The sequence below is a fragment of the Spodoptera frugiperda genome, chromosome 27 (assembly GCF_023101765.2).
Source record: "Spodoptera frugiperda isolate SF20-4 chromosome 27, AGI-APGP_CSIRO_Sfru_2.0, whole genome shotgun sequence".
Lineage (NCBI taxonomy): Eukaryota > Metazoa > Arthropoda > Insecta > Lepidoptera > Noctuidae > Spodoptera > Spodoptera frugiperda.
The window spans coordinates 7,857,544-7,968,493 of record NC_064238.1 but is presented as its reverse complement, the minus strand read 5'-3'; the positions used below and the strand labels follow the sequence as shown (position 1 = coordinate 7,968,493).

Below are 110,950 nucleotides of genomic sequence, written 5' to 3'. Positions count from 1 at the left end.
GAGCTCGTTAGTGCAGAGGTCGGCTCGAGACAATCAGTGTCGACCTCAACAAGCTACCTAAGATTTCACCCAACTACCGGACAAATTCAGATCTTCACAGTTTCCGTATAAATAAATCTGGAAGACCCCAGACAGTTCATTGGGCAAATGTTCGGTCGAATCTTTAATAATAATATTCTAACTTACGTTGAATATAGCGTTTAGGTTTTTAATACTTTATATTTGTGAGGTTCAATTTATTCTGATAAAAACGTGTAACTTGTTTTAAAAACACCACGAATCAATAACCAAACTGTCGATGCAGTTCATTCAATTTATTTTCGGACTAAACAAACAACTATTGTGATCGCAAACCAAATAATCCCCACTACGTGCCATTTAATGGACACAAAAACCTCAAGTTGTAAAATAAAATCATATAAACGAATATTGCTCAGATAAAAACGGACAGAGCAGTATTTTTGATAAAGCAATTCCAATAAGCGCACGCACGATTACTTTTATTGAGGGGATTAAAGTGCACCGGTTGTAACGAAGTTCATTTATGAATGCGGCTGGCCATTGCGACGGGGAAATCTTAAAAATCCTCTAAATGTTTCTCTCAGGTCGCCTTATTAAGCGATCCTAGAAGTAATTGTGGCAGACTTACAAAGTTAAGCGGCCGAGGTAAGCCCTCCGACCGTGAACACTCATAATCGTTATTTCGTCTGCGGACTTTACAAATTGTAACCGGCCTATGTTACGTCTCTGTTATTATTAGCCGCTTTAAGTTTTAGATGCGGCTTGCTTTAATTACGTTAGTTATCAGCTTGAAAATTAACTTTGCGTTTCGTAGACTTTCGTAGCAGATTGCTACGGCTACGTCGTAGAAGAAAGTCGTAGCAATTTGCTTTATTACGTTTTATTTTTCATTGTATATTTTAAAATAATAATTATTATAGTAAGTCCCATATTTTTAAACTACAGATTTCAATAAAAACATTTCAATTTTAAACGTAATTTAATCCAGTGTAAAAGTGAATATCGAAAAGCCAGTCAGTGAGCGATATACAAAATTGTGTCATATACATCGACGTTGTGATAATCCAGGTCAATGAGATCACGTTACGAAACAATTACGACTGCTAATTAATAGGTAGCTCGTGTATTTACGAACAACTTTCATTATGACGATCACTTGTTTTGTGTTACGGACGTTTTCGTCGGCGTACACTGTCTTGTAAGATTATTATAATCTTCGCAAAGTTATAAATTAAGATTTGATTAGAATTTTCAACGGCTCGTTGGCTCTGGTGTCTTGAATGAAGTATAGAACTCGTTTTAAAGTCTTTATTGCCAGTTTACACGGTCTGGTAGACTTAAAGGCATGACTGTTGAGCGTTTTTGGGTTCCACTTAATAAGTTGTTTCTCTTTATTGAAACAATCTCAATCTTCTTTTATGAAAAATTATTCAACATATCATCATAACCTGTAAACATATCTGTACCCAATTTCAAGTTGCATTCTCTAACAATTACTCAATTTTCGATTCCAACGTCCGAAACGCAACTAGCCCACACGTCTACAATTCAGATTGACGTAGTGTGGAATATGACTCGTTGAAATGGTGCAGTTATCGAATCATAGAACATTCGAGAGCTTGCATGACACCTAGTGACGTGGAGTCGGTACTAGTCGGCGGCCTATTCACGCCATCGCATCTCAATGTGTGCCTCTAGTCGTACGTGTTCACAATAGTCATTCTATAGCAGGCTAGCAGAATTCGATCAATCGAGTACTGAATCGACTACTTCCATATGCCGTCCGGGTAATGATTGTGCGGTGTTCATTGTCCACTCGTATTAAAATGACAATGTACGGGACTTTGACACAGGTTGATGTTTCTTTGTATGAGATACTGTAGCTACAATTTTGAATACAGTTCACAGTACATATGTGATGTGTATCTTATTTTGACATAGAAAAATTATAATATGAGTAAGAATTTAATTTTAATTGATCTTAAATTAGTTAGTACCTTATCTCATTAAATTAGTTTAAACCGACGTTAAATTAATAGTTTAGTTACATAGGGGAACATTGTTACAAAGACTATTTAATGTGAATGTACTGTTCGGATATTTGGCTAATTTATTGAAAATATTTCGATCTCCATATAAAAACCGGTTTATCTATTCTCTCTTGTAAAGGGCAAAATTACAAGTATCAGTTTTGTTTTCATAATGATGATATAATTCCTAAAGTCCCGGCTAACGTGAGAAAGTTTGATTGCTTTCAAAATCACACGGAGTCGATTCGTCAAAACTCATTAAAAAGTAAATAGAAATGTCGCAAAACCAATCAGATGTACGAATATGGATGTTTGCACGATTTTTTTTTGTAATACAAATCTGTGCAAATATTTGTTTACAAATGTACTCGGTTTGATTCGCACAAAACAGGAAAATTATTTCCATGTTATATAGGTACGAATAATAATGTTATTTTTGGACATAATGTTTGTTTACAAAATCCTATTTCAATGTAAACAATTTTGTTTGCAAACCGATTATTAAATGTGATACCGGAAGCTAGTAAACCGATTTAATTCTATTTGTGGTTTTAAAATGAAACGTAAATATTAAAACGTATTACAATTATCGTGAGATATATATATGAAATATTTATTAGCGGCTTATTGAAGTCTCTGCTTAGTTTCAAATAACATGGGTCCCTGGCGTGTCTTGAAACTAGTCGAGATACCTCAACTATAGTAAACGTTACAACATAATTAATAAATAGGTTTTGTCGGGTGGAAACGGTAAATTCTAATGTTGAACATAAACTCTGCTGAATTTGAGTTTGATTTATAAATCGAAACAATGCCTAGTTTACTTACTAGAATTTAAATTAGAGCTCAGAGTTTGAATTTGTAACCATTCTATCTTGTAACGTAACTAGTAACCGAGAATAATTTCAAAGATTTCTGATTCTTTAGAAAAATATTTTTAACTAACCTGTAACTTCGCTTGCGCGGATTACGGACTTTGTGACTTCATTTTCTAAAATAAAAGTAACCTAAGTTACTGCTTAGTACATTAGCTACCTCCCGAAAGTCCCGTCAAAATAGGAGCAGTTATTTCAGAGATTAGCCGTAACAAACAGACAGATAGGCAAAAAATATAATAAATCTTATTTTGGTATAAATATGTATCGTCTTTATATTCATGTATGTAGTAAAAAGCGGTTGTATCAATATTACAAACCGACACTCCAATTTTATTCATTAGTCTAGATTTCAAATCGAATTGAAATTGGATTTTATCCATGATGATTAATTATCATTAATTAATTATAACGTTTAAAAATGCATTTACTTAAAACAGACCCTAAAACTATACTCGTACGGTACCAATTTCCTACACAACCAATAGTGGTTGAGAATGCATTTTTATGGTATCATAAAGCAGTACCTAAGTAGTCAGTGAGTGAAAATAAAAATGAGGCCGGCTTGTGGAGTGGCTCAGTTACAGTCCACTGTTTCATTACTAGATGACTCGGCCGATGGGTGAAAAGCTGGAATTTCTCTTTGTTATAGCATTTTGCTGTTTTACAGTCCTGTTATTTGATTTTGAACTCGAATCTCATACGCAATAAGATCATATCTTGAATGCATGCTCTTTATTAATCACAGTGGACTCTCTGAATATCATCATGACATAGTGTGCTTTAGTTTTCCCAACTTTTGGTTTATGAGTGGACGTACTTGTTTGTTTTATAATTATTTTGTCAAAAAATATACAAAAAGGGAATTTTTATATTGTTCAAGAACAGGATATATGTATTGCTATTGATCTGAACTGCCTCGTTGGTAGAGGGACCACTAGCGCGACTGTCTTTATGGGATTTCGAATTATATTTCCGGGTTGGGTGACCCGACTCCATTTTCGATATTCTCTAACGTACTACCGAGATTTTTATTGACAAATACTCGTTTTTGGACACAATACATAACTAGACAAAAATAGGTTTTAACATTATCTGTCTACCATTATCGGGGATTAAAAGTCGCAATGATATGTTATAGTCTGTTTTAAAAGCTTATTTTGCTTACTGACGTTAAACATATTTACTCAAATAACTCTTTCATCCATGAAAATGTTACATCAATATTCACGGAAAATATTGTAATGTTATAACACATAGGTATTATGGGATTATTGGTTTGGACTCGATTTAACAAAATTGTTTGATACAGTAATATTACACTTAGTGTTATTGCTACGATCGCCGGTAATCCGGAATCCGAAACAGTATTAATAATTTAATTGGATGCGATTTTATGAAAAACATCAATATTCACGGAAAATATTGTAATGTTATAACACATAGGTATTATGGGATTATTGGTTTGGACTCGATTTAACAAAATTGTTTGAAAAACGTGTTATTTTTGGCTTATAAAAATTTTACTGCATTTTTTTTTATAACGCGCCTTTAATACCCGAATGGGTAGGCAGAGGTGCACATTATGGCACATAATGCCAATGTACACCCACATTTAACAATTTATGTTGTAAGTCCCATTTTATTTTTCATATGGCATTATTTATAGAAAGTTTCTTGAACGGCGTGTGTTTTTTAAGTTTCAAAATTTACAAAATAAACGATATTGTATAAAATACTTATTATTAAATATTTTTAACATAATTTATTGTATGTATTTATAATAGAGAGTCAAATGACAAGGTATTTTTAATAATACAAACTTTTTGCTTATAATTATTTTAATGTTTTTTGTCTTTAAAATTTCCCGAATAATTTAAAATTGACGAGTAAAAGTAACAATAAAGACGAATACTAATGTCGCTAGTTACAACAAGTTTCATTTCGTTCATTTCGCAAAGATTTCGAATAATTTCAACAGTTAAAGTCGGCCATGGATATTCATGAAATATCGATTGCCGATTGTCTTTCGTCGTATCTAACTTAGATAATAATTTTCTACTGATTAGCAGATGTATTTTTTGATAATCTCTACCATTGTTTAATAGGAACTAATTCCTGTTATTTTTAATTAAATTTTTATGGTACATGCTCAATCAAAATTCTCGAGTTTTTAATTTTTAATAGTATGGAAATAGGTCCACCGGACTTGTAAATAAATTTTCGAAAAAGTGGGTGTGTCCATAAACATAGGTTTCCCTTTCTGGCTATCTCTTTGTGAAGTAAAGTATGCTTATGTATCATAAGACATTATCTAATGTAAATTTTAATTTGAATATTTACCATTTTCTATTATTTTGGATTTAAACATTGAAATTCTTATAATCCCAAAATTCGGTACACATAACCTATTCCTACTTATACCCATACTCATATTTCAAATTAAGCATAAAACATCGATATTGAAATACTATCTAGCGAATATAAATTAAAACGAAAGAAATATTCCATTAAAATATCCCCTTTAGTAGAGCAAATGAGGAAGCAAATAGGATTTAAACCAGATTACATTATGAAATTGATTTTAAACGTAATCAACCGCAGATAGAAAGGAAAAGCTTAATAAATTGGATCTCTAAGTAAATATAATTAAAGCTTATTGTTGAATAGAAATGTTTTGTATTGATATCTTTAATTATTGGAAATATGTCTTTGTAATTAAGCCGGGATTTATACATTAGATACCGAGCTTATTATTTCGATATTAATAAAGATTTAATGTGGTTTTAAAATAAGAAATGAATTATTCTGTTTGTTAGAGTAGGAGATTTATGTCGGTTTTATATTTATAGTTTTTTTATAAGAAGTTCGTTAGCTTTTTTTTTATAACTGCCTTTTTAATACTGTACCCTTAGTACGAGTTTACTTTACGTTTAAAATAATCGAAACGAAAGCGCGTTTGGCGTTCTGATTGGTTATTTTATTCGAGCCGGCCAATCAGAGCGCTGAACGCGCTTTCGTTTCGATTACTTTGAACGTAAAGCAAACTCGTACTAAGGGTACTGAATAAAAAGATTTATAAATTTCATACTTAAAAAAAATCATTCGCAGTCTTAAATGTTTATTTGGAGTTAATTTAAGTTTTATATTAAGGAATTTCCTTACAATGCGTCATATATTTTATTTTGTACATAAATAAAATATTCAGTAGATCCATTCCCGAATTAATTCTATAAATAAGAATCTGTGAACCCTTTTACATGTGGAAAATGATGTTGACGCAAAGAAAATAAGGGACAAATAGTATTTCAATATGGCTACTTATTCAGCCGTATTCTGCAAATATAAGTAGATAGATACAGAGTAATCGGCAACTACACGCAAATGTAGGTCATGTATAAATTCCATGTAAAACGTACTGATGTATCAACTTCATTGAGATATACGAAACGTACTAAACAGTAATTAATTTTTTGTTTTAATTTTAAGTTCTTTTTTTAAATTGATTTTATAACGCTATAGAATTTAAAAAATATATGCAAAGGCATATGTTACGCAATTTTGTTTTAAAATGTGTGAAGAATTTTTAATTATGTGTTAAATATTTGTCATTTTAAAATTCGCTGTCGCCCGAGAATATGCAAAAGTGCATAGTGTGCTATTTTAAAAACGTGTTTTTTTTTTATAAAACCGATGATGACCGAGATTTTTCAAACGTATTATATTTTTTTTCCGTGTTTAAAAAGTCAGGTAAATTTCGACGGCTCCAATTTCTCTCCACCTAAAAAAGAGTCTTAAATAAAAATCAGCTTGAAGAAAACTTTCTCCCGTCGTTTTCCCTCTCTGCAACTTGTCCGCTTCCTGAAAAACTTTATTACAACAAAATATTTTCTCATAAAAAGCAATTTCAATTGTTGTGTAAAAATATCTTGTTCCAAAAATAGCTCTTATTTGAGTAATTACAGTTTCTCACTTACGCAACATCAGTTTATCTGATTGTTTACGAGAAAGGCAGTTACGACTCCGTAACCTATATTTTATAAAAGTAATTTTTAACGCGAAGTAATCAAGTTTGTATTTACCACCTTATCCAAATTGAAGTTAATAAAGCTTAGGCAAAGGTAGATGAATTATACTTCTCAGGAGAAATTGCTTTTTAATCGAATGAAATGTTCACTTACCTCGAGGCGGGCGGCACACGACGTGGCGACCGGACCGAGGCAGCGGCGCGCGACCGCTCTGTTCAACCCCGCGACCACAACTGATTTTCCAGCGCGAAAACTTCCCTCGAACGCGTCATCACTCACCCCCTTCCCTCGCCAGCCAATCATCTGTGGGCGACCCGAGCGAAGCCAGCCGGGCCCACACGAAGGCCTCCGAACGTTGGGGTGGCGATTGGATCTTTTAATCTGAAACGTAAATGCATATAAAAAGAAAACGACTGAGCTGTAAGCCACCGTGCACGGGTTGTAGGCTGAAGCGAGTCGCGCAACAGGTAAAGCTTTGCTGACGACATTTAGAGGTTTGCTGCTTAGAAATTGGCGTGATACACGATTACACATCAAGGAACTATTTAAGATTGAATGCTTGGGAAACTTTCCACTTTTTATCATACTGTAACTAGTATGAACAATTATTTGACTGTCATCACATCTCTTTGAAAATGTCGATCCAACACAAGTTGAACTAATTATATGTTGTCTGTGTAATAATATTCGATTGGGATTGCTCATACTCTTATTATAGAAATCTGATTTGCAATAAATGTTGCAATAAGTTTTTTTAATCAGATAATCTTTTGCATATTGTAAACTAAAATTAGTTATGATTACTATGAAAATTAAATTAATTTAACTAACTCCTAAATCCTATTAGCCTGCACCACAAAAGACGTGCTGTGTATGTTTAATAGAAATCCTTTCAATTAGATTGTTTGGCGGTGGGACACGTTACGCGCGGGCCATTAGATTACTTGTTTAATTCTTGACCACCAGGGCCGTAATCTAAGTTGTAAACTAAATCTTGGGCTCCGTCTCACATATCCCATAAGCCGGGCTCGGCTGCTATTTGAATGCTCCTCGAACGACCACGAATTAGTATGCGCGCTCCATTCGGGCCAGCGTCCCAATGGGCCGTAAGCGCCTCTATTCTATATACCGCTTAATCGCGGTCGCGTTTTTGATTTAAGATTTATTTGTACCTCCTGTATACGACCACTACGACTGTATTTGTGAATAATTTAGGGTTTCGTCTGATATTGTTACTTTTGTCAAGACATCAATAATTCTCATACAAAATTATATGTTTAAGGAAATGCGGTATTACTGTGAATGTGTTTTATTAGCATGAAAAGTTCACGTTGTTTTTGATCTTTTGTCAGAGACGTTTCATGTTCAATAGAATTTAATGTTCTACTGAAAATTCAAAAGCACTAAATAGGAACTTCATTCCGAATGAATCACACATAGAAAGTTAATAAACAAAACACAAATGAAAAGTCTAAACAAGTATAAAAAAAAAACAGATTATATTGACTACAACTCCCTACAAAATAATACAGTCTATTCTGAAACCACAATATATGTTGCTAAGTGAAATGTGTTTGAGGCAAGAGTAGAGGATGTACAGAATTACAGAATAGCCCACCGACTCCGTTCAATTTGTAAGTGGGATCTTGGGATACGTTCATTTTGTGTAATACACAACTACGGAATGATTCCGACGGTGCCTGAATTATGTAAATTTATATGAATCCGAATACATATTCGTGTGAATAAATGTCGCTACAATTTCCACTGACTTGCTTGTTTGTGTTTATTTTTAAGTTTATTTATTTTGGTATGTTTTTTTTTAATTCTGTCCATTTCAAAAAGTTATATATCGAGAGGAGATATTGGTTTATTGGTATTTTCGGTACGGAATTGTTTATTTTATATAAATACCACTGTTATTTATATGTGTCGTTTCATATAAAAATATTATTAATATTCGTTGAATAAAATCAGGCTACAATATTTTTACTTCGGAAATTAAAATTATGACGGTCGTGTACCATCAGATGATGATGATTAATATTCTTTATATACAAAATCTATATGAAACTAAGCATATAAAATATGAAATCGACAAATAAGGCCTACACATAGGTAGGGAGTATAAACAGAAGTCGCGGTACACAAAGTTCCGAAGTGGGCTTTTACGTATCTTGATGTAGTTTGCGTTATCTGTGGGGACGGTAGCGTCGCATTGTTTCTCTTACTGTGTATCTGTACTACGAATATTTAGAATCAACCGCATCGGATATTGTGTCCTATAGATGTGTATTAGATGTAGCCTACGGCGCCATTTGTATAGATGTTGCTGTTTTATGTTTGTTTCTACATTTAGGTTTTAGATTTGGGTTGTTTGGTCGTAATCCAATGATGATTGAATTATTAAGATCATTAGGAATATTCAAACTTACAACGTAATCAAAATGTTTACTTTAAACGAAAAAACCACAACACTTTCAGACATAATTTGAAGAATATTTGATAATTCCCATTTAATAAGAAAAAATATGGTTTATGAAATTGCGTGCGTAATGAGCGCGAGGTTGACCTGCCGTTAGTCGGTTCTGTAGGGCCAGGAGGCAATTTAAAAATTTGTCCCAAGGCGTCGCCTAGTTGTCTATATTATGTGGCGAGATATGCAGGGCGCCCGCCGCGTCGCCTCCGCCCGCGCTACAGTGCTACGACGCTACGAGAACTGCTACGGAAATCGTAGCCAAGATTAAGCTTACGGTTAATCCTTTATTAATGTTCTAAAGTTATACTTATGAGAGGGGTTTGTGTATGTAATGTGATTGTGAGATATTGTACGCATAGAACTAAATGAATTTTTAAAGATTTATAGTTATAAAGTTTTAAGATAACAAAAAGACATACAAAATAATACGGTACATACCGAAATATGATCATCAGTTGAAGTTTTCTGTAGATCTAAGACTTCGCATCTAATTGTTACTTGCAACTCTGCAGTTGTCATTGTCCACCTAGTGAGAGAAAAAAAATCGATTAAACTGTGTATGTGCAAGAATGGGAGATTATGCTTCGGCACGAATGGGCCGTAGTGGCACCACAGTCTCACAAAACACCAGAGTAAAACAACGCTTGTGCTTTGTTTCACAGCGTTAGGGAGGTTACCGGAGGTCCAATTACTCTCCCCAATCTTCAAATCCTTAACTCTCAGAAGATCGGCTACGCACTTGTAACACTTCTGGTGGCAAAAATAATTTTACTATATTTGTAACTAGCTTTTGCCCGCGACTTCGTTCGCGTGGAATAGTGACTTCTGGCAAATTTTTGGTTTTAACCACATAGTTCCCGATCTCGCGGGATCTCTTCAAAAATGAGATGTGGAAGATATTCCAGGGAACTCTTCAAAAATCAGCATAATGAGCTCTGCGTTTGAATTTATTAGATGTATACTTACTTAGGGCATTGAAAAAATAGTTTAAAAACGAACTTAAACTAAAGAAATATTATAATCTTTCCGAACTTAAGATGAAAACTAACTTAAAACTAAAGAAAGCTACGAATTACGAATTTATAACAATTAAAAAAGAAATTATATTACAACCTATCCTCTATGCTATAATAACCAAGCTTAAATTAAATAATTTAAAAGAAACGACTTAAATCTAATCTAATTAATTTATAAATTAGACTTACAATTTTATTAAAAAAACTAACTACAGTAACTACTAATAATCGATATCAAACTAAACCTACGTTAAATAGTAAAACCAGGAAAACCCAACAAATAAACTTATTAATTGACAAATACAACGAAACCAATTTAGAATATACGAAACAGCAGGACCACTACAGACAAATAATCATACGACTGATATACACTTTTTCTACGATAGTACCGAAGCGCTCGGCCGATACCCAACCAAATGAATGTAACGAAACCATAGCGCGATCTATTTCGATCCCAACGCCATCTATCGAGGATAAAGACAACTTGGATTATTTATCTATACAGTAGAAGCTCTTTATTCGCGGGGTATGCGTTCCGTAAATATGCCGCGAATACAGAAACCGTGAGCTGTATGTCCGGAATAAATTTATTTCTTATAACCACATAGTTCCCGATCTCGCGGGATCTCTTCAAAAATGAGATGTGGAAGATATTCCAGGGAACTCTTCAAAAATCATCATAATGAGCTCTGCGTTTGAATTTAATAGATGTATACTCACTTAGGGCATTGAAAAAATAGGTTAAAAACGGACTTAAACTAACTTAAAACTAAAGAAAGCTACGAATTACGAATTTATAACAATTAAAAAAGAAACTATATTACAACCTATCCTCTATGCTATAATAACCAAGCTTAAACTAAATAATTTAAAAGAAACGACTTAAATCTAATCTAATTAAAAAAAAATTAGACTTACAATTTTATTAAAAAAACTAACTACAGTAACTACTAATAATCGATATCAAACTAAACCTACGTTAAATAGTTTAACCAAAAAACCAGGAAAACCCAACAAATAAACTTATTAATTGACAAATACAACGAAACCAATTTAGAATATACGAAACAGCAGGACCACTACAGACAAATAATCATACGACTGATAATACACTTTTTCTACGATAGTACCGAAGCGCTCGGCCGATACCCAACCAAATGAATGTAACGAAACCATAGCGCGATCTATTTATCGAGGATAAAGACAACTTGGATTATTTATTTATACTCCGTTCGGGCATTTTCTTTGTACTAAAAGTTTAATTATATTGATATTATTTTTTTCATACCTTTTTACTATTTATTTACTTTTTTCGATGAATTAAAACAATAACATGAACCGAAGTCGTGTAACGATCGACATAGAATTATCTATACTCCGTTAGAGCATTTTCTTTGTACTAAATGTTTTATTATATTGATATTATTTTTTTCATACCTTTTTACTATTTATTTACTTTTTTTCGATAAATTAAAACAATAACATGAACCGAAGTCGTGTAACGATCGACATAGAATTATTTATAAATAATTTATTTCTTATTTTTATTTTTTGATTTTTGAAATAAAAATATATCTATGTCCTTTCTAAGGTTCTAAACTATATCTGTACCAAATTTCAACCAAATCCGTCAAATAGTTGCGGAGATTAATGGTATAAGCATAGAATGTTCGACGTGATTCTTTAATTTGACATAACTTTTTTATTTATGAACCGATTGACATGAAACAAACACTAAATGTAAATTTAAGCATCCCACAATATATTCGTGAAAACCGCATCCAACTCGGATCAGCCGTTTCTGAGATTAGCGCGCACAGACGAACAGACAAACAGACAAACAGACAAACAGACAAACAGACAAAAAAAAAGTTAATTACATTTTTGGGTTCGACATCGACATAACAATAACCCCTGCTATTTTTTTTATTTTTATTTTCAATGTACAGACAGCACTTTTCTACGATTTTATTATATGTATAGATATGGAAGCAAAGTCACGAGACCGAAGTGTACCTTATCCTCGGTACCTTTTAAAAGTTGGTGAGTCTGTGTCGTTCCGTGTGCCGGGCGCGCACGGGGGGAGGGCGCAAAGTTGACTTGATTGGAAACCCTATTCCATATTTATTATGGGCCTATTTTGTCATGTTTATTGACGCGCCTGTCGGGATATAACTCCGGCTTATTAGGCGAGTTTCCAACTTACTTTATTCAATAACATAAGCGACGATGTTAAATCGTCTTTTAATTTTAGTTTTGCTCAATTATTTTAAGTGTACAGGTTTATACGTTCTCGAGTCTATGAATGAATTAGAAGGTCATCTATTAATAAAATGGTGATATCAACATGTAGTCTATTTTGGTCTTAGACAGCGTTATCATAATATATGACGTCATAAGTGTAGAGGTAGATACCGCAGCCCATTCTTCTGAAATAATCCCTGAGTCACTTCACACGGGGTCGGAAAAAGGTGATTTATTCTTGCGAACTAAAAATAAAAGCTTTTTAAGTTTATGAACCAACAATGTACGAAATGAATTTATCTCAAATAGGTAATATTATTGTAGTACATTTATATACGTAGGTGACGGGTTAGAAGTAATAAATCAGATTCAATATAGGTACGTATAAATATTATGAAATGTTCCTAAAATACAGTGAACAATTGAAGAACAAGTTGTGTAATACTTACCAGATGTTAGGAGCTTAGAGAAAACACTTAATGTGAGGTCGAAAGTCTATCAACAAGCGAACAGCATGACTTGGAGGCGGTACGGTCTCCGTGCCTCGTTCTAATCACTTGCTTACTACGAGTTCTTCAGTAACACAAGTAAACACATTTATTTATGTTGTTGAATAAACTATTTTATTATTTTTAATTCTACGTAATGGATGTATTTATCATGTTTGGTGACTATTTTTACTGAAATGCAGTTTAAAAATTGCCAATAATAAAATAAATAAGCAATTTTTAAAGTGTTGATTTTTTTACTGAATTTTGTGTGTCATAATCGGCTACAACTGTGAATTATTTGTAAGTTTCCATTACACGTTCTTTAAATGAGTCATTATTATTGCAAATTTTAATTTGATTGTGGTATGTGTTTGGACTGTTATTATGGTAGGCTGTGCTAACTTGAGGCTCAGTAGTTGAGTGACTAGCTGTGTATTTCATAAATATTAATAATATTGGTTATTGGTGATAAGTTTAATGAAATATGAATACGATTGAATGTGTGAATTATTTTATGCTTTGTCCTGTATCTATGCTAGAAGGTAGATCAATAACCTCAAACAGGGTTATTTTAAAAACATTAATATCTTAGCAAGATCGTATTTTTGACATTGCTACCACGGCATATAGTGCAGTACAGCATCCTACATCTATGCTATACATACTAGCTAACAATCAACACAAAACTCTAACAACAATGAAAATTGCAGGCAAGTCGACTAGCACGTTTAAACAAGCCTCGGTGCGCCCAGAAGCGTTGTTAAAGGCATTATTATCCGGACGGTCGCGCGGCAAATAAATCGTCTGCCGTACGCCCGCTCTTTCGATTATCTTCAAATCTTCATTACACCGACACGTATGCTCTTACACCTCTTGCACCTACGATTTTATATTGAAAGGATCGAGTAATATGTATTATGGCGTTTTATAGTGATATTTATTGGGCTAGTCATTAGGTAACATTTTGTATTTTTGGTTAGTTTTGTTACAGGCTGACTGCCCGGTTGGCGCGGTGGCTGGGCAACTGACTGCGGTGTAACGTGTAGCGGGTTCGATTCCCGTACGAAGCAACTCTTTGTGTGATCCACAAATTGTTGTTTCAGGTCAGTAAACGACACAGGAGAAAATAATAGGGTGGGGTAAAGAACAAAATGTAGAATACAATAAAGTAGAATTTTGAGCTATATATAGTTCAATTAATTCACTACTTAACTATAAACATAACTTTAATAATAACATTTCATAAAAAATAAACATATACGTCGATATTAAACGAAAACGCGATTCAAATTAAAATTCCCGATGCTACGTTGAAAAAGTTGGCAATACTTGCATTAAAAATAGTCGAAAGGCGGAGTAATGCAAGCAAGTATGCTGAGCGTATCACTTACTACGTATGAACGCAACATTAGTCAGTACAAGCATACTCTTATTACGAATTGAACATTGGAAGAAAATTCCATCCGACATGTTTGAAACTCTATGAAGCAATGAAACTTCAGTTCAATAACAAACTTTTAATGAAACACGGGTAGTTGATCTCACTCCATGATGTTTTTGATTAAGTATAATAACGTTCATAAAAAACTGTGCTTCGTATACTGGAATACGAGTAACGTTGCATTTTTAAATCAATGGTTGGGTATTTTTAGATCGTGTTATTTTTAGTTTTGTATTTTTAGATGTTATGTTGGTATATTGGTTTGGATATTTTCTGAAGTAACAGATATTTATAGTTTGAAATAAGGTTAATTTTTATGTGACATTAGTAAGTTATACAAAGTGTAAGTTTTAATATAAAGGTATTTAGTTATTGTCGATGTGATCATATTAAAAGTTATATTTTTTTAATCTGTGTCGCCTATAATATCTAAGCTGTTATTCATATTATTTGTGAGCTAAAGGTGTTTTAAATATAGCATTGGCATTTTAATATTTATGAGGAAAAAGGTTACAGTGAGTTATTTTTGCTGACAAACGTTTAATATGTAAGATAGAATTAAAAGTATTTCTAGTGACTGACCACTGTCATATTCGTCTTAATCGTATCATAGAAAGACTGTATCTATGATAAAAAGACTCGGGGATTATTACTCACAAAGCTCTTTTTTTCATAGCACCTATTTAGTTTTGATACGGAGTTTAGATACTCACCTAGACTTTATGATACAACTAACCAATAATTAGTTGTATCGGGAGAGTTATTGTATTAAACTTATTGACAGAGAGAAAATTCCTAGTAAATAAAAATAAACAAATATTTATGTGAAAATATATATCCATTACATGAAGTATATAATAACTCGAGTACAGCAACAAAATTAAGGGCACACGGTGCATCGTAACTGAGTTGCATGAAACTTGAGAAAGTAGTTAGTGATTTTATTGAAATGGCGGCAAAGGACGCCGTGCTCACCGGATATTGATTTACCGAGCCAATGGCGACCAGTTCCGGCTACAGATACACAAGCACATTAGCTTTGTGCGTCACGGACCGCCTAATTAAGTTCCACGCTGTTTAGTACCGGCAGCCGAAGATCTAATGTTATTTTGTAAACGTTTGACGTTTTAAACTGTTTACTCAATTTATTGGCGAAAGTATCCTTTACTTTGAACATTGATACTGGGAAGTATCAATTTAGTGCTTGAGATAGATAAATATTGCCTATATTAAAGTTAGTCGCTGATATTTTGTTCGTGTAAATATGCATTACACAAAATTAAACTAAAACAATAGCATGGTTATATTAACACAATTTGAGTATTCAAAAAGAAGCTCTAAGAGCACTGAAAGTTTGTACTAAATATGTAACTGTAAAACTAAAGCGTTAGTTGTTTATTTACGAAAGTATAAAGGATTATATGCTCGTCCGAATTTTACAAGTATTGCCTTCGGAAGCAGAAAATCGGAGTGACCGAGGGTGACTTTTAGATGGGGATTGTTTGAGTAAAATTCGATTTCCCTCACGTTACATTATTGTTACATTTACCTTACTGAAGTTTTAGCTTTAGATGTCCGTTCTTTTTACACGACCAAAATGGAGTGTTATTTTTTCACGATGTTTTTGTTGTAATAAATTGTTTTTACCTAGTAAGTGTACTGTGATTTTTATTTTAAATGGAGACGTACCTTAAAATGTCTAAAATAAATTAATACATTTAAGATTACTGTAAAATTGTCTAAAATACAAAGCATTTCCATAAAAACATTGATTCCTAAACACGTAAGCGCCAACTCAGCATTAAAACACAAGTTCTGAACATCTAATTTAATTATTCAAAGCAACATAACACTAAAGAGCCCTTTGCTGATGTAATCAATAATGCGATTACATAATAATATGGGTGAGCTTGACCAGCAGGTAAATCCAAACAGTCGGAATCAGTGTAATGCTCTCTAAACGTTTGATATGGAATGAATAACATCAGAGGCTCGTTACAAATGGATGAGCCGCGCGAGGCCGACACACGAATCATGTTTACATGCATTCTATTTGTTTCAAATCAGTGGATGCGGCGTTTCAATTTAGTAATGTGCCATTATTTGAGCGACGAAGCTCGAACGCTTTGAGAGGGTTATTAGTACGCTCGTAATTATCAACAATTTGTTATTGATGCGCTATTTTAATTGGCGTTCATAATTGTTATTGTAAATGTTTGTTTCAGGTGATTGAAAAGTCAACGAAGTATTAACTAAAATATTATTTATTTATGTAAATATAACATTTTCTACTGTGTGTACTTCTGCTCCACTATTTTCAACGGTTATGATGAAAAATAATTATCAGTAAAATAGTATCAACTTTACATAAAATCAAACAAATAAATGTAACGTAACGCTAGCTAACATTTAGTAGTTGCACGTCGAGTGGGGGAGCGGAGCGGGGACACGATTCTCTCACTCGACAGATCACCTGAAAGTGTACCACTTAATAACTCACATCCTCTCGCGGTTCACTGGGCAGCCGCTGGATCGTCACATATCTCTAAATATGGCCGGCGAAGCGTGACGTCGCCTGCACAGTTACAACATGGGATTAAGCCCACATGCCCATACTTCGGCTCCCGTACGGCAGCGTCACGTGTGTCCCAGCCTTTACCGATTTAATACCAAATTAACGCCGCGCTTTATCTTTGTTACCTACACACTCATTTTGAGCAACAGTGTAGGTGCAGCTTGCCATGAAATATTGTTCGCCGCGTGGGTTTACAGCGAAATTGAATAGCATAAAAGCCATTGTTATTTTGACAATACTAGTTTTATGTGCAGAACGTTATTTATTTAATTTAAACTGCGTATGTACTAGATAGTTATTCAGCCATTTATTCGTCGTCGTCATTAGTTTGTTTCCATTTCATAATTCAAAAAGTAACTTGAATTAGTATCGCAATATTATCCTAACTAGAATAAACTACGTGTATCTATTGAAGAGTGTAATAATATTCATTGGGCTCGGGCAATTTTCCGGGTGAGCGGCGACGCGTCTTTGATCAGCACCGACTATATCCCGGGAATGATAAAAAATTAAACATTAACTATGGCTGTACAAGTAATAAAAACAATATGATTTCATATCTATAAATGTTCGAGGATGTTCCTTAATAAATGAGATTGTGTTCATAATAAAGTGTTTGTGGAACAAAGCGCGGTTTACTCATTCGCCGAGTATTGACAACCGTGTCAGTGTACATCACTAAAAGCATTTTCCAAAATACTTGTTCCCCAAAGTAATTCAATTTTACACCCCAAATAAGTCGGCCGCAAGCACGTGTAGGTTGATCACTCGTCGTTTGTCTATGGGCACAAAATGTCGGGGACGGGTCGCAGCGCAAGGGTTGAGCGACACGTCTTGTAGGCTGAACCACCTTTTAAACATTACTTCCAGTGTGCTTACAAGTAATTATGCATACCACAATGACTTGCAAAGACAGTGTAATCAAGCTGTTACCTCATTATGTGATCATATTATGAAACAAAACAGCCCAATTAAACACGATTATTACACCTCGCAGGGAAAACTCGACTTTATAGACACGGTCTCAGTAAATTCAGTTAGGCGATGTGATACTTATTATTTATTTGATTTTTCTGGATTTTTCCGTCGGTCAGCACTTTGCTTTTAGTGAAATATGGCTGTAATATATTGAATCTGTTGAGAAATATCACGAAAATTCCGTGGATTATTATATTTATTTAGGTTGCTTCGTAAGTTACCGGGATAACTTGTTTGTCTCACATTTTCTTTTAGCTTTTATGAACAAAATATTTTATAAATAAAGAATTGTGTACAAACTAGACAGAAAACCTTACCTAATGCATTTGAAAAACAATAAGTATCTAACTTAAACTGTGTTTGAAAAATCTTCCTTCTTTTTTAATATTTTTTAATCTAGTCTGCTTCCTATATATTTTAGTAGGTACTTAAGTAGCCACACAACAACAGCAACAAATTCATGGTTGGTGTATTAAACAGTTAATTGTTACCTGTCAGTGTGTTGAACATTGCGGATTGGCACTCGACGTCGTGCAGTGCGCAGTAGTGGCGTGGAGTACTCTTCACTGTTACACTTCTAATACTGGTGATGTAGTGGCCCACTAGTGACGTCGAGATCTATTGGAGTTTGTTCTACCGCAAATTGGGAATACACTGCGCTGTCCGTGTTTGTACGAATGTTATTCATTTGAACTTGATGTAACTTGAACATTTTTAAATCACTGTTTTTTTTTTATTTGAAGGTCTAGTTTCCACAGTTTGAGAGGAGATCGCGTGTATCACTGGTGGACAACAAAGCGCATGTGTACACGCAGGTCGCGAGTAGTGGGGAGGCTTCCGGTGCGGTCTGTCGCACCCTTCCGGTGTGCGCAGGCGCCGCCGCCACACGACATCGAGCGTGACCGGCTACTGCCGCGCACCATTATATCCTATTGTCATCTAATAAATGAACTCTAGCTGTTCATAAAAATCATTTCATGCATACACATACATACACAGTTTACCTCACATGAGGCTCTTTTGGGTTAATGAACATTATTAAAATGCTTCCACATATTCAATTAATAGAAACCATATTTAATATTAAGCACTTAGGTTCCGCCAGTTGACGGAACGCAGCGGGTAGTTGCGGTTTCATTTCATTAGTCTTAAATGGAAATTCGTTTTATCTGTTGTTTATTACAAGGCCCATAATATAAACCAATTAGTAGATACGCACGGGAAAAGCTTTTATGATGCAATTAATGCATTCGGTTAAAGTGTCCTGAAAAATAAAGCGGTATTTATTTTAATAGTGACATGCTATGTGTAATGGCAGGCGGCCACCTGAGCAGATGCTTTAAAATATATTCATTGTCTTTATTCGGTGCAGTTAAAATGTACATTTAAAATGAGTATTCAGTAAAATTTTGGTGGAGGTAATTCTGATAAAAAGTGAAAGATCATTGGAGCATTGAACGCCTTTATCGGTCGTCAGTCACGTGTTCAAATTTCGTCAATACAACGCGGTGGTTATTCAGAAGAGATCGGAAACAATTAGACAACAGTGGCATTGGTCAGCCGAGCGCAGATCCGTGCGTCGCCGTCGCGCTGCCCTACTGATTTACTCACGAATATTTTGCAGTACCGATCCAGCATGGAAACAACTCACAACTATGCAATAATATACCTTATTTCTATTCGCAGTGAGCACGTTATACTGTACAGGGGTAACGTGGGATGTTTACTCCTTTTATAAATGAATTCGCCTTATTTTAATTCAGCGAATGAATATGAATATCGGTCAGCGTGTTTGTATGAGATGGTATTTAATCAATGCTCACACAAATGAACAGCTAGGTAGGTACCGTCGCTGGACACTCGGAATGTATTTTATTGACGTTATTCATTTTTATTGAAATAAATTTCTGTGCAGAATGAGGGTTTTAATTTCATATTGGTTTTAGTGCTCGCAGAATAAAGATATATGCATTATTTATTCTACTTTGTCGAATAAGTACAAGTACTTAGGTACTTGTAGAACAAAAAGTAAAAACAAAATCACCTCGATTTTCAATATCTGCAGCCGATCCCGCCAGTCCTATGAATGAATGGAAATAAAATCGTAGCCTGCCATCAATGAGGTTACAGCTTAATGAATTTATCTCTAACGGTTAATCTGTTTTTGCGAAAGGGAAACTGAGGCCTGCCTGCAGAACAGGTAACTAAATAAGAGCGTCACATCTATATTTAGTTTAGTTTTATTTCTAGAATTTATTAAATGTTGTAGAAATGACTGCACGATTTACGTGCAGTCATGTACCTACAGCCTTGGCCAAAAGTATTGAGCACCCATGAAATCTTTGAGTTTTATGCGAAATATCAAATAGAAACAAAACAAAATGTTTTTTATATGGTTATTTTACTATTTATTCATTGAAAATGAATATTTTGTCAGTCCACCCTTTGCCTTAATTAGGGCAGAATTTTTTTTTGGTATAGAGCTAACAAGATTTTTACAGTCTTTAGCAGTAATCGCGTTCTATTCTAGGCATAGGTGGCGTTTCAAGTATTCTCTGTTGTTAATTGTATGGCGCCTACCTCTGCGCTTTACTAAAACCCATAAATATTCTATGGGGTTTAGATCTGGCGACTGGGCAGGCCAGTCAAGAAGCTCTACGTTATTTTCCCAGAATCATGCCATAGTGCGGGCAGATTTGTGGCAAGGTGCGTTATCCTGCTGGAATTTACCAATATCCATGTTCCTGTCGCCGAAAAGTTTCGTGAATGAAGGCAGGAACGCAGTTTCTAGTAAATTTATGTACTTAGAAGAGTCCATGCGGCCCTCTCACACGAACAATTCGCCAACTCCAGAATCGGTCATGCAACCCCAGACCATTATGCTACCGCCACCATGTTTTACGGTTGGTACCACACACTCTGGATTAAAATCTTCGCCCACCCGGCGACGTACAGAGGTCACAACAGGGGTACCAAAAATCTGCTATAAAGAGACAAATATTGAGTTCCAGAAAACAAAAGAACTTCATCTATGCGTTTGGATTTTAAACCATTTTATATTATTTTATTAGGGACTAGCTTTTGCCCGCGACTTCGTCCGCGTGGTTGTGTTAGTGGTTGGTGGTCAAATTTAAAACGCCTTCTACCCTTTTTATTTTCTATATAAAAAGTAGCCTATGTTCTTTCGTTCCCCATTAAGTGTCTAAATACAAAGTTTCGCTGTTACGTCTTTAAAACTGACGAATTTCCATATGACCATTCATTCCCTATTTTTACCCACTCTCCCCTTTGTTACAGCTTTAAAAATGACGAATTTCCATAAGATCATTCATCCCTTATTTTTACCCATTTACCCCTATTTTTTTGCAATAAAAAGTAGTCTATGTTGTTCTTCAGGGTCTATTCTATCTCTGTACCAAATTTCATCAAAATGTTCGGTTTACTGGTTTAGGCGTAACGGCATAAGCGTAACAGACAGACAGACAGAGTTACTTTCGCATTTATAATATGAAATATGAACCGCGCGGGTACCTTAGTCATAGATCTAAACACCCCTCTCCCGCACGCGCACCCCTGACCTTGGCGACCGCAACGGGCCGTGCAGCAGAAATCGTAATATTTTAATTTCACCACAACTTCAAAACGAAACGTCCAATTTTAATCATTCACAGACCAAATATTATCAACATAAACTGTACTTATTGATGAAATAATTTATCTTGATAAGGATTAATAGCATGAGTAAAATAAACGCGTTTAAATGTAGTCCAAAAAAATCAAGATTTTTAAATAAAAATGTGGTTGTTGTGCCTCACTCGACATAGATAGGTATAGTGTGTCGCGGACTTTTTTGTAGATATTTATAATATCTACAATTAATTATAACATTTTATGGTTCTATCTTTTGTAGTTTAGGCAGCGTACGCAAAATAAGTAACTTCTTTGGTTGATTTTTTTCAGTTTGGGTCCAAAAAATCAAAATATCTTACGGAACCCTATTTTTTTCCAAAATAAAATATAGCCTATGTTACTCGTGGATAATGTAGCTTTCGAATGGTGAAAGAATTTTTAAAATCGGTCCAGTAGTTTTTGAGCCTATTCGTTACAACCAAACAAACAAACAAAGTTTTCCTCTTTATAATATTATATTATATATTATATAGTGTAGATGTAGATTAAATATAGTTACTTACCTCTAAGTTAGATTCGTCTGACCACACCAAATTTGACCACTCTGAATTGGTGAAAGTTCGATGTTGTAAGGCCCATTTATACCGAGTTTTTTTTTGTTTTTGTCGGGAGCCATGGTTTCTTCCTAGCGTCACAACCTTTTGGATCAGCTTCCTAAAGTCTTCTACAAGTAGTTCGAGCAGAAATTGATACCTTATTTTGTTCTGACAACTCAGCAGCGAGCTCTGAAGATCATTTTTTCCTATTTTTTAACGACTCTCTCGGTCCTGACGGTCTGTGGTGATGCGTTTGCGCCCTGTTTTTGGTATATTTTGATGTGATCGGATAGCATAGAATCGCTGAATAACAAATTGCAAGGATCGGCGCGAACATTTCACAGTTTTGGAAATCTCTACTTGTGATTTCCCTTGCTCATGCAGAAGCTGTACCTCCACTCGATTTTCTGAAGAAAGTTCGTTTCGTTTTGGCATATTACAACGATAATACCTATAACTTTGAGATAAAATACCAAAAACGCACCTGGATCACGGGATGTTGTCAAAACGAGCGATGGTAGCGAACTGATAAATAAATACAAACATTGCAAAAATCTCATTTTGTTACACCTAGGTGTTTTATTCCTAGCTACGGCATAAATCATTGTTTTTAAATCTTTGTAGATAGCCGACAAACAAATACTTCAACAGTAGATTTAGTTTTCTGCCATACTTACCGTGATCGAGCGAAATTTGTAAGGTGCTCAATACTTTTGGCCAAGGCTGTATGTTTACCATTTTTTTAAATGAAATATAATTTCTGGTATGTCATTACAGAAGGATTATGCAAAGGGGGTTTCGAAACATATACATACTTGGGGATACTATAAGGGGTGCAAAACTGCCTTACATTAAACAGATTAGAATATTTGCAAACCCCAAAATCACAATAGTACTTTTACACATTGGGCAATGACCGAAGGATCTTGACCTGATCCTGAAGATCTGACTTCTTAAAATAACCCAGCCAATAATGATCCCAGCCAATTATAGGTTTATGTATGCATGCAAGGTGGTCATGTAACGGTGGTCGCGGTAACTAGTTTGTATCTCGGCCGTCGGCTAAGTGCACTGCGGCGGGCTGTCCGAGTACTTAACCTAATATTCGGTAATTGCGTTAGGGGCCGCAACATAATTAACGGCTCTCTCTGTTGGTCGGCTAAGACGGTCTATTGATACGTGCTTTGTGGTTCCTGGAGTCTATACCTACATCAACAGCCTATTAGTGGCCACTGCTGACCAAATGACGAAAGCCTCTTCTCACATGCAGAAGGTTTGAGCATTAATCACCACGCTTACTCAATGCGATTTCAAACTTATAATTAGAATTTAAAAGCCTAGGTTTGATCACGGTGTTTTCCTTCACCGGTTGTCTGTGGTGTATTATCTTGTGATTTGTTTGAGGGTGTTTCTTGAAATTAATATTAAATTGCCAGTGCGTTTCAAAAAACGTTTTAGCTGCACAATTCTTCATTGTTAAGAACAATATATTGCATGTTACTCGTTTTTATTTCATTACATTTTGTAGTAGCATTAAACATTCTCTTTCTTACTTTAGCGGGAAAGAAATAAAAAAGACATTGTTTTCAATAATTTTATATAAATCATGTACAAAAAACTTAAGACTACTTATTCACATAACATTAATCACACACTACACTAAACAAAATTCTTAGGCAATAACTTACTAATCTTCATTTACTATAAATGATTGGACATATGCTATACATGATAGCGATATACACATTTTTATTCTATTTACATATTTCACACAAATTAATTATTACTAAAAACAGGGCTTATTAAAATAGTAGTAGTTCGCACGAAGCTCATTAGCCAATGGCGACGCTAAAGTATACACGAACGGGCGGAAACTGCGTAGAGCTACCGACAAGGCGTACTAAGGGCGCGTCCATTATGCGACCTTACTTTGATTTTCTAACATTACAAACTAAGTTATCTACACCTTAATGATACTTCCACTATAATTAAAATTGAAACCTAACTAACCTATTTGTTACATAATTTTTGCTACTTAACTTAAAATCAATGTTCTGAACCAGGTTTGTAAGCGGAATCCCAAATGTCTGCGAAACAGACGCTGGAGTGGAACCTGTAGAACATGATGAGGGGTAAACTGATATGGCCCAATATAGTCCAGATTACTTTGCCATAGAACTCGTATCTCTCGTCTAGACTGTCAGGGGATTTGTAGGAGAAGGTGTTGAAGATCCACATAGCAACGTTAGCGATGAGGAGGAACATGAGAACTTCCCGACCTGGCTTCTTTCTTCGAAGTTTTTTGGTATTGCTGCAGCGCCGGAGACCGTCCATGATCAGAGGCGTCTGGATCAGTACTTGTATCACCTAGAAGATAATTGAGAACTTAGAATTGAATGGTATTTTTTATCAAAAAGTAATAGTATGGTGTAAGTTTCACAGAATAGAAGAGTTTCATAATACAATTACCAAACTTTCAAAGATAATAGAATCTTATTAAATTATTTAAAACTCTTACCATAACACAGAAATCAACACTCTTCACAATATTAGCGAAACTGATGGTCGCAACCAGCGAGAACACAGTTTCCATGAAGAAGGCGGGGAGACAGATGAAGAGCAGGACATCATCGAGGAGCGAGATGGGGTGCTCGTTAATATCAAGCTGACGAAGCTGGTTGAATGCTATCACGACCGCAAACAGCAACAGTGCGTGTAAACCAAGTTTCGTGCAAGAGTTGAGAAGATAGCCAAGCTCCATGAATTCCCTGCAAAAGAAAGTAATGTGTGAGTACCAAATTACCAAGAGTACAAAAGTGAATACAAGGTAACAATCATGGTAATATATTCTATTTCTAAATTATTCTAAACTTATTCTTATTATAACAATTATTCTAAGCTATTTCGAAACCCTCGTTAAAATGATGTTCTTAAAAAAGGTATTCATTAATTCGTATTGCTCATTAACCAACATTTTTTTATTGAAAAATTATCGTCAGCATCTACAGTAATTAATTCATTATAAAAGATAACTGAAGTGTCATCATCATCATCATCAGCCTCTTCCCGTCCACCGCTGGACGGAGAGGCCTATGGCTGGCTGGCTGCCATTGGAGAGGCCTACCTCTCCAATGGCACGCCACTGAGCTCGATTTTCAGCTCTGAAGTTTATATGAAATAAATAATTTTGCAAAGAAGCAGAACTCACTCTCCAACGCTGCTGAATACGAAGCCAATGATGAGCATGCCAGTGATGATGACCATCACGATGAGACCAAGGAACATGCCACGGTTAGAAGCGTGACAGTCAGCGTAGATCACGATGTTACTCGTGAAATCATTGTCTTCATTCGCCGTTGGAATTCTGGTAGAAATAAGAATACATTTTAGAATAAGAACATAAAATTTAATCCATATGAAATTACTTAAGTTCTATGATGATAAGAGTTTGTTTGGCGTTCTTCAGGGTATCAACTATTCGATATAAGCAATAGCAGATACAGAGGCAATGAAAATGCACATATTATATCCAATAGAATCTATCATGTTTGATTTATAATATCGGTAAGGCAAATGTCTTACTTGCAAAGATGGTAATTGTCGTCACTAGCAGAGTTTGCATCTGAGTCGACATCCTCGTTGTCACAGTTACCGATATTGCTCCAAATAATGTAGTAAATTGCAACTGAAACGAAAATGACATTTTTGGATGAATAAAGTAAGCTTGACAGAAAGATTTAATAACATGACGTGCGTGGTAACTTCGATAAGGATACTGTTAAAGTTTGCTTAAAAACACTATTTTAATTTTAAAGGATTCTTGGATTTGGCTCTTAAAGCACTGTTCCTGGACGTATTTGCAGCAAATACTACAAATTCATTCGGCCAAATCGATTTAGAGGCGATTGAAAGACGTATTTATCAATGACATGCATCTTTCAAATTCGATTTTCCATTTCCAATTTACCGATTAAAGAGGAATTTGTGATACGTACCAATAAGAATATTAAATTCCACGCTGAACGGATAGAGGTACGGTGAGATTTTCTCATATATCGAATTAATGGCGGCAGAATTGTTGCAGTTCGGGTTATACAGATTGCTTATGTCGAGGAATCTTTCATCCAAAGGTTTTTCTGGAAAAAAATGATTTGTTATTATTAGTTTTACTAGCGACTATTGCAAAAAGAAGAAATAGTTAACAATATATTCAATTCTATATTTGTGTTAAAAACTGTTTTACTTCTTTTATAATAATTCAACGATTCATTCGATTTTCAAATTGTTAGAATCGATAACAAATAAACAATAAAAGTCTTACCATGTTCGGGCACGAAAGCGTTTCCAGCATAATCGGAGTAGTCGCCGTTTCCATACCTAGAATTGGCGTAAATCGTCAATCCTAGGATAGTCTCACGAACGATCGCAGATATCCAGAAGCACAGACTGCTCCCGATTAAATGCATGAATGCGAAGTGTGCTACACCCTGAAAAATGCAAGTTAAACTTTATTGTAGTATTTCCTAACTACTCCCATTTTTCGTCAATGCGTTTCTATTCCTAGATAGACTGTAAAGCTTTAGCTTTCAAATGACTAAGCCCTCATATACACGTCATAGGCCGATTAAAAATTCTTCAACGATAAATCGATAAAATCGGATTAGAATACATACCACATACGTACCTATTTTGTCACAATATTAATGATTTAGGTCTTAGTTATCATTTTAGGTCATTCTAATACCTAATATTAGGTCACGTCTTCATTTTAACATTTAATGTGAAGCGTTACGTGGATACATGGCTGACATTCAGGGTTATTGAATTATCTCATGAATTACGCCTGCTTTGTATAATGTAATATGGTCAAATACATTAAGTGGAGCATGCATACAATAGAGATAAGTATGTACGTTTGTATGTACGTGTATATTTATAGTTCATGCTCTAATATCAATACATTATAGATACATTATGTCTTTGGTTGAACAAATCTGTGTCAAGGCTTTTACAAATATGCATATGTGTTACGTATCTATAAGTAAGTAAAGATATTACCCCGACTGATTTATGACTAAAGGTATAACTATTAAAATGCTTATGATAAAATTGCACATATTAGTATTTTAAAAATGTAATCACCTAAAGTGTTTTAAAATAAAGATTGAATTCGATAAACAGTCGGTAAACAAAAAAACAAATTGAAGGACTTTTTTGTACCAGTCTCAATCTATATACGAAAGAAGTATCTATATACGAATAATTTTAAGAAAATTATTTTTACCTGTTATTAGAACTTATGACGGGATATTTACCATGTTTATTCACTTTGGTGAGTTTCCGATATTTCGGCACTGTTGCAAGCGCCATGATCACGGATTAACTCTTATCATCTATTATATAAAAATAAGTCGGGTTTTCCTTCCTAATGCTATAACTCCAGAATGCACGAACCGATTTCTACGGTTTTGCATTCGTTGGAAAGGTCTCGGGATCCATAAGGTTTATAGCAAAAAATACAGGAAAAATTGAAGAAAAATGCCAGAATACCGAGAAACCCATTGGTGGCGAAACGGAGTTCGCCTGGTTTGCTAGTTATTTATAAATATCCCGTCATAAGTTCTAATAATAGTGTTAGTGACCATGTCAGTTTTAAAACTTATATTTTTACCTGATTTTTCAAAATGATGACGTTGGAGTATTTGAACACGAAGTACAGTTGTAGGAAGCAGTAGACGGGGAACAGAACGTCCAGTACAACTTGCAGGATGTTCACACACTCGTCGTTGTCGAGGTTATCGTCCGCTAGCTGACCGATCTGAACGGCCAGCAGTAGGACTGAATGCACCAAGTGACCGAGAGCAAAACCTATAGAAAGAAGAGGAATTAGTAATTATATTATTTTGATCGGTAGAATGTGATAAGTAATTCGCAAATGTAGTAAATAATGTCGGATTTTCAAAACAAATGTTTGTTTTAAGGTATTTTACAGAGAAAAAATAATAGGACCGCTTTGTGCTCATAACGTCTAAAGGTTTGATAATTTTGAAATTGGAGTTCTCTATTAAAACGCGACCTAACAATAGTGCAACGCCCTTTCAAAACGAGTCTATAATAAATAAGAAAATATAATTGTCGAATAAGAAACAAAATAACTGGAATCGGCCAGATATATAGGTACATTACTCACGTCATATGCTATGATTTTAATGATAGTTATCAATTTTATCTGATCACATTTATTTATTATCTTAAATTCTGAAGAATTACACAATTTTATCAAATTATAACACGTTATAAATGTTTATGGCTGCCCTTAGTTTAAAAATCTTCCGATCATATGATCATTTAATTCCCATATCCTATCCTAAGAATGACTATTGCACCAAATAATATAATAACTTTTATTATGTTTGTCAGGGACGATATTGTATCTCTAGAAAAAATTGTGAATTTTTCGCGTGCGATAATCCTTTGTATGTTAGGTCTCTCGTTACTTAGACTGATAATACATATATAATCACAAAGTAGCGGATGGCCATTGGATGCTACTGATACACGTGGTAGATTGGATTGTCTAAGAGGAAACCTTTGATCAACAGTGGACATAATGCTTATACATAGAGTAATTGAGGATTTCCTTACCAGCAGCTCCCATCTTCAGGTAGAAGCTTCCAGAATGCCGACCCTGACTGAAGCAGTATTCATGTTTGTGAGGGATGAGTACTGGTGGGGGCATGCCTGGTGGTCTGTATGTTGAGGCAGATTCAGGGGTCCTGTCTCCAGGAGTCACTGAACCCAATTGTTCCTGGATTGAAAAGATGGTCCATTATATTCTGAATAAAGTTAGTATATTTAGATATTATACTATCCTACGTGGTAAGTTTTGGAATATTATATCTTTGATGAATGGTAGGTCAACATTTTATTTAACGTTAAGTTTCTTACCTCTTGTTTCCTAAAGAACTCCATAATTTTCTCTTCATGGAGAGATTTAATTTTGTGATTTTTGACTGCGATAGACTTATATCTCGTTATGTCAAATATTAAATAGAAAATGTACACGAATCCGATGCTGCACAGGATAATTGAGTAAATCTGGAACAAATAAAGTTGAAAGTTATCAAAGAAATTTCTAGAAAGAAATATTTCATCTATTGAAGGAATAAGATTGTTGCCGTAACTTGTATAAGTTGTAAAAAGTTTTTACTTTATTTTATTTGCATAATGATGGGTACAGACTTGTGCCGTGTTTATTTAATAATATAGAAGACATTTGGAAGATCAAAGTAGGATATATTTTTTTTCAAAGCACAAAATAAAATACGATTTCAAAGATAAAATATATCCGTGTAGGTTGCTAATTGAAACGAAATAGATGACGCGAAATGTAGATTGATATCGATAAATAAACTTTGTTATGAAAAACAATATTAATCTACATGAATCATTTATTTATTTTAATGTGTAACTCTATTCGTAAACAAAAAAACCCATTAACGGCGTAGAATGTTTAGTTAAACCTTAAAATGACGAATTGAATTTAAATGAATAATTTTGATAATATGTTTAATTTTTTGAACACGGTAGAGAGAGCTTTTCAATTAATTGTCGAAAAAAAATACTATTTCTACGAATTGAGAATCACTCTTGTTTCTACCGATTTTGAAGTCGCCAAAAATAACATATTTTGTAAACAAGATTGTAACAGTTTACAATATTAGAGATAAGATTGGTTCTGATAGTTTTATAGTCTGTATCGACCCTAAGGCCGGAGCTGGGTCGTTGGAACTAGGGCAGGCGAAGATCAGGTACGGATAGCACTTAGAGATAAAACTAAGTCTTACATCGGAAACGGACTCGTTGACGAACGAATCGCCCAAGTACACTATTAGTCCAAGAGTGACCAACAGTACCGCGTACATACAGCTGATTATGAGGGTCAGGTACTTTCTGAAACAAAAGAAATATTTAAAGTAAATGTGCTTTACGATACTGTTATAGTGTTCAGTTTTGCAATAGCAACTTATGAAAAAAAACTTTATTTAATGAATTAATAGCCAAATTACACAGGTGAAAATGTATACTTATTTTATAGACCTGTGAATTTTAAATCTACAATTACAAACACTCTACAATTGAAGCTTTGCCTTGTGCAGAGAATTTACTATTTTTTTGTATTACTTATACACATTACTCATGTACCTATTGTGTGTTACTCCAATAGCAGTTAAATAGATAGCCTGTTATAGCTGTATAATGTATATAGACTAAATCTAGATGTAATGGACGTTAATGTATTTGCAATTTAGTACATTTAGTACTAGGAATATTACGAGTATACTAGGAATTTCGTGCTTAATCTATGCAGTTAGTAATTACTTAGATCTACTATTATTATACTACAGAGCCTGCCTATGTCTCGTCAGAAATCAAAGCTGAAACAGCCGTCTGACATATATACTCGGAGAGTACAGTCAGTTTAAAACGTTAGGTCCATTTCAAAATATTTAGTTATACACTTCAGTAGGTTAAAAGGTTGCTGTGTGAATCCGGCCGTAGCGATCGGTGAACTATGTCAGCGAGCCACGCCCAGCACAAACACTATGTATGTAAATCACTGCTAACTGTTTCAAAAATAAAATATTCGAGCGACTGCAGTTTAATAAAGAAATTGATTGGTTTAATAGTACTTTCAGTTATTTTGTCGATGATTGAATATTGGTGTTTATATCTAAAGTGAAATTTTGGGAAACGCATGATGAGAAGTTAAATAGGAAATTCAAGGAAATTCACACATTGTTGCACAAAATATAGGTGTGTTTATTCTAAAAAGCCAGGAATTAAATTTCAAATAATACTTATTAGTAGTTTTAGAATGGTAAGAAATGGTAGGTGATGGTTTTTAGTTTACTAAGTTTTTAAGTTAAGTTTAGTTTACTAAGAACCATCTACTACCATTTACTAAAAGTATATATATAGTGAAGTTCTTACGATGTTAGCCTCTTGTTGTCCTCAGGGCTGGTGGGTGGAGGTGCATGCGTTTCTACGGAGCGGATGGACTGGGCATCCATTGTTGCTACGGACCTCTTCCGAGGGGTCGCTGAGCCCCTCATATCGCTCTGTGGCATGTACAGCCGATAGCTATCTGGAAATAAAATAGGTTTTGAACAAAATGTAAATGTTTTTTTTTTTAAAAGGAGTGAAGATGTTTTTTTGGTTTCAGAAAGGTAGTAACGAAATGTCACACTTTATTTAAAAAAAGTGTTACGGGTCAAGTACTAACAGATTATTATATTTTTCATCTTGGAACTAAACCAAATTGAATTTAGACCAAAATTGTACTAAGCGTGGGTGATGTCCTTTTCCCTCTTATTTTTTGTCCAAACAAGTTTTAGAGCGCAGTAGGTAAAGAGTGTTGTTTCTTATTTAATTTTTTTTATTTGTCTACGGAGTCTTAATCGGCTTCCCAGTGTAAGGCAAAGTGCACTGTTGATGAATTTTGATGGACTTGGCCTATTCTAAATAATTTTATGACCCAAATGATGATATTATTGGCAGTCTCTATGGACGTAAGACGTTAAGTACATCATTTCTATATCGGACAATCAACCGGAAAGTTAGTATTATTACATAAATATAAATTTTGTGCGTCTCTCGAACTCTACATTCAATAGTAACACAAATCTAGTCTTCATTATGTACTCAAAAAAAAAAAACTCGTCAGAAAAATAAGACAAACTATTATTTAAAAACTGTTTCATGCAGGTTGGTTATAAGCGGTTAATCTGAAAGTGTACTTAGAGAAGGTCTATGTTAAGGAATGGCTGTCTGTGGCTGATATGATGGCAATGATTACCTACTTAAATAGTCCTCCAATTGCACTAAGGACATCAATTACTTATACATAGTATACAATCAGAATACCACTATCGATGCTAATCAGTATCGGTGCCATTTACAAACATGTCCCTTGTCAAAGTCATAAAAACTGGATTCATAAAATACGTTTGATTTAAATATAATTATGTGGAATTAAATGTTATTTATTTATCAACTGAAGCGTATTTTTCCATCATGTGACAGATTACATAAAGATACATATAGTAGAGGAATATTTGGCAAAAGTGTGTAAAAAATTATCAAATCATCCGTCTTAAATTTAATCTGTTATGTTTTATCAATTAATTCGTCAATCATGGTCATGTAATCCGAGTTAGACAATTTGGATAATTTATTATTTATCAATTTGCGACGTTGACGTTTCATTTAAATGAGAGAATACAGAAGCGGTGACACCTACTTTTCACGTCACTATGCTTGTAATTTATTATCTGTGTATATCACAATGACAGTGTCGTCTACACTGATGCAAATTAGCACTTAAAGTGACTGACACAAAGTCACATTCTGAAAGACATGCTAAACACTTTTGTTAGTACTTTAAAAACAAAATCTGTACTTGTTTATTTAATTAAAATCTCGCGGAAGTCAGCCTGTCCATTGATATCTAACTGATTGCGAACTGATAGTGGCATTAGCAAATGTAATAATTTTGTTAAAGATTTAACATTATGTTATTCATGTTTTGTTAATCTCTTAAACTGGGCCATAAATAATGATTTACATGGTAGATACTGTTGTACATAACACGCTGCCGGGAAAGTCCGTTTTTTGTTTTCATTCATGGCTAAAAGTGCTCGGAAAATTATAATTAAATATTCGGTACTTCAGCTTATCATCTTTTGCTATTTGTCAAAAAGGGTAGGTGAATCTAATGAAGGATTTAATGCATCAGTTAATTATAATTAAGGCGACTGAGTTACTGACCTATGCCATTGATGATAATAGATAATCAATCGTAAATTCGGAAACATTACACAAAACCATGTGGTACCAAACACACCAGCATACGGTTATTTAAAACTATAAATATTCTTACAGTGCCTTCTCAATTCATTTACGAAAATATTATGTACGTGAGAAAAAATCAACAATTGTTTGAAAAAAGAAGCGACAGACACAATTTTAATACGAGAGGTAAAAATAAGTTAGCTATACCGCAATTCCGATTGTCCAAAGTGCAGAAATCCTTCATGGGATTTTGTGTTAAGTGTTACAATAAACTACCAACCACCATACTGAATCTGAACGAGAAAAAATTTAAATGTTGTATAAAGCGTGAACTGTGTAAACAGGCATATTATAAACTGTCAGATTATATTGAAGATAAAAATGTGTGGCAGCATGTTGGTCCGGCTCCACTGGACACTCGCTCACACTAGACAATGCTCTAATACGATCACTAGTTACACGTTAAATTAAAGTACTAATTTATTCCAATGTAGTCTAGGGATCCTGTGGCATCAAGCAGTTATTCATTATTTTTTTTTATTTGAAAAATTAAATTAAAGATTATTTTTTATTTGTATAGAAGCATTATTTCAAAATTGTAAGTGTACATATGTGGGCACTATGTTTGAAACAACCCGCTTTTTTAATTTATATTCTTTACAAATTGGTTTTATTGTCCCATAGTTTTGACGTCGTATTGTAGTTACATTGTTCCTACATATATATACAATAGGTAAATGATCAAATAATGTATCAGAGATATTGTAAAAAACATTTTTTGAAAAGAGTAACGATGGAGTTTCTTGCTCGTTCTTCTCCATTCGAAGCAACACTTTGGAACGAGCGCCTAGCTTCACTGACAGACAGACTGACGGACAATTTAATTTGACGTTTCAAAAGTGCCTAATTTAGGATTAATTGAAATAAATGCTTTGACTTTGACTTTGACTTTGTAGCAATGAGACAATAGAATTATAAAAAGTATCAATTAAATATTTCGGTACACTTACTTAATGATTTGGCGTCTCCATTTCTGAGGTTACCATTGTACAGCATAGGGCTGGCGCGGTCACCTGGTGAGAAAAAAAGAAATTAAGCGACGTCATCAATGTAACCATCTGACGCAATAATATACAGTCCAAAGTATTAATGCATAGTACAAATGAATAATTTTAAATGACGCATGCGTCTAATGAAGTGTGTCGTGTATGTGAATTGGTTGTGGATATTTGTTCATATGTAAAATATTGACAAATTCGGCCTATAAGGAAATGAGCCTATAGTATTCGTAATTTGAGTCATAGGACTAATTCCTCCTAACTTACCAACAGGTGTAGCAGATCCCGACTCCTCTCCTCTACCAAGATTAAGTATTCTGGGCGATTGTTTCTCATTCGTGGATTCCTGTGAAATACATAGGAATTTAGAAACGCAATAAAATCTCGCTTGCAAATGCCTGCCAGCAAATTCATATCTGCATAGCTACGGGCCGGGCGAGCGAAAAAAGTGGCGAACATGCACATCGAAAGCCGTATAAAATCGGATTAATAACTTCATTAGCCGCTTGTTTCTCTCGATCGACACCACCCTGTATTTCACTATAATCCCATTACGGTGTTTCAGAGCACCTCTGCAGCGAATTTCGGGCCGTGCTGTAAACTGCCAACGAAAAGAGCGCTTTTGTTTGCAACGATACTCCCAATGAACTTAAACTGCATTGTTAAACGGAATCCTTTCAGATTTCATACTTTTTGTTCATGTTCGTGCATGATGTGCACAGATAATTGTTATTAGTTGAGGTATTGTTGTTGAGAGTTAAGTTGAGACATGTTATTGTTTTAAAGAGTCAACGTTTTCTTAAGATAATATGAAGGCAGTATACATTACATAATAATATAATAGGTATACATTTTGCATAGTCATGACTTATGAATCTTTCTATCAAAATGACAATGCATTTTTGACGTGACGTAGTACTTAGTGTATCGTATCTCTTTCTAAATATCTCTATTAGACAGGGATAACAAGTTGATTGGTTTTATTATCTCATACGTCAGCAATAATAATTACCATTTTCGGTACAATTTCTTACATTTAGATATTCCGGTGTAAAGTTCATATCGATAGATAATAATTCGTCATCACAGGCTATCGAGTAATCAATCTCCGCACGTGTACTTAGGAATCAAAGAAACGAAAAAGAACCAATTGTCACATATACATGTGACAATTGGTTAACGATATTGAAAATGTAAAGTGTGTAAAAAAAGAGAATAAGTTTCAAAATAATAAATGACGAGCAGGACTCGAACACTATCTATAAATGTCAATATTAAAAGGGGTTTGTATTCAACTTTATTACGATTTATTAAAAGTTAGTTAATTCAATTAATGTTATGTGCATAGGTCATTATGGCTTATGTGGGGGTACCGAAATGGTAAGTCGGATACCATGTGTTCATCCCACGTGTAGGTACGCATTTTTTTAAAATTATTAATTTTTCCATATCACGGAAGCAAACATGTAAAAATCCATTACAAAAATGTATGCTATTGAGTGTTTTGCAAACCTTAACAGTGGCTGTAAAGGAAATAAAAAGTAGAGATCGAATTTTCATTAGGCGAGGCGTTGGGGCGGCACGGTGTGTCCGCACTCGGTATTAACAGGCAGGAGGGGGTGAGCTCGACGTGGCGGGTGGGGGAGGGGGGGAGAGGGTGGCTCGCGGCCGGTTGGACTCAAAAGGTTTACAGTTGGCTGCGCGAGAGTGACCCGCCTCACAAACACGGGCCGCGCTCGCCGCTCGACGCTATGGAAGTGTATCGACGCTTTACAAACCTTTTATAAATTTATTTTTGTTGCAGGAATGATCATTTTGATAGACAGCTTTAATTAATACGTCCAACTGAATATATTGTGGAGCAATTTTAAAAGAGTATTTTTAAAATGCATTTCGTTGACCATTTTTCTTTTATGACATTGTTTTAATTTATACAATTAGTTTGCTCACGAGTACAGGAAAATACAGATTCTCCGAAATTAATTTAAATTGTGTAGGTATCTATGTTACGTATCATATCTCTACATTCTATTGTATCTAGTCATTCGTTGTATCATCCTACTGTTGATATTAATTTATCAACTAGAAATTAATAGCTAATTAATTTCTATTCTTATTATTAGTTTTTAAAGTGTCATCTAGTTACTGTTAACCACAAGACCAAAAAATTACTTTGTAAAAAAATAATACAATGAGTATTTTATTATAATAAAAATTCTATGTCACGTGTATTGAAGTGACGCACAGAAGATAAAAAATATTATTCATAAAAAATATGATTTTATAACAATCATTTTAAATAAATAATACTACTAGAAATGGTATAACCTATTTCAATATTATTTAAAATCCCCAATATTTAGTTTTCCTGTAATGAAACTACGTAATATTAGAATTAATTAATTCTGTGGCATATCCATACTTTGCTGTAGTAGAAATTATTACAACCCATTGGCTCCATATATACGAATTCGTTGTTTAAACTACGAACACCGCTTAAAATAAATTCGCATCGTATACTGGCTAAAACCGCCTGTTGCAATATTGTAATATTTTATCAATTTTGTAAGTAAGTACATAAAATCTTATGTATTACATAACCGCATGTAACATTACATAGCATCCTATATAGAAAATGTCTAATGATACAGTTTGTTTATTTGGTTTAGTGTGGATTGTGTTGAACTTGTGTTAAAAGGTAACTGTAAAGTTTCTAGGTTTTGAAAAATGGGATACAAAGTTTTATTATTATACTGGATGACACGGCAAAGTTCGTACCGCCTTAAAAAAAATGTCGCCTAAATAAACCTGGAATTTCAAAGTGAGCCCAATTGGTCTAACCGTTTTCGAGTTTTAGTGAGACTCACGAACAGCAATTCAGTCTTATATTTGTATATTTTTTTTCATAATTTTATTTAAACTCAAATCGTTATAGTTATATGTGTCATCTCATCTTTTAGGATAGGTAAATAGCCTAACAAACCTATGTGTGTCATTGATGATACTTCTTCAATTTTGAAGTTTTAGAAAAATATATTTTCTAATGAAATTCAGGTGAATCCACGTAAAAAGTATATAGTGGACACGAAACATGTAAATATTTATTGTTATCATACGAACGATTAAAGAATTTTCGTAATCGGATGATTTCGATAAGTAATCATAATTAATTTGTAATGACTCTGTTTTGATTAAAAGTTTTGATTTTCGAAATTAATTCAATTTTACCCTCATTTTATACATTCATAATTATTACTATTAAAACGTTTGTGTATCATCGATTCAGAATATAATATAATATAACTATATTACACAAATAGCACATATAAAAAAAATATCCTGATTACTCATCATAATTTTTTCAATTCACAAAAAAAGACGTAAACGTGTGTTGCGTTGTCGTAAGTGTGGCTGAACTCAAAAAATGCTATTAGTACCTACGTACTATAAAACTTTATATAATCGCGTACAAACATACATACATACAGGCTAAACTGAGATTATCCTTTTTTTAAGTCGGTTAAATTATTTATATAGGTACTAACCTAAGTTATGTTATCATACTTCTTTCATCAGTTTATTGCAATCGAATGCAAATTGAATTTTATATACATACATAGGTACCTCCAAACTCGCCTTTATAATACTTTTAGAATAAAAAATACTTGTCCGATGATTTATATACAAAGCGAATAAAATTTATCTTAGTATTGTTCTATAAAAAATATAAATTTTCAATATACAGTAAGCCGTTTATTTTATAACCCACGTCTTAGAACTTTGTGAGTCATGTACTTGTTTATCTCTAGTACATTATTATAATTCATTTATTAGTTTAATTGAAGTATTAGGGTGCTTTTCCACCAGACAAATGCGGTGCTACGTTTTTGTGGATACGTTTGGCAATCATATTCATTGGTATACTTAGCTTAGCACTGGTGGAAAAGGACTCAGTTAAGCTATGTTTTTCATATGGAAAGAAACGTACTATGTGTGCTATGAATGGCTTTCCTACTATCGATACATCGCATACTCGAGCATAGCTACTTTGCGGCAGCGCATCTTCATAGCACATCTTACTCGCACATAGCTTATAGTATCGATGGAAACAGTCAAATAGTTTTACAGCTTAGCTATTACATCTTCGTAGCATAGTAACATAGCATATCTTTGGTAGAAAAGCACCATTAACCGAGGTATTTGATACATTAATTCGTCATTATTGCACTGCATAGTAACCTTTAAATCGAAACATGATAAAACGATAAGTATACAAATTGCCATGGCCTATCAAGTGTATTCATTTTTATAAATAGATTTACAATACAATAAACTCCGATAACCTTCGTGTTTACTCAATTGAAGGTTTATTTTTTTGCAAAAGATATAGGCTAAGGATAAAATAATTAATTAACATTGTTTATTTTGGAAGGTTAATAATAAGGACAAAAGCTTTTATAACCTTAACAGTTCAAAATGACATTTGCATTTGTGTTTCCGGAATGGACAAGCACAGGATTAATTCTATGGAAGTTTTTAGAATTAAATTTTGTGGTCATCACGCCTTTAATCCCAGACGAGGTAGAGAAGTGCACCTTACGGCAATGAATGTCACTGTACAATGTACACAAACTTTTAACCATTTTTGTTAAGGTAGCATGTATTTGCGGTTGAGCCTATTGTCATATGCTAGACAATGTCAGAATCCGTGCTTCTACTGAGAAATTTTCGAAAAACCGAAATAAGCCCAGCAATACTGTGCCCGACCCGGGAATCGAACCCGAGACCTCTTGCCCGGTAGTCGCACTTGCGATCACTCGGCCAACGAGGCAGTCAATAAAAAAATCATGTTGTAATAAAGAGCAAGGCAATTAATAATGTAGGCATTCAACTTGGTACCTAATATGTGCAAAAATGAAATCTGTTATTAGCATTAATAAACATGTTAGCTGTAAAACTCGCTTGTACTAACATGAGCTTCATATCGTTTTGTTTGTCTGTTTACAATAAAAAACTTTCTTGTTTTTGTCAAAACATCAACAATAGGCTATTTTTCTAGATTCAATTAACAGGAATCATTCAATAAATTAATCTAATCAGTACCTTATCTGTGTGTAGGAAAACCCCAAGTTATTCACTCGTACGATTCATTTATTTTTATGTCTTAATTCAAGTTTATAGACGTATTTTTTGACAGTTTTTCCTTCAATACTTTAATATTATTACTCATTGTTTACACCTAAATTATAAGATACTCGTAGTATGGTTAACGTAAACTTTTCTACATTTTCCAATATCATGGCGATTGCATTTTTTGATATAAAAGTTGCATTCATTGCATGATTCGATTTTTTTATGCTCGAGACAAGGGATTTTCTTTTAATAAATTAATAAATTCTACTTTAATTTAAATATTTTTCTTGAGCTCAGAGCCCACCACTATGCGTGCCGCATGGACTAGTGCTTTATAAAAGGACAGTCTGGCCTCACACAATAACCCCCAGAATTTCATTGACGCTTCCACGCATCCTTAACATAAGATATGCCGTTCTTTAGCGCATAATTGAATTTTATGATATCTTCATCAACAGCCCCTAACACTTAACAGTCCTTTGCTGGACTATGACTCTGATCCTCTTTGTAGCTAAGAGGGCTTTTTTTTTTGTGTGAGGGGGAAAATCATCCAATGACTTCTCCCACCTTGGGCGAGGCGAGAGGGAGTGTCAGACTCTTACTGACTAAAAACCACCCCGTTCCTACTCCTGCTTTTCGAACCGGAGCCCCGGTAAACGATACCATCATCAACATTCTGTAACAGGCCAATGCTGGACTATGACCGGGCTTACACGTGTGTACGAGATCTAGTTATATCCATGACATATCTCCGAAATACAAAGAGCCATCAGACCACTAGAAATGTGGCCCAGACCCGGTATGTGATGAAGTACTAGCGGCTTACACTATTCCGGCTCGAAAATGAGTAGGAACGGGGTAGTTACATTCGTTAGTAAGATGTCTACGGCACTCCTCAAAAAATTACGGTACCTAAGAATGCTCATGCCTGCCGAATAATACTATTTCCGCTTCTTTTAATCTAGATTCAGTTGGAGACACATTTAAAATAAAGGTTTACTGGAAGCTATCTTGTATTGGTCTAGCTCTTACAATTACTCTTATAGCCTGACATATATTTTCATTAAAGTAGTAGTTTGTCATCTACTAGATGGCAATCTACTCTTGTCATTAATGCCTTACTAATATGTGATGTTACGTTTACAAATTCCAATGAATTCGTACGGATTGATTCTAGGGTTGTATATTAATGACATATCTCAAATTTATTATCATTCACGATTTCCTGGTTTCAGTTACATATTTATAATAAACAATGACATTATAGATGCGATAGTTATTTCCATTCAATACAAAGTGGTTATGTGCGATGGTTCGAAATAATTACGTGTTAGTGTTGCTTCATATCCTCTGAGTGATTTTAAAGCAATGCTCATGACTCGTCTAATCGATTTCATGTTAGATCGAATAGATATATTGTACATACGTACGCGAGTTCTTTTAATCTATTTATTGATTAGATTAATTGAGACAAGAATCATTTTATGATACACTAATGACTCGTTCTGGATTTTGTCTATTATTCTTTGATTATAAGTAATGTGAAATCTTGGAGGATTTCTTATTCTGGATTACTACTATTAAGTACTATCTACTACTACTATTAAAAAAGTCTGCGGACTCCTCTTATACATTTTCAGTCGATTATAAATGCTTTAATTGATATTTTATAATTACTATTTTAATTTTCTTCACAGATTCCAAATTGAGAAGTCTGATTTAATGCAATCGGCAATTAATTTATCTGTCAGTCATCGTTGTGATCGTCTGACATACGAAATTCCAATGAATTCGTACGGATCATGCTTTTGTCTGAAAATCTATAGATTTTTCATTAAATGGTTTTTAAATAGTTTTTAATTAAATACTATATTTGTTTCAATTAATTTTGTACATTATTTATAATTGACTTTTTTATCATATTTGAGGAAAGGTAGGTACGCGTTTGTAAATAATCATGAAATTAACAGCAGACGTCACTAATTAAAGATAACACAAAAACGTAACATCACTGAACAATGTCAAGAATCTCTATATAATGTTCAAACAGAAAAAGTGTCAATGTCAATACTTTTTTAAAACTTTTGAACCTTTACTTCACGTTTATGCTTCGAACACAAAGGAATATAACCCAACCTTTTGTATATTCTATGTTTGTATTTATGTATTTCTATTTCTAGTAGTCCTAAATAATCCTGAAATTCCAATGATTCTGATTCCTAACTTCCTAAGCTATGATGTTATTATACTTATGAACAGTAGAAATAAAGGTACTTACACTTCGTTCTACATCAGGGTGGTACATGACATTTCTCTGTGGTCTCTTACGAGCAGCTCTGGCAGCTGATGCGGTCATAAGACTGCCTGATACAGGCCCCGGTTGTGACATGGTGCGTCTGCGGCCCTGCATGTCTTCTGAACTGGATCCGTTGCCGATTGATGCATTCTGGACCTAAGGAAGAGAGATTGATGGAATTAAGTCAAATATGTCTTTTTTAGCACTTGAAATGTTATGGTTGTTGGTTGTTTATAATTTTAGTAATAGTCGTCCTGCTAGGTTTGTAAACCTTGCTTATTCGATACGAAAATAATTCCTAAACGGTATTCTTCAATAATTAATGTGGTAATTAGTTTTCAGCGGTCGAAGAAAAAGCTATGAAATAAAATATTCTACTTTAATGTCAGCATTAAGGAAAGGACGTTATACATGCACTCATACTATAAATAGATGATAGAAAGTATTAATTAGTCAGCTGACAAAATCTTTATATAAACCTAATTACTTGAGCATCGGAACGGTATCGGAATATATTTTATATGAGTATCAAAGAGAAAATAATATTTTTACTTCAATATGGAATAAAAAATTTGCTTGTGACAAGCGCTGGTTTTCATATTAAGGGGTAAAATGCAGGAAGATATTATTGCAGACTTGTATGCTTTTTATGTTACGTGGTTAATGTTTTGTGTGATGTAATACAGAATTAGATTTTTCATTAATTAACGTTGACTCAAATTCTAATCTATAAACATCTTAGTGGCGCTTTCATGAAATTAAAAGTCCGAAGTAATAATCAAACAAGATAAACTGATAACGTATCATAATTAGTTTACATTTTGGATAATTGCAAAAATGTTGATGTGTATTGGAAGCGGTTTAAAGACAAAGGGAGAACGAAACCGGATAGCTTATCAAATACTTTGTAAGTACTCACGTGATTTCTAACTCCACAGCATTTTAGGCATGGGAGCATAGCGCTATTAAGGATATTGGCGCTTAATCACCAGTAACAACATAGTATCCGACATTGGAACAACATTTCACAAACGTCCCGTTAAACAATAGGCCAATACTACTATTCACGTTTATCGCATCTTAATTGAATATTGGTCTAGTAGCGTAACAATAGGAGCTCAGGTTGAGGTATTGTGTGCCAATATGTAGCGCTGTCCATGCATCACAGCTGTGTACTGTGTCCATCTCAGCTCCGACTAAGACGCTTATGAGCTCTGCATGATGAGAACCTGACAGAACGTCTGTCGTAACTCAAAATGCCTTGAGAACGGTGTTTAGTAAAGATTTTCGTATTGTAATTGTAATTAGTGATTCTCTTTGTTTTTAATCCTTTGTTTGTTGACTGTTGTCGACGGGTTGATGTTTGTTACTCAAAACTTGAGATCAATGCCTATCAAAGTATTTAAATGTGTGTCACTGTGTGACCATTTGAGGACGAACTGTGAAGGTACCTATCAGTTCTCTTAGTAGTAGAATATATACATTATTTTTCTTGGCATAATCCTAACGTGTAATTTTAGCAAAATATTTAGGTACGAATCTCAGGGTACGCCACCCTCAACCACAAATTAGGGATGATATAACATTTTTATAATATTATTAGCAATCATTCTACGCGATTGTAAGTTTGTCGCAAGTGTCACGAGCAACACATTTTTCTTTTTTTAACAATCGAGACAAGTAAAAGCTCGTTATCCGGTTGATCACTATTCACCAAAATAATTAATTATTGGACTAAACAAAAACAGATTTTTCCATTGAAAGAAGGAGTGAAACAATTATTGAAAAAAAAAACGTAATAATGGATTTTACTTAACTTTCAGTCAGTCAATTTACATAAATATAAATTAATTATTATATCAATGAAGAGTAAAGAAAGTACTAGAAAAAGGGTCTAAAAATAAAATAGATAAGAAGTCAGTACTTACCCCAGGGTCTTCTCCGCTAACGTCAGGTGTGTCGATTCCTTCATCCTCACCGAAATGTTGTAGCGATGTCTCCGAATGAGACTTTTTACCTCCCAAACCTTTCTCCCCTCTATTCATAGTTTCATTCAAAACCTCATTTTTTGCAGCATTAGTGTCCGTCATTTTGTAATTTTAATCACTTAAAAAAGCTTCAAAAACTAGAAGTTTATAATTTTTTTAAACAATTAAATTATTCTCTATATGACATGTTTGTTGACACTAAGCTAGCACGATTTAGATTGCAAATGAATTAATAAAAACATGATAGGTAGGTATCCTATCTGTTATCAAGTAAAGACGTATCTATAATAAAGTTTTAATTATCGCGATTGTGATCGCGTTTACAATCGTCACACGCTTCCTTTTACCGTCGACAAAATCAGCCGGTAAAAATGTGATAAACTCAATAATATTTAAATGATTAATATTTTTTATGTAATTATTTAGATTTAGGTTGTGTGTTTGATTTTAATGATAAGATGCTTCTATTGTTTTGTTTTAGTTAATTGTGTCGAATCGTCGTTTTTAAGTTTGAGTTTTGATAATCTGACCTCAACCTAGGTCACTGAACTCAAACCACTATTTAATAATTCTGCAATTTTGGTTCTTCATTGAACCAACAGATGAGTTCAATATTAAAAAAAAACTTTTAGTTGTACGTATGGCACTAGTTGTAGTGTCATTATGAGCACGTTCTTATTTTTCTTATTAGTTTTTAATCGTTTTCGCACATTGACACGTAATTATAAAATGTATATCAACTGATTGATTTCACGTGATATCTTTTGGTAGAATGATAGATTTGACGTCTAATACGGCATTGAAACCATTCATTGTCATTGTGTATTTCATATTATAATTACTTCAATTAACATAGTATTTCATCAGTGACAGTCTTTCTAAACGATAATTTTAATATTATATCTTTCGTGAGACATAAATTTATTTTTGTAAATAATACAAAAAGTAAATTATTATAAAAACCTAGATGAGGTCTACTCTGAGAAGAAATGCCGAAACAAACCCAGAGTTCATTGTCTCTTTTAAAGTCCGGACAATATTTGTAAACAGAAACTGATGTGTAAGAACCGTGCAAGTTCGTTGTATAGTGGCATAAATCGATTTGCTTCAATACACGCAAAACCAATAGATGACATCCTTAAGATCCAGCTGTGAATGAAAACTAATATAGATTTATAACGGTACAAGTTGCCTGCTGCAAATTGTAATCGGGAATCGAACCCAAGACTTCTCATTCGGCACTCGACTAGTAGAACTTTGAAGAATACCTTGACTTTCCAACACCAACCTACATAGTTGATATGATTTGGTTACTCATTCAGGTCACATGGTAATACATGTTTCTTATCACTATGATTTTCCCAGCATACAGTAAACACATGATGGATTAGGGTGATTTGTTTATAACTGTAATTTATATTACTTCTTTATAACATAAGATATAGCTAATATAATATAACACTTCAGGGTGTCAACCCTTATTAGAGATGTACTGTTATAAATCTGTTCTTCATCAGTTATGAAGGAAATCCTTCCCGTACGACCACTAACCAATGACACAGTTATTTTTTTCTTTTCTAATAAAGACTAAAATTTCAAGAATATTTAGAAGATGGTTATGCGCTAGGGGGTCTGTTATTCTGCTTACAAAAATACGCTAAATACGAGTATTATTACATAATATATCTGGAGGTAATTTACTATTATTATATATTATTGTTGCACATTATAACATTAGTGTCATACCTATATACAAACCTATAACATACTAGCAAACCCGGCGAACTCCGTTTCGCCACCAATGATTTTCCCTGTTTCCCTGCTTTTCTCTTGATTTTTTTTTCTTTGACCTTTCCAACGAATGCAAAGCCGTGGAAATCAGTTCTTGCGTTCGGGAGTTATAGCGTCAGGAAGGAAAACCTTATATTATAGATAAAACATTAGCGTAATACATATTACTTTTAACATTACAATGCATGCAAAGTTATTACGATGTTATTCATATCATATCAGGGTTGCACATTATCAAAATTTCCTGTGTCCGCCGTCGATCGTAATCTCATGCGTCTTGCCATTTATGACCACCAGATTACTGTAGTAAGTAAGTATGGAGAAATACCTCGGTTAAGGCGCTGTGCATAGTCAAAATAGGATTGATTCAACAGTTTTTTTTGCCCAATGTTTACATGTTAGAGCAACAAAAAAAATATATGTTAATCTTGATCATTTTTATGAATGGACCACCTTCTTCAAAACACGATTTCTATAAATTTTCTCGATAAAAAAATATCATAAACTAACCATTTAAATTGAAATTCTAGCCATTGTAACTATATTATTTATGAACATATCTTAATAAAATTAATAACAGTGACGTAATTTAAAATAATAAAGGGATCTGCCTTATTTATTTGTCGATTGAAATGAGATATTTGTAAGAATTAATATAATTCATGATAAATAACTCAGAACGAATCGAACAAAACGTCGTCCGATCATGACATCTATTCGTTTCTCTTTCATTCCTACGCGGACCGGCAGTGACCGCTGAGGCGCGCTGCTTGGTGGACCTATGTCAGTTTGTGTCAATCGCCGCTCAGAAAATAATCATTCACTAACATATCTTTTTGCTGTTTGTAATATTTTATTTTGTAATTAGCTTTTTCTAAGTTGGGTTGTCAGTATATTTTTTTGTACGAAATCGATTTAAAGTTATGTAAATACAATTAATTTTTTCATATACTATTACCGCGTAGCATGGTGCAGATGACACATTCAGTAACGTTCCGTACCATTCTTGAAAGGAGAAGGGGACTTTTGGGCCCAGCAGTTAACTAGTTGAAATGTATATTAAAAAAACCGTCATATTTTTCTAAAGGAAATCACAAAATATGGTACCTTGTTTCTATCTGGGAAGCGAGAAAACTTAAATTAAGTTATAAAACATTAATGATTATTTAATCATTTATGCGTATAAGTACTCTGTGATTTAAACTTCTTACAACACTTCTGTCTGATATCAGTCAGTCATCGATTGACAGATGACACTTGTTTGTTGTGTTTCGTTCTAAATGCGCACGTATTTTCCATGTTTTATTGTTAAACCCCACGACCTCGGCTTTATAAAGGACTTTTGACGGATCTTGCATCTCTAAATTACCTTACTCTCTATTTTGGACAACTGTTTAAGCCTATCAATCGGATATTGACGACATGGATCGCTGTGTAGATTGTACGATTGCGACTGGTCGCAGTAACTCTATTGGCAGAAGAGTCTTGGAAGATGAGGCGATTTTATCAGTTATTCGTCAGTGGCGTGCATCTCAGCCTGTATAATATGGTATCTCAGTTGGGAAAGATACCAAGAAAATATACGTACCCCGCCCCCTACACAATTCTTAGATGACATTCTCCTAATTATTGAAGATGAATAATACATATTTTATACATAATTGGTGTTTTATTTATATATCCTCCTGTCCGTTTTTTAGTTTTTAAAAGATTAGTGCCTACTGCTTCTAAGTGCCTATGTTTGCACCACGTTTTTTAAACGCGCCGTCGACGCGCGTTTTTAGCGATACTGACGCGATACTTGCGTGCGTATCGCGTCTGTATCGCTACAGACGCGATAGTTAGACGCGGCCTGTAGACCTTTGCACACCTGACGCGCGTGTGTAGCGATACAGACACGCGTGTGTAGCGATGCGGAAGCGATGCAAACGCGCGTGTTATCGATACACACGCGCTGGTGCCGCGCGTTTGTATCGATACAAACGACAACAAACTGCACTGTAGGAGAAAAACGTCCGGCGACGCGCGTTTTGGAAACGCGCGTCGCCGGACGTTTATAAAACGTGGTGTGCATAGGCCCTAGTACAGAATATTGAATGTAAAAACTTGTCTTCGACTGTAGCGACTGTTCGGGGCACTGGAGAGCCAAACGTGTCAGATCTTCGACACGTCACACACGCTCCTTGCTTAAAACCAAATTTTTTTACTTATTATTCGTCCAAACTCATAATACTATCTGAGTCAGGATCATCTGAATCTGTATCTGTATATTGACATTATATACACGCAGATACACTGCACAACTAAACAACACACTTTAATAACAAAATTAAAGAGAATTCAATGTATGCTGCGAGTATCGATAGCGATAAAAAAAGACCTTTCTAATGTCCATCCCTAATCATGTGGTACTGAGAGACGTCAACGTCATACAGGCAACTGTCACTAGCGCAAAAACTATAGTAGTAGTAAGTTTGTGTAAATTATTGTTCGATTTCGGTTTTAGTCATAAAAAACTAATAAAAAAATAAAATAAAAATAAAATAAAAATAAAATAAAAATGTATACAACATAATATTGAAAAAATAAAAAAACAAAAACTAATACGAGTAATGAGATTCGATCTTAAGGATCACGGAACGCGAATCTAGACAGCAACGCACTGGGCCACTCGTCCATGAAACTATAGTAGCGAAATTACGCTCCTAAATAAAATGGAATACGCGTATCAATGACATTTGCACGGTGCACCCCTCAGTACACGAGACCCACTTCACCTGCTTCACCCCCTCAAATACATAAAAGTTGTCTATTCACCGCGCCTTAAAAGTGCAATCATAAAAAATAATCATTTTTCCTTGCTTATCAACAAAAAAGAAAGAAAACGATAAACTTTTGTTGATAAAAGTGAAAAAAAAAACATAAAAATTTTGCAGTGTTATGCTGACTTGGGCGTCGTTTGTAGGTCATATAAGAGGGTACTTTGAAAGGGTATTTAAACGGATTATGAATCATTTCCAGCATAATGAAAAACAATTTCACAATGTTTTTAACTTACATTTCTGAACACACAAACAATATAATACAACGTGTAATTTTACATGAGCAAAGCTACAGACAACCCGAATGATTTTTGATTCATTTTACATAATATTTTTTATGAGAGAAAATAATTCATTAAAAATATATATTTTTAATATGACTTCAGTTTATTTAGGTCCTATTTGATATTCTGATCAAACTATTTCCAGGTTTTGCGCATTTAATATTACACTTTGTATAGTATTTTTTTTAACAGGTTTTTAATGTTTCTTTCTTGATCTCTCTCTTTCTCCAGACCCTTTCCCTTGTTAGTTTTTGGCATCAAGTTATGGGTTATAACACATAACCACATAACAATATAACACATAGTCCCCCATCATAAAAGCATATCATATTAATTAGATAGCATAGCTCCTTCCACTCTTTATATTCTTTCCAAAACGGCGCATACTGGTAATTGGCATCGAATCTTAACCAGATTAGGCTGAACGTCAGTTACATGCAACGCCTGTCATCGGCCGGCACAAATCAAATCGGTTATACCGGATATGCACGTCGCTTTATTGTAGATTTTATAATTACTGTACTGTTCACTGTTAACGTCCATACTATTATTTAAATGCTAGTTGAACGAGTGAATAGAAAAGTCAATGTAGGTATATATGTATAGCTATGTATAGATTGACACCATATTCGATGACAAGGATCTCAGGAGATCCTACTGTAGATCTATACCAGAACATTTTCTTCTGATGATCAACATCTAAACCACAAATACAACAAGTTGTACATCTTTAATAATTCATCTCTTTTTTGGAGATCAATAAATACATTGAATAAAGAAATGATACAAAAACGAAAAGTTCAAAACATAAATTTAATTAAACATTTAAGGAAATAAATAACAATAAATAACTAATGAAAAATAATCAAATATAATGAGAATACTAAAATAAATTATTATTAATCATTGTTTTTCGTTTACTAGTAATAACCAGTATTCATGAGTCAGTATTCATGAGTTTACTAAGAACTTCTTTCAGTTCTAGAGAGAATTGTGACACGGGAAGGGCGAGTTCTTGGTTAGACGAAGCTAACGTAGACTTATCCTTCATTATGAAGTCTGAAGGCACCACGAACGGAGTCTTCTTGTCTGCAGCTCCAATGTTCTTCAAGAACGGAGGCATTGGGAGTTGTGGGTGTTTCACTAGCCAATGCTGGAACGCTTTTGTTGACCTGTGAATAATAATATCCTATAGGAAATGTTGCTTGAGAGCTAAAGTTCCAATTGTAATGACTGAATTTTCAACTGCAAGTCTACATTAGTTTTCCGCTACTGGACTATAAGTCTCCTCTACATAAGAAGGATTTTTGTCACCTCTTCTGTCATCGTCGGAAAAAAAATAGGAGTAATGACAAACATATTTTCTCTACGCTATGTCAACATACGACACAATCAATAAGAATATTTATCTATACTAATAATACTAAAACCACTCACGTGAGATGCTGTATATCCCCCCACACGCAAGACATGGTCCTCAGATCCTCAGGGATAATGACTCCGCGCCACAACTTGGCAGTATTGTTCTGAGGCGGTAAGTGTTTCAGTTTATGTGGCAAGCTCTTCCCGAACGCCATCGTGTGTGCTGGACTGGTCTCTGCTTGGATGTCATCAGCAATTTGGCGTTTTAACGCTTTTAGACAAGATGCCTGTAAACACAAACGTACATACATACACATATCAATTCCAAGTGTGTTGTACGTATTAAATACAACACCCAACACCCAATTTTCGCCAGTTACAAGTCTCAACAAAGGTAATAGAGCGAGATCCCAGAGCTGTCAGACATATCTTATTTTTACAAGCATTTAACCAAAAACAGTAGTCTTGTATATACTTTTTAATGCCTGAATGTTTGTAAAGCTTGCCGAGTACACCTGCGCAGGTACCAGGTGAGAAAGGGTAAAAATTAGACTCACTTAACGTAAATTTTTATGTCGGCATTTTTATATATGTTTTGTAGAATATTACTTTGAAAATATTAAAAAAATCAGACATCTTCCACGGAGGTTTTATCAGTCGCTTTAAAGCTCTAAAAAATAGTGCGCCTTACAAAATAATAGCAATATATGTGAGGTTGGAGAGAAATATCTTTTCGGCAAAGCATAGCACATGTAATTCACGATGGTAATCACGTTCGTGCAAATTATCTGGTAAAACTATGATGATTTGTACTACTGTTTTGCATTACAGGAGCACCATATATTGCTATTACAATTTTGTAAGGCGCACTATTTTTAGAGCTTTAATCCGTCTGATAAAAGTTTTGGTCCATGAAAAGTGTCTGATTTTTTTAATATGATTTCAAAGTAATATTCTACAAAACATATATAAAAATCAGACATAAAAATTTACGTTAAGTGAACTAATTTCAGTTACCTTTCTCACCTGGTACCTGCGCAGGTGTCACTCGGCAAGCTTTACAAACATTCAGGCAAAAAAGTATATACAAGACTACTGTAAGCCGAAGGTTATATGCTTGTAAAAATAAGATATGTCTGACAGCTCTGGGATCTCGGACCATAAGTCTACCCTATTTCTTCACAGACAGGGTGCAATTTTTGGCACTACGACAAATCCCAAAATCGAGGAGTCCCAATATCACTTTAAGCAGGGACACTGGCCTTGATTTTGTTTTTTTAACAAACACTGTTAAAAACCGGTTGTAACTATTTTATAAAACACAAAACTGATTGGTAATATTAACTTTTCCACTATGTTAAAAGTACACAACCTTTTTTTTTAATGGGATAAAGTCCTTCACAGCCTCCTAAAACTACTACAACTCCTGTAAGCCAAGATCTACAGTAGATACGACCATCAAGACACTGGAACACTGAAGTCTGAGTCTAAGAGAAATGAATAACTGTCTTGGATCCCGTAACGAAATAAATCAGAAGATATTATTAGAAGAGAAGAAAAACACGATAGCTTCTACTTCCCTCGGTGAATTTAACGCAGGAGAGAGAAAACAAAGACCCCTTACCTTGGGTACGCCAGTGTTGGTAGCAATGGACGTCAGCACACACGGCATTATCTTGGGATCGAGGACCAGCCCTCGTGAGGCATGCTGGTCGAACCACACCTGGAAAATGAGAAACACTCTAAACAGTACCTTACATACATACACTGAAGGTGATTTATGGCATTAAGATTAAAATTTTTGGTGTGCAATATTTTTATGTATGTCTCAAAATTATTTATCTATTCTGAGTACGGATAGAAAGCACTACAAGGGTTTAGGATTGTGGTTTATTTAAATTGAAGAACTATTCGCCCATTGCAGATTTTTGATTAAATAGTGTAGAACCTATTGAAAATTGTATTCAACAGATTTTTTTATTTATTGACTTTTTTCCGCAACCCCTGATCTATTCAAAGTTCATAATTGCACACACTTCAACAACCTATAAGTGGTAATTAGAAATTATAAGTCCAGGTTTCCTCACGATGTTTTTCTTTAGAGTTTATCAGTGGATACCTATCACATTTTGTCATACTCGGAAAAAGTCACATTAGTACCTACTGTTGGTTTCGAACTCGCGCCCTCATGCATGAGGAGCGGGTGTATCAAACCTCTGGACCACCCCGACATAGCCGTCATCACATACTTTCTTGTATAAGTAATTCCTCACGTAATCGAAATATCTCTTAGTAAGTAAGGAATATACCTGGAATAATGCTTCTATATCCTCTGGTCTCTTGATTTCACTCTTGAATTCAACGTTACCCAAACTGACCCACCAATCAAAGAATTCGTTGGAAATCTGAAAGATATTTTTTTAAGCATTAATTACCTATTAAACTATTTTGACTACGCACGAGAGTACAAAACATAATATGGAGTGACTCTATGAATGACTCAGAAAAAAGAACGAAGATGTAAGCGTTCAGGTTAATGAACTATTATCTTCTAATAGATCGACAGCCATTTTGATTGTAGCTAAATGCATTAGCAAACTTTACGTTAGCACGAATTTAGCTTTTGTATAGTAATAGGTAATTTAATAAATAAAGTCAGTAAATGATCATCAATGAGGACGATGATATCGCAGACAAAAATCATAGTTTTTTGAAATCGAAAATTTAATTTCTCATTAAATAACTTAACTAGAATATACATATCTAAGAATCACCTTTTTCGCCAATATTTCCGCTCTCTTGCTAAATTCATCCGAGGCTGAAACCTCAAAAGTCTTTTGCTTATATTTGGACTTCCATTTAATCATGTCGGTTTCTGATTCTGTGCAGTAAAGCATATCAAAAAATGGATTCGGACCTCTTCGGCGTTGTTGGTACCTAAAAATAACGTGCGGTTTATAAGCAGATTTGGAGTAGGTTACTTACTTTATTTTCTCAGTGGTTCTTCGCTTTGTCATACTTCATGGTCACAGATTATCAATTTTACTATATTTCTCCATTTCTTGTACATTCCTTCCTAAGTGTAGCCTAGTTTACCAATTAGTACTAGGCTCTATCTTGATCAGTTCTTCTACCATTTGGTTACGAGAGAGACGTTTGGTTAGGGTAACAAAAATTTTTGCGAATTAAATATACTAAGAAAGGGTCTTAGTATAATAATTTATGGTTGTGTTCAGTAATGTCAGTTGAATTTTTCATTTTTGATATCGAATATATTAAATTACTATAAAAAAAATCATATTACATTGAGTCTATAGCTGTTCCTGGTCGTACGTTCAGGTCGTCGTTAGATTCTGCCGGTGAATCTGGTACAGTAAATGCTGATATTCTCTGGTCACTCGATACCTCACTGGCAGGCTTTGCCATTACCTTAGACATGAATCTGGAAAAAGATTTTGACAGCATTTTGGATAGTGATTTAGAAACGTGGATTGATTTGCTAGTTTGCGCCCCTGTCCTTCTGTCCTCGCTGTGATCAACGGTACTCTCGGTCCAGTCTGAACCTGCTAGGGCTTCATGTTCCTCTTCTTCCTCAACTGAAGGCTCGCCCTCACCTATAGTAGTCAAACCAGTTTTCCACGCCATCTGAAAGCAAACATCGGCAAACAGTATGCGGTATGGAACTTGGGTAATTGTATTTTGGACACCATTCACGAATTAGGAAAGATATTTTCATACAGGTTAGTATTATGGAATAAATACGTCCTTATTACTCACAAATCATTGGATTTATATCTGCAATCCTCCTGCACTGTGATTTGTTGCAATTAAATTGTAATGAGGCGGTGTTCTGATACGGGATCATAATTAAGAAAATTTTACATTTTTGTATTAAAAATTAATATTTTTACTTACTTTTTTAACATAGAAATCTTCGGATTTCGCTGGGGTTATAAATTGATCGGTGGGCGTGTATTGTGTAGCTTCTTCGGGTAGGTCAAAGACCTTGGCAATTCGTTGAAATATGACAGGGCCCACCAATTCACGTACCGTGTCACAATTTGTTTCCCAAAACTAGAAATAATTATGTAATCTGTAAAGTATCTATTTCGACTAGGGAAATTATACTCAAATATGTATAAACCAATTTTCTTCTATATAAAATAAAACTTATTATGAACTAGCGTTTTCTAATATTAAAACTACATCGCCTACACTAAGTCGGTAATTAGATGAGGCTACTACCTTATGAACATGCAAGCCATTTGAACAAATTTTCTCTGCATAAGAGTTTGTCAACGTGTATCAGAAACTACTCCACTCAAAATTATATTAAAGACATTAATAGGTAGGTAATGAGGTATTTTTACCCATAAATATTATAGCAATAAGCTCAGCCCCTAATACATAAACCTCATAATATAGGTAATTGTTCTATTGAGTGTTACATTGAGTACGTGTACTTTTGCTGTCTCTTATGGGTATTGGAAGCCTGGCAATTGTCCATGTAAACCTGGTTAGGTAATTCATGGAAGATGCAATTATTCTTATTAGGTACCTGTTCATCTTTGTAGGACATCTCCAATTCTTTGATAACATTTTGCCAATGGACCTTAACGCTGTCTAAAGTCTGCTCGTACCGGGACGGAGTAACCACTTTTAGGCGCCTCGGTTTGTCCCAATTTTTGACCAGTGGTCGTTTCCCACAAGGCATGATGATCTCTAATTTACCACGGTCCTACTCGAATAAAATTACTAAAAGGAAATTGAATGACATGGGATGCAAAAAAACATAACATATTCAAAGTAAATTATAAAAATCTTCTTTTATTTCAATGTCAACAAGATCATTATAGGAATAGGAACTTATTTCTTTGTTATGTAGATCTATATGTTAGTTCTTGTTTGAACTAATTTAACAGAAATTTTCACATTAATCTAATAAATTAATTAAATACAATAAAAAATAAATACAGTAAATCAAGCCATTTTAAATACTTATAAACTAAACATCAGGTCAACGCCATCTAGCGTATTTTTTTAACAACACGTAGTCTACACAGGAACGAGTGTGCGTGAAAATCGAGGGCGGGAAATGTGTGATAGCAAGGCGATTCCGTCACACTGAAAACACAAACAGTTTGATACGAACAACATAGATGGCGTTACATGTATAATAAATACTGCTTATAATAACTTTAAATAAACAATTTTAACATGTTTTAATAAATAAAGTGAATCCTGAATAAATAATATTAATAAGCAGGTACGAAACAGTTTTTTTAGTTTAATTCGTTTTTCCTAAGCGTTCAGCGTCTTCAATGGTATCAGGTACTTTTTGACCGCGGGTTTCTGGTTGCGTGAGGACTAGAATAGCAGATAGGAATGCTGTACCAGCAAACATAACAGAAGGAATACCGGACCAATAAACCATTAAGGCGGGAGTTAAAGGTGCAATAATAGATCCAATGCGACCCAACATGGAAGAAAAACCTAAGAACGAGTGTCTGTACCTTGTGGGATACAGTTCAGCTGTGTAAAGGTACAAAGACGTCATAACTAGGCCTATACAGTACTTTCCTACCAAATATAAGATCAAAGACAAAGTGTACATACTTTTAGGAACAAAAGCAAAAGCCAAACAGCAAATTGCACAGATCATGAAACCACAGAATAATGTTGGTCGTCTGCCTATTCTATCTAATACTAAGACGGCTGTCCAGTAGCCGGGGATCTCAATCGCAGCAGTTGCAATATAATTTAAATACATGTTCCCCGTTAGATTAACAGAGTTGATCGACAGTCCGTAGTAAATGAACACCGTGGTCATCCACATGATGGGCGTCGTACAACATCTCCGTAGTATTATGGGGGACTTCATTACTCTATAGAACAGATTCTCCTGGTTCACCTCTTTATTTTCATCAATCTGGTTTTGAATAGCAGTCAGTAGAAAGTTCATGTTTTTGTCAGAAATCTGCTTTTTATTCAACCGAGCTGCATATTCTAAAGTGGCCTTTCCTTCTTCTTGCTTATTCTTGCTGAGCAACCAACGGAAACTTTCTGATAGTATCCAGTAGTACGATATTATGAGAAATACTGGGATATATAGGACTAGTGTGAGGGTTTTCCATGCAGGAATAGCGAAAGCTAATAAGCCTAAAACAACTTGGCCGAGGGCAAACATGCTAGATATAGTGGCACTCGTTCTCACGCGATACCCGGGGCCCACTATCTCAGCGGCCAGAATGTAGGCGGCACTGAACGCGCCTCCACCGATCGCAGTTTGCATGAACTGCAGTGCTGTGTACATGGCGAAATTCACAGAAAACGCGCGAATTACTCCCACCAAGGCAATATTGAACGAAAAGAAAACTATAGACATCCGGCGTCCAAGACGGTCTGAGATGAAGCCAGCCAGCACGAGCGACACCATTCCTCCAGCACTGTTCAGTGTGCCTGGCAACGCTCGCAGCCATTCTTGACACTCAATGTTGAAATCATACACGATAGTGTTCGTTCTCTCGTAGACGTACGCGTCACATGGTACGATTATATCTCTGTCGAATAAGGTGGCTGGACAAAGTTCATCCGGAGATATCACAACGCTGCTGACGTTTGCGAAACGACGACAGTTATCAAAGCCGGATTCTGTTGCGGGTACTGCGTATAATATCCACTGCGGTGAGTATTCTGGGTTGGGGTCGTCACATTCTGGCACTGCACACCGGGTGGGTAAGCTGCCCGCGGTGAATATGTAATCCCCCGCCATGAACGCACAGACGAGTGCTGGGAAAGCCAGTAGAGCTATGGTCAGTAGCTGGTACTTCCCGAACGGTCCCACTTCACGATACAACACCGAATCGAACTCCGAGTACGGCTCACGTTCACTGGCTTCCTTCTCCATATTGACAGATTACTGGTGCATATAAAAAAATTCGTCAATATGGTAATCTTAGACACCTTACTGTTTTATATAAGGTGTGATATGATCGTTATCATAGGAGCAAATAAACGTTATCTCCTATCTAGCAATGAGTATGGTTAGAAGACAGAATTAATATCGCACACGGCACAATGTAATTTATTCATTTATCTCGTTGTAATTACTTTGTATTATCGCATGTACCTATTCGCGTGGTTTCAGGAGCTGTTCTTGCGAGACTGCCAATGCATAAACACTGGCATCTTGCCCACGATTTGAACTCACAGGAATTTCTTTTATAGGTGACGTCTGTGTATAGTAGACCGAGTAGTTTTATAGTTGTAGAGATTTCACTAGTAAAGTGAATGACCTTGTACTTTCATACATAGGTAAATTTATATATTTGCATACTAACGTCCTTAAGATTATACTGTAGTTACTCATACGTTATCAATACAGATAAAATGTACTGTGCGGCTCATAATAGTTTTGTTTATTTATTTTATTTTCTGATGTTTTACAGTTTCAGCATACACTAATATTTATCTTTGTGGCAACTGCGTTTAAAATGTGTTTGCAGACATGTCTATACAGACGCTGGCAAATAAACCGACTTAAGTCTGTAAAAGTTCTTTAATGGACTTTCAACCTTAAAGTTTGGTAATTAAGTCTAAAATCGATTATATAAAATTTTACCAACTGGAAAAGTTTGATGTGTTGTTATCTGTACATAATTCTTCAAGTAAATGTTCTTTGGCATAATTAAATATATTGAAAAGTGCAAATACATTAAGGATAGTCATAAATTTATTTTTAGCAACAGGACAAAACTAATATTCATAACAAGTTTCTAATAAATTTGCTATCACCAGTAGCGATAGTTTCAGCTAGTTGACCTAATATAATTAATACCGATCGATAGATATCATGAGCAATACGTAAGTGTTGTAAAACATAGTGATGTGATAAGAATCGATATAATCCGTCGTATCGATTTTAATCTTTCTATTCCGATTCACCGGAATCTGAAATTCGTGTTCGGATATTTTCTATGGATTCTGGTGGCCCATGTGGAGATCCAATAGGTGGTGTGATCTGGTACTCGGATTCGAAAGTGAGCCTTGCGTCTAGGACCGCAGGGTCGAAAAGACCAAGGCTTGTTAAGTATGGTGGTCGACGATGTTCTGGGTGGTGGATCATCCAGCGACAATACTCCTTTACACTCCTGAAATAAGGTTGAAAAATAAGTAATGATCTTAATGTTGCTTACAAATAAATATTTTAAGACGTAGCCGCTTATTTCTCCACCTTCATATGAGTACCCGTTAAACTTAAGTGATAGATAGTTCATACAAATTACGTTCTTAATTCAAATTTATATAGCGGCTATCCAGACATTGTGAAACAGGCTCTTAGTTTAAAGTTAGTTGGCTACCTCCTAAAACTTGGAACTTTTACCCCCAACCCCTAAAGTTTGTTCGAGACTTCCGCAACTTTTGACGCTAGAGGTCTGAATGCGGCCGCGGAGGAAAAATCTGAAATAGGGAAACTTAATTCCCTATTTCCTGCTTGAGAAAATTATACACAAGTACATAAGAATATAATCGTCTAAGATCCAAGTATCACCCTGAACTATCGCATATTGTAAATAGTAAGCCAACGAAAAATAAAGGCAAAGATAGAGAATGGGCTATAAAAAAAGGCATCTCAGATGCACAAGAAATATACCCCAAAAAAAGAAAGAAAAAATGAGCGACAAAAAAATACTTGTATTTGTCGCTCATTTTATCTTTCTATCATAAGCAACCTACAAAAAGAAATGAAATCCCACAAAAACATTTCATGTTAAATGTTGCCAAGACGAGACCATATAGCTCGCACTGTCAAAAAGTAATCAGATCCCGTGTAGAGCCAAGTTTCTAATACATATTAAACCTTGGACGTAACTGGCGAGTTGGCCGCACGGAAAGAGTTTAGAAGATTGAATAGATTTTTAAGCTCAAGCCCATATGACGAATAGCAAAAAGTCCGTGCGGCCGACTCGCCAGTTACGTCCAAGGTTTAATATGTATTAGAAACTTGGCTCTACACGGGATCTGATTACTTTTTGACAGTGCGAGCTATATGGTCTCGTCTTGGCAACATTTAACATGAAATGTTTTTGTGGGATTCATTTATCTAGCTTAGCTTATTTATCTGGTATATAGCGGCTATCCAGACATTGTGAAACAGGCTCTTAGTTCAAAATTAGTAAGCTACCTAATTGTTATCACTGGTCGGTTTAAGAGGAAAAAATATATCTTTTTATCAAGTGAGAAACAGCTGTGAAACTCGTCTCCGTTGAAGACCATGAACACAAAAATCTGTGATAGGAGATTACAACATCTTTGTTCGACGCACTACTTGATAAATATGATAACAATTTATTACCTAAAGACTTATGTCGGTAGTCGAGTGGTAGCAAGATTCTATCGAGTACAACAGAACTATGTATTATTGTGATTTTCTCATTCCAACAGAGTCTAGAATTGGGTCTGATATTAATACTTTGACTGCTAAAAAATCTGTTGAAGGCAAATAGCGCCGCCGGTCATTTTGGCCCCCATGGTTAATGTGTTAAAGAACAAGCTGTTAAGGTATCGAAACCCTCGACACGTTGCTTATCAGCCGGTTGGTAGCCCAACCATACAGTTAAACTGGTTTGTACACAGGGCAACACATTGAGCAATACAAAGCCAGTTTATCATGGTCTCGCTTTGTATAATCTTTCCCCACATTCGACGGTCAGTTTATACTAGTTATGCATAGCTTGTGTTGCCACGTGTACTATCACAATAAAGTGTTCCTATGATGTTATGTTCACCACAGATGGGGCCCAGTAGGGCTGATGCCTGATCCGGATTACCTAGCGGCTTTACCGGGGTTCTGGCTTGAAGAGCAAAAGTAGGAACGGGGTGGTTTTTAGTCAGTAAGAGTCTGACACTCCCTCTCGCCTCGCCCAAGGCGGGAGAAGTTAATGGATGATATTCCCCCTCAAAAAATCATGTTATCACATTACCTAAGGCCAGTAATTCCTTCCCAAACAGTTTTAAGAGTGACGAGTTCTTTAGGCACATGTCGAGCTGATCTCCATAGTTTCTTGGTGTTATTCCGTGGTGGATGATACTGAGAGGGCATTGGGAGGCTCTGGTTAAATGCTGTGAGGTTTGGATTACGATGTTCTGCTTTGATGTCCTTGGTGATCTCACGGTTCAATGCCGCGTAGCGGGATAACTGTTAAGTTATATGAAAATATGAGTAGTTATTATTATTAAAAAAGTAGTTTAATGTTTGTAAAATAACTTGAGATAACTTATTCGGTCATTTGTAATCCTGTAGTATTCCATGTCCTTCAAATTTTAAACGTTGGATTTTTTTAAATAAAGTAGTAAAATCTGGTCTCAAATAATTCTTTAACAACTAGACATTTGCATACACGTCCAGCAAATAATCAGTCACTATCTAGTTAAATAAGTGACTACGACTGCCGCAGATTGATCTCAGATTCGAATCTCAGGTCAATCAAAGCATTATTTGGTTTTGTCAGATTTTTCAAAATATGTGCAAATGATTACCGTAGGATTGCCCGTAACGTTGGCGATTTTATCTTCGACACATGGCAGTTCCTTGGGCACCACGCTCAGGCTCTGCGCTACGTGAGTATCAAATTCTATCTGGAAGAACAAATGTTTTATGTTGTAAAGTTATTTAAAAAATATAACATACATACAGTTATGAGTTACTGATGTTATTGATTGGACGCTACCAGTGAGTATTTAAAGCAGGAGTAGGCACAGGCTAGTTTTTAGTCAGTAAAAGTTTGACACTCGCTCTCATCTCACCCGGGCAGGAGAAATCATTGGATGATTTTCCCCGCTCAAAATAGAAGTGTGCTGTGACAATACTTATAATCTTTAATGTCATCACACACATACACATTTCTTTAATTGTCTTTTTTCCTCCATTATTTAGTTAATATTGAATATAAAGTTTTAACTAGTTGTTAATTAAGTAACAATCACTTACTTGAAAGAGTTCCTTGATAGCCTTAGGTGTGAACAGCTTCGATTGCTGATCACCTCCCAGTTGTTTCATGTATTCACAAAATTCATTTGCAATCTAAATAGAAAGAGTTTATTTTAACCATTTTTAATGTATCTTTAAAGAAATAAGAAAATAAATACACATCATATAAAAAGCTCCATACAAAAACTGAAAAGTATTCGATAAACTGAAAATGTTCAAATAGCATTTCGCCCAAACCGGGAATTGAATTTGAAACCCTTTTCCTGACCAGTCGCACTTGAGACCATTCGACTAAAGAGGCAGTCTTTTTACAAGCTTTTATTTTAAAGTTCCATAAAGTAAGTAACAAGCTAATGGAAGTACGAAGTTTGAATAAGATTAGCATTAGTCGGTGATGCTTTCGTCCAATTGCAAACTTTACAATAAAACTAACTGCATTTATATAAGGCTTGTAAGACAAATTATGGTTCATGAGCAGCACGCGCATCGTGTGACTATTGGCTCCCGACGTAGCCTGAAACTAGTTGTTATGCTCGTCGAATAATGTGAGTAGGTAAGCATTACAACTTTACACTAAGGCTAAATGTACTTCAAATAGAGTTACTCTCTAGACAATATGGCCTTTAAGACATAAAACTTTTTTTATCGTCACGCTGTTAATCCCCGATGGGGGGTACGCAGATGTGCACATTACGACAATAATTATATTTCACAAGCCAAGTAGCCGTATACTTCACCCGACCTGGGAATCGAACCCAAGACCCCTTGCCCTGCAGACGCACTTGCAATGACACGGCCAACGAGGCAGTCACAAAGCTCTTTAAATAAATAAATCCAACTTACTCTGTCAGTAAGATCATCAGCTTTCTTGACTAGACTCTTCTCGTCCTCCTTCTCAGGCTGCAGGTAGCGAGTCGGCCAAGTTATCTGTTCCCTAACCGGCTTGTTCAACATCTCCAAGTAAATGTTCGGCTGCTCTTCTTCATCACTGGAACCATAAATAGGTGTTTACATTACTTAAGATACATGTTTTAATTCTCGAACTGGTACGCTAAAGTGTGCATGTAAAATGTGCCTTACAAGCTTCGCTAGTTATGACAAGAGTTTTATGTATGAAAATATTGCCATACTTATTCCTGATACCGTGTCTGATACATTTATGGAAATAAAAAAACAATCGAGTATTACTTCAAGTTTACTGACCCAGTAATCGAACCTGAAACCCTTTGCCTCCGATTGCACTAGTCGAACAAGTATTACTGGAAGGATTTAAAGATTTATCCTTTAACTCAATGAAAATAGAAAAGTTTTTGCGGTAACATGTATTAACGGTGCACATACCTGGGGCAGAACTCCACGTCGGTGTCGGAATCCAACTCCCTGTTCACATACAGGCATTTCCTAGTAGATATTTGTGGTTCTTTCACTGTACGCCGTGGTAGATTTACTGGAACACACAAATTATTTATAACTACACAAAAACCATTTTTTTATTCATAGAACATATATTATGAAAGATCGAAAAATGGCTGTTAATAATATCATTTATATTAGTATTATTATTCAAACAAAAAATATTATTGTCCTGTAGTAGGACGACAATAGAGTAGGACCGTTTGCCAACTGGCATACGGACCTACAAAAACTAAAGAAACACGAAATTTGTGAATAAGTTTAATTAAATAATAGAAATAACAGCAGTAGTAGTGTAAAGAAACATGATTGTAAAAATTAATATCCGAATAAAAGGCTTTATTATTTATTTTATATAGTAGGACGACAATGGCTGAAAAAAAAAAACATAACAGAGTAACTGGTCGGTTGACTACCCTGCAACACGTTAGGATCGAATTCTGCAAGGAACAAATTATTTGTGTGATTTTATTTCGAATCTGGATGAGATTTTCGTCAAATTATGTTAAGTCTGTAATAACACAGGAGAAAAACCTGGTGCAGGGCAAAGTTTAAAAACAAGTATTGTGAAAACCAACAAGTAAATAAACAGGTACCTTTAAACCCTTCAGCCTTTGGTTCCTCGACTTGAGTCCTCGGAATATTTAGTGACGCACAAACTTTCTCATACAAATCCTTTGGCAGCACTTCTGCTAACATTCTGCTTTCGTTTTCCTAGAAACAGAAAAGAGGACAATTTTACTTTTAAATTCGTCTACATTTAATAGTAACTAGATATACAAATTAATTTACATTAGCATGAGTCTAAGACGTTTTCCACGAATAAAAACACATAAAACTTCTAATAAAAAAAAATATTACAAAAAAAGAACACGTTACGTGCAGTCGTCTAGGAGTTACATACATTTATACTTACATATAATTTTATAACTCACATCTAATTAAATAGAAAAAAAAATACATTAAAAATGAAACTTACGACCGACTGATGGTACGTATCCATTTTATGGAACACCTCATTCCAGTACTTTCTATTATTTCTCACATATTCGGATTGAGATAGAATTTCATCTACTTTCATAAGTTTCCGCGGTTTCCTTCTCTCAGTACGGGCACTGTCCATTGTGAATAATTTAATTTATTATGGTTCGTTTGTCAATGCGACCACATAGATTTAATAAAAAGCTGACGCGTTGTGCGCGCGGCGTCAAGTGATTTCAATGTTCAACGTTACCGGCAAATAAATGCAGAGTATTTTGTGTAGACCCGTGTATTGTACAGAGGTGGCAGCGTTATTTATTTGTGGAGGATGGGTATGGTATAATAATAAACATTGGCATATATTTTCATATCGTGCAATACCTATAGCATCTCTTAAAACTCTATTCTTATTTTAATTGTTGGTATCTATTCTGAAAAAGTAAATTGATTTGAAATAAAAAACATTACATACACGTAAAACTACTTACGTCCATTTTTAATTATAATACTTAGATACGTGCACACAAATTATGAATGAAAGTATTAAAGTTTTGTGAATATTAAACTAACATATTATTATTCTAATTGATGAAAATTCACTAAATTGCAACTACAGAATTATTTTAAAATTTAGATAATATGCGCTTAATTTTAACTATAGTAATATGAAATTAGATATTCCATAATTTATTTATTTTTTAATCTTTGTATACCATTGCTAGGTCTGTGGTCTGTTGACTCGTTTCCATAGGTGCAGCTTGGCTGTGCTATTTACAACACGATTTCAATGATAACACAAGTTGCTAAAACAATACACACAAATAAAATGTATTTTTCAACAAAAATAAACAATAACAAACCGAATTTAAAATAATAACTTAAAATCACAGACATTTTCCACTACAAAATACTATGAATGCACTTGCAATTAGATTCTAACCGAACTTAAACAAAGTTTACTTAATATTTATATCAAAACTTACCAATAAACAGCAGTTTTAACACGTGGGCCAAAGTAATACGCGTGTGTAGAACGGATAGAGAAAAATAAACAAACATATATAACTCCTGCTGGTATATATTTCAACGTGTAAGATTTAGTAGTGCAGTGTCGCGAAGTTTGATCAATAGTTGCTACTTGCTCGCCCCCAGTCGTCCCTCGTTGCAAAGCTGCAATATCCTCGTGGCCCCGTGTATAGGTTTCCCTAAACGAGGTGTATGATAATAATTCAATACTCTGTGCCACTTTTTTTTCGAATGTTGTTGGTTATAAATTATATTGTAATTGATGTGGTAAATATCTGTGTGTTATTTTGTGTTTGGTATTTTTTTTATATGTGCACAGTTCAATATTGTTTATGTAGCCATGAGATCACACAGTCTATAGGGTTTATCGATTTTGAACTGTTCTGTTCAGTAATAAGATAGAGTTTCTATAAGTAACTGATTAATATACACCACTTACGCATGCCAAGAAGTTAAATTATATTACTTACGTAGACGTAATGTTTCAAGAAACTAACTGGGCACCTAAAATAGAAACAATATATCCAAAGTAATATTACTGTTCTTCATTCATTACATACATGAGATCTTTTTATTTTGCTACGAAGACATTCACAAATCTCATTTGAGCTGAACACAATAATTTACGAAAACGTTTTATCATTCGTTATCAGAGTACGTCGGTACGCCGCCATCGCAACAGAACCAAAGTAAATTAACTTGAAAAGTAGTTTGTAAAATAGAAACGGAATCAAAAGATGAATGAACTCTTTACGTAGAAGTTGGTAAGTTTATTCAGTCGGTGCAGTTGTGTCAGATTTCACGGGAACTGGCGCTTAACACAATATTATGGAATGACAAAACGTCAACTTAGCATAACACTGTTTAACTTCGCCCGGCGATAGTAAAATTGGTATAAAAGTTACAGCACGAGCTGCGATAACTAAGACTTTAGTACTTCTTCTGTAACTGTTGTATTTAAACTGCATTATTTCCTTATTATCTTCTTTCTTTGGAAACAAAAAGCATTGTACCTAAAAACGTCTCGTATTTGTAAAGGATATTTACGTAACTTATTTGGGTATCTAAACAAATTCAACCGAATAGCTCTGTATTATCTGTTGTTCCAAAAATGACTTGAAAACAGAAATTCGTTGTATTTGTCTACGCTACGGGGTTGCTATTAATAAATGTAGGTATGTAATGGTCAACGTTATTATTAATAGTTTTTCTAAGCCAGTAAACGAGCAGACGGATCACCCGAAACACTAGAGGCGTTATGGAAGTGTGCACCTTTTGAGGGTTAGGAATTGACGGGTTGTGGGGGAATCGGGGATTGGGAAGGCCAGGGGGCGCAAGCAAAGTTTCACGTCGGTTTTCTGTAAGGCAAGGTGTCACTCCGGTTGAGCCGGCCCATTCGTGCTGAAGCATGGCTCTCCAACACTTAAATGCATGATTTAACCGAGTACTGAATCAAATTTATAACTCCACGCAGTTCATAATCACTAGAGCAATAAAAAAATATCAATGAAGTATACACCAAATTATAAATCAGCCCGACACTCCTCAATGAATAATCGATCGCGTTCAAGTTCTTCACAAACTGAATTGCTATTCGCTTGTATCGATAACTCTAAAGTGAGAAGCTTTTCTGTTGTATTGAAAATATGCACGTACCAACTTAGATATAGAGTGCTCCTACATTGCTGTTAAAAATATTAACCAACATTTTCTTATACATTTACTAACTTGTCAGAAATTTCGTTGGTCGAGTGGTCGCAAGTGCGACTGCCGGACAAGAGGTGTCGGGTTCGATTCCCGGGAAAATTATTACTGAGCTCATTTAGGTTTTTCGAAAATTTCTCAGTAATAACACGGAGTCTGGAAATGGGTGTACATTGTATAGCGGTATTACGCGCCGTAATGTGAACCTCTGCCTACCCTTCATGGAACAAAAGGCGTGACGTTGCACATGACAGAAGATGCATTTTAAGTTAAATATACAATTGTATGTTTTAACAACGTTAAGATAGCATAACAAAGAATACGGTGAGCAAATACTTGTTAAAAATATTAATGTTTGTTAACATTTTAACTGACAGTGTGGGCGTACAACTAGGTATAGCCGTGTCGACGTTTGTCGTCAGACAGATCCGTTGGTATTGTGATTGTGTAGTCGTATTTATAGATAACATTGACAATAATCTAATAACAAACGTAATTATGATTGTTTTGTTCAGAACTGTTGTACTGTGATTGTAGCTTGATATAAAGACTTGCTTGTCAACGTTGTAAGCTTATGTTTAATTAACTGAACGCTTTGTTTCGTTATTTGTAGGGTTGTTTACTTCGGAAATGTTTTTGATGAAAGTATTTTGTAGAGACGTAACTTTAATTTATTGTTCAGTTTAGGCTCGGTTTCAAATACACAGAAAAACTATTGAGGTATATTTTGTTAGTTACTCAAATATTCAAAGATTTGCGATAACAACTCGTAGATAACTAAGTAAGTCAATAGGTATCTGAAAGAACTAATTTCCTTCTAAAACTCCACAAAAGCGGAATAAGACGAAGGAAGAATTATTTCAAGTCACTAAACTAATATACTGGCAGGTACAAACTAATGATATTAACACCGCAGTAGGACTAAGACTCCAGCAAACCACACACTGACTTTATGCTCGCGTAATACGGTTTTCATTTAATAAAACAATAATTAAATACGGCGACACGAGTAATGTTATGCTAAATGCGCGCCACGTTAGGAATGCGATGAGTCGCGTCGCCTCGCCTCGCCTCGCCTCGTCACGCTGACGACTTAATAAGTTAACTTGTTACGGGACTTGTGTAAATTTACCTTAACACCCAATATACCCAAGCACACCCGTCCCTACATTATTCTTAGCTAACGATCTAATTTATATCATTGTCGAGTATATGTTTGTCACTCACACTGTTTTATTATAATCTGTTTACATTTTGTCAATTGTCCTGAATCGAATATCGGAGTAATATTATATTACGAAATCTACCATATTTATACAACTAATATATTTAATGAGCAACAACGAATAACAACATAGTAATTATATTAAAACTATAGTCCACTTACTAACATAAATTAGTAACAGAAAAGTTGTATCTCTCCCTCTACCTGCAAAGCTTCCTGGAATGGTTAATTTATAGTAAAATGTTACGTATACTACATCCAAACTTTCTTCGTAAGCAGATACCGTATAGCAAACAAGAACAAATGAATAGAGTTTAACGAGTAACCGCAAGGATACATCTAGTAATTTGTGATCCCCGTCAGCAGTTTATACTCACACCTGGTTCAATTAGACTAACATATTGTGTCTATTGGTGTCTACATATATGTACTACCTTTACTGAGCTACCAATTAGAAATTCATTTGAGAACTAATGAATAATTTATTTGAAGATTTTTTTTAACAATATTCAAAATAAATGTAAGCGATATTATAACACCAACCTATTTAACTGTATAAACAAAATCAAAACTCTCATCCGTGAACAGTTTCAGCAGTTTAGGATGTTCCTGTAAAATTCGTTCGAATGATTGTTGCCTTTTCACAATTATATCTTTAATTTCGCTACTTTCAGATTTCTTCATCGGTTCGGTATCCGGGATAGGCAAATTTTCAGCTTCACCCATGCAAGGACATGTAAACTTAATAGAAACATCCTCTTGGCTGGAGTATTGTGTTCCAACATTATGATACGGTTCTTTAGTAGCAGCAAATGGCAACTCTTGATTGATCATTTCTGTGGGATCTAGAAGTTCCGGAATGGGTTCTTGATCGGGTAATTTACCCAGAATTGTTTTCACCCTCGTATAATTTTCTTCAGTAAAATCCAAGTAGGAAGACAAATACGGAAAACTGTATCGATTGACCCAGTCTTGACATCTTCTTACAGGACAGTGTTTAAGTATTTCAATATTATCCAATAGTAAAGGTTCAAATGATGAGGCCTCACTTTTAGCTTCCTCCTCCACTTCAACCTTAGTAGGTTTAGTTTCCTCTTCTTCTATTGACTCGGGAACTTTAGGTGGGTCACGACACTTACATCTTTGTGACTCTAGAAATGCCCTTACTTCATCCATTTTGCCACACTTGGCATATACAAACTTCCTCTGAAGTCGCATATAAGGAAGTTCCACATCTGATGCTAAGGTTTCTCTACTACCGTATTGTGGTGGAACAGGATCACTTAGGTCACCTTCAATTACAAATGGCTCTTTATCGCAAACATTATCTTTCTCTTTAGGCGGTTCAAATTGTAAAATATTCTCTTCATCTTTTTCAATTAAGATGGACGTATTCTTCATAGGCGCTTTTTGCATTTCGTTTAGTTGTAAGACAACCATTTTCTCCAGATCAAGCAAAAATGTTGTTTGTTCAGGAAGCAATTTTAAACTAAAACTGACAAACTTCAAAAACAGTTGCAGTATCTTTTTTATTTTGATTTCCCATTCCTTATTGATGTCAGATATTTGCTTTTCCTTTGATTTGAAAGAATCAATAATTGCCTGACGTTCTTTAATTTTTTGTAGTTTTTCAGCAATTTCACTACTATGGATATTCTCTAGAAGAAACTTTCGAATCTTACATTTCTTTCGTTCGGTGCACATAACATACATAGTACTCGTAATGTTTTGCGCCTCTATCTGCTTGTAGAAAGCTTTAAGGGCATCATTTCTTTCAAATATTGCGTGATTGATTAGTTTTTGATTTCTGTAATTTTCATTATCTAAAAGCAATTTATAGTAGTGAGTTATTTTTTCTACTTCACTATCGTATCTTTTCTGTAGAACATCTTCTAAAATGAGTCTTTCTTTTTTCAGTTTATCTTTTATTTCAAAATTAAGATCACTGATAATATTAGCATGCGCAGTTACCAATACATTTTGAACTTCGGATCGCAGGTTATCTTCTAGTTCTTGTAAACTTTGTTCATAAAATATATTTATTTCTTTCAATAATGTTTTACTTTTTTCCATTAAAATATTATGATAGATTTCTTTTACTTTTTTTGCTACAGTAGCTTTTTCATGTTCCAATATATAATTCCATGCAGCATCATTTTCGCTGATGACGTTACTCATATACTTTAAAAATCTGACACGTTCTTTTTCCAATACATCATTGCCTATATTAAGAATGCCTTGGTGTGTAATGCCTCTTGTTATTTTAGAGGTAAAAGGGGGTTTTAAATCTACAATACCAATTAATAAATCACTAGGAGAAATCCACACATCTTCTGCGCCCGGTTCTTCAGATTCTGACTCCCGGTCAGATTTCTCAGTTGGCCTGTTGACTACACAATAATCATCATTTAAGTAAGTTTGTGCGTATACGCTAGTTACACGTTCACCTTTCTCTAGTGTACGAAAAGCATCAGTTTTCTTCATATTTAAAAAATACTTTTATAAAACAATATTCAGTGGGAAAATGACATTTGATTTCACTTCATTTTTAAAAAAATTAAAAGCTCAAAACTGACATTTAGAATTTTCGTTGAGTTTCATCTTGTAAAAAGTTTTGTTTATAAGAATAATCTTACTCCGTGCTACAAAGAATGTTCAAATAGAAGATCCTAGAATCGTTACTAGGAAATAATATTATAGTTGATATAGTATTTTATTACAATCACTTGGAATGTACCCAAAATGCAGAAGTATCACAATAACATACGGTGTGGTGTAATAGCTAAACAACCATAGACTGCTTAACCAAGCAGTGGTTAATGAGTTTTCTGGCATTTACAAAATAACAGTTTGGTATTCAAATAGGCGAACGTGTCGACGGCCTACCTGTGATTAGCGGTGGTGATGTAAAGCGGCCTGGAGCCCCCGCCGCTAGATTTAATTAAATACTTCCTTGTACCCCACCTACCTACTATTTCACTTTATCTACTGCTCGCTTTATTGCTCTCTGCCGCTACATTGTAAACGCTTAGCGCTGGTCATGAATATGAGCTTGTTCCCTCAATACACAAATAGCTATCGCAAATATAATTTATAGTTAAATAAAAAGCGGTCAATTTTCCAGAGTGAATTGCACGTTCACGGAGCATGTGATAATAAATTACGGACATATCTCGACTTCATTCTCATTACGGATGCGGCAATGTCCGTCGGAGTTTTGTCATAATTCAGTCTCGGTTGAAATTATTTCCGTTGGGTCTGATGAGAAAACTAGAGGTGGAGAGCTCGAAATGTAAGTATTCGCGCAACAAGCCGTGGAATAACGACGGGGCATATTTCATTCTTAACGAAGTTAAATTTCCGGGAAGGTCCTGTAAGAGCGTGCGTAACTCTGATAAAAGGCTACACCGCCACAATACCGATTCCCTGTTTGTGTGACATTTTAGAAATGATAAATACACAATACCCTAATAGAATATTAGTGATTTATCTTCTCCATATATCGTCACTAACACGATTACGATGTTTGTGTACCGATGCATTCCAGTAGCCAAGAAAAATAAATAATGTTTAAGGTAACTGTCCAAAACTTAGTAAACGTTTGACGTGCCTACAATAAAACAACGACCATAATTCAGAAAGTGGGAACAAGTTGGATTGTTTTCTACACATCATATCGGCAAATAAATCTTTCTGCCGCTTATCTGCCGTCAAACTTAATTCTCATGCATAATTCATCGCGTCGATTTCGTGTGAAGAGGGAAAGTTGCTCAACTTCGAACAACAAGCCAGTAGGCTGACAGCCGACTGATAGTCCTTCCTGGACTTTACTCACTTAGACAGTAGAGCATCTTTCTGCACCATCGACACGAATAGCGCTGCAGTTTATACAAATACTAGCGGACCCGACAGACGTTGTCCTGTCTACACGTCTTTAATTTGAAAATTTGTCGGATCCAATGTAAAACATTCCAAAATCAACAACTACTAATAAATTAAAAATTATTTAAAAAAACATTCTCCAGCGGACAAAATTGTGAATCTAAACCATTCTCAGATCCTCTTGAACACACACAAAAAGTTTCATCAAAATCCGTCTAGTCGTTTAAGAGGAGTTCAGTGACATACACACGTACAGAAGAATTATATATATAAAGATTTTCTAGAACCTTCTAAATAAACAAACCCTTTCTATCTGTTGTTACAATTTTCATGTATAGAAAAGCTCGTGTGAATATATTGAGGTTTTTGTAACAATTTTATTCATGAACTTTTTAGTTTCGAAACTTATTGTCAGTCGGTTATGAATATTTTATTTGAACTAACTTTGTGGTCTATTTTCATTTCTTCGTTTATTTACTTCAATTCAGTAACTTAATTAAAAGGTACCTGTTTGTTTCAATCTTTTTCAGCAAGACTTTTGAACACCATTAAGTAAGTACCAAAATGTAGGATCAAATCTACTAACTTTCACTAAGCATTTATTTTTCGACATTCACTTACCTGATTACTTAGTCTGGAAGTGTTTAAAAACCTTATGAACTACAAATCTATTAGCCAACTCAAGAATTACTTTGCAGTAAGTAGGTACTCGTACAATAATATGCCTTAGGTAGGCACGTGTAAAATATAATGACTATTACTAAATACAACTAGTTTTGTGCTGGGCCAAGCGTTGCGTTGTCGCGTCGCCTACACAGACATTCAGCACTATATTTCATACTTACTGAAAACAAGTTAGTGAAGTAGTGAGAAAGTGTGCCGCCAACTGATAAACAGCTTCTCGAGACAGACATATCTCTGTTTTGATAAAACTCTCCTTCTCAAAGTTTTTTATTTGGATGTTCTGTGCTAAAGAAAACGTTTGGTACATAATATTATAATTTGGAAGTAAGCAACTACTTGCTTTCAAGTTCAAGGCTTCAAATGATTAATAGTGTTGCCATTTCAAATTTTCGAAACTAAAATTTTGCCCGTACTGGATGTTGACTTAGAAGACAACCTGTAGCTAATTCCTTTTTACATTTCTTTAAATTGCTAAATGTATTCTTATAAACATCTTAGTTCATTAACATGTTAGTTTACAATAGGGTAGATGACTTATTTTTATTTTAATGTCCATCTTGTAGATTATTTTAAAACATTAGACACGTATACTTCACTAAACTTTGATTCGTTTTATCTTAGTATTGTTATCTTATATGACAAAATAAAAAACACGTGTCTTATATTTATTCATCAACCCAACTGACGGACTAAAAAGATATTTAATTTTCTAACCCTATCATCATCTCTATTCAATACGTTTTATCCTCAAACAATTCGTACAATCCTTTTACAAGAGAAAAATAGAAACATTCACTCGGAAATTAATTAAAACTGCATCGATTTTCTGTCAATCAAATCATATGCTCGACAATACGACAATTTGGGTCAGCTTGTGGTGCAAAGAAAAAAACACGTGGAAGCTCCGGTGCGTCACTAATTGTGTTTCACTGAGGAACCGGGTTGCTGTGTTTTGGAGTAGTTCCGACAAATTGGATATCGCGAATGAGTGATCAGATAGAGGGCGCGAGAGGTGACGCCGCGGGAATCAATTGCACGTCACCATAAAAACATTGTCATACTAAAATTTACTTCAGTACAATAGATTTAGTTTTTTTTTTGTATTTATAGGATGTTATACTAAATGAACCTTTTGAAATGTGAAATTGTTTTCATTATTTATAAATATTTGGTCTGGGAAAATAACATAGAATTTTTGGGAGTGATCAGAATTTAGCAATGTAACAGGATTTTTATAGTGCTATATTGTATTTAAATATCATATTCCCTTGCTGTGCTCGACAGGGCCCACAAATATGTTGGCCACTGTACACTAGCTTAAGTTACCAACTAAGTTAAACATTGTGAAATACAATAAAAATAATTAACTTGATGATGTAATAAAGGGAGTAACTAAGCACAGTAGTGTCCAGTTTCAAGAAATAAGGCTTTTCATTTGTCTTTAAGCAAAAAAATAAGATAAATAAAAAAGCTTTCATATTCATACAAAGACAGAACTAACAATGTATATTTAACAACGAAAATAACTATTTATCCGTACCTAAGTCCTGTATAAGCTAAATAGTAAGTCGCTATATATCGATATGTGCGGCGTGTTTGTTTGTTTACGTCATTTGAATTCAGCGCACCGACTCGCACGGAAGAGTTTTACTATTTGTCCAGTGCAGCCGAACTGACACACGGAATTGTAAATTTTATCGTCTGTTTCTTAACTTGGACTTTGCGACTGTTTTCTTTAGTGATTTGCTTATATTATCTCTACTTAGATTTTTTCTTACGTTTATAAAACTTGTCTTTCAAACTGTTCAACTGAATAGGTCAACCCTATTGCTATAGTCGTACACCAGTTACTCACGTAACTATCTGACGAGAAACTCGACTAGTTTCAAGCCTTACTACAGGCTTATATTCATGAACAGCATACCGCGACACACGCACGGGATGCATGCTTACGTGAATAAGCCGATAAGTCAAAGTCAAAGCATTTATTTAAATTAATCCTAATAATAAGGCACTTTTGAAACGTCAAATTGAATTGTCCGTCAGTCAGTCCGTCCGTCAGTGAAACTAAGCCAAGAACATAATTAATTTAATATGTCTCACGAAAGTTATAATAAAAATACACATTTATACTTTATCCAACCTGAAAGTCAAATCCGGAACCTTTACTCAGCAGTTATACTTCCGACCATTCAACACGACCACTAATACATTAATAAAGTATCTTCATCTACTTCGTACTTTAATATCTTCTCAGCAACCGTTAAAACAGTCTAAGATTTATAATTAACACTGAATTTCGCGTCTGATCCCGTGATAAAGTAACTTACACTTTAGTGTTCCGTATCGTGCATACTAACCTAGGTTACAATGTAGGTAGTGTAGGTAACCTAGTGGTTTCCGTATTTACAGTTATTTACCGTGCCGTGCAAACGGAGCGGGTGCATTCGGTAACTCGTTACTACGTGCTTATGAATTGTTGCTGTCTAGCCTTAGAATAAGGGGTTAAATTAGTGGTTAAAACTGTTTATAGTATTTTTATAATAGTATAGATGAATGTTATTGTAACTTTCGTGAGGCATACTAGATTAATTATTATATGTTATCGGCTTACTCACGTAACTGTTTGACGATGAACTCGACTAGTTTCATTCATGAGCAGCATTCCACGACACACGACGCGGCGATTATGAATATGATGAGCCTCTAGCATGGCTTGAAACTAGTCGAGTTCCTCGTCAAACAGTTACGTGAGTAAGCCGATAACATATAATTAATTTACTATAGATGAATGTTATTTTGTTTAGGTTAGTATAAATCATTATAATTCGGAGTAGTGGAAGTCTGGAATTGTGCCCAGTATATGGCAATAGGCTCACCCCCTATTACATGGGACCTTTATAACACAAATGGTGAAAAGTGGGTGTACATTGTATAGCGGCATTACGTGTCGTAATGTGCATCTCTGCCTACCCCTTCCGGGATAAAAGGCGTGACGTTGCATTGTATATAGTATAAATAAATATTATTTTGGTTGAAATTGTTAGGCTCTAGATAAGTAGATTTTATTTTGCATTGCGTTGACACGAGTTAGAGTTAGCTTTAACTAATATCAGTAACTTCACAGTAGGTTCACGTTGGGATAGAACGCTATAGCGTCGCCGCCAAGATGAAAACAGCTGCTAGTGAAAGTACTAGGTTAGTACTTTTGTATAATTGGGCCTCTGAGACACGACTTAAGCTTAATAACTAAATTCACAGACAACGAGTGAATTATTTACTTACATTACATTATACCCGTGACTGCGGCACTTGGCTCGAGATGGTCAACTATCACAGTCGTCTTCAGTTCACGAGACAATGAGCCGTAAACAATTAGGCCGTGATATTTTCCTCACGACGTCCGCCCGCTGATTGGCTGCGCTGTGTTATTGCCGCTAGACACGGCACAAGAAGGTGTTGCTTATAATTTCGCCGGTGTAAGATTGCGCCGTAATGTAGGGTAAGGGCTGTTTGAATTGCTGTATTTCCTTAATAGTCTGCATTTACCCTCGCCGACAATTTGTGACAAGAGCGTGAGCTAAATTGTCGCCAAGAGGAAATAAACTAATTTACTTATATACGACATTCATAAACTAGAACGTTAGTTGAAATACAAAGTGAGCACTGAAAAGTGAATAATAGAATGGAACGGAACAATAAACATGACATTGCTCTTCTTCATTTATTTTAAAAGCTGTCTGACGAGGGTGGTCTGTATGTACCTACTAAGCCACTCTCTAACGGTACGTGGAGCATTCCAATGTTCGCATTATTCTGCTATCATAAAACTGTACTGCAGGTCCCAGGTCCATACATCTACGACGTTCATAAGGAAAAAAATATTTTTAATTTCAAGGAACACGTACACCGTCTTAAATCTTAGCTCACATTAACTAAGACAGTTGTAGTCTCAGAGGTATTTTAATAATGAATTCTTTTAGCAGTCACGTAGTTAATACCGACGTAGCCGTTTTAATGAAGGGTGTCATAAAACGTGTCATTGTTGGTGGTAAAGTGTACGGCGCTGGCAGCTCGGCGCGAGCGCGGGCGCCTGAGTTTAATGCCTCGCATTAACACTATCGCTCGCGCGACTCGGATTAGCGGCACTTTATAAACGTGCATATGCATCCATGCATTGAGTCGCTTCCCCAACACCCACACAGATGAACACCGTGACAAAAGTTTAAGTGTACCACTGGGCTTACCGTCTTTAAACGTCAGATTAATTTGGGCGGTAACGGTAAATTAATCTGAATGGCACTTCGGAATATTAATTAGACCCATAACGCACCTTGCGATTACACCCGAAGTGGAGCTGGTTCGCTTGTAGAGGCATTTAGGTGCAGATAGATGTGTATGTAGAGATCAAACGTCCGGGACCCAAATGCTTGGTCGGAATCCGATTCTATCCCAGTGGCCACTGTCCGCAGTTTGGTTGCATTACATTAGATTAGACACTGCTCGCATTCCTGTTGCTCTAAATTCATCTGATTGTTAAATGTTACTATATGTCTTTGGACACGATCTACTGAAATTTACACAATGTTGCCTCATTGTGTTTGCTTAGTTTACTATTGGTCTTTGAATTAAATACGTACTAAGCTTTTTTGTATCTACTAAAATGTATTATGCATTTTATTTCTCTTAAGATTCGGCATTTTGCCTTAATCGATTATTTGATTTCGTTAGTTATGTTATGAATCCCATGATGATCCCAAACAATTACAAAGACGGGGTTCGAACCAAAGATTCTTAAGATTCTTACTTAAGACACACGATGACTACGACATTAAATAAAAAAAACAAAATCCATTTTCCTCCAAACATGTAACAAAGAACAAAGCAACAATGTAAAACAGCACCGAGTTACATCGCAAACAACTTAAATACATTTAATGGAGTATTTTTAGAAGGGAGTAGTTAGTTCCCGACGTGTTAATTATATTGGGGGGGCGGTGACGTCTAGTGACGTGACACAGGTCCGCTTGAAGACGGTCCGGTCACAGACAATTGAATCATAAAGGTACACGTGACCCACAACATCGCGTCCGACGGACCGACGCTTTATTTTGTATAGGAAACTCCCTTTTTGTTGTCCTACAATGTAAGTACGCTCTTTGATACGTTTGTTCTAGGAATGGGAACAACGTGCGTTAGGGTTGTCGAGATACTATTATTTTGTTGCTTTTCAAATTTGGAACCTCACTGTTGTGTGTATTATCTATTAGGTATATTGTATCTACATATATGTGTCTGTATAAATGAGGACTCTCTATTACAATTCCATAGTCAAACTATCACATTCAAAACCTAATTTTCATCCCTTCCGCTCATAATTTATAGACAGAGATGCAATCAGCACACGAAGTACATTCATCATAACATACGTGATATTCTAACTCGGCTTCCTGTAATAATCCCTACTAGCTTCCGAGTGTCGTAATCAAATCCTGTCGGGGCGAGAGCCCTAATCGAGGCAGACCACGCTCGACCTCCGTCAAATCGGGCTAAGGAACACGACCTGAGTGTCACAGCAGCACAGATAACTGCAGCCGACTATACCCGACCTTATCCGACCTCATCCGACCTCAACCGACCTCCGCCGACCTACTGTCCCGCGCGGATTACGATAATTACGATACAATTTAAAGAAAAAATCATACATCGCCTCGACACTCCTACTTTAATTGGAGGTTTCATTATCTGATACATTGGAGCGCACTTAAAGCAATTGATTGCGGGTAAACCGCTTTCAGATTGTTCAACAGAATATTACGTCTCGTAACAGAATGTAAAATATTTCGCTGGTATAAGTTTCATCGAACAAATCAATGGAGCTCGTAAATAATAAAGTCGCTTACATTTGGGCATACGCTTCTAAGCAATTGTCTTCTCGTTTTGCTACGAATTTATATTGTCAACGACAGGAGGCGTCGGCTCGCTTAGAGCGTTGGCCTCCCCGAAACATATTTCACTACATAAATCATAACTTTATTTCCTCTCGCTCAGATGCCGAGCGAGGTGTCTTTGAAATGGCTTTAAGAGTTCCCGCGCGGCTATACCGCAACAAAGGACTCCGAAATTCAATTAGGTGCAGATGGAACTAAAAGACTTATATTATTTCTAAATATTCAATTTGAAATGCACAACTCTATATTCGTGTTGTGGTATTTTAGTTCTTAATTTTTAATTGAATTTTGTTGTAAAACAAGTATATTTCAGCTGCAAATATTTTGCATTCAAACTAAACTCATATAGGTAAGTAATTGACAGTGTACTCGTAAAGTGGGTTTAGTTATCGTTTATGAATAATGCATATTACATACATTAAAGTTACATTGTTTTATGATCACACATAAAATGTAGCTTGTGTAGCGAGCTGCGTGTGCGGCAGACAAAAGGCGGCTTACGCTAAACGAAGAAGATTTACGTGGCGCCGGGTACGCTTGTAAACAACGCGAGCCACCTACTAATTTGCGATCATTTTAGCGGTGTTTCCTGCCAATTAGCCGCTTTAAAACATCGCACCGCCAAACAAAGGGGGCTGGCTCATGAATTTATTGTTAGGTTACTGTCTTAAGTTATTTAAGTGTTCGTAGAACGTTATTCACGTGCGACGCCGCGCAGAATGCAGCTTCCTGCGACAATTTATCATGAATCTTTAATTAAACTTTAGCCGCGACTGTTCACAGTCTCATTGAGCTTCACAATAAATCCCTCGTATCGATTGTACATTATTAATTATTTGTCTCGGCTCCTTATTTTATAAGATGTTACGTTGATAATGTTTCTTGAGGTTGAACTGGGGGTTAGGATCGTGGATGTTTCTTTGAGTAATTTTGAGAACAGATATCTTTGTATTTAAATACTTAATACCTACATGGGATTAATAACATAACTAATTAAAATGTAGATTGCTTTTCTAGACAATAATAGCAGTTATAGCATATCTATCCATCTGCTGACATAAAATCCACACACATAGTCCAAAATCCAGTTCAGATCGACGTAAAAAATAGTGGGACATCCCTAGAGTATACCAGTTTCAATAGACAAATAGGTAGTATGTTATCCGGGTACGCGCAGCTGCACTTCTATTACACAAGGAATATGAGCATATCTGCCCGACTAACCGCCACAAAGAGTGCAGCTGAATGGTAATTTCTTACGTTACAAAGATTGTACTATGTATGTGTAATGTGTAATCTTTGAGACAATCCTTTTGGTATTATTCTTTGTCTTTTGCTCTAAGAGGAGATTATGTGTTTTAATTATAAGTAAAATAACGACACGGTTTATAATGCAAAAGGGTCAGCAGGAGTTCTATTTTGTACCCACATTTCACCAGTTATGTTACGAGTCTACTGCAATAGAGACTGAGCCTTTTGACAAGTACAAATAGGTTTAATATTTCTCTAATTATGTAGGTACGCTTTCTCTTATAGGTAAATGATGTCTCAAAAGTCGACGTCTACACACGTCCATTTTAAACTTTTTATTGAAACCTTCTTAGTATTTTTGATGCTTACCAAGCAAGTAAGCAATAGCAAACCTCCTCATGTAGAGAAGACCTATAGGCCCAGCAGTGGTCTTTCACGCGCTGCTGATATTGAATCTTCACTGCGACATAGTAAAAGTGCATCCACTTACCTTAGTTTGTGAAAATATCTCTTAAAACCAAATTAAATGATGAAAGTTTCAAAGTTTCGTTCGTTTAATAATAAAATTACCTGTGTCAGTTTGCCGGTAGAATTCAATTAAGAACTTTTTGAGTACTTTTATGGGTAGATTTTGTGGGATATCTGGTTTAATTGATAGTTCATGTAGTTTTAAGAGTTTTAGGCTTGCTTTGAAGTTATAAAGAATAGGGAGGTGACTTTTCTTTATTATAATATTAAAGGGAATGTGTGTATGAATATTGAGAGCCAAAATAATTATGGCCTACTCTTTGTAACGCGTAGAAGATTGACTTAGGTCTTATTAAACAGTTAGATTTAGGTTGTTTTGTAAATGTGAATAAATATATGACTTCAATCACGAACTGTCATCCTTTATATTGTTATATTTTATAATTAAAATTCATATTTATATTTCGGTTGCATCAATATCAGTTACCGTGCCGTGATTTTAATATGCACGAGACTTATTTTTAACAAAAAATTGGCTGAAATTGGATGTTATTTGTGTAGCTCGAACATAAAAATAATAAAGCCACATCGACATAATATGCATATTTACTTAAGTAATTCCATAAATTACATATATTTACAACAATATCAACAAACATTTACGACTAATATATATTTTCCTATGCGTAACAGATTAGCTATACATCATATAAATCTCTACACGAAGTCTATACATAAATGATTTCTACAAGTATTGCGTATAACTGTTTATAAATATATAATGTTCCCTATGACACGTAGACCCGTCAACTTACCCTTTTAGCCGAAAAATAAGACATTATTCATTAAAATTTACATTCATCATGAATAGGTTATTGACCTTCGTAGGTATATGTTGTAATAGTTAAAAGAATAGGCCTGTTGTTCAACATATAGATGCGCACAGTTACATAGTAAATACATAGAAAGATAGATAACAATACAGCAACAAATCACGTTAAAATATGAAAACAAACAAGAAGTATATGCGGAATACATCCAACGCATTATTTAGTTAACTCCTACGATAAATAAAACAGAAATAACACTAACATTTTCATATATTACGTTAAACAAATTGATTTGTATGTTTGCGAATTCGTTCAACAAACATGGAGGGTGGTAAACATTAAAATCAGATGGAAGTATTCACAACGCATAACAAAATATGAATTGAAGTTCGTACAGCCAATCGTTATTCTAAACGCGATCCAAAAGGCACTAGATTTTATTATTACAATAGATTTGAATTGATACGTTTTCGAAAGTCGTTGTAGTTGATTAAGAGTGATTAACAAGCTGATTAAATGATATATGTGTACACAAATAGAGGATGTAGTTAGCCTAGCGTTTGTTCGCTTGTGGAAGATTAACATACAATAGGGATGATGACACCTCAGTAATGTTTTTGTTATTTAAAAATCGATACGTTCCTATGAATTTTGTATATTAGCTTACTAGCTTCTCCAGCGTTGCCATAGGATAGGTAGCTTATTCGTTATTTCAGACCCAATCTTTCAACTGTTCCAAATTTCATCCCGATCCTTTAAGATGTTTTGACGTGATAGAGTAACATCCATGCACACAATTTCACTAACTTTCGCTTTTATAATTATTATAATTATTAGAAAAACAATCAATGGGATCGGGAGTATCACTATTTGTATAATTATACACGGAAACAATATATTTGACTGAGTCATCATCCCTATTCTACATTTACATTCAAACTCGGAATAAACATGTGGAAGTAGCGGTTTCTCACACAAATATTTACACCGAAACGAAGAACAAGCCACTGCAGTATTTTGCTAGAAGTATAGTACCTCTTATTTGTATACGTACAGACATACACACAAATAAATTGGAAAGTTATAATTCGCTAACATGGGGCTCAAACATCACACCTATTCGTAATTCGTTCTACGTTACATTTATTTGACATCGTTGTTATCTTACTTAAAATACACGTTTAAATGTATTTTTATCGAAAATTTAAATTTAATTTATAACAATAACATTTTACAGAAGCCAATAACAGAATATTACACAATTCGTAATGATAAGCACAACCGGCTTGAGACTTACAAACCACTGAGGGCGCCTTAAAGCGGAATGAAAATTGAAATCATGCCCTTCCTGGAAATCCCTCGGGAACAAAGACAACCGGCTATTTACTATTGTTAGGACAAGTTTATTTCAATACCAAACCCCTTAAATACGAATTTAATTTATGTTGAAGAATACCAAGCTATTATTAATTTTGTTAAAACTAAATCAGTGACAAGCTTTCAATTTTAAACCCCTAACATCCTACCTCGTATAATCATGTAAATCCATTCATAGATATATACTTTACGCCTTAAAACACAACGTTGACACATCACTATGAACTAATATAATTGCATATTTGTTCATGTACATAGCGCTTGGAAACTTGAGAAAGGAAATAGAAAGCGTCAATGAACAACAATGTCACAGGATCACAATATAAATTCATCATCGGCATATAAGGCTCTCTTCTCGTGCTGCGCAGACGCCGTGGGGCGGGGCGAGGAACAGCTTGCCGTTCGCGCATGCGCACAGCTGGTAAATGTTCTGGTGGTGAGGATCGTGCGTGTGCGCGGACGGCGGTAGTGGTAACGCCGATTTTAACTTTGGCATAAATATACTGGGTGCGTCTAGACGAATCTGGAATAAATGGAAACATTGTTTTCGATTTGACAAAAACTAGATAAACTGAAAAAAGGTTACATACACATCCACACAAGGACGCCAATTGAGATTTTTCCCACACCCGGACCTTAATCGAGATTATCTCCGGTAGGGTCCAATAGACTCCTTCTAGCATTAACACAAACATATCTCTTTTATAATATACTTTTCATAAAACGGGTAAAAATATTATTCATCTTAAAGCATTCATTACAAATGAGAACAGATGCTTACCGAGCCGGCAACGGATCTGAGTCGGAAGGTAGTGAGGCAGCTGGCGCTGATGTCGCCGGCGCGGGACTCCAGCACTATGTTCTGTGCTGCGTGCATCTCCAGCGAACGCGTCGGTGACTCCAGCCTGTTCGCGAACGGTGGAGTGTACTTTTTGTTTGGTTTAAATAAGGTTTCACTGTTTGTGGAGTGTCGTATAAATATACTCGGATGATGGATTGTACAATACTCAAGACTAATCACTTAGGTTATTTATTTCTTAACGGCTAGCTGTTGATGAATGACCACCTAAAATAAACTGCTTATTATCTTAAAAGAAAGCCAACAAAAATAACCAGTTAAAATCTTTCACTCCAAAAGTGTCTGTCTTCTTTTTCCGACGGTTTATATTTTTATTTCAACCTATAAATATTTATCACGACATTCATTACACTAACTGTCCACCACTTTATTGGAAACTCGGAAAATCTGTCATTAAATAAACAGCAATGTTCCAATAAATTTTGCGAAACATGTGGTAAAGGCATGCTTTCGATCGGACAACAAACTTCAGTCGGTGCGTTTGACATAACTGTATGTTCAAACTAACGAGTTCTAACTTCCTCTGCGACGAGGACAAAGCTCGTAAATTTGGTAAAGTACAAACACACAAATATACTTACACCAATGGTTTTGAAGGGGGGGCTTTGACTAGGGGTGTCTGCGCGGCGGCTTGTATGGTGACGCCGGCAGGGCTGACCACCGTCAGTGTTTCTGCCCCGATTGTGACCGAGTCCTGCCCCGCGCCGAGTAACAGCGCTCCCCGGGCGTCGCGCACTTCTAACCGACCCACGTTCACTTCGAAACGATCGTGGCCTAAAAAGTTTCTCAGTATTTAGAATACACACCACTAAAGAGCTCTTTTAAACAAAACGTTTACACCTCTGCTTCCATTCAAAACAAAGGCTTAGCACTTAGCACTTACCTAGATATAATCTACTCTGTAACAGTCCGTGCGAGTCTCTAGTAGAAACGGTAAAATTTCGAGAAGCTTCCATGTAAATTGGATACCCTCGACGTGACTTGATGGTGGACGCGAAGAGAGAATCCAACATTAGAGCTTGTCCTAAGAGTTGTAATCCTCCTGGTACTATACGGAGTTGGCCCATTCCTTCCTAAAAGACAATAAAGATTCATAAAAAAAATATAACAGTAAGTACCAAAATTTAATAATCGTAACGATGTCTTACCGAATTAAAATCCAGAACTTTCAGTACCCATAGTGTGAGTGCGAGATTGATGACCATCATCAGCATAAGAGTCATGACCAGTATGTACAGGCATTTCTTCCGCCAGCCGTAGATGCCTACCTTGAACTGACTGTTATAGCTGTTCCTGATGGAGTCAGCCTTTGTGTCCCTACTGGTATTGTTGTGCAGTATCGGCTCCGGAGTGATCTTGTCAGCGTACGGTATTCTGCAAGAAAGATCATTATGCTTTAAACAATGCACTATTCAGTCGGAAAATCTCAATATCTGTTTCGAATTGATTGCTGTTTTTACAATGTTTTGTGTAAAAAAATAATTAAGTGGTTGTTGTTGCTTATTGGAGGTTAGTTTTTTGGTCGCATATACGCTAAATGAACGTTAATTGTACATCATCATAAGTTGTATTTGGAGAACTAACTTAATTATAGTAGATACCTTATTATATATAACTTTGTTATTTAATCTAAATTAACAGAGTAAAATATATGTGTCTCAAGTTTGTCCGAGTTAGTTTGTAGTCATAATGTTGTTTCAAGTTAAACAAGTGGAACGCAAGAAAACTGTTGATAAGTGTGTCGCTATAATTAGTATTTATATGCAACATTATTTTGAAATAGTCTACAAAAGTATAAAGAAGAAAAGTATGTACGACTAGCTTCTGCCAGCGGCTTCCCGGGATAAAAAGTATCACCCAAATCAGCTCATACCCTGTTTGTATACAAAATTACATTCAAATCCGTTCAGTAGTTTCAGCGTGATTGACAGACAAACAAACTTTCACGTTTATAATATTAGTGTGATGTTAGAAATGGTTCGCTCTACAAAAAAACCTTTAATGATACTCCTGCTAACCTCATCGGAGAAAAAACATAATATCACATTAAAATAAATATAAATCTATCGCAGTAAAAGCCGGACCAGTTTAAAAACATATTTAAAGTTAAAGGAGATTATTAAATGTTATTTAACACACATCGTCATAAAACTGGCTTCATTCGTTCAGTTTTACATTCCAATTTGGGGTAGTTTGTAGGGCGGGGGTGGGGGGGAACGAAATATGCTCGACAACACGACTTCCACGCGTATTCGTACCATTAAAAACGTCTGTTTTTACTTCGACAGCGAATAAAATGCAGTTTTATTTTTAAAATCATTTTATTGTTTTTTAAAACAAGCCTTTTTATAGGCCAGGAATAAATATGTACTCGTACTTTAATGGTGGTCATAAATTCTTAATTACTATTTTCAAAATGGTGTAGCGTGGTTTATTACTGGAGTTTATTATTATGTAAATGTTGTAAATGCATTGTGTTAGAAAACTATGCATTTTATTCAATAATTTGTTTGAATTAACTTGGGTGCAAGGGCCGATTGAGTTATAGCACAAGGTTCTATGCTCGACTAACGAAAAGAGCATTTTACTGAATATTTAGATTCCTAACTGCAATATCATACTTAAGTAAAAAATGCAAAAAAATATACGTATAAAGTAACAGTAGCTTTTAAATGTTTTTAATAAAATCTCTCAATTTTTTAAATAATAACATAATGAACAAAAGCTGATACTAATTATTTTTTAATGTAACTATTGTAAAATAAAGAATTTGTATTGTATTATATTGCATAGTTGACCTTTCATAATAGAATGTTAAAAAAGCCAAGTGGCTCTTGTATCAGATGTCTGCTAATGGCCAGCCACTTTCTGTACCGTTGTCGCCGTAGATTACATTTTCTTCCACTCTTAACGCCGACTACATGAACTTGTATGCGGGTATAGGAAAATTTTCTATTTACTATTTTTGAAATCTGTTTACTGCTACTATAAGATAATAATAGAATAAAGTCTTATTTGCTCCAATAGAAAAGTGTAATATGTGTAGTTTTCTCACTCTATACTGTATAGTTCTCATCTAATCATCTAGCATTTTTTTTAAGAGCAAGTATTCCACATCACATCTAATGTAGGGTACGTTACACTCTAAACAAAATAATGAAATCTTCTTCACCAATTCACTTAAAACAACGTTGTTTGCAACTGTCAAATGCCATACACTAACACAACGTGAAAACAAAAGAATTCACAGCCTAACCCAGCATTCCAATCAAATTTTTAACATCAAACTAAACTAGCAACATGGACGGAATACCAAATGATGGTTGAAAAAATTTAATAGAGATTGTTCCCCAATATTCAGTGTCATACGAAACATATTTCTATCCGACGCATATGAAAATAGCCCATCGTACATATATTCGTGAAACTGGCCACCGTTAGCGAGCAAGCGTCATAAATTTACAAGGATTCGGGGACGACAGGGCATTGCACACTGAAAAATTCTAGTAAGCTCCCTCAGGATGTAAGGGATATATTTACAAGTGCATCACAGGAAGCAGAGGAGAGGAATTACCCTCCTGTGTCTCGTCTCGACCGGCGACAATCATGTCCTATGTATTATAGTTTGTGTTCACGTTTTTACTTTATTTGACCAAATGTGATACATAAAAGGTTTTGCATTTTAGTTAGAGAGTGGGAAATCAATATCATGGATAATTTATCTAAAAAGAAATAATACTTACAATTAATTTACGAACAAATTGCACAAACAAACTATTGATTGCAAGAATGCTAACTTTTATAATAGCCAGTTGAGTGACTAAGTGAAATAATCTATGTAGTTTTGTAACGAACACAGGACAATCTCTTCGACACAGCGGATCCTGGCGGAGAGCCAAGAAAAATCTTAAAAGAAGATATAATATTACAAAGTAAAATAATAAACTAAACTCTTTCTTACAGAAATATGTAGTTTAGGCAGACTAAATTCTAGTTTAGAACAAAAAATACTATTTAGTTTTTAGGGATTACTAAAATAAGTGTTTTAAACTACAACTTTTTTAACTGCACGGTTGGTGTGGTGGCTAGGCACGCAGCGGGTAGCAGGTTCGGTTCCCGCACGGAGCAACTCTTTGTGTGATCCACAAATTTTTGTTTCGGATCTGGGTGTCATGTGTATGTATATGGTAAACCTACGAAACAGGAAAAAATCCTAATGTGGGACAACGTTGTTTTAATATAAAAAATATGGTTGAAAATGTCTTTCTTCTCTCCTATATACACCCAATAATACCTGTGTGAGCAGTGTACAATACCATACCTCCATTTGCAATAAAATTCCTACCTTTTCTGTTCTATCAGTGTTCAGAGACAATAGCTATTTATAATGTGGAATGTACTTAACAGAAAATGCATTCTCAGCGCAAACTTCAGCGAGTTGACACGCAGAGTGCTCTGACCGCAAGGGATTCCGATGCTGGCAATCTTCTTGTATACACCTACTTATGTTGTTAATTTTGTTTGTTTGTGTCGTGGCACGACGTTGACAATATTATGCTAGTTGGTTAACGGCCTGCTTTGAATGTGAATGTGAATAGCTGCTGCTGTGGTAGATAATTAAGAAATGGTTTAACCGCCGTACATTTAATGGTTACTTAATATAGTCGTTAGCATTTGTTTTTGGAACAAAATCGTAGTAAGGAAACAGTATCGTACTAAGGAGTAGTTTAAGTAATTATTAAAAGTCTCTGAGTGTGGCATATAGTGAAACATTGTAAAAGAGACACTGTTTAGAGCCTCGTGTAAACTATGATTGTATTATTATTAGTAAATTATGAGTAATATAAGAAGCCTCTAAGACGGGAATCACAATTTTAACTGACATGTCCAGATGTCTATATTTTATGTGAGTGAATAGGTTGCTTATGGGCAGACTTATGCTGCTTATGCTCTATTGTAGGCCACATCATCACTTACCCACCAGCGGCGAGATAGCAGCCCATCAAATATAAATAATGTCATAAAATTTCCAGATTCAGATTTACACATAGCATAACAGACTATCCTAAAACACAACACTATCCCGTTGATAGTGAGGTTCAATATTCCACATGCATGTTCTGAATATTTATCCAGCGAACATTCAGTTATTCTAGACTACATATAGTGCAAACCATTTCAACTTTGTTTTTTTGAATCAATGCATTGGAATATCGAGAAAACGTTTTAAGAACAATTGAAAGTGAATTTAAAAGATTTCAATGTATAACTCCATCTTTTTAAAAAAGTTGTTTAAGAAATGTATTTTCAAAAAATCATTTTGGTATAATCATTTAGGTATAATATTCACAGAAATTTTGAATTGAAACATCGCATGGAATCTTTGAAGCGAGTGCCTTCAGGATTTAGGATAAGCCTGATACAATGAGACTCATGAAGCTCCAAAATGTACATTCATTCAGTCGCCTGCCAAACCAAGGCGACTGTGCGTACTAAAGCGTCTAAAGCCATCTACATTTCCCACTACCGAACATAATACCAGGTATATTTACAAGGATTCTCTTGAAAAGTTTTTTAACGCGAATTACTAAGTAAAATATTTAACCTCAAATATTTATTCATCACAACTAGGAAAACTATAGCTATATCCATGCTGTATTCCAATCTTCTTGCTTTGTAATAGTGAAGGTTTTTGGAATTGCCTGAAATCCTGATTCCGAGCTACAAGGACCTTCGTAATCGAATTACCAATAAACGCTTGTATGGGTCGAATCGAAGACTTAACCTTGTGTCCAATTGTCGCTCCTGTGTGTTCCCCAGAAAGGAAATTATTCAATTCCTAAAATAGATTAAATTTTAAAAAGGTCTGTGGTTTCTTAGTTTAAACTTTTAACATTATTTCTGATCACGCAAACGTAATATTACACGTTTTTTATCCAAGTCCTAAAGTGGTGCAATTATTATAAAGCCGAACATTTTTTCGACAAGACTTGGGAAAATAAAAAGGTGAAATCTGCGCGAGAAGGTTCCTTCACTTTATCTCCCAGTCCAGTCTCCCAACACGTTTGGAGGGTTTACGCGGCATTAGAAACCAATTACACGAATAATACCCACCGGTTGCCCTCGTCTTTATACTTTTTGCTTTAGATCAACTGTGAAAACATGATTATATTATGTTCCCGCAGTTTCATCGTCTTCTGCTAATAAAATTTCACACTTATGAGAATGAAAGGCAAATAATGCTAATACTGATTAATGCAGTGTTCCGCTTACGATTAGTTAATGTTACGATGTGTCAGGAATGTTATATTATTGCATTAAATACATAATAGAGATAAAAGGTAGAAATGGGGTGGAATCTAATAAATTCTCTGTGCGGAAGCGTAAACGATGTACGCAGAGACGGGCACGTAGCATCGCCTCGTAGCGGCGCTCGTAGCCCGTAGCCTCGTAGCTCGTAGTCGTGCTCGGTAGCCGGAGGGGTGGGCACCGCAAATGAGCCATATTAATCATCCCCCATCACGGTAGCTCGACTTTTGAGCTTCCTCTGTTGCCAGATTCTCCTTAATAAGGCAACCTTTTCCTCTTTCGAAGAATAAATGGAGATAATGAAATACTACTTAAATGTGAGTACTGTTACTGAATCTGATGAATTGTATTTCGAAACAAAACTTCTATAGGAACGTTGACAAAATAATTCCAAAAATTATATCATGTACTTTTTAAACTATGGATTATTTAGAAATAAAAAACAATGCCTACATTTCTGAATGAATAAATAGTGTGGTAACCCTTCTCATAGCTGCAATTTAGCCTGTGTCTATACACATCGACTTTATATTGATTTTAGGATAACATCTGTAGACTCGAATATCGAAGCTATAATTAGGTAGTATGAAGCAACAAATTGGTGTACCAGAAATGTTTGCTCACAGAAGTACTGTAATTATATAGAATAGGTTACATGCTCACACATATGTAAAGTTGACTACTTTAAACTGTTTTCGAGCACAATTTGAGAGAAATACTTTACGGACCATGCCTTTATGTCATATGACATAATAATTAAAGTACAAATTATATCTATTAATTTCCAACATTTTAATTTTAGCATACAAATAGAATATTTTTGTAAATCATAATAATTTTCTCAGTTTACTAGTCATTCCACCGCCCCTGAAAATTAACACCCACCAGGTGTAAAACTAAAAGCAGCCTGCATGGAGCTAGAAAAGAAAGGCGAAGTATTCTCGCCATAAAAGCACATCATTTCATATTCGGTGCTAAATTTTGAATGCAGTAATAACAGCAAAAAACCCCTCAACATTTGGAGTGAGATGTATCGTATTATTTAAAGAGATTGATGTGAAGAAATATAAATTCGTAAAGCTGGAACAAAATGGTTGCTACCCATAACCATTTTACGTAAGCATAAATAGCGACGATTCCTGTTGATTTCTTTTTTGTGATTGTACCATTTATTTTACTTTGTGATTTGTAAGAAAGCTAATAATAATAAAATTGGAAAAACAGAACTGAAGATACAAGCAAAATTTTTCCTCTTTGTTGTTTCAAACCGGATAGTTTGCAAACAAACAAAATCCTGGCCAGCTGGTAACACCTACGTAGTTACGTATGTATACTGGATACGTGTAACGTGGTTTGTCTGGTGCAACTGCAGTAAACAGAATAGAGCGCATTGTTTGCGCGTTATGACAGATACAGTGGGTAGTATGAAATTACTGGTATTTTATAGAAGCGCTAGGTGGGGATAGTTTAGCAGCGTGTGCTAATTGAGCGTTTCAACACGCGCCGCCGGCCGGAATGCGCGGCCGCCGCACATTCGTTAGCAATATTCCGCTAACGAACCAAACTAATGGCTATTAAGTTGAATAACGTAGCACTTTGCGCCACGAATACCGTACACATTCCCACTGACAGATGTTTCTAGAATCATACACACCGGCCTTTTCACAAAACTGCATTTTTCCATTTTTCACGACCTTTTTGCTTTGCATCCGTATTGGTAAAATATACCATTCAGTGACGACAAATATTTCACTGCGTATACCTTTGACATTCCACGAGCACGTGTAGCGATGCAATGCAATGTATGCTCTACATCTTGCACTACACACGAAGCTGAATTTATGGCAGCTTGCTGACTTACTGTTTTATACGAATAGGTGTTTCTAGTACTAGCAAAGTTTAGCACTAAAAATAATACGATAACAAAAGTTTTTCCTTATCTTCCTAAACGGGTGTGGACTGAATTCAAAGATTTTAAAACATGTAAAATACACGATTTTCAGTACAGTAACCAGAATAAATATCTGCTTAATATTAAAGCTTAAATATTAATCACAATGCCAAACGCAAACTATTTAACTCCCTTTAAAACACCATGCACCGTATTAAAGAAACCTGATTCTATACAACGGAACGCTTTTCAAGGAATCTTTTCGTGTTTTAACTTTCTCGCGGAGAAAAAGGTGGTAATACCAATGAAAGAAGTCGGTTAATGTTTTCGCTGAACATTTTCAGTGAGAACGTTGCCGTCGTGTAGTCGTGTAGGCCGCGCCTTCGAAATAAGAAAATCCGCAGCACTCAGGCTGTCACCCCACAGTAAGCTGTGTAAGCTCAGACGATGGGAGAGCTATAAATTAAGTTTTCAATTTGCCAATGACGCATCGCTAAGACTGTGAACCGAGCACCCTTCCTAATATATTTTAGACATGGTTCGCTTTCACGATGCTCACGTAATTTTATACTCGCTGCAGCGATATTTCAATATATTTACTCTAAAACTGAAAACAACAATAACAACACAAACTACGCGAACAATTTGCACAGACATAATAGCAGACGGTAATACAGTATCGGAGCTGCTATTACGTATTTAAATGATCAAATTATGTTTAGTTGTGTACATTTCATAAATACAGAGGATGTTTAGCGTGGAGGGCCGACGCCGACGGTGGTTGCATGCAGCAAAATGCAGCGTAGCGCTCCATTATGTGGGTCATAAATCAAGTGCATTGAAATCTCCTTCCTCCTTCGTGTCGGTGAGCCATCGCCGAGCGACGGATATTTGAACCAATGCACCGCCGAACCGACAGCGCTACACCGCTACACCGCTACGCCGCTACACCTCGTAGCTGTTTGTAGCTACGTGGCTACGACGAAACTACGCGTCCTATCTACGCTGTATCTTAAACTTCAAGCGCCCAATATTGGACGGCTTGTAAAAGTTTTGTTCAAACATAGAGTTGATATCGAAATGTTTGTCTTAGAATTAGATATCTGGGTGTTTACTTTAGCAATGTTGTCCGTTTATATTACCATTAAACTAATTAGGTAATCTATGTTTCATATGACATTAGCAAAACAGCATCATTTTCCGTTTGTCTAGGTGAGTACTCATATCTCAAACTCAAACAACAGGCACAAACTGCAGATTTGTTTAAGTGTATATTGTTTTATTTAGACAAGAATGTCGGCGAGTACAACAAAGTTATGTGACGTTGTGTGGCGGCACAATGGGCCGGGAGTCGGGTGGCGGCCACCCAGCGTTCCGAGGACACCCATTCACTCTCTGCTACTCAATGGCTTTTGCATGTTGCATTCTGTACCGCATTCTACTCGTAACTCGCGCACGCTCTAATATTTCTATCGGCGCCAAATTGTGGCCTATTGACTGCATTCGATGTTAATCTGCATACATTACAGCGTAATGTATAGTAGTTTAATATTTATATTTGTTGTGCTGTCGCCGTGCAGGTGGGTCGTTTTGGTGAGCGGTAATTATACGGTGGCTTTTATTTTGATGTGTTTATTCATGTGGTTTTTATTTATTTTATAGTAGAACACTATTTATATGCTACAGTCACTAAACGCTCAAACACTGAGAATACTTTAAAACGCTAAGCAAATAAAATTGGATTAGATGAATGTATCCAACAAACATAATTTTTTTTATATAACAAAACACATTTTCTTCTCCAAACCAAACCTCAACTCTTAAATATTTTTCTAGCAACAGCCAACAGTTTACGGGATTATCGCTCGAGTATCGTGGGTGCATCGAATAGGTACCGCGTGTCATGTACGGGGTAACCGGGTAACTCTGACATGACGCTCGACTCAGCAAAATGTCAAAGGGAAATTGAAAATTAATTTATGCTCCTAACCCTCACTCCCTCAGCTCGGGGACTGTAAATCACCAGCTTGCTACTCTTCGTGTCCAGCCGTCGTGTGATTGTGTATTGTGACATGTTCATAATGTCTTCTGTCATCGTTCTGAATAATTCCTCTGTATCATACAACTACAGTAGCGTAAACTCCGTTGGAATTGTAATTTTGTAACAAATATAGATATAGAAAATCGAGGTAGTTTTATTTAGGGATTTTGTATTAAAATTCTTTGTGATAAATCCAATGCTAAATTATACCACGCTTAACAATAAATTCTAAAAATCTCAATTTCATTGTTTTAATAGTAGTAGTTTCAACATGTGCAAATTGTAATAAATTATACGTAGTAATGTATAAAAATATAACGATCATTTATTTTAAGCGGCTGTGCATTTTGTTCATGAGAACACATTTTAAAGCTTAATTTGTTAAATATATAAGCGTGCTAAATTGAACAATATTTAAAACGGATTTATTGAAATTATTCTTAAACATTGTTCATTAATTCTATGTCGACAGGAACCAATCAATTAAGAATTCTATGTCTACAATAATTGAGTACAATATCAAAAACAATAAATATTTATATTACAAACTGTTGAACAATCACAACTCCATTGAAACAAACCACAAACTTGCACACACTCTTCCTCAACTACTCCTCGCTATAAATTGGCTTATAGGCACAAATATTAGCGGAACACAAACTTATTAAATTAACAAAAAACACACTCTACTACTATTAAAATAAAGTTCATTTTTATAAACCTTTTACGTATTAACCGAGTGTGGCGGCAGTACATGTAATGCGAGGCTGAACGCACTCGTGGGACGAGTCCAAAAAGAGTCGTAAATACTCCCGACGCCGCTCACTTATAAATTAGGATCATAAAGCAGTTGCCGAACTTTGTTGGCGGCACGACGACCATAAAACAACGCTTACCCGACGGGATCGACGGCGCTGCTCATGCATCGCTACTGATCTTTCAATTCCGAGGATTATACTGTATAATATGACGCTTATATACAGATTAATTTCTTACAACTTCGAATGAAAGTGTGTCTCCGGTTTCGAGAATGATTGCAACTATAAGGCTAATTATTTCTATTTATAGTGACGGCGCGGTTAAAAAAGGTAGAATAGGTGATGGTAGAATACCAAGAAAATGCTTATTAGGGAAATATAATACAGAATCGGTGATCAGAAATTGTTACACGGATTTCAGATTATTTTTTATCTAAAACTAGCCAGGCATTTGACCGCAATCTCACCTGATGGTAAGTGAAGATGCAGTCGAAGATGGAACAAACAATTACCTGTCTAGAAACATTACTGGCTGTAAATTATTTCAGAATAAAAAAACTTTAAAGAGACAAATACGTGGGAAAAGCAACAGATGGAAAACTATTTTGAAAAGAATATACCAAATGCTTTTAAAAAAAAAACGAATCTATTCCTTTTTTAAAATACTCAATACAGCGTTTTTTTCTGTGTGCCGATAATAAGAACCTGAGCAATAACAATAACGTGTCTCTCAATCGCGTATTGCGTCGCGTAGCGGTGACACTACGCCAGTGAGGAAAATTACCCTTACCTTACCCAGGAACGTTACCCTTCCGACCCTCGCTGGGGTCAATGGGTTACAGTGACAACGATTGTGATTAGTTCGGGACAACCCCTAATTGTGCAAGTTAAGGTCAATTAATATGACCTTGAAGTCAGAATAGACACATGCATTTTGAACCGATATGTAGTAATATAAATTACTGATTTTGGTTATGGTTGATTAACAAAATTATATTTTAGAAGTTTTTAGATGCACTTTTATAGTATTGTTTTTAATACGTAAACACAAACTGTTTAGTTTTATTTTAGTATAATTTAATTGTTTTATTTTAATTAGATTTAATTTGTTATTAGTTTGAATGTAAATTTTACGAATTTAACACGTTAACCGCCGCTAAATGTCGGTCACTGGTGACCAACGCTTAGCGGAAGATTTGCCTTCAACAGTTTTCTTTAACAGTTAAAGTTATAAACACTTAAAGTTATTTACCTTTAAATTAAACATCAAGATGTTATGTGACCAAGAAGTTAACTGCGAAAGGTTGAGAGAATTGATATTCATAGCTAAACCATCCGTTTTTATTCGTCTTAATGCTTGTTATTAAGACAATAAAAACTAATTCAATCTTTCTTTATTGCCTCGAGTTAGACATAAAAAAAATATAATATTAGGTACATAAGTTGTCCACAGAGAGAATAATTTTTCATAGTCTTATTTAACCAAAGTAAAGTTAGGCCATTTATTAAGAAAGACAATAAACGAGCGCAAATAGTATTTATCTTCAAGTTAATTAAAACAATTTTTATGTAGCTGTCAATCACTTGGATACAAGAATTTCATTACAAGTGAATTATATGAACGATTTGGTATGGTTAAGAAAAAGTTAATGAGATTAGTTAGAAGCTTAAAAGTAATTCCAATATGTAGCCTAGCATCAAAACTATACTAATAAATAATAAAATACTTACTAAATATAAAGCTTACTTTAAGAATGATTTTAAAGTTAAAATTTCCATTAATTTTATAAATTTAATTGTGCCCAGTATATGACAATAAGCTCACGCTCTATTACATGAATTTTATTTGATTGTCATAAATAAAATGCTGTATTTCTTTTTTATAATAAATAAATAATAATAATAATGAGACTTATAAGACAAATAGTGAAAAGTGAGAATACATTGTACAGTGGCATTACGTGCCGTAATGTGCCTACCCCTTCGGGGATAAAAGGCGTGACATTGACGTTGAATCTCCATTAATTATATCAAGACAATAAATCAAATTGCTTTTAAACAACTTCGAGAATAGTACAAACTCCCTGCAGAACTTGATCCAAAGTATGAAATTCACACTCGATATTTATTATATTGTCATAATTAGTCCATCCATTGTGAATTACTGCGCCGAGCCAATACGTAACAACATTACACGCTGAATGAAATGAATCATTAAGTCTGTCAGCTTTCCATCAATTAGCATTTCATGGATTGTAAAATTGAATTATATTCATATTAACAGGTGACCACAATTTTATAATTAGTTTACCCAAAACTTTGCTTTCAGCGCGCGTTAGTTAGTAATTGATAAATTGAACACGCTAACATTGTGGAATAATGCTTTTGAAATTTGGTTTATTATTATATTCAGAGAGTTGCTGTTCAATGGTCCTGCATACATAAGTAGAATTGAATGTCAACTAATGATGACTCGATAGCGTTCAATAATATGTATTTCCTCGGAAATCACAGATAAATCTATTGTGCATAATATAACATATTGCCCGTATTTATCGGCAAGGAATCATTAGGGTGCTTTTCCAGCAGAAATGAACTATATAGGTATTCTACGAAGATGTTATAGCTAAGCTGTGAAACTATGTAACCATTTCCAATGATACTAAGCTATGTAGCTGTGCGAGGAAGATGTACAAGGAGATGCACCGTCGCCAAGTAGCCGTGTGAGGTAGATGCGCAGCTCGAGTATGCGATGTATCAATAGTATGGAAGCCATCCATAGCACCCATCCATAGAAATATAAAAAAACATAGCTTAGCTGAATCCGTTTCCACCATTGCTAAGTTATGTGAACCAATAAATATGATTCGTGGAAGCCAAACACATCCACAGCAACGTAACAAAGCTCATCTCTGGTGGAAAAGCACCTTAAGCATACACCGAGAACATCGAAAAAAACGATTATATTTATGCACTATTTAAGTGATTTTACGCCTGTGAGTAAAAAGTCATTTTAAGTTTTAAAACTAGGTAACCATATACATCACTACTATTACCTGGCACAAACTATAAACGGAACACAACCACGCTAATACACATAGACTTATCATTTTATTCGGCGGCGGCAGATGTTGAAGTTTAACTCATCATTTCGAAATCGCGAAATCGCTTGGAAGTAATTCGCGAAGGCGAGCTCCCCGCAGACGCTTTACTTACAAGCACTTGAAGTTAGTTGGGACCAAGTTGGCCGGCTTTCCACTCATACACTCCGTAACGACAACTTACTCACTTTTGCTCACTTGAGGCTTTGCGCCACCGAATATCAAGAGCTCTATGTTTGTTTGTAGCTGTTCAACTATTCCGTGAATTGATTAGATTAGTATTATTAGGCTTTGAAGTTATTTTAAACTTCATTTCTAGTTGTAGTACTGTTGTCATTACGTGTTAAAACCCTGTTATGGCTGTAGGAATACAAATTAACTTGCTCTTAATTAGTTTCGGTTTTGGGCTTGTGCCTTAATCGAGCTAAGTATCGTTTAATTTTATACCAATTCTTAGACTTTTGTGGAATTTCAGGCACGTGTTCTTGAATTGGGTATTAGAGCTTTGCTGTGAGAATTACTCTGTTCTTTAAGTAATTACTACAAGTTATACCAAAACATATTGATAAAATCATCGATATTAACCGAAATATAAATTATATTTCAGTTCACGCGTGCAGCATACCTTCGCAGATTCGCATCGTCTAAGAGTAACGTGAGTGTAAATAATTCAGTCGATGCGAAGCCTGCTCCCCGGGGCTTTGCTCCGAATACCAACATCTGATCTGTGATTGCGCACGATAAATCTATTCCTCTCAGCACACCGATTGTTGTTTATCTCTCGTATTGCAAATAAATATATTCACATCTCATTTAGAGAGAATAACATTTGTTTTGTTGCGATGCATGTGAAGTTTGGTTAAAAATTTCACGTATGAAAGTCAAAAGAGAATGGAAGGCGACAATAATGTCTGGGTATGGAATGTTCGGCCCGTGGCTGGGCGGGTAAACAAGCCAAAGCCGTGTGAGGACGTGACACGCAACACAAATCGCAGGCGCCTCGCGCCGCGCCGCGCCGCTGCGAGCCCGCTCCGTGCCACACTGCACGCTACGCTCGCGCTGCGGTTCACACCTACTCAATTGTTACTTTGACAATTATGCCGCGTTGGTATGGACTCCGAACATGTGTCTGGATTATATGATAAAAATCTGACGTGCTTTTGAATAGTATTAGATCTATTTTCGAGTTGATTACGTAATATTTTTTAACAGTTTTATTTAGTTTGTGTTTAAGTTTCTACCTAATCACTCGTATATGGAAACTGTCACGTAGCGGTACTTAAATTTGCCGCTCAATTTAGAATCACAACGATATGACCACAGATACAGTAATAATATATTTGCAATTTACCAAACTAAAGAAAATAATAATGCCATTGCAAATTGCAATCTTTTGTGGAGTTCGATTCGAGTAATCAAATAAACCGCTACTGAAATGATTTCGTGATTCCAAATATTTTAATTGACAAACAGAAATGCCGGGAAAATAGCGCTTAAATTGTGCTTGCATTTGCGGGATGTTAATTCAATGAATAAACATCACGTCAGAACAACATCAAAATCCACTTCCTGCTAGCTATGGCGATGCCTCACTTGCCATGCAATTCAATTAAGCTCACTTTTTATGCAGAACGAATACACGTTCGCAGGTGAATCTGTTACCCAATTAGCCTATTATTACCATCATAATGATTCCGTCGTAAAAACTACGATTACCTAATATTATGCCCATTATCAGCTCCATTGTCCCACGAAGAAAATTCATTATACTAGGATTCATACCATCTAAAACCCAGTTTGCGTGACTTTACATAATTATCAAGAAAATGATCACGTTTACTTGGATGCTATACATTCAGATTTCATAAAACAAATTGTTGGTTTTACTAAAACTTTCCTTCAATTGTATTAGTTGGAAATTGATCGCTAATGTTGTTCGGAATTTTTGATCGTTAACCTAATTTGTTGATCGACCGCGGTGACGTACGCGCTGTACGCTGTACGCCGTACAAGTACGCGGCTCGTAATTGACACGGTGTGCTACAAGAGATTTCCCTGAGTACCTACGAGCGTTTGTTTCAACGGAACATAAAATTTACATGTACATAAGTTATTTGCGCCGGAGGTGCGTCGGCTCGTAAATCTCGCGACAAGGGGATTTCTGTTTGTGAAGTTTCTTTTTTATTTCCACTTTATCTGTGTAACGTAAAGAACTGTGAATACTCAGGCGCAACTCTGAACCCGCTCAACTTCAATAAATCAATTTGTGCACTTACCCGTACTTATAATGTTCTCAGAGAGTTCGGTACGTGTCGAGACCGGCTCTGAATATGTTACACTTTCATCGCATAAAGATGTGAATGTAATTCTATATTTTTATTACACGGCACTCTCCAAAATACTTGTTTTAACTTCTTTTCTTTTACTTTCCAAACACATTTCGTGAGTGTGATAATTTATTTTTCAACGTCAGTATAAATTACGAAAGCCTGAAACTGTCCGCAATACTTTATGACATTTTAAACAGCCGTTGTCAGTCCACCACATCCAATTTAAGCCTTTTAAGAATCACTTAAATGCAACAGAGCCTTTTCAGCCGAAATAAAATAAGCAGACGAAACGGTTTGTCCAGTTCGTCGAGTTCATTTTGCATCACAAAGTTAGATGTGTTTGTCGTTCTATTTTAAACGCGATAACGCCAACTTTCCAGTCCTCGAAATGTGAATACCTTGTTGCGAAAATGTGACTAACGGAAACTGTGTACAAGTAACTCGGCTGTCCTTCGGTGGCTCACGGAGCTCACACCGCCGCGCTCCCTGCCTGCCTGCCACCCTACTGCTCGCTGCACATACTCGCCCGTCGCCACTCGGCAGTCGGCACCCACTCTGATCTCTTTATTATTATAACAAACAACATTATTCACTTCTTACTACACTTTTTTTGTATTGTATTCGTACGTAATACGCGTTACAAACACAAAGGAAAGTTGCCAACACACAACCTAACGCCTGCAGTATTTGAATTTACATGCACAGCAATATATCACAACTAATCCTTTCTGAGGTTGACATTTAGATTTATAGCAGACAAAATAATTTTCTAAGGAGTTGAATACATTAATGAATATTTTCTGCTAAACGTATTTAATTAATTTAATTAAAGCTTTTATGATGCGTGAGTTATAATACGCATAAAGGTTCTGCCCATATATTATTATGATGTTATCAGTTAATACCTGAGTATAAAATTATGTGCAGTTCAATTACTTCAATAAATTACATATAATTAAATAAAGGACTCTAAATAAAAATTATTGCTAACTGCCATCTGCAACCAAAGAACTTGTAATGCAATTGTATTTTTAAACTTTTTACTAATGGTGCGAGGTGCTGCCGCGATAGCCTACAAGACAATCTTAATTTAAAACCTAAATATATAGATTTACCAGTAAACTATTTGTTAAAACTATTTAGCTTTAGTTAAATAGATCCGTTTTAGAGGAGTTAATCAAATATTAATAATTTAAATTAGTCATAAAACAATGGCTTGTTAAATTACTAAATTTGTATTTCAAACAACGCGCTGTATCAAACAAATACAGCTAAATTATTGATATTGTTTTAATTCATTTAATTATCTAATTGAAATACTATCAAAATATTGAAGTAGGTATTATTAGGTTTTCATACAATGAAAATTATTATTCGTTAAGTATATTCTCATAGGTAGGAAACGATCAGAGAAAAATGAATATATTGAATAGGTATTGCAAAATTGAAGTTACCTCATTATATTATTTTTGGGGATAGATTTTGAGAAGAATGACATGAAAGAGAAAAAAGTCTGTGGTAGAATGATGTTTGGTAGAGAAGAATGGAAAAAATGGAAAAAAGTATGTACAACCATGTTGAACCGACCCGAAGTAGCAAGGTGAAGTAGAGATGTAGTTAGCGTAATAACCACTTTTTTAATAGTTGGTCACTATACATATACCTATATTTAAGAAGACAAATCGCAATTATAAACCGGTATATGTATACTAACAGTGGAGCTTTTTTCAAAACATCTATTAGACCAAAATACGATAAAGAATTTCAAAGGAATGCCAATACTTTTTAAAGCAGCATAAAATTCTAATCAAAAAATAATGTTACCTGAACATACTACGTGCAGTAAATGACTAGTAAAACTCATACAAGAACTTGTAGTACAGACAATGGGAGTAGTATTACAAGACCGACTAGTGAATTTAAATGTTTCTACTTACCGACCGCAATTTCAAACTTCCTACGCTTTAATTTATATGAAAATTTCTTACATTACAACTTTTACATATGATCCATTTAAAATTTAAAATGAGGTGTTAATACTTATTTAAACTTTGGTCCTTTATATCACCTTACTTGATATTACAATTTGTGCGTCCGAGCACAACATAATGAAGGCGAAAGAATATAAACATAATTCGCACATTCACGCAAAGTTATATCTTCGTGCCCTGAATAAAAATGATCGTGATAATGAAACGATAAACATGGCACAATATTTAAAAGAAAAATTTTGTTCCTGCAAATGTTAAATTAGCAGGAACAAGTAGGAAGGGCGAGAGTAAAGTTTCAGTTGAAATTAATGAAGATTACAAAATTCACGGCCATTGAGTTCGCCGCTTCGTCGAACCTTTGACTCTAAGTTGCTTGTTAGACTAAATTGAGAGAAATAATAGCACTCATTTGTTTGGTTTAAACGTTCCCAGTCGCGACCGACGGCGGTAGTTATTATTTCACCGCAATCCAAACGCCCAATAAAGTAATATCGTCCCCATTTATTAATTGTTGCCAATAAAAAATGGTTTAGACTTGATTTATTTATCTACTGTTTTGCATTCGTTTTTTGTAACAACTTTTCGCACTTTTGATAAGTTTTATGTAATAAAGATTATTTTAATAGGATAGATGACACATTTTTATTTTAATGTCCGGCTTGTAGATTATTTTAAAACATTAGACATGTATTTTTTACTTTAATACTTTGGAAGATATATTGTTTAAAAATATCGCGTGACGTTACTTCTAGGCAGATACGTTTTACAAGTAGAAATGACGTATTTGCTCCCGCTCCTAAACTTTGATTCGTTTTATATAAGTATTGTTATCTTATATGAAAAATTAAAAAATACTTGTCTAACATTTATTCATTACGTAACTGACGCACTATTTAGATTTTTTTATTTTCATATCCATCATCCCTATTGTTGCTGGGCTTGTTTTTATATAAAAGATTTTTATTTTTTCGAGAAATTAAAAGTAGGAGAAACTTCTCAGAATTGTCTTATTTTCTAGGAAATATTTATTTCTATAAATTCCAGTTATGTTTTTATTCTAAAAGACCAGCAACAACCATTGCACTTCAGTCTAGGAAAACATATTGTGTGGAAGTTGTGTGTTATTTTTAAATACTTTTAAATGAACTCGTCTCATTTTAAGACAGTTTACTCTGTACTGCAACATAGAAAATAACTAAACATTTCGAATACTAGTGGGAAAAATTACATTATTTAGTATCGAATTCTAAAGGAAAGTTATTTACCTGACACAGGTATTTTAATATAAGCTATTCAGGAAAGAAAACCCTTTATGTTCCCCCGTGTCTAAAATCGAAACTCTAAAAAAGTGTAAACATTAACGTAAAGACAAACGGTGAAGGATAATATCGTGAGGAAACCTAGGCTTATAATTTCTGATTATAAGTGTGAAATCGCCAACCCAGCAAGCGATGTGATTAATGCTCATCATACCTTCTCCATGTGAGAAGTGGCGTTTGGTCAGCAGTACCCACATACAGGCTGTTGATGATGATGAAAAAAGTATAAAGCCGTAGAAACAATACCAAAACATAGCTGTGATTATGAATAATATTAATAAAATAAAATCCTTAATATTTAGCACAAATAACGTAATTTCATTGGATAGAGCCACAGGTCTCGAGTTCGAAACCTAATTCGTACAATATTACAAAGTTAGATAATTGTGAAGCCACGGAACTTTCCTAGAACTACTAATGAATACTATCTAGTCGAAAACAAAATAACAAAGTAATTAAAAGTACATTTTAGATTTTTCCTTACTCAGTGCTATATTTAGAAAAACTTTTTAAGAGATTTAATTGACTATTAGCCGTATCCATACAGTTAAAAGTTCTACAGTTCTCTAGTTAAACGTGAAAATACCTAGTTTACACTTACTTAACATTAAGTTTAATAACAACTCCATCGTCTTCGAAATTACATGTATATGTCACAAAAATAGAAGAGCAGTTTTATCAGTTTAACTTTGTTTTTGTATAAAAGTATTTTATCATGACAAAAGGTTTATTTTATTTAAAAATAATGGTACGAATTCGGTCGCACGCTTTTTTTGGCATTATGACATAATTCCATACCCAGTGTGTAAAATTCCGGGAAGTACAAAGTTGCCAATAGCACATACACCTTTGCCGCTTTCCTGTCATACTTTAAATAAAATCAATATCTATAGCAAATGAGTCACTAAAATGTTTTACAGTACTTTTAACCGTAAATCTGCCCTAAAATAATATTTCGATCATATTTTACGACGGCAAAGACAAAAGCATGTAAAAGAAGTAAGAAAATGCGAAAAGATACTCACTTTCGTCCTTTATGGTCGGTGTAAACAATGTGGTTCCTGGCGGCGGGAGTCTGCCGACTCCGGCCTAGCGAGTGCGAGTCCATCATCCGCGGGCCATTCTCCGCGCGCCACCAACACTGCGGCCTGCCATGCAGAAACAAATCTGTGCCTTAGCCTTGCCACACACAGCCGCGGACGTTCCCCAACTGTCTGAGTGTTCAGTTAGTGACCGCTTCGGTGAATTACTCCCCGGCCACGTTTAACAAGTTCGGATGGCCGGCTTGTTAGAGCTCGCTGCTCTCCACCGACATTGTATACACAGTTTCGACTTCTTAGCTGTGAAAGTTTCACCCGCTCTGTTGATTTTGTTTGTTAACATTGTCCTGTTCAAGAACTGTTCTAGATTTATATCCTTTGTGTTTGTTCACTTTGTAAAATCAAGCGCAGCATGGACATTTCGTATTGCGTCGGTACTCGTCCGTTATGGATTTATTGTTTAAACTTTGTTTACAGTGTTATCGTGTTAAATCGTACATCTGAAACGAAACTTCAGTTGTGAAACTACGTTCTTTTTCTTCGAGAGATATTTTACTGAGAGTTAGCACGTTTATATTTTACACTAGTATTCTTATAGTACCAAGATTTGGTACCAAATAACACTAAGTACTGACTGTTCAAAGCTACCGAGCAGCGTATAATTAGAGGTACATAAGCCATATATCAAGACGCATGTTCCCAGTCTTGTAGAGGCTTATATAACCATTTCCTCGGCAGTACACTGGAGGACAATATACCTGTATACAAGGGGGATATATAAAACTGTTTACATAAGCACTTATTTATCTTCTACGGGTAGGCGGAGCTTGGGATCGAGGCGGGCTTATTTGGAATCGACAAGGAGGTGGAGTGGAGGCTTCTACTTGTTTATCAATACCTTCTGCGCTTAGCTGTACGCAGCCGACAATCATAAAAATTAATGAACATGTCAAAATGTAGCAAAAGACCATGTTTCGTCTTTAATCAAGTCCCCAACAGTGACTCATAAATTATGTGATAATTAAGAATCTCTAACTAATAAAAGTGGATATTTTTAGAACCAAATATTTCCTAAAGGTTAAATAAAATGTTTTCTCGTTTCATAAATTATATTTCGCAAGACAGTGTACAAATGGGCTTTAATTAACTGGGGAATGTCGGCGAAACAGCAAATATGCCAGGATCGGGCGAGCGCCCCGCGCGCCGCCGCCGCTCGGCCACGCTAACTACGATTTACATTCCCTCTTATTTATTTACAAGATACAGCAACACAATTTAATTTAATTTACAGACTGGGGTAATTTTATTTCGCAAACCGACTAACGAAACCGACGTTAATCAGTACGAAAATATTCCGAATGGAATATATTGCGAAAACTATCCGTTAAACCCATTTTCATAACAGTACAATTACTTTATTAAAAGTAAAGTAAAATATTCAGATTTATTTTTGTAATTTAAAAGAATTTATCAATACTCACTCCTATTATTCGCCAACAATATACATTGGCCGCAGCCGTGTAATTATGAAAGTTCACGTTAATATAGCTTTCTAAGCTTATTTTAAAATAATGGGAATATTTTGTAATGAAAGTTGTGAATTTATACGTCAGCATTCATTTATAAATCACTCATAAAGTTTAGAATACGATGCAACCTACATTCTCCCGCGTTACGAACTAAGTTACGCTCGCGGCGCGGATCCGGACAGAGTGTTCCGTGCACTCACCTCCAAGGCTCAGAGCCGACTGAGCTCTGTACTCTTTACTCCGAAACGTTATCCTTCCAACTCAAACCACTTAGGAACAAATATCAACCCTAGTGCATACAACATAAAGTCCAAATTTTCTTTCACATCATCCCTGAAAACCGTTCCCGACGATGGAGTGAGAATTCGAGAGAATACGTCACGAAAATCTAATTCTTCGTACGCGAACATAATGACGGCTTTAGAACTGAAGATGACGGAGCCTCAAAATTTTCGTGAAATGACGAGGCTCGGAGTAGGAGCCTCTATGTTTAAGTTCGGAGGGTTCATATTCCAGGTAATGTGGCCACGGAGAGGCGGTCGTAAGGTTTCGAGGGGTGGCGCGTAAAACAGGCGCATGCGTAAATCTCTTGAATTATTTTCTCAAACTGTGAACTAAGTTGAACTGATTAGTGTTTGAGTAGCAAGTAAAAATATTATCAACAGATTGAACTGATCATTTATGAATAAGATTTGTGACAGGAGCGAGACAATTCCATTCCACGACATTTTCTGAGCAAATTACTGTCTTTAGAAAATTGTTGTTCTATTTTCATTCTGTTATGAGTTTCAGAGACTGCTTTTTATTTAATAATAGAAAATTCTTCGACTAGAAATAAATTGTATTGACTTAGCTGACAAACTTGTCTTAACTATGACACCTCTGTTCCTTAGTTTAAAAATATGTATGGTATTAAAGTAGTAAAAAATATGTATTTGATTAACTGACTTCCCAAAAAGGAGGAGGTTCTCATTTGTTTACGTTGAATTGATATAAAAATCCGTAATTAGTGAAAAAGCATTGCAAAGCCATTTTCATTCACTCGTAACATAATTTCAAATATTTCTCTGATTTAAACACAAAACAAAATTGACAACTAACAGATTTTTGTTTTGACATATTAAGTGCATTAAAATTATTTCAACTGTGCAACAATGCAACAATAATATTGTCTGAATATAATCCCAAACAACTGTTAATGCTGTGGAGCTGCGAGGTAATATCTGTCATCATCGTATCACCCATTAGACTTATATTGGATCATACATTAAGATATATTATGTGATAGTTAGATTAATTACTCTAACTGCCGTACTCAGAGTCATTTAATGGTTACTTAACCCAGTCCTTAGCAATTGTTTTCGGAACAAAATTGTTGCTAAGGAATAGTTTAAGTAATCAATAAATGAGTATTGACAGTAAGTTAGATTATTAAGATTAAATTAATACAAAAGAAAAAAATTAAGAATAGTGCTAGTTATTTCAAAGTTGAAAACTACTTATGATACTAGCAATAAAGTCACTTATTAATTCAACTTTAAAATATTATTTAAGAGAGATAAAAGAATACGTCAATCTTAACAATAGGTACCTGAAAATAAGAAAATTCTAGGTGGTTTATTTCTAATTATATATCTTATCTACTTTTTAGAAGTAAATTCTAGGTGGATTATTTCAAATTTTATATCTTATCTACTTTTTAGGCTACAGTTTGTTAAGTTTCAAACACTTTGAAACTCATGCGCAGTTTAGGACTTACATATATAAAACTCGGATCCAGGACAATATAACTTCACTACCATATAATTGTAAGATTAATAATTCGTGCTCAATACAAAATAAATCAAAGACAGTTAACGTGGAACCTTAATAACCCAATATAAAATGTTTCTTTAGCTCCTACACACATTACCAAGATGTCAAATAAATTCCTTTTCTCTACTTTATTTAGCCAATTAGCGTGAAAAATAAACTTTGTAGGTAGTTATTACTTCTCTTTAAACACCAATTTCGTAGTTCATATTTCTCTTTTAAGCAGCTTTTACCTTTTAAATCCATTATTATCTCTGTAAATATGTACACCTCTTCAATTAGTCTACAGATTTGGTTTATTGTCAATTTTGACATGAGGTAGAGATAATTAATTTGCCTATGATAGGTACATCATAGTTTAGCAATTGACTTAAGTTGTTTAAAACTTTTTGTTATCCATTCACAATGTCAAATTAAAAATGTTTTGCTAAAATAAATCAACACCTACAAAAGTCACCCAGTTAACCACAATACAACAAGCCGAAGAAGAAAAGAAAACAGCATTTGAACAAAACAACCCAACATAATAAAAAGGTAATTAGATGACATAGCTGAGAGGAAAGCACGTCAATCAGAGGCAGATCAGTAATAAAAGATAATGAACAAGTAGGACATCGACACGGCTATTAATAAAACGTGAGGGTAAAATATTGGCGCGCGGTGTCCGCGGCCGAGTGGCGGACGCGTGCCGTGTAACTCTCAATATGAGCTTTGTTACCGCTTTGTGCCGCCATTTCTTGTGTCACTGCATTGAATATATCGGGTGCTTTCCTTTGTGCACGGAATATTGCTCGTCTTTTGTCGAAATGAACGTTACCTTCCCAAGAGTTGTTTCAGCAAAGAATTTCGCGATTGCAAAGTAATATTTCCCCTTAAGAATTTCGATGTGTTTCTTTCATGTCGGAGATGACTTTACTTCAGATTATATTGTGTTGGGAAATGTGGTTTCGAGTTTGATTTTCAATATCAACGATTCTTTTACGAGTTGTTTGTGTACGTTCTTGTGGAACTATCCTCATTTGTTTTCTTGTTTGTTCTGTTCTCAATGTTTGTTTTATGTAGAGTAGAAAGATTGAATTACTTTGTAATTGAGGTAGCGAGAATCCCGTGTAGATAAATAAAATAATAATTATAGAGTAAATCCTTTGTCCCAGTAATTGCATTGGCTTTGCCATTTCAAGTCCAATAGCCATCTGACCACCAATTAGAGTGGGATTAGCGACGGTGGGAGATCGCCCGTGTAATATACTCTTGAGATTGCTTGTTAATTATTTCACTAAGTTCTTTCTAACTATACTTATGTGTAGTTTATTTAGTGGCAAAACTTGTTTGATATTTTGAACCTACGTTACTACCAATTTACAATAAAAAAATAAATAGTAAAGATTTTGATTTTTGACATTGACTTGTTTTAATCTCTCCTAGTTAGATAAGTCTTTTATTATTTTTTGAATTATAAATCTGTTGAATATTTTTTTATTTTTAATTTTGGTTTAAACACACTTTATTTAAATTAAACTGTAATAATATTATAACCTATTTTCCCCAACCAACCTCCAAAAACGACCAGACCTAATTCGACCACCAATTACCGAAAACACTAAACAATACACAATCCCTAAAAGTATAATTGTTCTTAAAGTAATTATAAATGCCGAGTAGAATCCGCGTATGGCGTGATAAAAGCCGGATCCGAACCGTATGCGGTACACGTTGGCCGTTACATTAGGGCGGCGACACAAAACGTAGCACACGACCGGACCGGCCAACCTACACACGACAGATGTGGTAAACAAACTTGCACTACAAATACTCTGTCAACTACACATAGATACATTGTCGACTTTGGAACTAGGAACAATATTGTGTGTGATTTAAATTATTTTGTTGTTTTAGAAACAAAACTAAAGATATTAATTACAGTTTAATTATGTTTTACAACTTTTACTCGTAATTACGTTTGACAAGGTAACTCGACTAGTTTCAAGCTACGCCAGGGGCTCATAGCAACAGCGTTATGCGATTAACAATACCGAGACTGTGACACAGGCAACTGAGCCTTTAATTATCCCAAAGCCATTTCACATTACCTCGTCTACAAAATATCAGCACCAACATTTTCATCATCTCATCTTTAAGGATCTATAAATTCTAACCTTACAATTTTAAAACAACACAATCGATAGTATCGACAACGATGTCAATTAATAAACAGTTAGTTAGATTAAAATACGAACTAACAGCTCCAACAGTTTAACAGCATTGTATCAGTAAATCAGTATTATTATAGGAATGTTGGTTTGCGTCGCGCGGTTAGCTCGCCGAAATGTTTGCTCGTCCGTCCGTCCGCTCGCCACCGCGCTCAACCAACTGCTAATTAAGGCTGGATTACCGACCCGACTCGCCACCGTTACTTACTGTTTACAACTAGATTTGAAGACAAAGGAAATAATGTGCCGAACAATACCTTTAATTAACAGCAAATAGTTTCCTTCCGTAGCGTTGCACTGCTACACTTAACGCCTTATGTATATTTTATTGGGTTTAGTTTTACTTGTGTTTTTGGGTCGTGGTTAGTGTATGTGGCGTGTTAATTTATTTATTTAAACTTTTGAAGTTGTCGTAACGAAAATGCTGTTACTAATTGAAGAAGCAGGCTTTTTTTCATCTATCTTATGTTACAACTATTACTTAACTTAATGTAAGTGTAACTGAAACGTTATAAATTTTCTAAACTTTACAGACTATATTAAAAAAACGCAAAATATTCGAAATAATATTTATTACAAAACTCACGAAAACTTATTAAACAAATGGAACATTAGTCCTTTGAGTATTGAAACATAAATAAGAATGGAGCGAGGCGATAATATCAATATCGAACGTTAATACAGCACGGCACACTGAATGTAGTTGTTTATTCTCGCAACGTCTGCGGTACTACCCGCAAATAACAGAAAGAGCAAGTCCTCAGGGCATCGCTTTAGCTTTTCAATTTCCCTTTCGGAATTATTCGTGCTAATCGAATACGACCGCCGGGGTCTGGGGACGCGGTCGCAATGATTCATTCATGAGACTAATGTCGCAATCCCACTCAGATATCAGGTATTATTGTGGTCAATAGCACTTATGTCGCCCGTGCCGTCGCCGCCGCTTGCCTCTTCACGTGTCGAGGGTCTTTCATTTGCTGTATCCGAACGTACTTTGTGCAACCGCTGTTTATCAAAGCATAAAACCGTACAACCTTTATTCTTTTATTAAATGAAGGGTGTCATTAGTCATTAGTATTAATAATTGACTGCACAGTTATTGGTGCGGTAGCTTGGCAACCAGCTGCCGTGCAACGTGTCCCGGCGTTCGATTCCCGCACGGAGCGACTTTTTGTGTGATCCACAAATTGTTGTTTCGGGTCTGGGTGTCTTTTGTATGTGAACTTGTATGTTTGTTAACGCACCCACGACACAGGAGAAAATCCTAGTGTGGGGCAACGTTTTAAAAAAGTATATATTATTATTTCATACAAATTTTTGAAAAAAGAACCAACGCTCTCATAGTAGCCTGTTAACATTTATCTGGCCCAATAACGCATAAAATACGGTCGTGGCAACACAAGTATACATAAACAATGTCCATAGAAAGTTTGAACGCATTGTTCGATATGAGGCGAGGGTATGAAGGCGTTGCATCGTCGCGTTGCAAATGATGAGGCGCGAGGTATTGTCGCAGCATTAATGAGCGCCAGCCCGCCCGACGCCCGACGCCCGGCCGGCCCGGACAGCGCGCGGAAGAGGAAAATTAAACTCCTGGGCCCCTCGGCTCGTGTTCATTACTCCACACCCGATTACTCCACCGCTGTTTGTGAATGCAGCTCTAAAGTACCACTGAAAGAGCTGTATGGAAACATTGGAATTAGAAACCGCGATAATTAGTGCTCAACTAGAATAATATACCACTTTTGTGAGGCCATAACTTGCACATAAATATGTGCCGCAGCGTTTGTTGTTTGTAACGCGGAGACTGAGAGGGTGGTGGCTTCTATTTGTTTTTCATTTTATTCTTCATTCAGAGCATTGGTAGAAACATAAAGTCCGTGGGGTATTGCTTTAAGATTTCAATTTCCTTTCCGGAATTACTTGTACTCTAATCGAACACGCGTCAGGGGACACGGGGGGTGGCGGGGCGCATCGCAACCG

The 110,950-nt window shown here is 35.1% G+C and overlaps 6 protein-coding genes across 9 annotated transcripts; all 6 read right to left on the bottom strand.

Moving 5' to 3' along the window:
• Window positions 1-23,987: 23,987 nt before the first annotated feature.
• On the bottom strand, window positions 23,988-43,970 carry LOC118263823 (proton channel OtopLc). The gene is made up of 15 exons (XM_035576014.2): window positions 43,677-43,970; window positions 41,731-41,904; window positions 34,587-34,665; window positions 34,272-34,334; window positions 31,402-31,555; window positions 30,255-30,360; window positions 29,356-29,505; window positions 29,053-29,215; window positions 28,079-28,275; window positions 26,729-26,894; window positions 26,403-26,543; window positions 25,990-26,092; window positions 25,616-25,771; window positions 24,926-25,175; window positions 23,988-24,774 (listed from the first exon to the last, which is right to left on the bottom strand). Exons 1-15 carry the CDS (start codon window positions 43,836-43,838, stop codon window positions 24,454-24,456), a joined length of 2,385 nt encoding a protein of 794 aa, XP_035431907.1. The 5' UTR covers window positions 43,839-43,970; the 3' UTR covers window positions 23,988-24,453.
• Window positions 43,971-49,427: 5,457 nt separating this feature from the next.
• Window positions 49,428-54,718, bottom strand: LOC118263684 (uncharacterized). 2 transcript variants are annotated; one of them, XM_035575802.2, is made up of 8 exons: window positions 54,554-54,718; window positions 53,911-54,069; window positions 53,300-53,640; window positions 52,770-52,932; window positions 52,305-52,400; window positions 51,620-51,718; window positions 50,071-50,282; window positions 49,428-49,805 (listed from the first exon to the last, which is right to left on the bottom strand). In XM_035575802.2, the coding sequence occupies exons 1-8, from the start codon at window positions 54,707-54,709 to the stop codon at window positions 49,571-49,573; spliced, it is 1,461 nt and encodes a 486-aa protein (XP_035431695.1). In that variant the 5' UTR covers window positions 54,710-54,718; the 3' UTR covers window positions 49,428-49,570. The 2 variants fall into 2 exon arrangements, with proteins under 2 accessions (XP_035431695.1, XP_035431696.1); XM_035575803.2 differs by having other exon boundaries at window positions 53,300-53,637.
• Window positions 54,719-54,795: 77 nt separating this feature from the next.
• Window positions 54,796-57,159, bottom strand: LOC118263683 (organic cation transporter protein-like). Its single transcript, XM_035575801.2, has one exon. It carries the CDS (start codon window positions 56,900-56,902, stop codon window positions 55,283-55,285), a length of 1,620 nt encoding a protein of 539 aa, XP_035431694.2. The 5' UTR covers window positions 56,903-57,159; the 3' UTR covers window positions 54,796-55,282.
• Window positions 57,160-57,705: 546 nt separating this feature from the next.
• LOC118263598 (uncharacterized) lies at window positions 57,706-63,657 on the bottom strand. Its single transcript, XM_050705269.1, has 8 exons — window positions 63,378-63,657; window positions 62,995-63,112; window positions 62,327-62,432; window positions 61,829-61,973; window positions 60,986-61,078; window positions 60,535-60,633; window positions 59,979-60,193; window positions 57,706-58,145 (listed from the first exon to the last, which is right to left on the bottom strand). The coding sequence occupies exons 1-8, from the start codon at window positions 63,519-63,521 to the stop codon at window positions 57,926-57,928; spliced, it is 1,140 nt and encodes a 379-aa protein (XP_050561226.1). The 5' UTR covers window positions 63,522-63,657; the 3' UTR covers window positions 57,706-57,925.
• A 4,179-nt stretch (window positions 63,658-67,836) lies between these two features.
• Window positions 67,837-69,878, bottom strand: LOC118263894 (uncharacterized). Its single transcript, XM_035576107.2, has one exon. The coding sequence runs from the start codon at window positions 69,816-69,818 to the stop codon at window positions 67,878-67,880; it is 1,941 nt and encodes a 646-aa protein (XP_035432000.2). The 5' UTR covers window positions 69,819-69,878; the 3' UTR covers window positions 67,837-67,877.
• Window positions 69,879-81,136: 11,258 nt separating this feature from the next.
• Window positions 81,137-105,177, bottom strand: LOC118263503 (delta-sarcoglycan). 3 transcript variants are annotated; one of them, XM_035575534.2, is made up of 7 exons: window positions 104,898-105,177; window positions 103,402-103,916; window positions 83,785-84,010; window positions 83,520-83,709; window positions 83,218-83,410; window positions 82,559-82,682; window positions 81,137-82,300 (listed from the first exon to the last, which is right to left on the bottom strand). In XM_035575534.2, the coding sequence occupies exons 2-7, from the start codon at window positions 103,485-103,487 to the stop codon at window positions 82,109-82,111; spliced, it is 1,011 nt and encodes a 336-aa protein (XP_035431427.1). In that variant the 5' UTR covers window positions 103,488-103,916; window positions 104,898-105,177; the 3' UTR covers window positions 81,137-82,108. The 3 variants fall into 3 exon arrangements, with proteins under 3 accessions (XP_035431427.1, XP_035431429.1, XP_035431428.1); XM_035575536.2 differs by having other exon boundaries at window positions 103,402-103,524; XM_035575535.2 differs by having other exon boundaries at window positions 105,078-105,142.
• Between the last annotated feature and the right edge of the window lie 5,773 nt (window positions 105,178-110,950).

What these genes read in the sequence shown, in the direction of transcription:
- LOC118263823 (XM_035576014.2), bottom strand. Translation starts at nt 43,838, where the DNA reads ATGACGGACACTAATGCTGCAAAAAATGAGGTTTTGAATGAAACTATG. An exon ending in TTAGCGGAGAAGACCCTGGG is followed by an intron (nt 41,905 to 43,676) that starts GTAAGTACTGAC and finishes TCTCTTCCTTAG; the next exon opens with GTCCAGAATGCATCAATCGG. An exon ending in CCTGAAGATGGGAGCTGCTG is followed by an intron (nt 28,276 to 29,052) that starts GTAAGGAAATCC and finishes TTCTTTCTATAG; the next exon opens with GTTTTGCTCTCGGTCACTTG.
- LOC118263684 (XM_035575802.2), bottom strand. Translation starts at nt 54,709, where the DNA reads ATGCCTTGTGGGAAACGACCACTGGTCAAAAATTGGGACAAACCGAGG. An exon ending in CGGAAATATTGGCGAAAAAG is followed by an intron (nt 52,401 to 52,769) that starts GTGATTCTTAGA and finishes AATATCTTTCAG; the next exon opens with ATTTCCAACGAATTCTTTGA. An exon ending in CCAACACTGGCGTACCCAAG is followed by an intron (nt 50,283 to 51,619) that starts GTAAGGGGTCTT and finishes TTGTGTTTACAG; the next exon opens with GCATCTTGTCTAAAAGCGTT.
- LOC118263683 (XM_035575801.2), bottom strand. Translation starts at nt 56,902, where the DNA reads ATGGAGAAGGAAGCCAGTGAACGTGAGCCGTACTCGGAGTTCGATTCG.
- LOC118263598 (XM_050705269.1), bottom strand. Translation starts at nt 63,521, where the DNA reads ATGGACAGTGCCCGTACTGAGAGAAGGAAACCGCGGAAACTTATGAAA. An exon ending in ACGTTACGGGCAATCCTACG is followed by an intron (nt 60,194 to 60,534) that starts GTAATCATTTGC and finishes ATAACTTAACAG; the next exon opens with TTATCCCGCTACGCGGCATT. An exon ending in GAAGGAATTACTGGCCTTAG is followed by an intron (nt 58,146 to 59,978) that starts GTAATGTGATAA and finishes ACCTTATTTCAG; the next exon opens with GAGTGTAAAGGAGTATTGTC.
- LOC118263894 (XM_035576107.2), bottom strand. Translation starts at nt 69,818, where the DNA reads ATGAAGAAAACTGATGCTTTTCGTACACTAGAGAAAGGTGAACGTGTA.
- LOC118263503 (XM_035575534.2), bottom strand. Translation starts at nt 103,487, where the DNA reads ATGATGGACTCGCACTCGCTAGGCCGGAGTCGGCAGACTCCCGCCGCC. An exon ending in ACCGACCATAAAGGACGAAA is followed by an intron (nt 84,011 to 103,401) that starts GTGAGTATCTTT and finishes TCTTTCTTGCAG; the next exon opens with AATACCGTACGCTGACAAGA. An exon ending in TCAGATCCGTTGCCGGCTCG is followed by an intron (nt 82,301 to 82,558) that starts GTAAGCATCTGT and finishes CATTTATTCCAG; the next exon opens with ATTCGTCTAGACGCACCCAG.